At 38.9% G+C, this 144,179-nt stretch overlaps 1 protein-coding gene across 8 annotated transcripts; it reads right to left on the bottom strand.

Annotated features, from left to right (window-relative positions):
* Positions 1-12,140: 12,140 nt before the first annotated feature.
* TMEM161B (transmembrane protein 161B) lies at positions 12,141-64,351 on the bottom strand. 8 transcript variants are annotated; one of them, XR_008428440.1, is made up of 16 exons: positions 63,398-64,351; positions 55,707-55,810; positions 51,175-51,255; positions 46,713-46,810; positions 44,880-45,036; positions 39,600-39,751; positions 39,026-39,086; positions 37,185-37,325; positions 34,002-34,115; positions 32,731-32,905; positions 30,556-30,652; positions 29,018-29,323; positions 17,525-17,664; positions 16,020-16,235; positions 14,362-14,453; positions 12,141-12,504 (listed from the first exon to the last, which is right to left on the bottom strand). XR_008428440.1 is itself a non-coding variant. In XM_053931323.1 (13 exons), exons 1-12 carry the CDS (start codon positions 63,398-63,400, stop codon positions 29,046-29,048), a joined length of 1,461 nt encoding a protein of 486 aa, XP_053787298.1. In that variant the 5' UTR covers positions 63,401-64,351; the 3' UTR covers positions 26,104-27,964; positions 29,018-29,045. The 8 variants fall into 8 exon arrangements, 6 of the variants coding, with proteins under 6 accessions (XP_053787298.1, XP_053787297.1, XP_053787299.1 ...); XR_008428439.1 differs by lacking the exon at positions 12,141-12,504 and adding an exon at positions 13,144-13,836; XM_053931323.1 differs by lacking the exons at positions 12,141-12,504; positions 14,362-14,453; positions 16,020-16,235; positions 17,525-17,664 and adding an exon at positions 26,104-27,964.
* Between the last annotated feature and the right edge of the window lie 79,828 nt (positions 64,352-144,179).

Genomic DNA, 144,179 nt, shown 5'->3' on the forward strand with positions numbered 1-144,179 from the left:
GAATTTGGTAACACACATTAGAACCCCGATCTAAACCCAAAGTTCAGGATGCAACACCAAACAAACGGCAAAAAGAAAAAGACAAACCTAAAAAATTCCATCCCCTCTCCCCAAACCCAACAAAAGGGAAAGGAACTGAATCACCCCAAACCGGGCCAAGAGGCACTTCCAAGAAAAAGTCCAAGAAGTGGGTGTTTGCTTTATTCAGCACGCCAGGTGTGCGGGGGATATCTCCTCTTAACATGAGCACATCCAGGCACACAGCAAATTACAATATATGGCGACATTTCATGTATATTCATTGTTTTCCTTCGAAAAGGTGTGGTTATCCAAACTATTTCTTAGTACTCTTTACTATTATTAGCATACGCAAAGGGTAGGCATAATGCACCCCGCTGGTCACACTGAGGAAGGCTCTGCATCTTCCTCAGTGGCCTCCTGAAGGCTGAAAGTCTTCCTTGCCGTGCACTTTTTCCCCCTTTCTCCTCTACGCATGCGCAGTCTCGTTAGCTGTTTCAGCAATTTCCTCACTGGTTTTAGCAAACTCTGTCCTTAATTTTTGCAAGTTTTGTTCCCTATTTCTTGCCAAGTTTCATCCTCTGTCTCTAGTTTGTGGTTAATATTTGCTAGCTCCTATATTAGTTACAGTGTGTCATATTCTTGCCCAAGTATGCCTAGGCACAATGCTTTTAATCCTTTCAGAACAAAGAAAAACAGCAAACAAATAAACAGCAGCAGAAAAAAAACTAAAAAGAAAATAAAGTAATAAAAAAAGCAACTACTGAAGAAAAGCAGGAGGCAAGAGGGAGGAGGGTGTAGGAGTAAGTATGCTGTGAGGTTACTGTCTCCTTTTGCTATGACCTCCCAGAAGTTCAGGAACATCCTTTCTTGCCAGGATGGGTTGAGTCAGAAAATCCATGTTGGTATCAACCTGATAGAGAAATCACTGAAACGCTATTATTATTTGGTTTAAAGCAGATGCTTTCATTCCTTTCCTCCTTCAGTTCACTTAAAGCTGAAGGAGCTGTAGACTAAAATTTTTTTAAGAGGGGCATCATATTAATGGTTGTAAATATCAAGTCAGCAGTTTGTACCCCACCCAACATGGAGTTGGGTGTACTGCATGCATTGCGCATCCATACTATATGTTTGTATCCATACTCATGTTTGTGCTACTGATTTTTCTTTTTTTCTGTTTAGAAATCCAGGATGGTTTATAGATTGCAATTTTCAGTGTTTGCATTATTATTGTTAAAAGAGAACATGCTACACAATGGATGCCTTGTAAAAATGACACTTCAATGAGAAAAATTGTGACATAAACCCCTGCATTTTTCTCCCATGACTGTGATTAAATTCAGTATGAAATATAGATGTAAATGAGATTTTGCATTTTTCTCCTTTCTTTTCTTCTGTTTTCCCCTTAAATGATTATGTTATAAATGAATCCATCAGTTTAACAATTAAAGGAATTTATTAAAACAAATCAAAGTAAAATTGGAAAAGCCACAAGCAAATCAGCACCAAGCCAGGCGATCAGTGCTGGGTGAACTGGGTCTCGACTATGCAGCTCCGTACCCCTGGCAGTTCACCACGTACTGATTTCACAGGGTCTTTTTTATACTATTTCCAGACTTAGCGGGATTCTAGGGGGTCTTCCTATTTCCCTTTTCACATATTAATGCATGTTCTTTTCTTGTGGTGCTTCTAAACAGAGGTTTTCCTGGAATACTCTGATTGCTGAAATTCTGTTAGACTGTAATCCCCTCAAATATCTTGTTCTGGCGATGAATATTCATCTTATTGTTCAATGTATATTTTCTAGACAGAATAATCCTTCAGAATAACCCTCTTTTGAGACAGAAATTAATCCTGTGTATATTGCACTTTCCCACCACTTGGTTCCATTTAAAAGGATACTGTATTTTTTAGTCCTGAGCACAAATTTATTCTAAATCATATATTACAAACACATAAACTATCCTGTTCCTTTCTTTCCAAAGTCCACTTAAATTATGGCAGACTAATATAATTAAATCATAATTGTTACATATATTTTCAATTTGCTTTCACTTTATAGCTAATTACAACATTTTGGAACTGACAGCTCCAAAGCACTTTAACAAAGGTGCCAGGAAGGTGCTTAAATATTTTAAATGCAGAATAAACACATTTTAAAAAATATATATTGTGTTAGGATAATAAATATTTTTCCCTGTATGTTTAGATTAATAACAGAAGTATAGATATTTTTAATCAATCTCCTAATAATAAATAGCACAGACTATATGATTCCAAAAGGAATTGCAAAAATTCGAAGTATTTTAGAAACATCACCAACTTTATAGTGATTTAGTCAAAAGTTAACAACCACTTTTTCAGAAAACCATCACTATGGCTACTGATTAAATTAATAAGGGAAGAGTGGATGTGCACTTTTTTTTCCTTTTTTTTTTTTGCTAGCAAGAGATGCATTTGCAAAATGACACAGATGTCTGGCTTATTATAACCCAGGTCACTCAGTTTTATGAAAGTTTAAATTGTTAATTAAAACCACCCTGAATCGAAATCAATACATTTCTCTGCAGGGATTTTTCATCTGTTGCTTTAGTCTTGTGCTTCAATCAGTGAGAGCACCTGGGGCTTTCCAAACAGCACTTTTCTGCTGTGTTTGTCAAGACAGATAAAATGAGCTTGCCTGGGAAAAACCCTAGGCTTTTTGCAGGTATGGCAACTCCTTTACCCAGAGAGGAGAGAGGTCATGGAGAGCTGCCTGGAAGAGCACCAAACATTCTGTGAAGTAAAAGGAGGGAGCTGTGCTGGCATCTCTGGGCCATAGGAGACTTTTTGTTTTGGTAAAGATGCAGCTTGGAGAAGTTCATGGGAAAGGTCTGTCATGTTTGAATCACTTGCTCCTGGCAATGGCTTGAAAGTATTCTGCTAGGGGATACATGGCCGCCAGAGCTGAGTGCATTAATACTTTTCATTATTTTGCAATTTTTTCTAAAGAATGAAGGCTTCATTTTATCAATTAAGCAATCAAAGGCTGCATGAGATATGTTCCTTGTGGGTGTCAGCAGACTGTGCAACTGCTAGAAATTTTGCTTCATTCAGCCAGAGCAACAGTTTTACCAAGTGTTTAAAAAAAAAAAAAAAAAAAAGGTTAATTGCAGCCTGGTTTTGTTAAAATGAGCAGTAGTTTATGTTAGCTGTTGCAACCATAATCCTTTGAGGTCTGAGAGGAAAAGTTTGCAGTTGTAGGTCTTTCCCATCCCCAGAAGAAAAAAAATCACAAATAAAGCCAGACAAAGTTTTAAGATGTCTTTAGTTCTAAACAAATTACACATATTCATACAAAATAATGTATTCCCAACAATTTAATTGTAATTAAAAGACCCAAGAATACTAACACAAAGAAGAATTCCTTCCTCAGCTGTATTCTGAAATTCTGTTGTGGATCAGTAGGATCCAGTTTAACACAAAACTGCATGGGCAGCAAGGATTGACATCACACAGATGAAACACCAAAATGATTACTGAAACTCCTATAGCAATTTTGTATGATTTCAGGTAAACTTTCCTGCAAGAGTAGTTTCATTCAACCCATGACCTGCCTTTTACTTTAGCCAGAGGAGCCTGGGGAACCACAGTTGCACTATGCCCTTTGTAGCCTCTGGGAGGGGGTGGTGACAGGGAAGTGGTGACAAAAAGCTTTATAAAAATATTGAAGAGCAGTTTCTTTTTATCTTTTCCTTTTTCTTTTCAAAGAAGCTGCTTTGTGCTACTTATAAATTATCTAAAACTGGAAAATTTAACTGTAGAAATCTTTCTAAGTTTCAAAATTTTCTGTGAGGTGATGGTCTAGAGAGGCTGCTGTAGATGCTCCCTCCCTGTACTCTTCTTCTAGCCATAGAAAAAATTCACATCCATCATCTCTGGGAAACAAAAATATGTTTGGGTCTGTGTCCCAAAATGAGTAAAACTTGGCAGGGTGTGGTTTGAGCAGCTTTGCCACAGAGCTGTGCACACAAGTCCTATCTTCTCACGACAATTCTCACGCTTTCCTTCTGATATTATTCCGTAGGAAGGAATGTGAACCAGTCACCTCCCTGCCACAGGAACTGTTTTGGGTTTGTAGGGCAAGATTTTTGTATAGCAAAATGAATGTAGAATGTCAGAAAGGAGAGAAAAAAGACCAGGTTAATTAAATACAGTCAAATGCCACACAGGCTTCATTGCTTTGCTGAAAAAAACGCCCTGCTAAAAAAAGCAAAGCACCAGTAAAATTCCACCATTTTACTAGGTAAGCAGTTCTCTGTTTTTCTAGACTTGTTTATATAAAAGTGACAAAAGCTATTATTTCATTGATGATCTAGATGCTAGAGCATGTTGGGTTCTTGGCAGCATGTGCTGGTGGAGTGACAGCTACCCCTGAAGGGCCAGCACCAGGCAGCATGTTGTGTTAAAGTACAAGTCCTCCGGGCTTCACCCGGGTGCCCAGCCTGTCCGGGGGAAAACCCTCAGAGGACTGGTCCGCGGGGAGGATGTGGCGGGACCCGGATAGCTCCACCGTAAGGACGAGAGGGCTCCGAAGTGGCTTTATTCCTAGAGGCTTTATTTCAGGAGCATCTCAGGAACAGGAGGGAAAAACGGGGGGCACGAACTCTCCAGAAGGGAGCCAGCTCCGGAAGCCCCGAGGAAAGGCGGGGCTGGGTATTAAGGGCAAAGGAATAGGAGTGGTTAGGGTACAGAACAGCCAACGGGCAACGGGTAAAGGGGGAGACAGAGTGGGGTGACATACAGAGAACTAATCAGGGTACAGAGGAGGAGTGGTATTCTAACAGGAGCCAATGGGGGTAACAGAATAACTGAACTTTCTGGAACTGGGGAGTATGCTAAACATTGATGGACAGCTCTTCTGGGGTGGAGAGCAGCAGCTGATTTCTAAACTGTTGCTGCCTCCCAAGGGAGAGCAGGAACCCCTCCCACAGCATGTCATCACCCTGCACAGGCTGGAGGTGGAGTGTAAGGGCAGGAGACCCCTGAACAAATCACTCAGGGCTCACCCTGCAGTCCAGCTTCACTGGTCACCCACTCACCCCCTTCAGCAAGCAATGCACAAGCATCATACTGATGCCTTCTGAAGGCTGACCTAGAACAGAGACTAGACGGAGTCAAAGAATAAAGTAGGTATTTATAAGAAGACCTCAATGGATACACCTTGGGCAGTAGCAAAGCCCAGACAAGGCTACACCCAAGATGAACCCAAAATGGTCCCAAAATGGACAACTGGTCACGGGGTCCCAAATTTTTATAAGTTCTGGTCCATTAGCATATTGGAGTTAATTGTCCAGTTACAGCCTTAGATTATGAAATCCCATCCTTCTTGTTTTTCTCTCTTCAGTCCACATTGTTTATGCTCTTGGGCCTGAAATTTGTATTGGTTGTCCTTTGTCCCCAGTTAGAGAAGTAATTGTTTTGTCTAGCTACTCTGTGAAGAGAGCTTTCTATCCCCTAATACGAAGCTCAGAACTACACACTAAAGCAGCACAGAATATGAAAAATATGAAAGCTAAAACCTGAGGCATCATTTCTCCCCTTTAGAGAGTTGGCAAGCCTTTACCTTGTTGAGTCTCTGTTCTAAATATTTACTTATAATAGATGTTTAATAACAGATAAGTAACTAACAATAGTAAACAACTATCAATATAAACATCTAATAATAAACATCTAGCAACACATAAATATCTAATATTAAATAAACATCTAATACTGGATAAATATCTAATGACAGTAAATATCTAACAGTAAATGTCTAATAATAGATAAATATCTAATAATATTATTAATAAACAATAGTAAACAGTAATAAACATCTAATAACAGTAATCCCTTGCACAGTCAGGTATCATGCAAAGAATAATTATTATTGTGGACAGTTCTTTCGGCACAGAAGAGGAATCACTTAAAACAGGTCTTCATCTTTCTTAGTCTCTGCTTTTACTGTTGTTTCAGGAGCAGAATCTTTCTTAACTCTGGAGTAGTGGATCCAGGGTCCCTTGCCAGCAACTTTGACTGGGGTGATGGTGCCAGCAGGACTTGGAATGGTCCTCTCCTCTTGGCTTGTAGAGGATCACTGTCCCACCACTTAGCATAGACCCAGTCTCCAGGTTGGAAGGGATGTGCAGGACTGTCTAGTCCAATGGGTCTGGATAGCACAATGTATTTCTGGAGCTTCTGCAAAGAGGAACCTAAAGCCATTAGATATTTCTACAAATCGAGTTTCCCCTTCATGTGAATTTCAGCTGGAATATGTGGAATCTGCTATGGCCTGCCACAGAGCATTTCATAGCGACTGATGTTATCCCTTCACCTTAATTTTATGTGGATTCTTAGTAAGTTATAGGCAAGGCCTGAAACCATGTCATGGATGTTTCCTGAAAAATTTTGCTAATTTTTGTTTCAAGAGTCCCATTCATACTTTATCACTCAAGACTCCAAAGTCTTTTACTTTGGAGTGATTACTTCTGGAGTAATTGCTGACACCTCACCTCCACTCCTGATTTTGTCACTGGGATTGAAGTGTTTCATACTGGAAGCTTGTGGGAACCTTTGTAGCAAGTTCACTTAGTTCTAGTGGGCTTCTTACTTTCCACACATGAGCTGCTGTTATTTATTATCATCATCATCAACAACAGCAACAATGTAAAACAAGTCTTTGTGTTTTGCAAATCCATACCTTCCTGAAGAGCCAACATGTTTTTTCCTTCTCTTGCGTTTTCTCCTTCTCTTAAATGGGATTAAAAAGAAACATTGTAGGATTGTCTTGTTAAAATATTGAGTGTTTATCCTATCTTTTTCCCAAGAGGCTGTTTTTACATATGCAGAACCATTTATTACAGGTGAACTGTCAGCTGGCAAATGCAGAAAAAATTCCCAGAAAAGATACAGGACTGACAATGAAGAGCATTGAAATCCTTTATCCACAGACCAGAGATGATGACTGCTCTCAGCTACTTCTGCATGCCACAGAACCCTCAGCCCCTTGGTAGTCCCATGTGATGTGCCACATGAACATGACACAGACTAAAAAAAATTAGAACCAAAGCCATATATTAGCAATGTCAAATGTTCAAGTCAGCTAAGTAACATCACAACCTGTTGCTGGGATTAGCCCTGCAGCCAGCAACAAAGTACACCTACAGCCACAGGAAACTGAAGGCTCAAATCATCTTCTTCTTTTTTAAAATCTTTTTTTCTTATTATTTTTATTTAGCTCACATTTTGCAGAACACACTTAGAGTGTATAAGAAATTGTTTATTTTGTAAACCTATAAATCTACAAAGTACTGAAATGGTGCATTTCTAAATTAAAAAAAAATCTTTTTGCTTTGATAAATCAGTCTTTAAAATTATTTGGTTAAGGAGCTGATTAAAGGTACAGAAGTATAAGGCTCTTAGTAATTGGACTCTCTCAACTTTGATCAGTCAGATACAAAAGCATTTTCACTTTAATAATGATGCTTACTTAATTATGCTTAATTAAATATATTTCAAGCATACTTAATTATTTTTAATACAAAGAGTGAGTAATTCTGTTCCCTTTGTCAATGTATATATTTAAGTCACTTGCAGAGAAGCAAGGAGATGTTGCCATTGCATTTTCCAGTCAGTTCCAAGAGAAACTGACAGCACAAATGGATTGCCTTCACCTTTTGGTATATATTTACTTCTGTAGCCAAAGGCTCTTACTTTTCTCAGAATGTGAACTTGTTGAATGTGGACTATTTGGTAGTATAAAGCATATACAGTGCAATGGCTAAAAAGGATCCCAGCCACTTTAACTAAGTTAAAATTTGAGTCTGACCACTGGTATTTTTGGTTCCTTCTTGGGGTCACAAAGAAATAATTAAAAATAAAACAAAAATTCAGAGTCAGCCAATTATTTTACTTTTCAGTGATAAATCCTCTCTTTTGGACTACTGAGGTTGGCCATGTAGATATACTTTCTCACCAGAGGTCTATCAGTATATTCACACATCATTGAAAATTAAAATATGTGAAAAATTATTTGAAAACCATTAAAAATTATTTTTTGTCTTTGAAAGTTTTGCTGTGAGAAAGTTTCTCGTTCTTACACTTCTGAGATCTTTGTCCTGAAAAGATGGTCATCTATGCTTAGAGTGATTTAGAAAGGGCTTTTTTTGAGCTGTAAATTTCAAAGCAATGCGCAAGAAGCTGGCTATTAATATAAATGCAATGTCATGTTCTAGGTTCAGCACAAAGTTTATAGAACAGTTTTGTTAGCATTCTTACATAACAACTTCATTCTTTGCTGTGAGTGGTGAGGAACTGGCACAGTGCCAGAGAAGCTGTGGGTGCCCCAGCCCTTAAAGTCCACGCCTAGGTTGGATGGAGCTTGGAGCAACCTGGTCCAGTGGAAGGTGTTCTTGCCCCTGTCATGGGTGTGGAATGAGATGAGCTTTAAGGTCCTTTCCAAACCAAATCATTCTACTATAGCAACAAAGCCCCACTTCTCACCCGATTTCCATCTTCCTGTACTTATTTTTGTCATTCTTCGTTAACAAAACAGCTTAGAGGACCCAGGCAAAGCAGCCAAGACAGGCTTAAGCTGCAAAGAGAACTTAAAGGGAAGATGAAGACATGTCTGCTACAGCCCTATCCCAGCTGTGCACTCTGAATCTCTCAAAACTAGATGAAGGGAGTTAAATTATCTCAGAAGATGATGGGCTTGCCCCTCATGCAGGGAGACATACACATCCTCTGAGCATTACCACCATGATGTTCATAAGCACTGATGAATAGCTCAGTGGGAGCATGAACCATCTATCAATCAAATCCTGCAGCTGAGCCACAGCTCAGCAGCTTTCAGAAGGGATTTTTTTTCTGGGAAGCAAAGTCTGGAAACAAACTACAGATATATGAGATGGCAGCAGTTCTCTGCAATCCAGGGGAAAGAGATGGGTGGTAGATGGGAAGAGAGAGCACTACATCAAGAGCTAATCTTTCTGGTTTTCTTTGTTATATACACAATCCTACACATACATACATAGGAAGGGATCAGTGTTCAAAAGAAGGTGTAATTAAGATATAATAACGTGCAGAGGAGTGACCTGCTGTACTGCCTAAAGATGCTAGCAATAGTAGCAAAGGAAGGAAAGTAGCAAAGGTTTGGGGGAAACATTCCTGGAACAGGCAGAGGTACCCTGAATGGCAATGATGCTGCTGAATTCTCAGAAAGGAGGGTATGATGAAAACTTAAAGCTATGAAAGGGTGAGGAATACCCCTGGTGATGTGGAGTGACCTGTCACCCTAAAGAGGACAAACAGTAGAAAATAATTTTGACAGAAGAGAGAAAAAGTGATGGAAGAAGGCCCCTTGAGGTCAAAAGAAGGCCCCTTGAGGTTGAAAGAAGGCCCCTTGAGACTGTAATTTGTACAACCTTTGAAATCATGTTGTTGGAAGCTCCAAAGTGGCCCTAAAGAAGATTAATTACTCTGATTTGTTGGAATAAGCTCTAAGAGAGAACCTGGTACAGCCGAAACAGGATTTTGCAATTAATGTATCTGCCCACCATCCTCAACAGAGAGCATGAGGGAAAAAAAAACCTGCAGCATGTCTCCTATTGTTGCACTTTCTTTGCCACTAATTCCAGTACAGACTTTTTTTGTTGCCCTTGATGCCTTATCACATGAATTCTCACCTGTTCTGACATCACTTTTTCCTTGTCTTACCAGGATTTGCAATCATGTTACACCATGTTGTGCTTCCATGGTGGGAATTCAAATTTCCAGTGCTATGGGGACAGCCAGGGCACGGAATAGGCATGTGTTGACTGAATGGTGGGTAAACTTCGCACACCACAGTAAAGGACAATGAGCCTTTATTGCTTTCCAACTGTCAAATCACTCAACGCTTCACTTACAAGTCTGAGAGCACTTAGAGTGGGGCTCTTAGCAAGCCTTCCTCACCACCTAGCTGCAACACTTCAAACCTCTTGGAATTTGCAACTTCACTACTAGAATTTCTTAAATTTTATGTGTATGTGTGTGTGTGTGTGTGTGTGTGTGTAAGACTCTGTGTAATTGTGTTTGACTTACTGCCACTTTTCTCTTTAACACTCCTCTTAGTCCTAAAATGTCATATGTATCCATGGCAACAACTAAAAGCCAGTCTGCCAGACCTTACCAACAGTATTTCAAAATGATAACTATACAGGGTATGGCATATCTGTGTTAATTCACAAATGCGTCCTTAATATAAATGCTCTAAATAGGGAAGTTTAAAGATGCATTATTATGGATAGACCTGAGTGAATACTAATACAAATTTTATGTGAATACTATTGATACTTACTTTTCTTTTTCCCTTGTGTGAAAGTTCCCATCAACTTTGAAGGAAACCAAGTGCTGTCACTTGCCTCCAGGCAACCAACCCTTGAGAAAACAAACACACATCTCCAAACAGGCAAACATTAGGTTAGGGAGGTAGGACCAGATAACCCTGCCAGTGGTCCCTTGCAACCTTACTGTGGTTCTGTTTATGATCTAGGATATGCAGTCATTCAGAATACAAAACACAATTTGAAGCACAGCTGAGAAGATGTTGGATTTCAGAAGTTAAAAGCAACACATGAAAAAAAAGACACGGATCATTCCAAATGTATAATGCTGAAAAAATAATCAAGTTTTTGCAACAAACTTCGTGTAAATTTGTTAGGAAATCTTACTTTATTCTGTGTAATACTGACTAGAAAATGCACATTGATAGGATTTTGTGAATGTTAGTTATTTCAAGGCAGAACCTCTATATTGTAAATCCACAGCTTTGAGCCATTCCTGCCTGACTAGGATGGACAACTGAAACTGCTGAGCAAATCAAACTATTTCTCATATCGCCTTTCAAAATGAGATGAAAAAATTGAGGAAAAGTCCTGATTTACATTCAAAATATCCAAACCACACCATCGCATACTGAGACAGTTTCTCTACAATTCCTAAGAGGAAACTCTGAATAGGAAAATAATTTCATGTCCTGGATAGTTAGTAAGAAAGCGACAACTTCGGGTTTTTGTGTTTGGGTTGTTTTTGGTTTTTTTTTAACTAGAAAGTAATTTTTTTAAAACTCATTTTTGCAAACTGTTTAGTTGTCAGATATGTGAGGGTAAAATATACCCTCTTTTTCCACAGCAAGGGGGTGATGCCCCTTTCACATGAATATTGTCACCACCATGATTGGGGTACGGTGGTAGCGCTGCACTGATCCCCCTCCCTTTTGCCTGGCCTGGCTGAGACTATGGGATGCTGCTGCTCACTGGAAATATTTATATAAACTGAGGGAGACTTATAACAATAGCACCAACATGCAGATGGGGGAAAAAGAAAAAATTACAAGACCATTTATAAGATGTTCATACAACCTTGCTAAGAGCCCTACAAAACTCATTACAACACTGCTGGAGTCACTAACAAACTGAAGCACTTTACAAAACCTGTAGCTCCTTAATAATTCTGAATTGCTCTGTACCACTTGTGCTCCAAACACTCATACTCCATAAAATCTCTTTCAACCATTGCAGATTTATGGAAGGAATATTGTCAAAATTATGGTAATTCAACTCTTTCAATTGCAAGTGTGAAATGAAATGATTTGGTATTTTTCTCTTGTAAATTTTGCTATTCACCAAGTCAAAAAGTGGATTATAGGATGCAAGAAAAAAGAAAAATAATTACTTTTCTAGATTAAAAAAAGATCAGTTATCCTACGCAACATTGTTTAAGCTATCATGAATTCTTTTTCTTCAGTTAATATCCACTTCATGAACAAAAAAACCTCAAAACATGAAGGGTTGGACAATCTTCAGAGATTTTCCTTTAGTATTGAAAGCGTTTTATGGTCAGGAGATGTACACTTGTAGCACGTTGTGCTGGGAACTGAAAATATATTAGAAAATATGTTAAGCTTACCACTTTTCTTCTATTACACCACACAGCAGAGAGCAGCACTGAATTGTCTAGATCAGACATTCTTAACTAGGTAGTTGTCCGAATAAGGGTTATCTCAGTTTAGCTACTAAAACAAAAGAATATTGGTGTATGGGAGGAAAAATTTCATAATAACTCAAAAGGACAGGAAAATTTATTCAACTTCAATTAAGAAATCAATTACAAAAACATCCAAAACTCTAATAAAAATCAAAATAATTAGAAAATATGGGTTTCACCACAGTTATTAATTTAATTCAAAAATATGTTAGTTCCTTGAAGAGCGTGGTCCTTTGGATTTTGATTTTAAGAAAACACCACTTCCTCTAATGCTGCTCACTGATGAAGTATAAACTTATCATGCCAAGAAAACACATTTCTGTTCACACTGTTGTTCCAAAAGTCCTCCTGTCTCTGCCCCAAGAAGAGGCCTGAAGAGATGTCTGCTGAAGCCGATTACCATGCAGCAGCACAGTCTGGTATATGAGCAATCCCATGCTTAAAACATGCAAAAAAACCAGAGAAAGTTGCAAGGGAGAAAAATGAATGCATTGACAGAACTGGATGCAAAAAACTTCTTTCTTTTTTCTTGTTTCCAACCCTATTCCCTGCCGCCCTCCCCTTTTTTTTAATCTTTCTTCCCTCCCCTCCCACCAACTTAATAAATCACAAAATCTAGGTCAGCACAAATTAACAAGGTGACCCAGCTGCAAACTAAATGGGTAAAACAGCAACAAGTGAGGTAGCTGTTAGCTGTGAAGGGCATATGCACCAGAGTTCAAATTCCTAGGGAACAGGTTCATGCAGCTCTAACCAATTTTTAAATGTGCTTACTCTTGGTTTTTACAAGGGAGTTTAAAACCACATATTTAACAATAATTTCTGGAATATATTTTGAATCAAACAACATAATAAACCAGTCACTAAACTGCAAAAAACTTCAAATTAAGTTTCTTGTCTTTTTGAAATTAATCAAAAACCATCCCTTTTGATTCAGCAGAGACTAAGAGAGCATCTGTCTTGGTTTGAAAGACAGGTGTCAGCTAAGGAAGGCAGGAGCCTCCCTTGGAATGGAAAATGTAAACCCCTTCCCTCTGAATTACTTAATTTTGAGATTAAGGGGCTCTCAAGCAAAGACATGGTAAAAGGAGTAACAGTTATTTACTAGTATGTAAAACAAGGCAAAAAAACAACAACAATGGCAGTGACAAAAACCAGAACCAGAAACCCAGTAACAGCCTTCTTGGCCACAGGCACTTTCCCCTTTGTTGTAGTTATGATCACAGCCAGCAGGAATGAGCACAACTCCCGGGGTGATGGACGAGATTTATGAGAAGCTCCACAGCTATAGCTGGAACCGCGGGGCGTCTCAGCAGGCAAGGGGTGCGGGGCTACAGGGCAGCAAAGCTCTGAGCAGTGGCAAAGAAGTGGCGGGGGCGGAGCAGCAAGCAGGGCAGGGAAAAGCGGGCTCAGGATCCCGGGCATCCCAGCAGACGATGAAAAGTCCCTTTTTTAGTGAGACAGATGTTCATAAGGTCCCAGTTCACTGGCTGCTCTCACGAGCAGAAGTTCTCCCCAGTACAGGGCTGGGTTCAAGCGGCAACGAATTCTCTCCCACAGGTAGCAGCTCCGACCCTCCTCCTCCTCTTCCTCCTCCTCCTTCTCCTCCTCCAAGATACACAGAGAGAGAGAGAGAGAGAGAGCACGAGAGAGTGTGTAAGCTAGCCCTACACTGGAAACCTCAGGTAAAGAGCGAGTAGCCAGCTTCTGAGTAGTACAACTTCTTTTGTATCTATTAGTATCCAGTCGTTAATGTCTCCCAGCGACGACCTGTATGGCAGAAAATTCCTTAAGAGGAAAAATCCAAAAGGAGAATTCCTAAAACCCCAACATCTGTGCCCAGATTCCCTTAAAAACTTTCCACACATGTAGTCTGTAAAACATGTATATTTATCACTGAAACACAAGTAAAAAAAAACAAAAACAAAAAAAAAAAAACAAAAACAAAAACAAAAACAAAAAAACAAAAAACCAAAAAACAACAACAACAACAACAACAAAATAAAACCAGCAAAAAAAAAAAACCCAAACAAAAAAAAAAAAAAAAAAAAAAAAACAAAAACCAAAAAAACACTGCTATCAAAATATGACAATTCTCTTAAAGAGTAAGAAAAAGCATGGGATAAAGGAAGACCAGAACAGGAATCTTGCAGAAGGTTGCATACAAAAAGAAAATGCTAGCAAAAGTAAACTACATGACATTCCTCAAGAGTACAAAACCAGTTCTGTGAAAAGGAACCACATATGCTACATGAAACAACTAAAGTAACTCTCATGTAGTGATGGATCTCATACCCATCTTTGTCCAGAGCATTGAAGGGGAACCTGGTGCCTCCTAGATTGCTCCTCATCCTTGGGGCAATATCCAGCCCTCATGTAAAGGGTGACTGTTCATGGGGGAAAACAAAGGAGAATTCAATTGTGATTTGCAATAGGCTAAACACTATTACATCTAAATCCAGTATCAATGTGCTTCTACTTAACCAACAGAAGACCAGTTGGACACATGCCCAAGTAGAAATGTCTTAGCAAAACAAGACCAGGGCAACCACAAACATTTAAGAACTCACTCTGAGGTGGAAAGGCTTGAACACTTCACCCTGCAAAACTCTCTCTCCATGTTTCTAACCATGAAATGGTTTAACATTTACCCAAACCAAATAAACTAATTAGTCTTGTTCCTCACATGGTGGGCACCAGTTTTTCAGGATACAGGAAGATGTGGTCAACTGATGAGGTGATTAAAAGAAGGTTTATTGCAAAATCAGTCTCATGGAAGAGTGAGACTGTAAGGTTGTTACATCCAAAACCATTGCATCAGAAGCTGTTTTAATTCTAGCTACAATGTCATTTGTAAATTTGTTATCCAATCAGCTACTTCCACAAAACTCGCTAGCATCTTCATAAATCAATTGCTAATTGCTACATTTTACACAATTTGCTGCAATGCATATTTTTCTATCCTATCATGTAACTCTACCGAAACTTATTGCTGTACTTCTACTTTTTACGAACTCTATAACAAGTTCTATTGTTAGACTTGAAAGCTATTATTTTGCTTAACAAATTTATTTGCTTACATGAGGTATATTTCTACTTGCTTAAAACATTTCTGCTTAAACTACAAATCTTTATTCTTATTTTGTGCTTGTTTCACTATTCTATTTTAAAGCTTCAAGCCTTCTCCAGGGTCCTAGGTCATACACTGTATCCAGCTCTATCTCTGTGCTTGTATGTTTGAGGCCTTGGGAGGTCTCCGTGCTTGCATTTCCCACACATTGCTAGTTCAGATTCATTGCAATATTGCTTGTTCAGGAAACTCAGTGTAAAAACCTTTTAATTGAGAGACCTGCTAGGAAGTATATTAAAGTGATCTCATGATTTTAAAATTTCTGAAAAGAAAGGTCATTTGCATAGTGATCATTTCACATGCAAGACCAGTGGCTTTTTTCAGCATTCAGATTCCACCTCTTCCTTCCCACCTTACATTTAATTTTTACATCCAGTAGCAGACAGGTTAAAGAGACACAACAACCACGAAATATAGTCAAGTAACTTTAAAACACATTTTAAAAGCTAATTTTATTTTTTAAGTCTACGAGGCACTTCTATGTTGTCATTTTCTCAGATATAAGATATATATCGTACACTATATATATATATCTATATCTATAATTATACATACATATACATGTATATATAAATACAATATATATAGATATATATTGTACATTGTCATTTTCTCAGATGTGTATATATGTCTCCCAATAAAGACTTTGCCAAAAATAAACCCTTTACTCTTCTATGTAGTTGAATCAAAAGGTACAGAAGATAGAAGGAAAAACAGAATTGTAGAGACTGAATGCAAATTGAGGAAATACATTTTATTCAAGCAGCATATCCTGCCCACTTCAAAACTTATTCTTCAGTATTTCAGGTTGATGTTTACATACCTAATTTATTTGTTAAAAAGCAGAAATACTACTAAATCCATTTGAGCAAAGAAACCAACTTTCAGGGTACTTCTTCTGTCATGCTGAAGAGCTGCTCTATTTAGCATAGCTCAGCATTGCAGGCATCAGCAGCTGACCTCTGGTCACATTTATCTCTATCTAATGTGCATCACAGATACTGCCTTCTTGGCAAATGCTGCCTTCCTTGGTACAGCTCTGCAATGGAGAGAAAACACCTTCAAGCTTTTTGTGTTGATTAGCAAGTTAAGAGAACACAGACTGAAAGCACTGTGTTAATCAAAATCTGGAAAAATAATGGTAAAGCATGACTGAAAGTAACTATTAATTTTGCAACAAAAATCCTTTTTCTGTGAGTTTAGAATAATTGTGTTTTGTATACATGCAATCATCAAGAACTTACAGAGCTGCCAGAGATCAGAGGTTTTTACAAAAGGCAGCAAGCCTGGACTTAATACAGTTTCCCAAAATGGTAAATTCATGCTGTGGGGTGACTTAGGTATGTTTTAAATCTTCCAACAGCTCTTTCTCTAAAATGTCTAAGAAAAGTGACTTTTCTACTCAGAGTGAAGAGAGGTGATAAATAACAGTGGATACAAGAAGTAGTAACATGGAAGGAAAAAAATCAGTGCAAGAAGAAAGCTGCATTTCTTTCATAACCAAAATCAAAACAAAAGCAGACAAACAGCATACAATTAAGAGGAAGCATAAAAAGAATCTACCACATGAAGACAGGGAAAAAGCCAAGAAAGCTGAGAATATCTAAGGGACAACAGAAATAAGAAGGAAAATTTATAGCTGTCATTTAAATGGAAATAAAACAAATAAGCTGTTGTGATGCCAGGATGATTTTTTGCCTTTGCTTTTATATACCTTTTATATAACTTTCATGAATCCTCAGTATTCTTATATGTATACTTGTAATTCCTGAAGTCTGATAATAGCATAGTCCTAGTATTTTGTTATGCCAGGAGAACATTCTAAAGGCCTTATAGAAGGAAGCCAAAAAACCCTACACTAGCTTGAGAAACTGAGGCCCCTCTAGAACATATCCTGTAAACTAGACATTTGGCCCATCCAGGAGGGTATTCCTCAAATAGGGGAGTATCATGCCATTCATCCAGGCCTTCCATTGGGGTAGCTTTGTTAGATATGCTAATTTGTAAGGTCTATAAATTGTACATGTGGTCTATCATGTATGTGCTTTGCAGCACATCCCACCTTGGTCAAATGGTGCACTATAAAGATCATTATTAAAACCCCTTATTCCTTAACCATGTCTGGCTTTCAATTTTTCAGACCAGGAAGAGGCATTAGCTGGAATACTCGTGTTTGATTTTCAAAATGGCAGGCTAGCATATAGCAAAAAAGACTATGGAATATTAAGACAAATTAAATGTATAGACATAATCAGGAATGCTTGAGGAAAGTCACTGGGTACCATGGAGTTGGTGGTTGTATCTCAAAAGACATATATGTAAACTTACATATAATGCATGTGTGCACGCACTTCTGCGATGGCAACACATTTCAGTGTTTTCCGTAAGATCTTGAGGACCAGACTAGATGACCCTTAAAGGCCCATTTTGCTCAAACTATTCTATGACTGTAAGATCCTAGTATGTTTCTGTAGAAAACAACAAGAAGTTAAAATTAGTTTGAGGTAACTTTGATGTATTGGAGAAATGGTCTAAAATTAGTATTTCTTTAAAAAGCAACACAACAAAGTGCTAAGTACTACATTTAATAAAAATGAAAACACATACATACAAAAAAAGGGGAAACAATTGTTTTGCAAACAGTACAGCCTAAAAGGAGCTGAGAATTATCAAATATCCAGGTAAGAATCAAAGCTGTAAAGTTGTTGCAAAACAAGTAAAGTTAATTGTGAATTGCGTTAATGAGGCTGCCTAATTAGCAATTGAGAGGTTATTATCTTGGGGGTAGCATAAGGGGTGGCATGAAAAGACCATGAACACAGTACTATTTTGTAGTATACACAGGGTAAGTAATAGTTTTGTGAATCTGTAATTATAGATTAATGTAGAAGCATTTGTGCCGGATGGACCCTTTGTGGGAGAGGATGACAAAGGTACGGGATGCAAAGACAAATGGTAAGCATGTGCCTGGGCTGCCTGGCCCACTATGTCTGTGGGGGGACACACCTGGCACCTTTGGAGGTTGCTCCACTGAAAACACTACTCCTCAGCTAAAAACTGTGCCCAATGGAGTTGAATTCAGCAGCATTTAGAAAATGAATTTTCATAGAAAGTTTGCCTTTTAAGATATCATGGTCTTTACACAGCAAAACTTTTGTATTACCTTACTTTAAATTTATTTTCAAATTTATATTACCTTTTTACTAGATGCCAGAAAAATTTTAAGATATTTTACCACTAAAACTTTTTGAAAGCATTAAAAGCAATGCAGTATAAAAAAACAATGACGCATAGTCTGTTAAAGAAATTAGATTTGTGCCTTTAGTGTGGCAAACCAGCCACAGTTCTGCCAATCCAAAAGTTCCAAAATTCCAATCCTAAGAATAGAAATTGATTAAATAGTGTTTTATTTGTTGGTCCCTGGTGCCCTAGTTTTCCCAGGTTTTCACATGAAAATTAATACATACCACCCCATCCTGCAGTTTTACAGCATTAGTCCTACTTGTTCTGCAGTACACAATATCATCTCCAGCTTGCCCCTTGTGTTTTTTAGTAACACTCATTCCTCATATGGAGGATGATCTCTAGCAGTATGCATTGAAATGACAGATAACCACATCATATTTTCCTGTGGAAAACAATTCCCTGTCCAGAATAACTGTTTTCATTTTGTAAATTGCAGCCCAAATTCCTTGATATATAATTCAGCTGATAACCCTCCCCATGTCCCTTTTCCCAGTTCTGTGAACTCATGCTGTCTGTGAAATGGCAGCAACAGCTTAACCCCACTCCATGAAAAAAGAGGAAATGGCAATCCAGAAAAGATACAGATGTTAGGGCTGAAGATTTTTGTATTTCACTCTTCTTGTCAGGCCGATACCAAGATTTCACTCAAAGAAAAAAACAGATTATATGACCAAATCTTGACGGTTTGTCCTATGCACAATATAACCCAAATGAATGCGAAGCAAATGGGCATAGCTGATGCTTGAAGACCAACCTAACTCCAACTAAGAGCCTGGATTCTTTTAGTTTGTGACAATGCACAAATTCTACACAGTGTATTTCTATATAGCTATAGAAATGACGACTTTGGGAAATCATGCAAATTTTATACTTGTTGAAAAGCTGCTTTAAAATCTGACAGTTGAGAGGAATGTGAGAGGTTGGTTATCCAGAACCACTGAAAGTAGCTTGTAAAGCTCATAATTCAGAGGGAAAAAAATCCTTATTTTCCTGTCTGCTTTAAAGAGAGACATATCATGCTCCCATTTCATGAACTGAAAAGCTGATTTTCTCTCAGACTCATCAGACTGCACCCCCTGGAAAGCAAAACTCTAATCTCAACTCCAGAAATAAGTACTAAAAAAACCACTTTCTTTTAATACGGATTTAGATGGAACACGAATATTCCTCTAAGAGAGGGATTTTCTGGTGCATTTCATGGTCCACCAGGTAATAGCCTATTAAGGATGCAAGCAAGAATAATTGTGTTGCATATTCTTTGAAAATTTGTCATAAAATCCAAATCAAACCAGCAACATCTTCAACATTTTCTCAGCCCTACCTAGACCAGACAGCACAGGACAAGATGCTTATCCTTTTGTCTGGAGGATACTTCCAGGCTTTCCTCTCCCACTGCATATGCTCAGCTAAAGTAAACATATCAAAAAATTGAGTACGCCCTGTGGAACTGCACTGAATCATTTATGTTTGCACATGACAGTAGAGGTCAGCTGAAGACCTTTTAAGTCCTTTGAGTTACACAGTGTGGACCTGGTGGATTTGAAAGCAAAATTTCATGTGATCCTTGAAATCCAAGGCTTGCTTTCATTCCAGAAGCATACTGCCAAGGCTTTCACTGTTATATTTTGGGCTAAACCATTCTACTGCAAAGTCCAAGGGACTGTGGATTCTAAAGGCAGCCTGAAGCTTCAGGCTGGATGGAGAAAGCAGAAGGCTAAGATGCCTTCTGAGACATAAGCAGATCTCCCACTACAGTTCTGTTCTTTCCTCTTAACTATCACTTTAAACCTAACCATTGTTACACTTTCAGGAAGGGGTTCCACAGCTCAAATGCCGTGTAGACTTTCAAATCTCCATCCCAAATGTCAACAATGGCTCTTCTCAGCACCATATCACGCTTTGCTTCTGCAACACAACTGATGTGTATTGCTGAAGGGGTCTTTGGTAGCATTTTGGGTTTAGGCTAAAGAAGGATGTTTTCTCAAGGATTTTTTTTTTTTTTTTTTTTACAGCTATGGAACTATTTGAGCAATTCTGGCATCATTCACCTGCATCTGCTGTACACATGGAAAGAAAATGCATGCATAACCAAATCTGATACTCCAAAAATCAAAGTCAAGATGGTTAAAAGATGTTAAGTGTACTCTTTCTTAGTGCTGCTAAGATGAAACAAATAGGAGAGACCATGTAATGCTTTTAAATACGTTTCTTTTTATAAGAAGCAAACACAACCCCTTTCTAAAGTGATTTTCTACTAGGAAGGGCGACAGTCAAGAAGGGCGACAAATCCTTTGAGTGTAAAACCCAGAATTTCCTTCACTTACCACGGTGTACAACCAATCTTTCTCTAGAAATGGTTCAAAACTTTAAATAGTGAAATACGCAAAAATGAAAACACTCAGATGAAATCTCAAATGGTTGTGATTAAACTGCTGTTCACATGAATAAGACACTACCTGCATTTAGACTCAACAAGTATTTATTCTGCTGCACCCAAATGAAGGGAATAAATTGCCTACTCTATTATTTCTAAAAGAAGTAAACAATTTAAGACTAGTAGAAAAATTGATAAGAAGCCTGGTTATTACATGCTCTTTGGAGATTTTGCGAGCTGATAAAGAGTAGTATATATCACAAAAAGTAGGAAAAAAAGCACACTGGTAGACAATAAACATTTATTGATCTTTGGTTTTAGAAATTGACTTATTTTGGATATGGGAAATACTATATAAAATAATGGAAGGTTTTTTTAGTTCTTTACAGTGTACAAGTGCAAGGCATGCAGAGTACATGTACGGATGCTAAAATACTATAGGAACATTACTGCAGTAGACATTTTATGTCCAACATGGGTTAACGCTTTACAAAGGCAAGCAAGTTGATGGAGCCACTTGATAAACAGCAGATATCACAGTTTCTCTTAGATTTGCTGTGGTATTACCATGAGCAACTAATAGACATAAATTTGATTTCAATAATGTGTGCATTATAAAAGTGGAGTTAGACTGTAATTTCAACAAAATTAATAGGGAATAAGAAAGTATAACCTTGGTTCAGTTTTGTAAAATTTACTGTTAAAGAAATTTAGGCATTTAAATGACAAACAAATTCTTATTATTTTCACATTAATATAAAATGAGCAAGGCAAAACTAGCTTCTTAAATGCTCAATGGTAAAAAATGCAATGTAACTCCTTACAAATAGTGTAAGGAAATATTTAGCAAGCTTACTGTACCAGGTTTTCCCAAAGAGTGTACCATATACAGTACGGATTCCTATAGCCACTTTTTAGAGCTAAATGCTCAACATGCTGTGACAAGCCTTCCTCAGAAGAAGGCTTCCTTTGGTAGATTTGAATCAGCAACACCATCTCAACTTACAAGCACTTCACATGCAGAATGTATAATTAACTCAGGAGCACGGGCCTGTTGTTTCCTCACTTTTTAACCTCCTTGCTGAACCAGTCAGGTTCAACCTTCAGCTCCTGCATTCCTGAAGGTGGACAAGTAATTTTAAAGTAAGAGTAGTTTCACTATTGAATATTCTAACAGAATTCTACAAAATTCGACAAGGTGTAACTTTTGGAAGCTTGGTGTCTTGTCAGCGGTATCACGATTGGTAGTCTTTGTGCTCCAAATCCATAAGGATTCAGTGACCTTCAGTGTTGTCTTTCTGAGCCCAAGCAGAACTACTTACCTGGCTGAAATCACCCATGTGCCTGGGGTATAATTAACACTCAGGTGTCGCTACAAAACTTTGTGAGTCAAACCATTCCAAATCTTGTAAACACCTGCCCTCGGTCATAAAGAAAGCAGTGCAGAGGTGGCAGGTAGCAGGTGGCAGAGGGAGGGGTGTTAATTTAAATTAATGGTGTTCAATTATCAGTCAGATATGGACAAAATAGTTAGATTACCATTTAAGTAAGAGGAATGGAAAAGATTTCTTCAAAATCTTATTCGTTTCCAATATGTAATAGCACAAAACCACACATGGACATTACATAAGCCAAAAACTATATGAAAAAAATAATTTCATAGCAAACCTTATTTTAAGGGCTACCAGAATCACCCACGATTAGGCACTTTACAGAATATTTGAAAGAATATTACTGGAGGTTGTCTATTAGCTGTAGTAGTTGTACCCAAGTATTATCCACACCACTAAAAAAAACCCAAAACAACCAAAAAAACACCCTGAAGTGAGCTTTTTCAACCTGTGTTGTGCTCTTCTGATCATCACAGATCCTGATGAACATTTAAAAGCATAGGAGCCAATTTGTTTTTAAACAGCAGGTAATGCAACATGAGATCCATATAATACAAACAGCACTTGACACCATCCTCACTGTGAAGCATGACAGTCTTAGTACTTGCAAAGCTGTAACTATAAAAATCATATTTTAACAGTATTGTAGCAGTAAGAGGAAGCTAAAATTTACATATATAACACGAGTCTTTTCCATTTGGCAAATTCTGAAATGAAGGGAGGGGAACCTTTATGTCTTAGGTCTTTATTCTAGAGTAGAAAGTATTATGCGCTTTTCACTTAAAGACAAAAATAAAAAAGACTATTAACTGAAGAACAACACTGAATTTGTGTGTTCCCAGCAACAATGAGACAAGTAGAAGATTTAAAGTAAAATATTTACAACTTGGAAGATATTCCCCATGTAATTTGTAACATGTCTACCTTATGAGAAATTTTAGGCTGAAATTATTTAATAGCATCTTTGCATTAATATTTGCTCACATAAATGGGAAGACCGAAACATTAGACAGCTTTCTGTAACTTCTATTACAGAATTTTTTTCCACATATATTACTCCTAGAAAACCTTACATACTGTTAAGAATGGAGCAAAGGAATGACCAAAGATAGGAAAAATAAAAACTGTTGGCACATCATGACATGGGTATGAACTGCAGTTATGAAATACAAGTTTTGGTGCCTTTTTCTTCATCCTGTTTTTATGAAAAATACTGTGAATATGTATTCTGGAAGCTTAGAACACATATGGGAGGCAGAGTTACTATGAACAGAGGAAGAGAGAATAAGTCTGACTTTAAGCACAGGAATTTTAAGCCAGGTTTTAAAAAATATATTGCAGCACAATAAAAGAATAACGACTTACTGCTAAGGAGTTTGTAAAAAGCTATTCAAAGCTCTTTTGAGATGTGTATTTTATAGATAGCAGAGTCATATGGATAGTATGTTGTTGAGAAAAAATGCTGCAAGTACAAATTTTAAGGGCTCTTGACTGATGTGTAATTAAATGGAAAAAATGTGGTATTTACAGGTGGATTTTGGACTTTGCTATAAAACTGCATACCTGTTAATACTTCAGCCTAAACATCAAGCTTAAAAAAAAAAAAGTGTAGAAGTTTTTGATTTCTAGTTGCAGGCACTGATATTAATTTAAAAAAAAATGAAAATATGATCCATAGTATTAGGATTAAAAATAATTTCCATTAAAAACATCACTGAAATCAAAAGCATAAAAATACATATACACTGGCATGCAAAACAACATCCAGTGCAACACTACCCTCCTGGCAGCCCACAGTGAGAGACTGGAAAAAGTTAAGTGCAGCATATACAGATGTCAGTAAAAGCAGCCTGGTAATGACATGTTGGCTCAATGATCTCACCTAGAGGAGGAAGACCTTTCAGTCTAGTACTCAGGAGTGCAAATGAGACATGCCATCTACTTCACTGTGTGCTGCTGCACAGGTCACAAAGCATGGCAAGCCTTCCTAAAGAAGGAGCTGCCAAAAATCACTCTGAAGCACAGACAGACCAATCTGCATCAGCCTGCTTAGTGAGATCAGACATCTGGCTTCTAAGCATCTGTTGCCTAGATGCTCTTTAGAGCGAGGTCAAAATATTGCTCTTTATTTACCATTTGGGATTTAGGCTGCAGATGCTAAAAATAACAGTCTTACTCATAATTCACATTTAATATTTGATTTAAGATACAAGTAACCTGCTGTTGCCTTCCTCCCTTAAGATTTTCCTCAGGCGTAATGGATTTCTCCAAAGAACACAGTTTTCTTTGGCCTTATTCTTGTTCAATGCCTCCAATTTTTCTGGGCACCCAATTCTTAAATTTTAAATAAAAGTATCTAGGAACTTTATAGTGACAAAATTAACTGTGGGGTTAAGTCTGGGTGTAGAGGGGCTGTGTTGAACAAATTAATGTGAAAAATGTGTAATGAGAAAAATCATGAAGCATAGTATTTAAAAACTGATCAAAATTATCTTTGTGAAAAGCACAGCTATTTGGGAATAAAGAGACATAAGGCCTTTTACCATGGAGAACCTTCCAACAGCTTTAAGATCAGATGTGTTCAGTTTTTTATTTGAGATATCCAAAATGCCTATTATCACTTAGGTGTAGTTACTCTAATGAAGTCCAGCACTGAAATGTTCCTTGGAAGTTAGCTGAAATTTCTGTACTTGCTAACCACTATATAGGGTGAGGTTATGCTGCCTAAATGTTGTGTTGATGTCTTGGTAGCATTTTTGTTCTTAAGACAAATTTGACTTTACAGTCCAGGGAAGAACATATCTCTGTTTAAACACCTTGCAGTACTTGTGATCCAAATGTGGAGAAGAACAACTGTAACAGAAATTAATTTTCTGTAAGTATCTTCTGTACAAGGATGTTCTCTTGCACAGAAGATACCTACAGAAAATTAATCTGTGGATCCTTTATGCAAGCGAATTCTGGAAGAGGGAAAGACTGCGCAGCTAACAAAACCTCAAAGCCTGGCATAACCTATAGCTTGAGAAGAAATTATAAGAGGACAAGTGCAGCCTGAGAATGTCACCTCCAAAATGTAAGAATAGGTTTTCTATAATCTCTTCTCCTGATCTTAATCAACTTCTCTTAGCTCAGAAGTAGCCCAAGTGTTATGTTTGGACCTCCCTGAACTTGCTGGAAGACTTGAATTTTTCGCAGTCTTAACCCTTTGAAGGGACCCACATAATAAAAGTGCAGAGTTTGAACAAATGTTAACAAGTTTGCTCTTGTTTCAGATGGAATTTTAAGTTATTTGAACTATTTAAAGGAACTAATCCTTCAAAAAATAGATAAATTTAAACTAAACAGAAGTCAAAATACAATCTTGAACTAATTTAGCCTACTTGGTTCTGAGAAGGGAACACAGGGACAGCGCTATAAATCGGCAATGGAAGTCACATCAGTAAGAGAGGAAGGGAGATCTGAATTTAAGAAGAAACAGAAATGTTTCTTTGCCAAAGGAACATTTCCTTCTAAAATCTCTCAGAAACTAAGGGAGATCTCACTCTGGCCTCCCAGTACTTAAAGGGGGTTTATAAAAAAGAGGGAGAATGACTTTTTGCAGAAGCAGGGAGTGATAGGACAGGGGGGAACACTTCCAAACTAGAAGAGGAGAGATTTAGATTAGGTGTTGGATGAAGACTCTTGCCTGTGAAGGTGGTGAGGCACAAGTTAAGGTTATCCAGAGAAGCTGTGGCTGCCCATCTCTGGAGATGTTCAAGGTCATGTTTGATGGGGCTTGGAGCAACTTGGTCTGGTGAAAAGTGGTCCATTCCAGATCCATTCCAGCCCAAATCATTCTACAATTTTTTTATTAAGCAATGGGCAAAAAGCAAGAAAAAATGTTTATGAAACCTGAGTAATATCTACCAACCTTTCAGTCATATTTTATTGCTTTTCCATTTCTGCAAGATGCTTTCCCCCCATTGCCAGGTGCTGATAAAGGTCTCCATGAAACAAACAAAAAAACCATTTGCCAGCTGCTGTTTCAAAGGAACTTACTACAGAAGTGAGCAGATATTCCTTTGAACTTACACAATACATATTGAAGTTAGGACTATCAGGGTTGCTACTTTATTTTAAAAGCACATTTTGATTGTATCACGTACTTGTCAGAAGCACTGCTCCACAACCTTAGCAATACAGTCCCTCTGGTTTCACTGTCACCACATGTTTCAAAGGCTTTTATTACCATATTTTAGTTTTTCATAAGCCTTCTGGACTCATGTCAGGATTAAATGGATCCAAAGAAAGACCATCTCCCATTCACTGCTGACCAGAAGGTCAACCATTCAATTCTGCAGAACAATGGTCTGTAGAACAATAGAATAGCACAGTGGCTACAAGCACTGATCTTCATGTTTGTAATACCAGGTGCCTATTTTTCACTGTGATCTGTGTGATGTCTGAATAGTAAGTCAGCATGAGCTCTTAGCAAAAGCTTTGTGAAGTTCAGCTACATGATCCTTATTACTTTTGCTGAATGCATTATTATATAACTACAGTACACTTTTGCTTATAAGCTTTCAGACTCACTATATCAGCAAAAACTGTTGCTTAACATTATTTTGAAGTATTCTCAAGTATCCAAAATTTACTCCTTCAGATTTCAACAACAGGTTACATCTCCTATATAGTGAGCTTCATCAGAATCAAACTGTTCTGCATAGTTTAATTTTTCTGAACACAAGATTGGCATTGAACACCTAACTCTAACCTAAAAGCTGGCCTTAGTAATTCTATTAGTAAAGACGTATCTTGTAGTAATGACATATCTTGAACTAATATGAAAGTGGGTCCAGTATTGTTGGACCTGTCATATTTTGTCCATTATTCATCTGAAAGATACTTCCTAGGTATGCTTGAAATTTCAAACTATGAGGTCAAATATTATTCTTTAGGCCAATTCGCAGTTAAGCCTTTGTCCCTATTAGTTACAAAAAGGTGGTGTGAAAACAACAAAGCTTGCAAACTGAAATACTGCAATGAAACCAGTAGCATCATGCAAGGTGTGCTCAGACATCCCAAACACATGCAGTAGGTACTAGGCTGGTGTACACAAATCTTTCTCCAATAAATGCAACTTAATAAACAAATAAATAACTTAAAAGGCTTTCAACACAGCAAGATAGTTTATCACCAGCTTAAAATCTTGATTTTCTGAATTAATTGAGTTTGTTCTCCCATATGATAGGTTTGCTACATATTAAAAATTTAGTTAAGCTTTTCCATTTATAAATGCTTATCATATGCCAAAGCTGTACACAAATTCAAGAGAAAAAGAACAGTAACATAAAAAGAGCTAGTATTAGCTAAAAAACCCACTGACCTTTGTGAAGTATAATATTAACTGTTTAAAAAAGCTACTGCATATAAATCCCCATTCCCGTTTTGCAAATACACAAAACATCTGAAAAACTGTAAATAATTTTATGACTGGAATCTATCCAGTTAAGCAAAAACTGTAAAGTTAATACTTTGCTCTTTTTCTTATAACACAGCTGTTTTATTATACAGAAAATCTATTTCTGAAGCCAAGATATATTAATTACCATTATATGGCCAAGTTAGCACAAATTAAAGTGGCAAAAGACGATGATTTGACAGAGCAGAAATTTTAAGATTAACAGTATAAGTAAATATTTTCTTCCAAGACAGTGTAAGTTCTTTAGTATAGCTAAGTACCTCTAAAGAGGCACAAAAACCAAACAGCCCTTTCAACTGAACCAAAAAAAAAAAAAAAAGGAAAAAAAAGAAAGAAAGAAAAAAAAAGAAAAATTTAAAAGTTTAATTTCAAAAGGGAATCTTGAAATTACTAGATACACATACACCCCTCTCCCACAGAACTGTAAGATACATTCAGGAATTTAAAATAAAGATTCCATACTTCATACCTTCATATATATTATATATTTGATATATAATATATATGTACATTACACATATACATACACTATCAGTCAGCAGGATTAAACTGTTTTGTTTTGAAATCTTTGATTGGTGCCACTAATTATTTTCTATTCTTTTGTAAATTCAATGGAATTTATCTACTACCTCAAAAGAAGAAATTTAAAAGATCCAGACACAATGTGTGGATCAATACTAGCACCAATACAGATGGCCATTACTTCAAAATGACTGCAGGGACTGAAATAATATATTTGTTATAACTCTCTTCTTACTGCACAAGCACTCCTGCAAAATATGTAGGCAGCAATACCTGTCAGGTACATACATCTACTGTTAATTTATATTTTATACAACTTTCCTTACTGTAATATACAGTATCTCTTTTGTCCTGTTGGATTTTTTGATTTTCCAAGGAGAAAAGTGATCCATAGCTATCCAACAGAATTTTTTTTTAATCCCCTCTCTCTCCCCTTTCACTTGTATGGCTCAGTTTCAAGACTTAATTGATAGGCAGCCACCATCACTATGTCCAGTACTTTTTGAATGCAGTTCAGTCAGTGACTGTTGAAGCTTAAAAAACAAATTTTTGAGTTTGGCTTGTTGTTTATGGAAACGAAGATACTCAGAGGTCACATCTTTTCAGCATGCTTACCACCATCTACAACACAATAATGTCAGTCAGTCCCAGGACTACAACTGAATTAGTTACCTACCACTTGGGTAACAAAAATAACAAACCCAGTTGCAATTTTAAACATTTTAAGATTATTCACCCTGAGAACACCAAGGAAGTGTTTAAAAATAATTGTGATATGTTTTCTCTTCACATATATAGTTTTGTTTTCTCTTCATCTAGACTCTGACCTCACACTTGTTCTGTCACTTGACTTGTTCATGCCACAGTCAGGTACTGGTGATAGAAGAGCCCAAAAAGGCTTGTAGAAAAAAGGCAAGCAGCAATCCACCAAGTGAGGAAAGACAGGAGTCCCCGGAACAGGAGAGGAGTAAAAATATTCTTTAGGCTTCCCAGAGCCATTGTTATTTGTACTACAGTTACTTTCATCTTTCCATCAGCAGGTGGAGACTCAGAATAAACAGAATTGGGAAGCAGACTGTTTTCTACTGGAGTGTCAGAATTCAATCCTGGGTAGATGCCCCAAGAATAATTACCTGTTAAAAATAAACAAGCAACAGATTTTTGTAGAATTAAATTTAAGTTCTGTTAATTCAATCACTCTACAGTCTTTGATATATTTTTAATACACACACACAAAATGTTACATTTTTATAACTTAGTAAATACAAACTATACTCATCTGCATGACTTCCTGGTCATACCAGTAAGCTACTGGGGTAGGATTCATCTTGTATTTTGACATCCCAGCATCTGCATGTGATATAGCTGCCTTGAGACCTCTGTTATGTCCTGGGTATGATTCATCTTACCAGACAGAGATGTCTATTCCAAGGCAGGATAAATCACAACCTACTAAAGCCTATCTCTATCTATTGCCTTTTTGCAAAGAGAATGACACAACTGCATGGCAGGCTATGAAACACTTGTCTCACAAGAAAGAAAGGAAAGAAAGGAACGAAAGAAGGAACGAAAGAAGGAACGAAAGAAGGAACGAAAGAAGGAACGAAAGAAGGAACGAAAGAAGGAACGAAAGAAGGAACGAAAGAAGGAACGAAAGAAGGAACGAAAGAAGGAACGAAAGAAGGAACGAAAGAAGGAACGAAAGAAGGAACGAAAGAAGGAACGAAAGAAGGAACGAAAGAAGGAACGAAAGAAGGAACGAAAGAAGGAACGAAAGAAGGAACGAAAGAAGGAAAGAAAGAAGGAAAGAAATAAAAGAAAGGAAAGAAAGAAGGAACGAAAGAAGGAACGAAAGAAGGAAAGAAATAAAAGAAAGGAAAGAAAGAAGGAAAGAAATAAAAGAAAGGAAAGAAAGAAACCCCAAACCAGAGCTACTTCAGATCTCCCAGTAACTGTATGAACCCCCTATCTCACAATTTCCATTCTAAAAGCCTACTAATGATAAAAAAGCTGAAAAAATTCATTTATGAGAGGTGCATGAAGTTAAATCAATCATACTTTATACAGTTCACTTTTAAAATATTTCTAAAAAGAGAAATATTTCAACAGAAGTAAATAGTTTAATTGGTTGCATTACACAATTTCTCAGAAATAAGTAAAACAAATCAGCATGTAATTGGAAGATATCAAAAGCAGCAAGAGAAATAACTACTTAAAAGCCACATATGAATGTTTTAAAGTACAGGAAACTACAAAGTGTTTTTGTATTGTAAGTACCCATGAATTCTAATTCTCTTTAGAGAGGTTAAAATAAAAAAGCCCTATGTAGAACAGAATAAACTACTGTTGATTTAATTTTGCCTACCTAGTGTTTTCAAGAGCAGAGTTGTGTGAAGAAGCATTACCAATGGTGCAACATACTGCAGTGCAATTACACAGAGATAATAGAATACCCGAGCCACCTAGAAAAGTAAAAGAGTGTAAGTTCATGATTCCTGGTTGATCAAAGCAGACCCTTATGAATATGTCTAGAAGAAACAATTTATTTTAAAACCCCAGTACTTATGCATTAGAGCTGTTTTAAGAATCTTCTAGTAACTCTTGGCATGTGACATATTGTCCTCAAAAGACCTAATGAAGAAATTCCCATCATGAATTCTAGTTTCAGGACATTTACAAATCTGTGAGGAAGGGCTGAAAGAAAATAATTAAAATCATCAATTCTGTTAAAAAAAAAAACAAACCAATTTTCCTTCTGCAAACTGTATGCCATCATTCAATTACTCCTACTTTAATACACCAGAAACAAAAATAAATGTATATGTTTAATTTTTCAAGTTCACAGTCATTTACAAACTAAATCCTATTTCAAAAATGAAGTAGTAGTTACAGTCCAAAGCCTCATAAAAAGTAAATGAAAAATTGGTTAATATTGCCCTTTTTCAAAAGTGAGATATTTTTAAGATTTCCAACTGGAAAACATCTGTATTTTAAAAACAATGATAAGCTGAGTTTTCATTAGATCAATAATAGCATTTAAATGGTCTTTATTTCAGTCAGACACTATGGTTCTTCGAAGTCCATTTAGATATATCCCCTGCTCTCTCATAGGTTCCATTTTTCTCAAGATTGTAACATTACATATTTTTATAAGCTATTGACCTAAAAGATTAAACCAAATAAAGATGGAAAAAAGTGAAAAAATCAATAGCAAGCAAAAATAAAACTACCCGGGTTTTATAAAAGAACAGAATTCAGGTTGACAAAAATGATGAAGGTAGACATGACACTTTTTGGAATCCCTCTCAAGCCTCAAAAGGCTTCTTAATGAGCACGCATCAAAAAATTAACATGAGAAAGAAAAGTAGTAAGACACTGACAGAAAAAAAAGCATGAGACAAAAAAATTGTCAAAAAATTGATGGAATATGACAAAAATAACAAATTAAAAAAGAATGAGCAATGTAGAATGACAGACAGGAAAGAATTCACTGGCAGAAGTTCCTAAAAATGGTAAAGCAGATATGATTAGTAAAACAAGACAAGACCTATATAGCGACTATGACCTTCTCAAAGAGAATATATGAAGATACTGGAGAAATGGATATAAGAAATGCCACATGGAAAAGACATTAGTGTTTTACAGATAGGAATAAAATTCCCAGTATTAAAATTGCACATTTACAGCTGGCACAGTTGTGAACTGGCACAGTACCATCCTAACCAGCTGCTACTACATGTATTTCCTAATTTATTTTCTGGAGCAAATTCCTAGCCACTTTGTTTGTAAATAAGTACTGCACACTTCTCTTATGACCTTCAGACACTTAGTGTAACTACACATAGTAATGACAATCCTAGAAGAGGAGTCTTTGTCTTATGGCATGCTTCAAATATTCTTCCTGCAACAGACCCTAATTCAGCAGGATCATTAGACAGCACTATCATAAAACACTAGAAATTTAAGTTTATTTTGCAGACAACACACAACAGCCATTCTACCTCATCCAACAGCCATTCTACCTCAACAATTTGTTCAAGGTATGCTTTACCACTTTTCTTTAAAAAAACGAATCCTCAGAAATTTCACCTTGTCCACAATATGACAGGCAATTTTTTAACTAGGCTGGTGCACTTCTAAGTGGTCTGACAGAATTAAACATCTGTCATTTTATTCCAAAATGTCATAAATTTTCCCTCAATTTAAAAATCATAGTTGGTAACAGTATATTACCCTTCTATCAAAATTCAGTATTTTCTTTCCCATGTTGTAGTTACAGATCAGAACTCATTGGAAGGTATCTTTTATAACAACTTCCAAATAACCAAGGACAAACTATCTGCATAACACAGATGATACATCTCTCCATATTTTAGCTTGCAGAATTTCTCTGTAATGATGCTATTTTTATAGGAAATATAGTCTAGAAAGCTTCATTCAGATTTGAGCTCTGCTGCCACAGGAGACAACAAATTGGAAAAAAAATAATTTGCACAGTCAAAATACTACAAATATATAATCTCAGTGCCACCACACTTACCATTTTCTGTAAATCAACCATACTTATTCTACCAGCTTCCTTTTTCATCTGATCCACACTTTTCTGGGCTAAATTCAGATAGGCCTGTAAATGATGACGCATCATAGCCAATCGTAAAACACACAACAGGATTATAATCCACAATCTGACGGTATCAAATGTATCTTCTGACATTCTGCAGATAATAAAAAAATGGGTAATGCTGTTTTCCAAAGACCATTTACTGCCACAATTATTTGTTTGTATCGTCTGTAAAGTAATCTTTGAGGCAAATTGTCAAAAGCAGTTAACACACAAACTACAGTTATGAAGTTCACATGCAAGTAGTATTTGCTTTTGCCTTTTATTTCTCTTTCCTACTACTTCTCAGTAGCCCTACAGCATAGATCCAAATTAGTATTCATTTGTCCATAAACAAGAGCAGTTCTTAAATGCCTAAATTCTGAGGAATGAAGGCAGGACACTGAAAACCAAGGTCGCTCAGATAATTACAGGTTTTCAGACACACGGGACTAGATAGTAAATAGTACTAGATTGTAAATGGGTACTTCAGTTGCCTGAAATACCCAGTAATAGCTCAGTCCTCATTTTAAGATGAACTGAGGAACAGAAGATATACAAAATATATATATCTGTTGTGTTTTATCTAATAGCTCAATGGTTACAGGATCACTTTAGAAGCTTATCTCACCTCTAAAAAACAAGAAATGTATTAGCCCATCATATCTGTTTGAAGTCTATTTTGAATTAGCAAGACTAATTGTGACAATGACAATCAACTATACTTACACATTATTTCAGATACCACTCTTCCTGAAAACTCTTTCCCTTTTTATATTTTAAATGTTTTACCTATCAATTCAATACCACTTAATCAGTATGTAAGTATTAAGACAAACCTCCTAGGTTGGTTCTCATGCCAACATATCTTGACTGTTTTCACTGAAACCATTTCTCTCCTACACCAATATGCAAGACACAAGGTTCCAGCAGGTAGTGAGGTGGTATTCCACCCCCACAAAAAACAATGCATTACTGCCATGGAGATGTCAAGAGACAGCAGATTTTTGGGAACCACCACCTTAACACTCAATATTCTGCAACTCATTCTTTTGAAATAACAGAAGCTCCTTATAATTCAGCTGCACCTTCCACAATACCACTGACAGCAGATGCTATTAAAGTCTTTCATGTTTCTTCAACTTTCAAAGAGCTCTAAGACAATGTTTTGTTCTCAATACTCCAGAAAGAACTTTTAAAGGAAATCTTACAAAGGAATGCTCTCTTTGCCCAAAGGTGGGCTCATAATGTAGTCCTTAGTGATTGGTTTTACCCAGAGTAGAACCATAAATAAAGGTGCCAAGAAGTTTATATGTAGCAATGTTCTGAAAAAAGAAAAAAACAGGGAACTTAGTAAACAAAAGCAATGACTACAGTGTTGAAAGTATATACAGATTCAAAAGGAGAAATATTAATTTAAAATAGTTGGGAGAAAGATAAATAAGAAAATTACTTCCCTATTTTATAGGTATGGCTTACATTTCAACAAAACAGTAACATTATATATTGTGAAATCACACTGGATTTTGGCTTTAAAAAGAACAGGAAGAACAGAGGTCAGATTACACAGTTTAATGAAGCATTTTATTTAGAAACCCTGATTAAATTAAACTTGGTACTTCTATTAAATTAAAGATACTAAGACTAAAAAAAATACTGCATGAAACTGCACAACAAAAATAAAAGTAGTACTCTTTAGTAATCTTTGAGTTCAAACCAGCAGAATTTAAAAAGGGGATATAGTTTTTGGAGTTCTCCCTGAAATTAATATCCTTCTTTATTTCTAGACTTCTAAATTTTCTTCTCTATTTCTAAACCCATTTTCCCAATAATTTTTCATTACTAAAATGAAGTGAGAACAGTTGAAGGGATTGGGTTGTTTCGTTAGCGCAGTATTTCTTCACTAATAGAATCAGATTTGTCTACACCTTCACTACAGTGCTTTTACACTATAGAAAAAATGATGTAATCAAGAATTGTTCTAAAGGTACACGAGACATTCTTGATTGCAAATTGTCAAGCTTCCTAAAACCACTAAAATGTTTGCACATTACAGAAGCTGTCATCATACACAAATTTAAATCTTTGGTTTCAGATGAAGAAATAAGCCCTGCTAGCTATTAAGTGGTGCTAGGGAATGCACCAGCACTGAGGATCAGTCCAAAGCACTTAATTAGACTGTGAAAGCCTTTTACCTGAGCTTCTGCTTGTTTAGGAGATCCTACTGAGTTAATGGACTGGAGTGATGGACTGGAATGTGCCAAAGGGTGGTGGGAATCTCTTTTTTTTTGTAGGGTTTTTTTTTTTGCTTGTTTGTTTGTTTTGTTTTGGTTTTTTATGGAACAGGCAGGAAGGCCAAAATACTCTTGATGCGGGCTCTGGCAAAGGAGGAAATGTGTATGAAAATTGTACAACTTTGCTAAGAAACCTCCAAATATATGCAGGGAAGGATAATACTGCCAAAGAAAAAAAATCAAACCATTTCTCAAAACCGAAAGGGCCACCACTAGGTGATTTTTATTGTTTACCCAAAAACAATTAACTTACTCCCTACACTCATAAAAGAATCTCACTAATCACTTTGAGCATATTAGTGAAGTGGTACTTGATCATTAATCTTTAAGTTGTGGGGCTTTTTTTTTGTCAGCGTTCCCTGCAAGTTAAGTGTTCCATTCCATTAAGGAATAGATTTTGTGTTGGGCTTTTTTGGGTTGTTTAGTTTTGGTTCTTTTGTTGGGTTTTAAGGGAGATTTGTGCCTTTTTTGGGCAGCTTAAGGGATGTGGGGGCTTTTGGTTTGATTATGGTTTTTTCTTTGGTTTTTTATTTTGTTTAGTTGGTGGGCTTTTTCTTTGTAGTTGTTTTGGGTGGGGTTTTTTGAGTATGTATTTGACTGCAGAGATAGACATTGTTTTAGCACCCAACTTTCTATCAGTGACAAGTCATCCTCATTTACAATCTGCCCTTTAGTCACTGTCAAACAAGTGTAGTCAATAACATTGGCAAAAATGCATCAGCAAGGACAAGTTATGTTCTTCAGGTTTCTTAGAACCTATCACTTGACAAATATTCTTTATAATGGCTTTACCTAATTATATAGATACCGTATCAAGTCTTAATCCATTTAATGCAAATTTCACATTGTTCCAGTTGAATAGTCAAAGTATTGGTAGACTTTCAAAAATAACGTGGTGGTGTTGAACAAAGTTATCTTCAACAACCAGTTCCAATATTGTCTAAAGAAGCTAGAGAAGTTTTAATTTTCACAACCACACTTCAGTGGATATTAACTGCCCTTTACATCTTGATTAATGGATTTTTGTTTCAAAGAGTTTATATTTCTCCCTAGGATGTCATGTCCATTGATCAAGGAAGATGCTGGAATACTTACAGAAAAGACACAAAGAATTTTAAAATATTGAGAGCCATAGCAATTAAGAACTAAGTAGTTTATCTGTCTGGAAAGAATAGATTAGGAAGTGATTCAGTCACAGTCTACACACAGACTTCTGTAACAGCAGATAAAACTCCAGTTTTAAAAATCCAGTAGCTGGCTGCTACATAGACAACTACACTGAGTGCAAGTGTACTTGCTTATAAATTTACCAAGACTGACAGACTCACTTTAAGCAGATTAATTTTTAAGCTGAGCATTCCTGAAGGGAAAGAAAAAAAATGCAGTTTGAACAAAAGTTATTTTCCTACTGGAAAACATAGTGTTTCTCTTGGGAAATTTACCAGACTGAGTACCTACACTGCCCTATGCTGCAGAATCTTTCATTATCATGTATTAAACATCAACAGTAAAGATCTCTGAAAGCCACTTGGAGTTTCACCCTCTCAACCAGAGAATGCTCAAGAGAAATAGTTAAAATTGGACAGAACATTTTACTACCAAATGGAAGGATGGCTGAAAATTAAAATATTCCTTTAAATTGGTATTAACATATGACCCTAATTAAATATTTTGGGTCATTTTTGAATTTTATCCTATGCTAAATTTATTAAAGGAATAATGCCCAGCTGTATGTGCAGGTACAAAAAAAAAAGTCTGTGGTCATATTTGTACTTCCTCAAGATTATCTTAACTTCTGTAAAGACATGACGGGGGAAAGAAAGCTGGACACAGAGACATTCATGGTGGAGCTCTTGCAGGAGGAAAGGAAAGCTCCTTTAATTGGGACTCTTATTTACAAGGCAAAGAGTGTAACAGACTGGCAGAGCACAGGTTGAGCAGAAAGTGGCAGGGGGCAAATCTGCTCAAGATATGAAAAGCAGGCAGCAACAGAAGTCTTAAGTCACTACCTTCCTGTTCAAATAGTTTGCTTAGTTTATTCTTAGACATAAAAGATTTAAGACTGAGTAGCATACAGCTATTTGCATATATTTGTCTTACTGTGTTATTTTTTCTGTTGCTAAATTCAGAGCATCCAGATGCATTTGAGCCAGTCGCAAGCCAGGGAATGTCAAAAAAGCACCAATAAGTGAACACAGAACAGCCAGGAACAATTTGAAGGTTAGTTTAGACACAGGACCCCTAAAAGAAAAGAAAGGAAATAAGCATTTTCTTGGGGAGTAAGTTGGGGGAGCAGGGAGTATCAGAGAATACTTTCAACCCAACAGTATCTAACATTTAATAAAAGAAGCCAACAGTATTCTATAGGCTTCCTCCAAAATACTAACATTATTAAAAACCAAACAGAAATTAAAAATTTAAAAAATACTTTCAAAACCAAACCAAGTCCTCTATTTATTTCATAGAAAAACAGAAAACCTGATTTACTGACTGTGAGATGTTAATTTGTTAGTAGAGAAGAAAAAAAAAAGAATAATTTTATATTGTAATTAGCAACAAATTACATAACAGGAAACAGAAATAGCTAAAATAGAATGAATTTAAAGATTGTGTTTTTAAGAGGAACAGATGTCTCATAAGTTTAACTGCTCAAAGACAAAATGGATACTTTATTCTACCATTATCCATTAAAAATCTCTTATCAAACTGTTATTACTGCAGTTTTTCAAAGACTTATCTGAAATGTACATCTGGTCATTAACACGTCTCTTCCAAGTGATTAATATTGTACTTAAGAAAAGCTATGGGAAAAGTATCCACAAATCACAGAATTAATTACATAATTAACAAATGAAGGTTTACACTAAGAAAAAAAGAGAACAAAACAAAACCTTCTAACAAACAACAAAAATATCACGGTTTACAGTGAAATGTAACTAACAGATCAAAGCGGAATAAATCAAATCTAGTGATTCAAATGAGTTTCAGATTCTTTCTTAATCTATGTCACCTAAACTATCAAGAGACACTAACTGCTGCTAAAAAAGGCAAAGCACTACAATAGTTTATAACTAAATGAACACTTAACATGAAAATGAATACAGAAGGTAGTGACTTTGCAATAGCTTAGAAAAGCAGATTAAAGAAAGGCTAAGAAACACATGGGATTCAGTTAACGGTTTCCCATGAGTTTATTCATAAATTACAATAATCTAGTTTGAGGAAACTTCTCTTCCTCAAAAATAAAGATATGCCATGACTTCTGCATGATAATTGAGACGTATCAAGCAAGAAATTCAATGTTGTGCTTAATGGTCCCTTAAATTTGTTGTGATTGAATGGTCCCTTAATTTTAGCACGCATGTATAAGGAATCCATTTCGCAATATACAAAGGCTGCCCATGACAGTGTTTGTGTATTTATGTAACATCACAAGCTATGGCATGCTCCTTCAACAGTCTATATGAGGCTTGGATGTCCTGTAGCAAGCAGATATTTTTGCATGATAGTAACGCAGCTACAACCTGAAAACAGGACTGACCAATACAATTTATTCCTAATGCAAAATTTAACACAAACTCCATCTTGTAGCTTTTGCACACTCATCCTTTTGCATGCCACAGGAATGAAAAAAAAATACTTCTCTATTTAAACAATCCTTGCTAAAGGGAAATACTGTGAAAAAAGTGTTTACAGTTTTGAACTATATTTTTTGAACTACAATCAAAATGTCAGAAATTATCTCCATATTAAAATGAAAACTTTAATGAAACTTCAGTTGCTTGTGGGTACTTTCAGATTTTTTCATTAAACTCTTTAAACTGCTGTAGGGATTATAACCATGTACAAAAGCAAAACATGCAAGACAAAGGCTTGCTAAGAAAATCCAAATGGTTCATAAATTCACATATAAACAGACAAGTGTATTTGCAGAAACTTACTGGGATTCCAAACCTTGTTTTTCAAGAAACTGCATAGCACTTTCTGAGAAATTCGAGAATCCTGCAGGGACACATATTTATTTTATTACAGTACAAATGATGAATTCCTTTTGTGAAATAAAATGCTGGGTAACAAGTAATCTTTTAAACAATTTTTCATATGTCTAGCAGAGCTCTTTCATGTGGTAATTAGTTGGCCACAATACAGTAAAACTTGATTAACAACATCTGTAATATTTGGACACTTTGGGAAGCTGAAAAAAGATAACTTTTTAAATTCTTTTCCAGTAAGGGAGCTACACTTTACTATGTAAGTCAAAAAGGGCTAAATCTGTAACTGGAAGGCAAATACAATTAACAAAACAAACAAGGTAGGCAAAAATTAGACTATTTAAGAGAACAGCAGGAAAATGTACAGGATATTATTCAAAATCTTCATTCCAAAGCAATTTTTCTTAGAAGGATATAACTTACACCATTCATTTTAACACAGATTTTCTCAAAAACTCTGGAAATAATTTTTTCAGATCATGCAATCACTACAGCTGTTTCAAACACTAAAGAAAGGAGTTACCTGATTCCAATCCAAACTCTAGATAGTTTTCTGTCACAATGAGAATTGCCATTGCTTTCACAAAGAAGAAAAATCCAAAGGTGACACAGACTGATCTTTCACCTCCATCCTCAACTTTGAAATAGTGGGTAGTCAATGAAAACAGTACTTTACTATGTAATAAAAAAGTCAAGGAAAATTAAGTTTGCAAAATAACTAGAACTAAAAATTATAATCTTGTATTTTGGTCATCTACAGGGTTGTTCTATAATGTGCATTTATTTCTTTTGAAGGTAGTATGTGTTCAGCCGATTTCAGGTTAAATTACAGAACACATTAAAGCATAATAATCACATAATGCATAGCCAGGAATACTCTGGAGTAGAGTTTTGATCTAGGCTTACTTATAGTAAGAAAGAAGACACATGAAAAGATTAACATGTATTTCTCTCCTTTCAGATAGAATAATTTTGTTTGGAAAATACTTTTAAGATCAAGTCCAACCATCAACCTAACACCAACAAGTTCACCACTAAACCATTTCCTCAAGCACTTCAACTATGCAGACATTTGAGACCTTTAGCTCAAAGAGCATTAAGACAACAGCACACTGAGTTGTATCTAGGAAAGAAAAATCTATCCCATGTTCACCTTGGAAAAACAAAGTCAGTCTTAAAACCCCTCTATGATCTCATATGATATATCAAATCCTTTTATCTAGCTCCACTGCCACAAAGAGAAACATTTAAGACATCACCTGCTCTGTTATCAGGGTGTTTGAAAAATATTTATTTAAAGTTTTCTTTTTTTTACACATTTCTAAATCAGTTCTAAAGTGTAACAGATTAGGGTAAACTTTTCATTATACACAGTCAACAACTCTTATTACTATGAACTGCAGCTCATTATAATTTAAATGGTAGGCAATATCCAGTCGAGATTTAAATGAAGTATTTGGAGATAACTCCAGGCATTACCTGATTTGAAAAAAAATACAGACAAAAAGGAAAAAAATATTTAAGTGTAATCTGTACCACTTTTTTCTTCCACTATGCAATAATGCAGTTGTATTTGCCTATTTCTAGTACTGAAAGAATTTCAATATGCAGAGTACATGAAAACATTTTTGGAGGTACCTATTCAGTAAAACATTTGAACATTCATTAATCTCTCAAGAAATTATGATTATGCTTCCACAGGCAGCACACATTTAACATACACACTGATGAATTTCATGTATATGTAGAGATTCTAATATGCACAATGTGGTCTAAGGACAGCATCTAGTAATTCTAATCTCATATAGTAATCATCTTCAGACCCCTCTATACTTTACAGAAAGAAATGATACATCAAAAGGAAGACTTAACTCACCCCAAGAAGTACATAATAGATCATACAGACTGTGTTCCAGACTTTGTTTCTCTAATAACACATGCTTAAGCCAAGGCTCCTTTTACAGCTAGGGACATTAATCACAAATTAAAAACATCCTCAAGTTATACAAAGGACTTAATAAGTTTGTGATCAACAAACCTAATATAATCTATCATCAGATTTATGACCCCCTAGATACTTCAAGCCTTCAAGTATGGATTGTGCCTGAAGGATTTTAAAAATTCAAGGAGGAAAAAGAAAGCACACGAACAACACATTACAATTATAGTGCAGATTCAGAACTCAATAAATAGATCCATGATTATGCAAACTACACATGACCAAAACCCTCTGATAGCTAAATAATTACCACTGCTTCTATTTTTGGGTTGGAGAAGATTGGAGCATTATGGCTTGCTTCATCACTTCCTTCCATTGCAAGACCTAATATTCAGGATCTACTGAAATAATAATTTGGGAGTATTTAGTGCTAAGTTAATAGAATGACTGCACCTTTTTCGCCTTTCATTCAGTTTTTTTTTGGCCACAAGAAGCATTATAGAATTGTATACTTTCCATACTGTATATAGTTGCAGACATTGTAGAATTTATGGTATACCCTTTCACAAAAACAGTTATGTTTTTTAAACTGTTGTGATTATGGAATTCTTGAATTTTATAGTTCATATGTTGAAGTGAAAAAGATCCCTCTTCTGTTCCTACTAAAACACATGAAAACTGTGAATTCACAGAAGCAGAGACCATTCTGAGTTGGACGGGACCCATAGGATCATACAAATCCTGGGGCTGCACAGCACCATCCCCAAGAATCACGCCATGTGCCTTACACCACTGTCCAAATGCTTCTTGAACTCTGTCAGGCTTGGTGCTGTAAGCACTCCCCTAGGGAGCCTGTTACAGTGACCAACCACCCTCCATGTGAAAACTTTTTTCCTAATATTCAATCTAAGCCTCCCCTGTCTTAACTTCAGGCCATTTATTCGAGTCCTGTCACTGGGCACCACAGAGAAGAGATCAGTGTCTGCCCCTCCTCTTCCCTCATAAGGAAGCTGTAGACTGCAATGAATCTCCTCCAAGCTGAACAGGCCAAGTGACCTCAGCCACTCCTCATACAGCTTCCCCTCCTTCATCATCCTCGTGGCTTATTGAGACACTCTCTAATAGCTGAATGTCTTAGTGCAGGACAATACCCTTCCTTGCCTGGCTGGCCATGCTGGGCCAGTTTGCCCTCCTGGCTGCCAGGGCACTGCAGACTCATACTCAACTTTCTGTCAACCAGCAGCACCAGGTCCTTTTCCATGGCACTACTTCCTAGACTCCTGTTCCCTGGTCTGCCCATACAACCAGGGTTGCCCCATCCCAGGTGCAGAATCCAGCACTTTCCCTCGTTGAACTTAGAATAGTTGGTGATTGCCCGTATCTCTTTGGGTTTGAATTTGTCAAGGTTGCTCTGCAGGGCCATCCTGCCTTCAAGGGAGTCAACAGCTCCTCCAGTTTTCATTATCTGCAAACTTGCTTTGTATCCTTAGTACAACTTTTCACCTCTCAACACACTGGCATGAAACAGAAGGAACACTTGTCAACAAAACACAAAATTGCTCTATATTTGACATATCATGTTGACTGCTTTCCATCAAAAATATGTAGGCAACCAAATTTTTCTGGATCTTCCATTATCATGGAATCATTTCTGGTCTTGACATTATTGAGTAAGTGAGTAGTTGAGTAAGTTTTAAGTATTCTCTGCATCACAAAAGCCTGATGTCACAACACAGGAATGAACCTCTTTTGAAACCTCATCTAAGAAGGTTCCAGTGACCATAGGAATTGTTACCAATACCCTCTGTATTGTACCTCCTTCACCTAAAAAGCTGTAATGTCTTGAATAAGTTATGTTATCATATTTATGGAAATGTTAAGGCTAATATAAGGTTTAGACTGTGCTTCCTGGTACTGCATCCTTCTACATTGCTACTAACTCCTCATACAGGTATTAAGCACAGACTAACAGCTAATTGCACATTCACACTACTGAAACAAAAATCTTACACTGACAGGCAACTTAAATATTTTTGAATATTTGGTCATCTGAATTGATGACCAAATGAAAGCAGTGATAGAACAGGGTACAAAACCATGGTAAGAAAGTGTTACTGCAGTAGATTTTCCTACAATATATAATTCACAGCTCTGTTTCACCTAGAATTGCAATTACTATCGTGTTGTTTAAATTGACTATTACTGAGATATGAGAGATGAAGCACATTGTAACCAATAAATCTAAGAGTACATTGTGGCTTTTGTATAAGAAGATTTTTTTCCATTATTTCTATTAAATTCCCCCTCATCCTTAAAAACATTGTGAAATATGTCAGCTTCTGATTTTTCAAACAGTAGCCACCTCTTTCTCCTTCCTTCTGCAAAGACTAAACTAAAATTCCCAACGTCACACCAAAAAAATAAAACTAAGGATGTGCAGTAACAATTATGTATTAACTATACTATATCTTTAATACAATTAAAAGGTGGCCAAGAGCCAGACACTGATTTTCTTCTCACAGTAGACTAGAAAAACTACCTTTTGGACCATGGATCTGTTCACTGACATGTCTAAGGGGAAATACCTGATCTGGAAGCATGCTACTGACATTGTTTTTTCCAACTGTGAGTTGACTTTCCTCGTCTAACAAGTTTTTATACATTACAAGGAAAAAGTTCTTGAGAAATTCTATGATTTATGCTTCAGTCTACTTCGAAAAGCACTCCTGTCCATACTATAAAGGCAGCACACATTTTGATAACTGTGTGGAGGACAAGGACAGGCAAGCATGAAGCATAGTCAGAACTCTTAGCCAAATGTAACCAAACATTAGCGTTCGAGGTTTTACGTAACACCACCAGCTACTGCTGATATTATAAACCAGCTGAACAAACCACAACACATTAAGAATCTCTAAAGCTAGCATTTATATAGAGGAAACAATTTTGAATATTCAAGAGTAACTTAGCACTTTATCTCTTCTCAGCTGCTGAAGGAGCAGAGGAGATGTAGCAATTCACTTTCCAGTTCACCTATCTATAATCTGCTCTCTTAAAAGCCCTTATTCCATTCCACTGCTTTATCTCCAATTATATCTTTAAACTGCAACTTTCCTCCCTAAAGTGTGTGTCTGGATTCGTATGTGGTTAATTACCATGCAAGCAACTATGTCTGATACTGCTTTCTCCAGTAAAAAAAAAAAAATTAAAATTAACTGCTTCTCCATAACAAAACAAAAATTTTATGGTTTGATAATACCTGTTTCCTAAATACTCCACTTCTGTTTCCCTCAGTTTCAGAGATGAGTTTAACTTTTCACAGAGCTCAGTTCCTGTAACTGTCTACATACTTGATTTTCTGTAAGAATACCTTGAATGTATTTTAAAATTATGAATTCACTCATGTATTTTTGCAATAAACTAGTATACACATCACTGTGCTATTCTGATCAGAAAGCATCAGATTAAACATATTGGAAAAAAAAAGCACACTACATTTCCAAACTTCTTCAAAAGCTGTACTTTTTGTACATGTAACTATTTCTGATTCCCAAACTGAGCAAAATCAAGTTAGTTTAGAACCACTACATACTACAGATGAGCACATACTATATTTGCATACACATATTTTTCTCCTAAATGGTCTGGTATTATTATTAGGAAGCTAATGATACCAGCATTTGCAAAGAGCGTGTACAGCATATCCATTATTCAACAATGACATTAGTTTACAGGATCCTTTTTCCAAATGCCAAATATTTTTGTATCCCACCTATCAGTGGCATGAAGATTTGTATGAATTGCAGAATGGTGTAAACTATTTGGAATAGGTAGAGGGGGATTCAACAAACCAGAAAAGGATACACTGCAAAAGCCAAGACAAGCAGACACCACACTATGCTGATATTCATTTCTTGTGAGGGCTTCATAATGCTGTAATAGGCTTCTGTCACCACATACACAACTGTAGCTGCAACAGTGAAATCCACCAACCACTGATATTCCGGAAAGTAATGCAATGCTGAAAAATATAAGTTTGTGAATGTTAGAGGCATGTTTTAAGGCAGTTGCTGATGTACATAGAATGAAGCAGCAAGTAAAAGAGGTTTTCAGTTGCGTATTAAGTGTATTAAAGTGAAATTTAGGTAGACCAAGATCAACCAAGTGAAATGAAACAATGAAAAAAGTTACTCAACAATGTGAACCTCATTCTTTACTTATGTTATCCAATACTTAACTACTCAAATTTATAAGGCTATGAGGTTTTACTATTTTATCACCTCAGCTTTTATACATTAACATCCTAAATCCAAAAAGCATACTTAATTTTGATTTCACAACACAGAGAGTGAACAGTTTTCCAGTTGAGTCTGGCTGCAATTCCAGGTAAGAGGGCTTGTTTTGACCCTTTGTTAAAGATTGAGATCTCACTGGCTATCATTTGTTATATTAAAAATAAACAGTTCTTTTTATTTTACAAACCCCACCATCTAAGATACTGATGGTTTGCTCATTGAGATTTTGTTAATACATCCTATAAAGCAATAATCGTTGTGTAAACTTCACTGTAAAAATTCCAGGGAGCATACTGTGTTGCATACAGGCTGGATGTTATGGCGAGAGTTCCCACAGGTGATGGAAACTGCAAAGAACCATTTGTAAGAACATAAATTGTCTCCTTCAAACACCTTCCCTACATGTACACAATCTGAAAGCAAGAAAACATTACTGAACTTAATTGACTTGAGTACAGCTACCTGTTGGCAAAGATATGAAATTGGGCAAACTTAAGTACTTCCAAGTCCTACACTTATTTTGAAATAACAATCTGGTTAGATTTACAAACAAATTGTATATATTACTTTTCAAACACAGTCAAACCCTATCCTGTATCATTCAGGTTGATAATTACATGACATAATTTCAGGCTAATTGAAACTTGTAACTGCTTTGTTTATTTACTTCAAAAACTTCATTTCAGTTACACAAATGCCATTGCCTACAATTTAGGCTGAGAAGTCTCCTGCATAAGAATATACATCCCTTCTTTCTATATGCATCCATAGTACACATAAATATAGAAATGTAGGTAGAAAGAAAATATGTATCACGTACATACTCATATATGACCTTTCTGTAACAGAATGACTGATTATGATTTAATAATAAAAAATTACCATCTAAAAAATAATAGTACCTTCCAAAACACTTAATGCTGCATATTTCTGTACTGTCACTTGCCATTTTTAAGCATTTTACCTGAATGCTTGAGATGTATGGCTGAAAGGGCTTAGGCTCCAATGCTACAGCACATACACTATTTTAGATGAGTAGAAAGTATGACTTGACATCTGCCAATTGTTATTTTCTTGTACAAAGCTAAAAAACTCTATTTTGAATAGACAATTATGTATTTCTTTCAATGCTGTCTCATATTGCTATGGACACCTGATACAATAGTTGTGCTTTATGCTGGATTTCATCTACTCATCCTTTTCCACAACACTGCTATTAAATGTCACTTAGAACATGAAAAGAGACTTAGCCCTACTACCTGCTTTCTCATTTATGACCAGTTTTGCTTCTATTAATTCATTGTCTACAAAAAAGATATTTCAGCATTAATTACAAATAAACACTCAATAGAAAGAATCAGGATATATTGGAAATAATGTATTATTGTTTGCATATTCTTACCAATAGTGTCTCTTTCTGTTACAGATTTTGTTTCCAAATGAAGATCAATATCTTTTGGAATGGTTAAGGGTTTGTTTTCAATATGACCATTATATTTTCTGTAAAATAAATAAAGAAATAGATAGTACAAGCATGGGTATGACAAAATAATTTTTTTCAATGCAGAATGACATTTCAAATTTTAGAAAAATGCAGATTTCTTTTTTCCAAATAGAAATATTTTTATATTTCTAACTAAAAGTAGTACTTAAAGTTCAAATCTTTGAAAACAACCTGGTATGTCAATGGATCCCAGCTATAACTTGACAAACTCTGACATACTGCTGTAGTATGGATTTAAATGGCTTCCAGATGCTTCAATCTGAGCACATATTGGGTCAAGATCCAGGGGACAGTATTTATTTCAGCCCACTGATTTTTTCTATTCAGAGCTACAGGGTGTTCCCAAGGTCAAACAAGCAGGTATATCACATGAGCTAAACTAACCTAGATCCTTGAATGGTCCAACCTACTAGCCATCAAATGAAGGCAATTTAAGGTATCTTTCTAATCTAAAAAGATGTGTATCTAGAACAAAAGGTGCTTTTCATCTGGAGCTCTCGAACTATACCAATATCACGATTTTCACTTCCCTGAAATTAAGTCACACTAAAAGACTTCAAATTTAAAAACCCATCAGACTCTTAAAAGAACATGAACAAAGTTAAAGAATTTGATCTGGTAGACCAGCATTAGTAACTAATGTAAAACTTCCTTCTCACACTATTAAAAAAAAATCATTAAAGGAGATCAGAAGATGTTTTGTTAGATTAAAAAAAAATCATACCTAAAACTTAAAACCTCTAAAAGGCTAGAAGAAAACAATAAACAGCCACATTTTAGAATACCACCTCTGAAATTAGAAAAGGAGAGGTAGATTTTCCATAGGAAAACAAAATATTGCGATATAAGCATTAAAATGAAATCAAATCAATCATGAACTTAGTTTTCAGGAATGCTTTCATCTTAGCTCATATGTGAGAGGAAAATACAAGCAGAAAACATTAGTAACAATTCTCAGGTTATATTAATGCTTAGTATAACCAGAAGCACAAGAATTTTAATGGACAAACTATAGGAAGGAATCTAAAGCACTACTCAAAAAATTCAGTTGTGCGAATCTACACAAGAAGTCCCAAACACTGCCCAAGGACTAGACTACCTGCAAGCTCCTGTGTACCTCCATGCCTGCAGCTGTACTCCTGATTATTTTCCTACTGCCTATATCCAGGAGTACTACCATCTTGAGTGAGATGAGCATTTTTACCACTGAAGCCATTTCAGATCAAGAGAACTTGGTGCTCTTACACTTTAATTATCCCAGGGCCCCACAATCCAAGAGGCACAGACAGAACATACGCAGGACCATTGAATGCTGTAGTTCAAAGTAATTCACAGTATCTATGGATCTTTTCATTAGCCTAACAATTTCATATAATACAAACTATTCAGAAGCAGGAAACCTGACTAATATTGCTGTGCTCCTAAAGTCTACAGTATAATACACTGAAGAGTAACATGCACTGAATAAAATTAACTAAAATTTCACACTACAGCTGTTTTTAAGGCTAATTTTCAAGCAAGCTCCTTGTATCTCCTTTAATCATTTCTCTTTAAATTAGTTCAGGCTGAGAGTGTATTTAAGGAGCAAGTATTACACTCTGCAAGACTATGGTCTTGACAAAGCAGATTCTTTATCTTGCAAAGTATTCTTTATCATGGGGAGTATCAAACAGATACATCCTTATTTCTCCCACACTATCTGTTTCACATCTCCTTGTTGCGATGACTTGGAAGATGTACTTTCCGTTTTGTGCAACCTAAATCAGTAAATCCAAACCAACTCAACAGGAAAATTCCCACTTAACTATGTGTAATGAACAAGAGTCACTTCTTTCAAGGACACAGAGGCACATTCATTCATTAAAAATTAATTTATTATTCATTCAGCTGTTAAACAAGCAAAGCAAACATAATTTAAGCCTCCACATTACTGCTTTAGTTTCTTTGAAGTTTTATATTCCCTTTTGGTTAACATTCACCCTGGTACAACCACTACTACTACTATTGCAAAGGACTGGCAAGGCTGAGTAAAGGCAGTAAGAGCAAAGGCACAATTATTATGTGGCAGTGCAATTGTTTTTCAGTTTAAGTCTCAGTTTAAGTTTCAGTTTTTCAGTTTAAGACTCCTACTGGTGGACTTAAACTTACAATTACATAATTGAAGTTATTTCACATATGAATAATTATCACTGGTTACATGGATAATTATAAATTATGCTCTTATTCACTATTATTCATTATTTTGCCTCATTTTTGTCACAGAAAACTGTTAAGATAAAAAGAGATTCTTAATTTTAAGGAATGTTGCAAAAAAAAATTACTACTTTACAAGGAACAACTTAACCCAGAAAATGAGTGAATGATGCTGCATCCAGTTGGCAGCTGGTCACTAATAGTGTTCCACAAGGCTCAGTACTGGGCCCCATCCTGTTCAAGATCTTTATAGATCATCTGGACAGGGGGATGGAGGGCACCCTCAGTAAATTTCCAAACACTAAGTTGGATGGGAATGTTGATCTCCTGAAGGGCAGGAAGGCTCTGGGGAGGGACCTGAATAGGTTGGATCGATGGACTGACACCAATGGCATGAGGTTCAACAAGTCGAAGTGCTGGGTCCTACACTTGAGTCACAACAACCCCATGCCATGCTACAGGATGGGGCAGAGTCATTGAGAACTGCCCAGCGGAAAAAGATCTAGGGCTACTGGTTAACAGTGACTGAACATAAACCAGCACAGCCCTAGAGGGTCAAGAAGACATCCTGGCTTGCGTCAGACATAATGTGGGCAGCAGGACCAGGGCAGCGACTGTATTCTGTAGTCAGCATTGCTGAGGTCACACCTAGAATCCTGTTTTCAGTTTTGGGCCCTTCACAACCAGAAAGACATTGAGATGCTAGAGCAAGTCCATGGCCATGGAACTAGGGAAGGGTCTGGAGTACAAGTTAGATGAGGAGAAGCTGAAGGAGCTGGGGGCACTCAGCCTGGAGAAAAGGAGGCTCACAGGGAACGTTCTTGTTCTCTACAACTGCCTGAGGGAAGGTGATAGCTGAGTGGGGGACGGGCTCTTCTCAAGGTTAACTACTAACAGAGTAAGAGGACCAAGCTTCAAGCTGTGCCAGGGGAGGTTCAGGATGGAACTCATGAGGAATTTTATCATGGAATTGGAATGGGCTGCCCTTCTTGGGCAGTATGTGGTGGAGTCATCATCCCTGGAGGTTTTCAAGAAATGACTGGATGTGGCCCTTAGGGCCACAATTGACATGTGATCAAAGGTTGATGTCAGAGGTCTTTTCTAACCTAAATGAGGCAAATATGATTGCTAACCATGCCACTTAAGAGCTAAGAAACAGGAAGAAAAATTAAATTACAATTAAGAGATTATATGAGCAGTGCAGAAATTTATTCACATCTTAAGATTTATAAGAGAGTTCATACTCGAATAAAAGAAACAGAACTAGAAAAAACCTCCTGTGCTGCCAAAAAGAAAACCAGAGTGAGTTGTTTGGTTCTAAACAAAGCCAATTTAGACATATTTCATCAACATGGCCAGCTCTACCACCTCAAGATGTCCCAGTTCTTGATGCAGCTGTACTTCTGGTATGGCTGTTTAGAACTTCATGTCTGAATACCAGAAATCTATTTCCAGCTTAAGCTGATAGACAGCTATTCCATGCCCTCAGTTGTCTTTTGATAGATTCAGCAAGCTTAGCTCTTTTAGCCCCCTTGAGTAAGACAGATTTTGTTTCCTGGATGATCCTAGAAGCTCTCTTCACCTGTTCACATACAAAATTAATTCTTCTTGAACAGAAGCGATCAGAACTGTACACAGTAATCCAGAGAAAGTTCTACGTTGGTGTTTTGTTCAAGACAATTAATATTTCCCTCTCTCTTCACAAGAAACATTTCATATAATACATCCTAGGAGCCCATTTACCTTTTTTGCAGCTGTGTTAAGAACAGTGGCTTATCGTAATCCTATGTTGAACTAATATACTCAAATCTTTCTCCTCTCACTTCAAGATGAAAAGCTACAATCCTAAGATTTGTTTCCACAGTTTTTATCTAAATGCATACATTCACTAAAAAAACTTGTCATCAAATTAGCATTTCACAGACCGTTTTGTGGACAGAAATGAACCAGTTCTGCACAATTTGGGAATGTCCAGCTCTGTTAAACTGAAAAAACATGTTTTGATAAAGAACGGTGACAACTAATGCAAGCAGGGCAGTCATTTGCAACTAGCAGTTTTTAACTCATGCTAAGACAAAAGTAAGGCTGGCAAAGTTATTAGATGAACCATATCATACTGAAAAAAACCCAAAAGGTGGGGGAAGACAAGCTTAAAACAAGTATTTACCTATCTTTTTTACTTTTCCCTCTTTGCTTCCCTGCAAGAATCCGCAGTTCTTCTTCAGTGGGATGTTGATACCACCGCAAGCTAAAGATAAGTAAAACAAGTAAAACAATACCATTATTAGCAATTTAGAGCATGGCTTTCAAAAAAACTGTATCACAACACAATATTTCTATACTTACTAAGACACGTGTCATTTATCACTCCTAAGCAAGACACCTTTGTGTGCCAGTAATGGCACACAAAAAACCTGCCTGAACTGAACAACAGCTAGAGTTCGGTTCTCTAGAGCAAATGAGGCATTTATACATAATTTAAAAGCTTTGCCACTTTGTCATTCACATGAAAACCCTTCAGGTCTCTAAACACCAACTTTTAAAGATATCATCAAATACAGCAAACACAGTCATATAAGGTGCAAAAGTTCACTAGAATAATTATACCACTACAATTACTCATTAGAACCATATTCTAAACAACTTAATAAAGTATATTATATCCCTGCCAAACCCAGTAGTTTTCCAGAATCTGAAATATCTATTATCTAACAATCATTACCAATGTTTTCTCTTAAACAGAGGAAATCATAACATCGACATTCCTTTCCTTAAACACCTTCTCAATGATATCTTCAACTTCTACTAGAAAAAGTGCTATTAAAAAAATCACTAACTTACACATAGTTGACCTGTAAGTCTTTCCACTTTCACAGATCAATGCAGCATTCATTGCTCATTCATTTAAAAGGCAAGAAATGGCATGGAAATTTTGAAGAGGACAAACAGAGATGGTTAAGTGTCTCAGATGGTATATTTTACCTAAATTTCTAAGTATGGCAAAAACCTTAGTAGCTGAAACAAGCCTTTTCCACATTCAACACAGGAAGGTTACTGTCCAAATACAGGAAGTCACTATGATCTCCACATGTCACTATGATCTCTACTCTGAAATGCTGCGGGGTAAAGGAGACCAAGTATTAACATGGACAGACTTGAGAAATATGTGTGGAAGTAGTAAGCCACTAATTGTCACCCATGGTGACACAGGTCAATACATGATAAAGGAATCCACAACTACCACCACACATAAAGAAAACTTCACCAAGTAGGACCATTCACATCCATGTTGGTGAATTAGAGATGATGTCAGATCCAATTTCAAAAAGTTAGCAAAGGCAAATTTGGAAGGCATCAAAACTCAAACAGTCTCAAACCATTTAATAATACTTGATTCCCAGCTTTGTTTTAGAAAGGCTTCCTTCATCTTGGGAACTCTTCAAGAGAAAAGAATGCTAGAATCAGCCAACAGTACATCAAACTATTGCAACTGCAAATTTCCATTGAAGGAATTCACTGCCAGTTCCAAAACTGAAAACGGCAAATATTACAAATTTGGAATGAACACAGTTTTGGATGGGGAAAAAAGGAACTGAATTTTGTATAAGTAATAGTGAAAGTTATTGCATTAATTTATTTTTATTATGTGTAGTACAGTTGAGGAATCTGTGATTTGCAAACTTTGCAGCGAAAGAGATTTTAAGACTGAGACACAAATAAACCAGAGAAACAAGAAGTTCTTTTAATCCAAGAAGTTAAACTTCTCTGGAGATGTTAACTTCTATCCTTCACATGACCCAAAGCAACTGTGAAAAATCACAGATATATTCTCCTGTTTTGTCATTTACCACATCACCCTTATCTGCACTTGGATGCTAATGATGAAAGCCACCTATGAGGTAAAGAAATTTTTCAAAATGTTTCCTGCACAGACAGAGAAATGGTACCTAATGCAGCAGAACAGACAAAATTCTTGTTCTGTGTAGCATGCCAACACAAATCAAGCCACAAATTATACCACAATTTGCTCCTAATTATACTACAAAACAACAATGCAAGTGATATCTAATTATAACTAATAATATAAAGAGTTTCGTTATTTTTCAGTTGATAAACCCTACATACCTTGCATTTAAAATCTCAAAACCAAAAGACTTGAACAAACATTTTCACAAAGATAATAAAAAGTAGTATATATCTGTTTTAGCTTACATAAGCTTAAAACTGAAATCCCAGAACTGATTACCTTGTGCTTTGACATATCCAAATCAGTCTGAATAGCAACAGACACACAGATATGCCCTAGTTAATTTGAATAAAGATCATTAACGAATCTACAACAAAACGTCCATTTTCTCCTGGATCCTGACATGGCCTGAAAACATAGTAGCTGAAATAGCTGAGTGACTTAAAAGCAATGTTTTGGTAGAGAATATTTTATTAGTTAAAAATGATGCAAGGCCTATGCAGATATTTAGGCTGCCAAATATTTCAATAAAGCTATTTAGTTGTATTCAAGCTCTGAAAATAGCACTGATTGAAAAAGTTTGTATTTCTTAACAAATTTGTGCAAGTTGCTTTTCAAGAGTCAATGATAGCTATTTATTCCATTAACAAGTAACTACCTGAAGTCTGCCTGTCCTAACAATTCTTTTAGATTTTGAGAAGTCTTTGTTTCCTTTTAACGGGCTTGCCATAAACACAAACAACCATCTTTAAACAAACTAGTCACTTAATGTTTCTGTCTTGTCTGATAACATGTTTATCCTCCCTCCCATTCAGCAAGGAATATCTACAGACATTTCAGATCCATCTTGCCTGCCAATCCTTTGGAAGCAGGATATTCAAACAAAGTCACTTAAAAACCACTGTTGGATACCAAAGACTAGTTGACGTTTACTAACAAATGTAAGACGGAGAAGGTGGTAATTTTTCCTTAGACAGCTGGACTGCTTTAGGAGTGTGCCTGTACCTGCACATTTACGTGTATAAAACCCTCTACCACCACCCACACAGGTCTGTCAAATATCGCTGGCAAAAAGACACCACTATGGAGAAACAGGTTAAAGATAAAAGATAGTTTATCACATTAACTAAGAAAATAACTGCTTTTCTTTCTGCCATTAAAATTCAGATTCTTGTTGCAGTGAATCTTCTGACTTATTTTTATTTCTAGAACACAGGATTATTCCTAACTATTTATACAATTACTGTATTCAGGGAATTATTTAGAGTGCCTGAAATGACAATGCACTAAAATAGCGACCAGATAAATAAAAGAAAATTGAAAAGCAGTAATAGGCTACTAACATGGAAGGCAATAATAAAATTCAAGTGCTGAAATCCTGCTTGAAGCATTTATCAATCTGCAGATGCACAAAGATAAATGGAGAAATGGATTTGAAAAATATTTGAATAGCAAACTTCTCCCTATCACTGGCACATGGCATGCCTTAAAACAAGGATACAGTGAGTGAAAACTTCGCAAGAATGAGGAACATGGGCATTATAGTGACAAATTATTTTGAAAAAGCAATTAGATCTTTAAATTTTCAAATAAAAGTTTACATCAATCTTAGACATAAAAGGTACAATATGCAATTTGGATAATTGCAGATAAAATAGACTCTCATAGTGACACATCTTAAAAATAAATGGTAGGCAGTTTCATATTCATTAGTGTCATGTTCTTTTTAGAGCACAAGAAAGGTGATCAACACTCTGCCAATATGGTTAACAGTCAAACTTCACACAACAATTAAGAGGATGATTCCTGTTTGTGCTGTCCACCTGACAATTACTGTTTTCTATTATATCTAACATGCACCTAAACAACATTTACAGTCACTTTTCATTAGCAACTTGATGGGTGATGAAATCTGGAATACTAAAAAGGAACAAGTTGATAATTATGAGAAGCAGAGGAAAAAGTCAATGCAAAGACTTGTTAATACTCCTATGGAATACACTATTATTCAACGATAGCCCTTCAGAAAGCAGGCAGTAAGGATTTGATATTCTCAAAATTTTAACAATTACAAAAGACAGCACACTACCTGCTAATCATACAAAGTGGTCTTCTTACCAAATGAAAAAACACAGTATCTGTGATTTCTTTTAATATTTAACATACTGATTTATATTCAAAACAGCTGCTGTTTTTCATTGTTATTATGGATACAGCCACACAGGGAATGCTCCCCTTGCAACTCATTATGTCTGTTTGATCTGTTGTTACAAGGAAGTAGCGTACTGAAATTTATACTAATCCTGTCATTTGACATATTAAAAAGGAATATAATTTTGAATAAATACCTAAGCACTCTTCATATGCAAGGCTAATCAGGAGGTAGGTTATCAACAACACAGAGACAACACAGAGGAAAAGAAAATCCTTTTATTCTTGAGTGTATTGTATTCAATTCAGGTTTTTAGTATTAAAAGATGCACCTTGTACCTTAAATGTAAGAGCTGAACAACAATTAACTTTATGACTGATACAATTAATAGCAACAAACATGTATGCTCTTTTGCAGCAACACTGTCATTTTGCCTTGAGCCCACAAATCAAGTGTAACAATGCTATGGTAATAAATTTAATAAAAGTCAATTACTTAAAAAATCTCTACACAAAATCAGTATGTTTTACTGTTACTACTCTGATGCATAATTGCATTACCATATTCACACTTATCTTACCTGCCACTACAGAGAAGCCAACGAGCAAGAGAATAGTGAGGTATGATCTTCTGTATGACACTAGCCATTACCATGGTAACCACCAACTGTACACCTATCACACCCTGTAGAGAAGTAAGTTAATAACAAGTCAGTATGTGTTTTAGAAAAGTGGTGAAGTATCTTTAAAAAAAAAATTTAGTAACAGTCTGCATAACAGGCATGATACACTGGGGAGGAATGGGGGGAGTGAGGAGGCAGAATATTGACGCACTTAAAACCGAATTCTCTAGAACTTGCTACAATCACTTAAGAACTTCATCAGAGGGAAAAGGCATTCCCAGGTCACCAACGCTAATCTCCCTGAAGAGGTAGAACATCCTCCCCCTCATAATGCTGGCTTCATTATATATGTACAGATATTTCCTCTTTGTTTACCTGCATGTGTGGGTTTCTATCTTCTCTGATTAGTCATTTTCAAGGACTCCTCTTCCCCATCATCATCATCCTTACTTTAGCAGCTCAGTGCACCACCTTTTCCTCTTGATTTGAGGGTCATCACCTCTTTCCTCTCTAAGTCCTAGTCTAAACACCAGTTTGGCCAGATTACTGGCAAAGATGCTCTTGTCCCACTTGGTCGGGTGGATACTGCTCCGTCTTAGCAGTCCTTGCACCTCAAGAGAGAGTCCCATGGTCACATAAGCCTAATCCCTGCTATCGATACCTGCTATGCAATGAGCTGGTAACCTACAACTCTACATCAACCTTCTCCCTCCCTACAAGCAGTATAATCTTTCATCCTAAATAATGCACTAAGAAAAGTGCATGCATTCTTTTCTTCCTTCAGTGCTTTCTCCTTCAGTAAAACACAAATTGTGCAGATACTGCTTTTATTAAAAAACATAGGCAGATGAAATGCTTTTGGATATACATCATTATCCGTAATTCAACATGATTGAGGGAGACAGAGACAGCACAAATTATCATTTAAGTATTTATAAACACTTTCAATATGTTATCATATGTCTCATAAAAAAGTGCCATGTATCAATAAAAGGAGGTGCTACTTTTTTATACTGTGAAGTAACACCTTTGGAGGGTGTCAGATACCATCAAGTTTCTTTGGTGCTCTAGAGTCTCTTCACCTTCTGCCTCCTTGGAATTTCTACTGCTTCTACACTTTGGTGCCATCAACTCCTTGAGGTACCTCAAAAAGTAAAACCTCACTTTTGTTTATGTTCTATATCACTGATATCAGGCTTGTGCATAGTTCTGCACATACATTACTCAAACCAGCTCCCACCAGCTCCCTAGCTAAGGGAAGTGCAGTCTTAATGAAAAAGTGTTACCAGCTGCATGCATAATATATATGCTATACTTACATTACTAATTTGCTAAGGAAGTATATATTCTTTGGGTACCATTCTTTGGGTACCATTTAAAATAAACCATTTAAAAATCAAATGCTTCTTCTGACCATCTCACACTAAGCCCTATAACCACTTCCACCCAATATAAGAGTGAAATCACTGTCCCTTCATCTAGCCTCTCTACTAAGCCATTACTCTCAGAATTCACTCTCTCAGGGTGAACTTAATTAATACTTCTCTAGAGTAACGTATTTATTAGAAGCACAGCCTAACCAGATGCCATATGTCTCTTCATTTACTCCTATAGAGCTTCCTATCTGTAAGTGAAAGAAATTGCCTTAACTCAAGGCAAGAGAAGGGAAGAAGATGCAAATCGAGGCAGTTATTTTTATATAGGGCAGCAGGTCTACTAGCTGAGTTAAAATACTCACAATTCAAGAGACTACTTAAAAGTTTACCAACATAAACTAATTTCCTTACTCAAAGAAAGGCTGCACATTGGAACAGAACCCATTAGGAACAATTTCTCTTAGCCACTGAATGTCTTTCTGCACCCTATATACCCCTTTCTAGCATAAGTTTATAGTGCTCATTCCCATAAAGTTACTGATGTATTTGATAAAAACAGAAATACCTACAAACCTTTCAGTGTACAAATAAAAATAAGCAAGTTTTAAGCCCTTAAAAAAAAAAAAAAAAAAAAAAAAAAACCAAAAAAAAAAACCAAAAAAACAAAACAACCAAATCTAAAACCCCAATGATATCTCTAAACTTAATTTTGATTTGGTGGAGGAAATATCCTAATAACCTTCTGGTATTTTTCTACACTTTAAGCAATTTAAAATGTATATACATCTATATGTACACATACATGCCATATGTGGGCATTTTTCTCAATTCCTGAAGGTTAGTAATCAATCACAAGCAATATACTAACAGAGAAAAGCTGTCACAAGAAATTTTTTAAAAATCCACTGCATTAATCTTCCTGCAATCTACCAAGAACACTAGTCACAGGAACACGTTAGATGATACAGTGAGTTAAAATAACATGCTATGCGCACAGCAAGACTTTTTGCCAACTCTACCTTTTTGCCTGGATGTGTTTACACTCTACTTGTAGATTTACTAACACACTCCAGAAAATCTACAACACCCCAAACCACCCCATATTACAACACTAGAACACATTTTCCCTCCATCCCCAAATACAGGGTTCAATTCAGGCTCTGTCTAGATCCAGTCTTCCCCACACTTCTGAATCTTCACTTTACACTAGTATCAGTTTAAATTCAAAACAACTCATCTCAGAAACATAAATGAAGACTGGGTGCTGGTTTCTACCAATATCTTACATCCTCTACTTGCATACTCTGAATTAGAGAACACAGGAGTCAGATCTTAGTCAGAAATCTACAACTTTAAAAATCTAGAGTATGAGAAATAGAATGATATGTGTTTGAGGAAGAAGATGTTCAATGGCAAAGCTGACACCACAGGGGGTTTTGAGGACCTCTGGTAAACAAACTCGGGAACCCACCACCTGATCTTTGTTGAAGTAATGAGCACACAATCAGTGATTGCATTGACTCAAAACTAAGAGAAGCACTACTCAGTGTTAAGAGATGAGGAAATGCTGCACAGATTAAATAAAGCATCTGCAGTTAGAGAATAGTTTGTGGAATTGAAACCATTTCATAACGTTTTCAACACTGATTCCACATACATCCATGTCCCTATCATGCTTCAGGCTTTGCAGCTTGAAACTTGAAACCAAGTTCAAGACACAAGAGAGAGGTCTGTATTCTGCTGATCAAAGACATTTCTGTCAATCTCTCTAATACTGAGAAGCATGGGGACTAAAGTAGACTATGTAAATCAGTTTTTCTGCAAAACACAGGCTGGCAAGCAACCTCCTGCTCAAAAACAAGACTGAAATGGTACAGCCATGCAGCAACAACACAGTCTAATAAACTGCAGTGCGGCTGTGTTTCTGCCACAGAGGAAGATCTTTGATGAGAGATGTCTTAGACGTCTTGAGAACTGTGTTCACTTCCTGATCCTCCAGCAACCATGGCATTCCTACCTTTACTTGAATAACTGAACATACTTTACATAAAAGTTTTAAATAAAACATAACAAGAACACAATAAGTGGTCCACAAGAATACTTTCAGCAGTTACACTAAAGTGAAGATTGAGAGATTTCTTAAAATTGGTAGGAAAGAAATGGCAGGCCAAAAATGCATAAGTGTAAGGTTGAACAAAGTATAACCTGGACTTTGGTTTTCACAGTCTTTTATAGTACATACCTGGAGACAGAGTTGCTGATTAGTAGAAGGACAAAATCTAAGAATAAGCAATTAAGATAAAGTTACAATACTTTTATCTACACAGTAAATGTACTTATAAAACACCAATGGCTATCTCACAGTAACAAAAAAAAAACCAACAAATTTTTAAAAGTACTTCTACCTAAAGAACATTTTTCTTTTCATCATAAAATAATTTATAGAACATGAAGTACAAAGATAGACAAGGCTGATTATGTTATGCAAAGACACCACTCCAGTCTCCTTATTTTGACCTTGCCCAAGGTTATTCCTCCTTACCTGTAGTAAAAGGGCACGGGTTTCCATCTTTTCTTCCCTTTACCACCTATCTACCTATTACAAATAATTCAAATACCCAGCTTTACACAGGACTCTGAAACTACTTGTTCTCATATAGTAACCATCTCCCCCATTACAAGACGAGGGCCTTGAGCTGAAGCCAACTGCTATATGCACCAGGTCAGGGATACAGCTGCATGACTGAAAAACAGCTGGTAGAATCCCATTCACAACTGCACCTTCAGAAATTTAATGCCCACTGCTTACTTTCTGAAGTGGCAAGCCTTGTAAAAACAAGATTTTAACACTACTGTACTTGAGTATTCTACAGATGTTAATACAGGGCATAACAATATCTTTCAATGGTAGCACACAAACACACTAACATGGCTGATGATTTTTCAAGTAAGAAACTGAAAAGGTATTGGAACAGTAGTGGCCACCAATATTTGTAAGAGAATATAACAAATACTCGTATCTCCCGCAATTTTAAAAGTGAAATGGTATTTGTGAAGTCTGGAAGATAAATCCACTTTGAAATATCATTTGATAGCTGACATGTTATTGCTTTTGCTGTAAATGGGACTTTTCCCCATATAAATTTTTCTTCATATGCAAATTTTTCTCCTTATGTTTATGTCCATGCTAAAGCTCCAGCTCCCAAAAGCAAAATAGTGTTCTCCTGAAACATAAATGCAATTCAAAATTGTTTCCTAAACAAAAGAAAATATTATATAGGACAGCCAAAGAAAAGTGAGCTTGCTGTGCAACATCTTAAAGTGAATGCTTCCTGTGAAAATGATTACTTTCACAGAATACTTATAGTCATTATGATAATCAGCAATCTGAGGCAGTTCAAATCCTATGGTTTGTAGAAATCAGACATTCATACAGCTAATTTTGGAAAAGAAATCTATGCCAAGAGAACTCTTTAAAAAAAATCAGATTTTCACTTTTGTTCTAGTCTCATGACCAAGGCTTCCCTGAATTAGAATTTTCATGCACCTACCATTGTTTACAAAAGAAGATGCTTAAAGTGGCATGAAGAATATACAAGGTGTTAAATAATATCACCTAACTGCTCACCCTCACAGAGTCTTTCGCACCCAAAAGTCACTTCTCTCTTGACCAGCGTCTTTCCGCAGAGTCAAAGAAGAGCCATAAACTGCTGCATGGACAGACTCAGATGTGCATGACTCCCTTTGAAACAAGGTGATTTGTTTGAAACCAAACAGCTTTAGCCAGTGAATAGCATTTTATCTGACAGTCCTGCTTCATTTACCACTGAGGCTCTCTAAGTACAAAGATTACAGAACTAATGGTCATTAGGCAAATCACATTATTGCTACAGAAATCTCATGGATGGAACAAGGGCATTTATAAAAATGCAAATTTATCATTATTACTGAAGAGGCAATACAGAATACCTGTTGCAGTGAACACCAATATATATGGAATATATTATATTTAATATATTATTTAATATATTATTAAATTATAAGTAAAACTAGTTCAGAGAAATTATGTACTACACAGGGAAAAGAAGGTTATACTCCATTATTACTTTTCCAAGATTTTCAAAATTTAGTTTGCTCAGTATTTCCACAAATAAGACAAGTAGGAACTACAGAAGTTCCCACTCTCTAGAAGATTTGCTTTTTAAAGAACAGGCTCTGCCATTACAGGTATCATTCCAAGTATAAAAAGTAAGAAGACTTTAAAGCCTCTGCTGAACAGTCTAAAACACCATGGTCTTACAAAGTTTTAAGACACTTGTGCAGAGCTTAAAGTCATGGCCTAACTAGCACTGCAACAGCACAGAGGAATCCTGACAGTCCCAGCCTGGCAGGTGTTGATGTTTATAGCCTGATTCCTAAGCCGCTTGGTACAAAAGAAACTGATCAATATTTCATTCTCCTGTTGCTTTGGAACTGGAAAATACAGCTTCCAGACAGCACAGAAGTAGACTACCATCTTTTGCCTTTGCTAATGTCACGGAATCACAGACTGCCAGCACCCAGTAAAGGAAACTGGACCTGATCTTTCAACCCCATTAGGCAACACAAGCAAGCACTCAATTAATTTAAATAAGAACCTACACTGAAAGGAAAAACTTATTTGTTTGCAATTTTCCAAATGTGGTTTCCCATACTAGACCACAGCACTCACGGACTCCTACAAATGAGAGGAGCATCTCAAGGCCTTTTGAATAAATATTCTAACCCCTGTGGAAAAGAAAAAAAGAAAAAGAAAAAAGAAAAAGGCTTAATGAGAAAAAAATATAATTCCTTTCATAAGCAAGAATTTACACTATAAAAACTACTTTAGTGGAACAACATGATTAAACTCCTAAGTAGGGGAACAGTTAAAAGGCAGATTTTATCAAAGATATACTTGTAAAGTGCATTTCTTAACACTTAGATCAATGAACAAACATTGGTGCCATAGCTAAAATGACATATTGACACTTACATTCATATAGTCACATGAAAGTGGAATATATTAATGGCACATACAAAATACGTTTTTATACCTGTAGACCCTGTTCCTTGTATCTATAAGTACATTCAAGGCTAAGCCAATCAATTCCTGTGCTTTAAATGCTAAGATCTAAATACAAAATTCAGCATATCTCTGTAGAGATATATATCTTCATAAATTTAATATTTATTAAATACTTAGCCTGCTCTATTGAAGCAACATATATCCAACAAGGTTACATTGTTAGTAGGAATTACACCAAACTTTGTTCCACCGTGTTACAAAGTCACTAACTGTACACTACATTTAGCCCAATAAATTGTAGCTGTGCTCAAATACTTGCTGTGAAAAGCAATTTGAGGTGGGACTTTTTTTCATTATATCCTCTCCCGTCCCAGCTGCTCTGCGATTCTACAACACTCACGTGCTGCCACAGCACACACAGCAGCTGTGACATGACCGAGAGCACCAACAGCAAACTTGTGGCAATGAACAACAAAGCATTTGGCAAAGGTTTCTGAATATATCCAAGATCACATACACGCTCCGTTTACAGAGGATTTAAGGTGACCCGACAAGGCAGTTATACTCATAGAATCAATGCTGGAAAAGCACTTAGGATCATCAAAACCAAATGTCAACCCGGCACTGCCACTGTAATCCCTGAACCTCTAAAACACATCACCAGGTCCAAACGTTTCTAAAACACTTACAGGGATTGTGACTCCACCATCTCGCTGGGCAACTTATTCTAATGCCTGACCACCCAAACAGTAGATTTTCTTTTTCCTAGTATCTAATTTGTATTTCCAATGTCTTAGCTTGAGGCCGTTTCCCTAAATCTCACTGCAGGCACGGTAGAAGAGACCAGCCCCCACCCCACTACGATCTCCTGTCATGTAGTTATAGAGAGAGAGAAGAATCTTGTGCATTTATAAAGAGACATCCTAACCCAGTTACAGAGTACTAAGTCCAGTGGCTCATTCTACTTCCCAGCGGAAAAGCAGCAGAGAGGGAAACAACCACTGGGCAGTGGAACCGTGTAAGATCGGTGCAAGATCGCGGAAGGCAGCAGACGCCGCAATGTTCCATTCACGAGCGCCAATTATAGAGCTCGTTGGTGTCACTCCGCTGCCTCCTTGGCCCCGACGCGTCCAAACCCCCCAGCTGTCCCCACAGCCAGGGACCGGAGCCTGCAACAGCTCAGCCCCGAGCCAAGGGAGGCGAGAGGACCCGGCCGCCCCGCTCACCATGGTGCCCGCGTCGGCCCCGCCAACCGCCGCTGCCGTCCAGCTCGGCCCCACTCCCGGCACATAAATCCGCCCGCTCGCCGCTCCCGACCAGCGCACCCCGAGGTCACGTCGGGATCCCGCCGCGAACAAGGCCCGCCAGAGCTGTCCGACCAGCCGCCTGAGCGGGCGGGGCCTCGGAGCGCTGAGATGGCACCGCGACGGACAGCCCCGGCCTTACCGCTCTACCCTCGCCGGCTAGTGACAAGAGAAGAAGGTAGAAGCGCCTGCCGCGGCGCACGGCCCGCGGGCCCCCTGGAGACAGCCCTGTCAGGCGTCGCGCGGCCAGCCTGTCCCGGGCAGGGCGCCGCCACGACCCCAACCACGTGACGTGAGAGGTCGCCCCGACCGCGGAGTTTCCCCAACTCCCGATCCCCTCGTGAGGCACGGCACCGCCGGAGCACCGGGAGAGGAGCAGGGGGAGCGCGGAAGGACCCGACCCGGCGGCAGCGCGAACGCAGCCCCGCGGACGAGCGGGGAGAAGCGGGGAGAAGCGGGAGACGCGCATGCGCCGAGGTCACATCGCGCTCCCCCGTGCAGGCGCTGCGCATGCCCAGCTGTGCGGACTGAGGGCGGAAGGGTGGCTGGTCTTGTTCCCGGTCATGGCCGCTGTCAGCGGTACCCAGGAGCGGCTCTCGGAGGAACGCGGTGGAGTCGCTTGGCCCGAGGGAAATAGGTGTCCTCCTTGCAGAATACACAGTACTGCGCACCACCTGGATCTGTCCGAAAGGGATACACCTGGATAGTCCGTCTCAAATGAGCACTGGGAAATAGTCGCGTTGCGCAACAGTTTTGTCGTAAATCGTGCGGTTTTAAATGCGTCGCTGTGGTCCCTTATATGTGAGCTGGAAACAAATAGGAGCATTCTGCTTGAATAGATAAATAATATTTCTGTAGAAAATACTTAGCGTCTGCTTGTATTTTGTAATGCTTTATCTGCCTCCTGAGAAAACCAGGAGGGCAATCACAGGATTGAGTTGGAAGGAACTGTATGGATAATATTTCAAGCCCGTACCATGTCAGCGACACCTTTCGTCAGAGCAGATTGCTTAGTGCCCTGGCCAGCCTGGCCTTCCAGGGATGGAGCGTCCATCCAGTTTCCCTAGGCAACCTGTGTCACTGCCTCACTACCCTCACAGTAAGGAACTTCTCCCTAACATCTAATCTAAATCTCTCCACTTTTAGTTTAAAACTGCTTGTCCTGCTCCAGTCACTATCTCCCTGTGTAAAAATTCATTCTTGCTCTTGTAAGTCCATCTTTAGGTAAAGGGGCTCTGAGGTCTCCCAGGAGCTTTCTCTTCTCTAGACTGATGATTGCCAACTGTCTCCTTTGCACAGGTGCTCCAGTCCTGTGATCACCTTTGCAGACTTCATCTAGACTCACTCCAGGAGGTCCGTGCCTTTCTTGTGCTGAGGACCCCAGAGCTGAAAACAAAACTCCAGGTGAAGGTCTCAAGAGGTCAGAACAGACCTCCTTGATCCTTCAATCCTCCTCCTCCTTTGATCTGCTGATCAGGCTGGTTAGGATGCAGCTTGGGACACAGTTGTCTTTCTGTGTTCCACACGTACCTGGTAGGCTCACATCCAGCTTTTCATCCACCAGAACCTTGAAATCCTTCTCTGCAGGGCTGTTCACAGCGAATCTGAATCTTGTTCCACACACAAATCCCTAGGAAAAGCTAATTTAGTGAACTCTCAACAGAAAGAGTTATAAACTCTGTCATTCTGACATTTTTAATTGTTCATTTGAAATGTGTCTCAGCTAAAAAAAAAATGAACAAAACCCACTCAAAATTACATTTCTAAAAATGTAGAAGTAGAAGAAATAGATTTCAAAGGAAATCCTCTCAGATACCAGAGATTATAGTACCAAAGACAAGATTATTCTGACATATTCAAACCATTTAATTTTAGTCAACAAGTAGGTCTTTGGCCTCCCAATTTATTAATGCTAATTCGGTCACATTTATGGCAAATGTTGCACGTCCAGAAAATAACAAATTCTAAAGGCATTTGTTCTACTCCATGTGTTTCTTGCAGACAGAATACTAAAGAAAATTAATAAGCCCTTTAAAAGGCAAAGTTACAACAAAAAGGTATCAATCTTATTGCAGAGATGCTAAGAGATGAGATGCATTTGGAGACCAATTGATTTGAGGCATGTTTACTTGTGGAGGTAAGAGTCTCAAAAGTGTTTTAAACAAATTACTTACTTGTGGAACTCTTTGGCATAAGATTTCATCACTGATACAAGTTGGTGGCATTTTATGAAATATATTCAAAATTGGAAGTGAGCTGGACTGTTTAATTAACTGAAACAAGAATTGGTCAGCTTGAACTCTAGCAATCATAATTTCAGAGCTCTAGTATTTTAATTCTAGTGTTGTTTAAATTTGTATTTCTCACAAAGACAAGACCAAAATTGTTCTAATCACTGTGGGAAAATGGATTTTTGAATGGATTTATATGGGCTGAGTGGAGCCTTTGCAGCAGCAAGGTAAAGAAAACTGCCCCATGCATTACTGCCAAACACCACTACTGGTACAAACACCACCTAACCTGTGAAGTTGCTCTCTTGAGCCCTCTTGTCTCAAACAGTGGGTAAGTTTTAAGAAATGCATTAGAGCAGACATATTTTTACTGCCTGTTCCAGCTGAATACAAAGCAGTCTTAAGTTGGATGTATATGCCTCATTATTCAGAATGTATGAAGGTACATATTTTTAATACATTGGTTCACACAGCTAAGCCATGCACACAATATTCATGTATGCATATACCTCTATATGCATAGAAAACTTATGCTGTCTAAATGTGCTGTTTAAAATGGAACACAACATAAAACAGACAAATCAAATATATCACTGCTAAAACTAGGCACTTCTCATTTTATCTACTGTGTGACATTTCTGAAGTCATTACTGTTCTTTTCAGTTAACTTGAAATATGCTTTCTGATAGCACTCTTTTCCCCCCTAAAAAATCAAGCTACTGATCAAGTGCCTTCTGGCTGAGCAGTTCAGAAGTGCTAAAAAGGCCAGTGGTGTCTTGTGATTAGATTTAACCACTATGTGTTAAAAGAATTTAAAAATACATGTCTCTCACAGTAGTTTTTCCTTTTAAAAAGCACAGAGTGGTTTTGACGCTTTTTTTTCTGTACTGTATCTTGACACTTCATGTACATTGTTGTAATATACAGTAAAGCATCTGAAAAACAAAGTCATAACAGCATCATCAGAACATAACTATATCAGCAATGGGCTAGTACATGCTGCAGTGTCCCAGAGTGGCATTTGTGTATAAAAATCTTGTCCTGAGTCAATGGGCTACAAATTGGCAAAGCGTTCCAGATATGTAATGCAAAAAAAAGGGCAAGTTCTTTGGTATGTTGCTATTAGAGCCAGTAGTAGATGATGATCATTGGACTGGAATCTGCAGTGCAGTTGAGGAAAAAATCTTGTGCTTGTGTGCAGGAGCTGGACCAATGAAGGTCTTGTAGGTCAGAACCAGAATTTTAAAATGAATCTTCTGCTTCTTAGAGAAGCAGTGTAATGGGCAGAGTAACTCTGGTGTGTTTGGAGGCTTGGAATGTCAGGAACATTCTTTAAATACTTGGGTATGGTGACACAAGCTGTTACTCAGTGTCTCAGTTCCTTGGGCATTAGGAAGTATATCCTAAGTACTTGTAAGTATTAAAAACATCTGTTAAAAAAACCAACCAAACAAACAAAACACTGACAAGAAAAATATTCTCCTTCTACACATCAGAATATAACAGCAGCATTTGTAAGTCTCAGGACTAGGAATTCTCCAGCTCCTCTTGATGCTCTGATCACATGCCTCTCCATTCCTCAAAAGAATGATGATTTGTAGAGCTCTAAACCATAGCAGGGGCCCCAAATAGACTGACCATGAGTGAGTGGTGATCAGGTTATTAATTATTCTAGTCCCATGCTGTCAAAGGGGAGATGAGGGTCAGGATGCAAGTTCTCAAGTTCTGTGCCTCCCCCCACCCCCAGTCCCTCTGCTATTCATCAAGGTCAGTGATGAATGTTTTACTTTCCTATGTTTTCAGGGAAGAGAACAGGTCAGACTTAGTCAGCTTTGTATAGAGGGCTGTATGCACAGAAAACCAAGCAGCCTCTCGTTTTTATCCGTTGTCTCTGTCTACCTTTCAACACATAAACAAATCATATGTGCAGTCCTTTTTTCAGAAAACCCCCAAAAGACTAGCATTGGGAAATCTATCACATAGTGAGCCCTGAAGAAGTTAGCTGTTGTTGTAGTGCAAAGCGCTACTGCTCTCTAATAATTGAGAGTTAATAAAATGAAATGGTAAACCAACATGTGAGTTATGAAGATCTTCCTTCACTAATGGGTGTTACCTAGTATCCCATAGATGCTTATTTTGTGTTGTTTCTATCCAATAATGAAGTATTGTGTTGCTTCAGTAGTATTAACTGGAAGTGGTGCTCTGTGATCATAGAATAAAAGCTATCAAGGAGTTTTGTTGCCTGTACTTACTTCTCTCTCCTTTTTTTTCTTGCTTTTCTCTGTGCTTCCTATCAGAATGGTATTTATAGGAGTGTCCTAGATTGACTCCCAAATTTACCTTGAACCAGGACAAAAAGCAATTCTTCAATTAGTTTAAAAAAAAAGCTTAAAAACATCATGATACAGGCTTAGTATGAAAACATAGGGATGATAGTGTAACAGGCCAAATTAATCCTCAATGTAAATCCATTTTTTTTAAAACACGATAAATCCAGGTCAAAAATGCCCAAAATAAATTTTGTCAAGATGTAAGGCTCAGATTTAAAAGTGCAACAGAATAATGCATCTGTTGAGTGTTTTACAAGTGTGTCTTTGTGTGTCTTATTGTGATTCCAGCATCGCCCTGTGGTAATAATGTCAAGAACTCTTCCATTCTTCTGTAATGTGAAGGCAGAGTTAGCATTAGTCCTCTGGTATGCAAAAGAGAGATCAATTAATTTTATAAACTGGCTTTGGATAAATGATCCTGAAACAATCAGTGTTTTGGTGTTAACAGGGGTTACACAGTTTTGAATGCCAGAATCCTTAAATTTTGGGTCATATTGAAAAAAACTGAATGTTTTCAATTCCCTTCCTTTCCCAGAACTTCCCTTCCCAGAACTTCCCTTCCCGGAACTTCCCTTCCCAGAACTTCCCTTCCTAGAACTTCCTTTCCCTTCACGGAACTTCCCTTCAGAGAATTTCTCTTCCCTTTCCCTTTGCCTTTCTCTTTCCTTTTCCCTTGTTTTTGCCCATGCCTTTTCCCTGTTTCTCTGTCTCTCTGTCTTTCTTTTTGCCTCTTTTACTATCAAATTATTTATATCATCTTTTTTGGCACCAGCATCTAATCTCATTTGGTTTTAATCAGATTTTGGAGTGTATTTTGAACATTCCTGGGTTCAATCAGTTTTATTCACAGAGACGTAGTTTTCCATGCTCTTCTGTGTTTAAACCAGTTTGTAACATCTAGACAAAACTTATCACTAACTGCATGTACTAAGCATTCAGTCTCCTCATGTCCTTCCTACCAGCAGCTGCTGTGGCCCAAAACAACTTTTCCTCCATGAGCCCTTTATCATGTTGGTCCTGGCTCTGCACTTTGTGTGTACAGTGTAGAGAATACATAATATATTGTTAAGGAAGTTGATATAAAGTGTCAATGTTAATGGCTTGTTAGATACTCTATCATTATGTGAAGTTCCAATGTCAGTTACAAAGTATTTGTTCAATAATTCTATTGTTAATTAAATCCCCTTACCATTGGGTATTACCCCCGCTGCTCCTACTAAGATGTCGGACTATACAAGAAGAAGATTACATCACCTAATAAGCAAATATGAAACTCCAATAAGACCTGTTAACAAGGATTACCTACAAAGAACCCTTAAGACAACTAGCCACCCTACAAATAAAGAAATAAACAAACACCTCTGACCGGAGAGGGCATGGGACAACATCGGGACCCTGGTCAGAATTTTTCACCCTCATCACCCTAACCAGAGTGGGCCAAGAGGAGTATAAAGACTATAAAACTTGAACTGACAGACATCTTCCTAGGCACGCCCATGAAGATGGAAGCCCCAGCTCTGCTATACAGCAAAGCTGACATCCTCCTCCTCCACATCGCTGAAGGGAGCAGAGGCAGTGCGCACAACCCCTCAGGCCCCCACCCATAGCTGATTTTATAATAAAGGCATTAAAAAGGAGCAGGTCTCCTGGCCCATTCATTTCATACAGCAGTACAGCAGTGCTCATTCTGGTATCTGCTGTGATGGTTACCCTGAACTGGCACATTTTTCTTTCCAGCCATCAAGCTCTGTAATTGCAGTCATAATTCCTGAACAATTTAACTTGCCTCATATGCCAAGAATAAATAGTAAGTAATTTTGCAGGTTTGTGTAACTTTCATTGTTCCCCAAAACCTAGAATAAAACCCCTATTTTTGAACTTTTTTTGAGATCATAATCTTATTTGCCCACTGCAGGAGACATTATGATAAATCACGAGGGAGCAAGGGAGAGTTGGGGTATCAGAACTTGGAAAACCAGAGATTATGTTTATCCACAGGCCAAGAACTGTGCACAGAGCTTAGAGATAGGCGCTTTCTTAAATTTTTCAACTTCAGAGGCATCATCTTTACAGCCAGGTGGGAGAAGTGGAAAGAAAAGAAGGAGGCAATAAGAGGAAGCAGCAGAGAGATGGATTTGTGTGCTTTACAGGAACAGTACAAATACTTTCAGGGTTACAGTGATGGTAAGAGGAAAGATTACAGGATGGTGGTTATTAGGTTTTACTCAAAGCCTCACAGGTTAATTTCAAATAATAGGATTATTTTAATCCAGTGGCATTCCATTGCAAGTCAAAGCTTTATTTTTCAATCAGAATTTATCAGACCTCTGCTTCCCTTCACAGCTATTTATTTCGTGAGAAGCCTCACCCATTCTATATACCTGTTTATGTGCCATCCAATGCAGCTCCTGAATCCTGCAAGGCCCTTGTCAAAACTGTTTTATGGGTACCTGCAGGCACACTATGTAAGAAATGGTGCATTGTAAACAACTACACTCCAGGGACAAAAGATGCTGCTGTGAAGTTTCTGCCCCTTCCCTCCACTTCATGCCAGGTCAAGAAACAACAAAGTGATTCCACATTTGGTTGTGTGTGCAGCACTGATGATTACCAGGCTTTCCACACTGCACACAATGCTCCACAGAGAAGCACAGAATTCCTGATTGTAAACCAATCACTCATGACTTCCCATAATATTTTAGAAGTAGAAATAATAAATTAAAATAGCACGTTTTCAATCAGAAGTCTGCAAGTGATTAATTGAATCTAAAGGAGATCTAAGTCAGTACAGAAGGACCGCAGCAAAACTATCCCTGGCAGGAAGAGAGTGAAGTTTGCAATTAACATGTTACCAAGAAATCCATTATTATCAATACCTTTATATTGAAGGTATTTTTAACTTCCAGTTAGAAGTAAAAAAATATCAAGAATAGTCCAAATATTTTTCCAATGTGTTTCAAATTAAAACAAAAGCAATTAAAAAAAGGGCACAGATGGATAAGATCAGTGAAAAAATGAGCCATTATTGTTCAGCCTGGCAGGCAGCAGGCATCTTGCCAAGGCAAAACAAAATAATCTCAGAGAGTAACTACCCACAGAGTGCCATTTTCAGATAATAAAGGTGCAGGCATAGGATGTCCATATTTTCCCCAGACTTTGTGTTGTTTCTAAAATTTGTTCAGCACAGTATCTTGATATAGCTGGGGGTTCCTTCCCTCCTTCCCTCCTTCCTTCCCTCCTTCCTTCCCTCCCTCCCTCCCTCCCTTCCTTCCTTCCTTCCTTCCTTCCTGCCTGCCTGCCTGCCTGCCTGCCATCCAGCAGTCCATGGCTCTTTCTGGCTAAAATGGCATTCAGTACTAATGGCAAAAAAAAAATTCCCTTGTGGCACAGTAACAAGATGCATATTAATTTATAAAAATGAGTTCTGCAGCAATTTCTTTCTCAAAGGTTTCTGATGTTTCCTCCTTAAAAAAGCCCAAAATGGTACTACACATCTTTAGTAAAGGCCTAATACCAGCTCCAGTATGAGCTTCAGCAAGTGAAAATGTGAGTCTGCACTACTAATTACAGTGTAAACATTTAAAAAATATTCTTTCCTTTTATCCTTTGCCCTTTTCAAAAATGAAAGGCTGTAATTTACATATATGGTGGCTCCTAATTGCCTCTTCACAATACCTGCTTGTTTTATTTATTTTTTATCTTATTTTGGGAATAGATGGAGCACATTAAAACACTGATCTACATGTCTACAGTGCTCCCCCAAAAACATCCTCAGCTTCCTCCCCACAGAAAGCAGAGTCACAGCCAGGATTTTCTATGCATGCACATGTGGTCTCAAGTGATAATTCTACTGATTTGCATTTTAATTATATAATATTTATGTGCAAGCATATCTGTGCCTATGTAGGCACACAGCTACATCTTTGTTATAAAAAGCAAAGTTTGTTTGCTTTTGTGTTCTGTAACTATTCCTACCAGGACATGGTTGCTGGATGCATCCAGTTTTGGGAATTTTGTTCATTTTTTACAGCAAAATATGAATGCAAGAATGGTTACATTTGGGCTCCATATGCAGGGTCCATCTATATATTCAAGCTGGACAATAAAGTAGGGAAAAAACAGCTGATACACAAAGGGACCGTCTAGACAGTATCCCATCAGTCTGGCTAAATTTGGTGCTAGTGCTCCCAATGGGATTGTAATGTAATTGTTCTGGTGTCTGCATTAATTTCCCATGTCAAACATAATCCCAAATATATATATTTTTTCCAATACAATAGTCCTATAGGCCCAAACTGTATTATTAAATGGAAGCAGTTCAGAAATAAGCACCTAAGTAAATATCTCCTAATATGCAGAAAACCAGTTATTTATTTGCTAGAAGGAAAAAACCAAATCAAAACCAAAAAGCCACAACCAAACAAAAAAAATCCTACACAATTTTAAATCAGAATTGAATTAACTTGACTTTCAGTCAAAATAAAATTATTTTAATTAAGAATCTAAAACTTTTTTTTGAAAAATACAAAAATATATTTCTGTATCGGGACAAAGCAAAGGCATCTTCTCCTGCACAATTATTAATATTATCAAAGAAAATTAAACAGAAATTTAGATATTTAAACGTGAAATGGTAGGTATGAATCATAGGTTGTAACAAAGTTAAAATCTTATTTTTAAAAACCCTAATGAACAAGAAGTAATAAAAAAAAAGCTGTAATTTTATCTTCTTAAAGGAAACTGATGGCTATTTCTTTCATTTCTGTGAAGTGAGTATCTTATTTATTTGGATTTTTTTGATTGTTCAAAAGACATTTGACAAGTATTAGAACCATAAATTTATCTTGATTAAGACTTGTTCTACATATTTCAGAAAATGCTGTAAAAATTCTGAAGTCTATGAAAAATTTATCAGGGAAATCAAGCATAAATATGGAGCTTCAAAAAGGGAAAAAAATTGGATTAAGAACTATGTGACTTATGTCCACAAACACAATAGTTAAAGTCAAACAAACAAATAAAATGCAAATTCCTCTGCTTCAGGAAAATAAAATACAGAAAATGTGTTTCTGATTTGTCTGTCTACACAAGTACATGTTGTTCTCAATTCAGTTTTGTTCTTTTGTTTCAAGACCAAATTATTCTAAGATCTTTGCATATAACACAACTCAGGTGTGATTTTAGACATTTTAAAGAAACATCCCCCTGATTAGTTTTATTTTAGAAAGTGTTCCTCTCCATGCTCTTCAGTAGTTATTTACATGACATATAGAGAATCCACTCACACAATTCAGGCAGAGACCATGGAAAAATGATACTGCCCCACACCATGCAGTGGACTGTATTCTTGACCATGCACCTCACATTGCAAACAGCACAGATTTCTTCCCCATCATTTACCAATTCTGGCAAATTGTAGCCAGAAGTTTTAAGCATGCCAAGAACTCAAATACCAGGCTATGCTGCAAACAAAAGACCCACTCCTTCCCCCAAAACATAGGTGTGTCTCACTTGCTAAATTTCCTCTATAGAAATTTTGGTCCCAGAAACTTTTTGCAGGATAAGTGAGAGAAAGAAGAGGAAACACCAAGTAACAGGACGGGAAATAAATCCCCTTATCTCTGCCCAGAAGTGCCCTGAAGGAGCTGGCTGAGCTGCAGCTCATACCCAGATTACTGCCCACTGATGAAAAGGAGGGATGGGAGGAAAAATATAAAAAGGAAAACAAATACATTAAATAATTTAAATCTAGATTTAATATTGAAGTCATCAGACCTGCTGAAGGAGGAATTGCAAGGGCATGAGACTATCTGGTTTGGGGATTCTGGGGAGTAAAGGAGGGATAAGTGTGCGCTTCCTGGTTTGCCTCACTCCCTTCATCCTCTGTGCTGGAGGATGAGAAGGTTGAGGGGGCTCAGGGGCTCTGCAGCTGCCCCTCTCACACTTGAATAAAGAGGAACTTTTCTTTCTGGAGGGGGAAAGATCCGTGAATACCATACTCAATAAGAGATGGGGCATATTGAAAACTATATTAAATTACCCTGATTAACAATTTAGCCACGAACAGGGGAGCTTTGGGAGCTCTCTATAGTAAGAGCTGGGGGCTATTCATGCCAGCAGCTAAGAGGTCGAAAGGTTTCTGAAGTTCACAGGCTCAGAGCTTTTGTTATGCTAACAGACATGCTCAAATCAGCTGCCTACTGGAGTGTGAAATATAAGTGATTCCTTGTGAACTTCCAACAAGTTGTCACTCTTGTTCTCCAAATACCAGGACAGGCTATTAATTTATAGTAGAGTCCTTTTCTCTCAGCATCATGAGCCCTAAATGCATGCCTTTGTACTTAAAATAATCTTTCCAATGAAGTTGCCCTGCTATAATAGCCCAAATACATCTTGTTTTTTCACTACAAAAGAAAATATCATTATTTCTCCAAATTTGTCTTTCCCTGTGCAGAGGTGTTAGGGGTGGGTGGGAGAGATGTTCCCAAATACAGCAAGCTGGGACCCAAGATGGGTGGGGTGTATTAACAAGTGGTGATAAACTGGGAGCTGTGAGAGCCAAAACTTCATCCCCCACTTCATTATGAAAAAAAACCCCAGAACAAGATTTACTGTTCCAAAGCTACCTGTCCCCTGCATTAGGTGTGATTTAGGTCATCACGGAAGGTGAGGAGGTGGCTGCACCCAAACAGTAGGTGAGGTCTGGGAAGGATCTAAGATTTGTGTACAAAGAGAAACACACCATGCTGTAGGACATCAGTGCTAATGCCATGAAAAGGAGAGCAATCAGTTAATTATCTTTATACATGAGGAAATCAATCTATTAGAGGATGTGATCTGCTTGTATCCAAGGAGGACAGGGAAGCCTCCTCTGTGAGAGCACCAGTGGGGGTCTGGCAGGTGCACAAAATGTAGTGGAGGCTTCAAGATGAGGGGAGACCCCCTCCTCATCACAGCAATAGTGATAATAGTTATAATAAAAAATGGCATAGGTTTAGTTTGCTTACACTTGAAATAAGAATGCTTGAGTCCCATCCCCACTCCTGTATCAGGGAAAGCAAGGAGGGGTCTGCATCCCCCAGCCAGCAAACATCCACAGACAAGGAAAACGTGGGAATATGGAGGTTTTTGGGGCTTAAGGTCAGCTGAAGGGGGAGTTGCAGGTGCTACTGGCAGGTTTGAGCCCCTCTGATCCACACACCCTGCAATGAGGAGACCTTTTGATGTCTCCTTGTACTGATACCAATTGGACAGTGCCTTTTTCTGTGGGTTATGGGGGAAAGATGTGATAATTTTTTTCCTCCTAATCAACAATTTTTTTCCCTATTAAAAATCGATCTCGCCATTTATTCTCAATTTATTCTCAAGATTTTCTAAACATTCTCCAAAAATAGGAGAAACAAATCTTGGATTTGTGCTGTTTGCAAGAAGATAAAAATGAGTCCCTTCCCTTCCCCCTTCTTCTTCCCCTTCCCCCTTCCACTTCCACTTCCACTTCCACTTCCACTTCCACTTCCACTTCCACTTCCCTGAACTTTCCTTTCCTTTCCTCTTTGATGAAACGAAACCCTAAGACTAATTAGTGTTTTGGTTTTATTTTACATTTCAGGCCTTTTCCTTTTTTTTTCCTCCTTTTCCTTTTGGAAGGGACAAGTTTTCTATTTTTCAACAGGTTTTCAAAATAATTAAAACTGACTACATTCACACTACTACTAAAAGTTGGCTAATAAATTTCCAATACTAGCTTAATCAATTACATCTGGAGCTGCTAATGCTGAACTGAACAGTATGCATGTTAATGACAGTGTTGTTGATGGCATTTATTTCATTGACAAATTGCTTTACACCCTTATTTTCAGGTTTCTGATGGCCAAGTTGTGAATATTCAAATTTTAGCTTTCCTTTAAAAAAGTTCTAACCAGGTAGGAACATCATAATACTCATTTATGAAATTACTAAATTACAATAAGCAGATTTTTTGGGGGGTGTGACATTTTATTTTTGAGCCTACATCTTTAAACTACACAAACTACACAATATTTTAAGTACAAAGATAAAAATTGTATTAAATATTTATTTTGTTGAAATATAAGCAACATTAACAAGGATCAAATCCCTTACACTTTCCACAGTGACAGTGTGAACATTTAAAACAGTAATCAGTTTTTTTCAATAAATATTAGCCAGAACAAAGTTAATTTAGGGAAGGGTCCATCCAGGAGATTTCCTGTTTTAGCATTCCTGAATGGCATACCTGCACATTGATTTGCAGGCAAATTGATCTTGGTCACAATAATAATATTTTGCTTACATATTTGCTTTGTGCGAATACATTTCCACAAAGGGCCACAGAATGCAAGAATTATTAGATGTCATTTCTTTGTGACCACTAGACAGTAATTTTTTTTTTTTTTTTTTTTTTTTTTTTTTTAATATCAAGTACTAGCTTCATGGTCAAACAAGGTAAAAGCAAATAAAACAGCAAAAGTCTCCTTGAGAAACTCTGCAGGTTACACAGCTCCTAAGTGGCAGTTTAGACTCCATCCACAGACCTGATTAAAGACCAAAGTCAATGGCAGCATTTTTACAAATTAAGATTTTGCCCTCTCATGCAATCATCAGTTATGACACATTTGGGTTTGTCACTCTAAATAACGTGGGCACGCCTTAGACAAAACATGCAGAGGAGGAGTGCTGTGATTTAAAACAAGTTTGTTCCTTTTAATCTAAAAAGAAAAAGCAAAAAATGTTTGCAGCAATACATCAAGCTTCTGCAGTTGCTAATATTTTCCATTTCACAATGCCTTTTCATTTTTTGTCTATGATTATAGACCAATTTCTATAAGAAACTTAATGGAAAATGTCCATTAACAAATCTCCTAGAGGAACTACAATTGCATTCTCCTAACACTCTTTCAAAGAGTAACAAAACATTCTAAACATATTCAAGCTTATATGCACACAGCAGAACATCATATAGGTTTGTCTGGAGGAACATCTGCACATGAGTCATCACACTGACATCGACAAGTTTGGATGCACGAGAAGGATATAAAGACATGAATATGAATAACATAAAAGAAATCCCTTCAGAGATGAATAATATAAAATAAATCCCTTCAATATGATAGGCAAAATTAACACATATTTATCCAACAATGACATTATATATATATATATATATATATATATATATATATATATATATATATGATTCATATATATAATGTGTTAAAAAGATCTTTAGGGAGGCTTCCCAAATTCGTGTAGAAAATATAACTTTGTATGAGTGATTATGTCCTCTGCTCTTGGTCAAATCTACTATTATTAAAAGTTATGGAAACAATATAAAGGTAACATTCAACACTGGATCAGAAACTTGCTAAAAAAAGACCAAACAATCTTACAAAATCTTAGATCAAGTCCGGCAACAATTTTGTGGACAAAATTAAGGCTTCTTATAAACGAAATAGTTTGGATTTTAGTCTATTCAGCAAAAATCAGTAGGTTACAAGGTTACTCAGTGGGCTGAGACTACAATGAAGAACAAAGCAAATGTTTCAGCTTCAATAGGAAATATAATAAAACCCCCTTTATCTAAAAGCCATCAAGGACAAGCACTCAATACAATTTAACAAGCAGGAACTGATAAGATAACATTTATGTGAGGTCAGAAGTCAAACGCCAGTCAAAAGCTTTTAACCTCTTGGGTCATAAACAGGAATAGATGAAACACATAGATACTTATTTATTGGATTTTAAAGGAATCTGATCATCATGAGTGAATAATCTGATGATTTATGTAATTGGGATTTACAGAATAGGAACTTCATTAATATAAAATGTAAAGCTTCTGGTCTGTAATTCTCCCAGGTTTTTTGTTTTTTTTTTTTTTCTTTCTTTTAGTTCACTTTTCTGTCTCTTGTTAATCTATACAATCCAAAGCAGACAGACAATCAAAACAATAATAATTGTCTTAAAACAGGTGCATATTGTATCAATAAGAGAATTGATCTGTGCAATCCAAGGTTTGTCTGAGCATTCAATAGGCTAAATATTTACAGTCAGCGTACATAAAAGAACAATAGTCACCCTCCCCATTGTGTTGTTAATACCAAAGGAGTTCTGTTTTGTTGCTTTTATTTGAGCCCACTAAAGTAAAAAGCAATCTCATTTCACAGTAAAGGGATGTCCCTTTAAAGAAATTACATTAGGAAAAAGATCAAACAGCATCTGATATTTAAAAAAATCTAATTTTACATCCATACATATTTCATGTGGATTTACAAAAACTCTAATTACACTTCTAATATATCCAGGGAATAATAACTTCTCCTCTACGTAATTTTTATTTCTTCTTCTGGTTTAAATCTTCAAATTCTGTTTATTGTCATTATTTTTGTCCAAAAGTAATTTTGAAGGTAATACTAAAAAAATTACCAAATAAAATGTAATATCCACCATCCAAGAAAGAAACAAGGATTGACAGAAGGCCTTTGTAGGCCTACTGTTTCTTAAAACAGAGTTCACAATATACTAGGCAAACATTGTGGATTTAAAACACTTTAAAATATTTATCAGGAGAATTTTATCACCAGATTTAAATGATACCTGGAGCGCACTCACTGTTATTGACAATCTCTGTTCTGAATGTCCATTTGTTCCACAAGATACTCAAAAGCAGAACAAGGACTAACTGTTTTGATTCAGTCAATGTTTAGTAAAAAACCAAGCAACCCTAATCAGCATGCTGATTGCATTGTCAATTAACAAATAATTTACTACTGAGCATTGTATTCCATTACGAACCTCATTAAATTTTCTGTTCTCCAATGGGAGCTTTAGCTTTTGAACTGCATGCTTTTTGCTACAAATTATTGCCGAATCCATACTTTTTCCACTTCCTGTCTGTCCCCTCTCCCTGCATCATAGGCAGAAATTTCAATACCTAGATACATGAATGCAAGGTAAATAGAACTCAGATTTTTATTTCTTTTCTGAATTCAAGCTCTTTGGGTGTCAGGAGTGATCAGGAGTGAAACTACTTTGCTAGATTCTCGCTCGAGCAGTTTAACTTCAGTTAAAGGTCCCAAGGACAGGAATGGTAGGTGATTTAGGTATGGGAATGCTTTGAACAATTTGGTGAGTGGGGAGAGAGATACATAAGGCAGCAACATTTTGTCCTTTAAATTGGAAGTGATTGCTTAAAGAGAGAGAAAAGCAAAAAATTATCAACAAACCCCAAACCCTTTCTATTGTATTTATGTAAACACTGAACAAAATAAAGAAACACACCCTTTAGGTTACAGAAAACAAAATTTCTTCTCTGTCCTAAATATCAAGGATTGCAGTTAGGACACTTTGGTAGGGCTCTCAGGGGACTAAAAAGCTCGTCTTCCTCAGCCTTTCATACCAAGGAGCACATAATCATTATGGAAATGCAAGCAAATGTCAGCCATTAAATTAAAATGCATCTTTGGATTGCTAATTGTGCTTATTGCAAATTTGGGTCATTTTGCATGAATGACTCTAATGTAGGGCTGAGATTGCCACGTAGCACAGTGAATTCCTGATTCCCTATGCTAATCCTGAACTTGGTGATTGTGTCAGGTGCAGCTCTGTGTGCTCCATCAGCTGGTTCATATGCACCAATAGAAATAAAGCAACTCCTACAATCACAGCCTCATAAGTCTAAAGCCTGATTGCTGAGGGCAGGGTTAAGTGCTACACAGGCTCACTTTCAAATCATGCTAACTGGCAAACAACTGTAATGTTCCCCCAGTTTCAAAGCCAGCCTTTTGCCAAAAAAGACCAAACAAACTGAGAAGTATCCCCAGCCAGTGATTACTGGGGAAATTTAAAAACATTCATGTGTCAGTATAGACTTTTTCAGGTGCAATTTTTAACTCCTTACACACAGGAGAAACTACCAATCATGCTTGTCAACATTTTTTGCAAGCATTTACTTTCTTAGGTGTACCTCAAGAAACAAAACCAAACAATGGTCATATACAGCTCAAAAATTCCTCACAGTTTTAATGGAATGGGGTGTTTGCCACACTTTTGGTATTCCTTACTCTCCCATGAGTCAAGCTATTATTGAAAGAATACATCAAAGTTTGAAACGTATTTTAGATAAACAGAAAGGCAGAGTAACACAGGCAGCACCCTAGACATAATTGAATAAAGCTTTATATGTTTTTGATTTTTTAAACAGCTTTTTTGCAGAACCAGACCACAAATTTTTTGGCTTTTTTATAATAGCACACAGGCAAAGTTGAAAGAAAATCTTTTAGTTTTAATTAGAAACCCAGAAACAAGACAAATTGAGGCTCTATTTCCTTTAATAAACTGGGGCAGAGGGTATGCTTGTGTTTCAAAAGGTACAGGACCTAAGTGGATTCCAGTAAAGAATGTAAAGCCATATCATGTGCAAAAACACGCCAACACCCCATAAGCAGAGAAATAAGCACGCAGATATGAGCAGAACAGGGACCCCATCTAACAATAGAGAGTGTATACATAAGCAACAAAAAGCCAGGGAATCTCACTTTATCTACACTGACTGAAGGCAGGAAGAAAAAGAGGGGGAGAAAAAAGAATCAGCCACAGGAGGATAGTGGGAACATAGTTGATGTCCCACAGGATGATGTAAAAACACAGCCAGTAAAAAAAACCACAAGGAAGGCTAAAAGCAAGCAAAATAGTAACTGTTTTAACTGGGGCAACAGCAGAACTTTCTGCTGGGAAAAGGCCAAGGGGGAGGCCTTACAAGCGGCCTCGAGTAGTAGTCCAAGAAGGAGAGCCTCAAGGAAGGAATACTCTAGAAAGCAGTGGCTCCCTGCCACTAAATGATTAAGGATAAGCATGGAGCTAAATCGATGTTATGCTTGTCTTTTTGTTTTGTTTGCTTTTAGTAGCGCAACTTTTACTGTTAATCAACCCAAAATGAATGTTTGGGTGACTTTAGCTAATGCATTAGGCTTAGACAACATATGCTTAGCCCCTACAACCCCAGAAAATTCATTTTCCACTTGCTTAGTAGGGCTGCCTGGGGACACATGGACAATAAAGGAGAAAACTATTTGTGTTTTAAGAGGTAAAAGCGCTGGCAGTGTGTGCAATTGGGATTGCAACCCTGTAGACGCTTGGAATTATTGGACAGAAGAACTTCCTCAAACATCCTAAGAGCCTCAGGAGATACATCTCAGCTTAGTAAAAAATGGATTTTTGTATTAAGCTCAGGGAAAGAGTCATTGTTGATTAAAAAGTTTCTCCCTGTCACCAAGTGTTTAAGAACCAAACTTCTTGGTGTAATTACACTTCCCCAGTACTTGCATGGTCTATTGACACACCTTTACAGCTGCCACATGGGATGTTTTCTTCCTGTGGAGATAGAGCCTGGCCTGCCATTCCATCACACATCATAGGTGGCGCATGTAGCTTAGGGAGGCTTATTTGTGCCTTATTTCAGCCCAACCGGTCAATTTTAAATTGTTTTTTAGAAAATACTTTGATTTGGAAAGGACTCTCTAAGGTCCTTTGGGGGATCTGGGGGCTCTCTAGGGTCAGGAGGGAAAAGGTCATATCTTACATGTGGGTCTATGGGACCAGAGTCTAGAAGATCAATTTTTTCTTCAGAAGCATAATAATTTTCTGACTCTTGCACCCCCATAGTGGGTTTAAAAGTTCCAAGCTCCTTCTCATCTTTCCCTTCCTTTGTGATACTAGAAGCAACTAAAGGAGGCACAACTGGAACAGGCACAGCCACAGCCGCTGCCTGGGCAGCAGAAGCAGCAGCAGGAGGAGGGCCCACCCGAGGCAGGGGCAGTGGCCAAGCAGGCACAGATGCAGCACAGCGGCAGTGAGAGGCTGCGGACTCTGTGAAGCTGAGGGAGTTACCAAAGGTGCAGCTGGACTAGACTGCTTGCTAAATATCTCAATAAGAACATGACATGCTGCAAGCAACTTAGCAGCCGTAAAATCTCAATGAGAAATCATGTTATAAAGTTTAACTCCAACAGCATCCCAAAGAGATATAGTAAAAACAGACTCAGGATCTGCATCTACAAAACTTTTCTCTACCCAGTTTAAAAGGTCTTTAAGTTCTTGCTTAGGTACAGCACAAGAATTACATCTTATCAGGGTTTTTAAATGGGTATAAACATCTCTCTTTTCTTTGGCCATCTCTTGTCCTTTTCCCCAAAGCTCACCTGACATCTCTTCACAGGTGATCCAAGTCAGGCACAGGCCGGGTTTGATCCAGCAAGCATGGTTATTCTGCTTCCTCTCACCAGCAAATTAGAGCTTGAATCACTCTCATCTCAGGTGTACATATTTTGCAAAATCTGCTTCCTTTCAGCAGTCTTTTAATCGTCCTCTGGGGCGTTCCCAAACTGGGACAAAAAGTCTTCTTCCTCACACAGTGGGCACCAATTGTTCAGGCCACAGAGTAGATGGGGTTGACTGATGAGGCAATTAAAAGATGGTTTATTGTAAAATCAGTCTCATGGAAAGGTGAGACGTCAAGGTTGTTACATCCATTCATACCATCACATCAGAAGCCATTCTAATTCTAGTTACAACGTCTTTTATAAATCTCTCATCCAATCAGCTACTTCCACAAAGCTCGCTAGCATCTTTATTAACCAATCATTAATTGCTATGTATTATATGATTTTGCCACAATGCATCTATTTTTATCCAATATAATTCTACAGAAACTTGTTGCTGGATCTTCTTTTTACTAACTCTATAACAAGTTCTACGGCTAGACTTTAAAATTTTCTACTCTCTTGTTAACATATTTATTCGCTTACATGAGGCATATTTCTATTTGCTTAAAACATATTTCTGCTTAAACTACTATCTTTATTCTTACTTCATGTCTGTTTAACTCTTCTATTCTAAAGCTTCAAGCCTTCTCCAAGGTCCTAGGTCAAACACTGTATCCATCTCTTTCTTTGTATGTTTGAAGCCTTGGGAGGTCTCTGTGCTTTATTTCCCACATAAACTCTATAAGATGAATGCAAAATAGTAATAAAAGTTCAACAGAGTTGAAACTGGTTTAAGGTTCTTTTCACTGAATTTTACTTTTTCTTTTATATGCTGCTGAGCACATGGAACAGTGAGAAAGCAAAAAATTTTGAAAAAGCAGAAGTTTAATTGGGAATATGAGGCTAGATCTCTCTCTAAGAAACCTTGAAAGAATGAAATACACATAACCACATTTCATAGAAACAACCTGTTTTTTAAGGTATTATTTTAAAACATTACAAAATAGACAAAATCATACCCTAGGTCCTACTCATAGTTTTTCCCTGTTGATTTCCATTGGAAAAATTTGACAGACTGTAAACAGCCTATTTCTGAACTATATGTGTTTAAATAAAAAAAAGTTAACTTATTTGTCTGTTAGATTCCATGGTACTGAAAACAAGCAAGAAATCTAGAGAAGAAATCTAATAGAAGAACTGCATTTCCAGAATATGTTGCAATAGGTAAATAATAAAAAAGACCAAGTAAAAGACATCCAGACTCAGACTTTAATATTCTGGTGGTACCTTCTCTCAAGGATTTTTGATATGCTACTTGCTGTCCAAAAGCAGAATTGCCTCATCCCAAAAACAGTACAAACTGCACATTTCACTATAGAGTTTTCCCACAATTATTGTCTTCAGAATATTCCACAATGCCACTAAAGACCTAGTTTTCTTTTTGTTGCTAGCATATGTTGTTTCCAAGGTATCCAGAACTACAGATTAATTTCTTCGTAATTAGTAATCCATCTTAAATTCTTTTATGGAACACAGTTAAATATATCATCTGCAAAATAAAATAAAACAAACAAAACCCCACCCAAGTTGGCATTAACTCTTTATTTCAAGATAAATAACATAAACTACTTCTCCTCAGACAAGTGAAACAAAATAGTGCATGACTATAGTGTTACCATTCTCCGTTCACTTTTGCACTTCAGATATTGAGAGAAGCAAAGGAAGAAGAATTGGGTTTAAGATGTGTAAAATGTTATCTAATGATTGTGGTAATCACATTTTTTAATACACAGTCACCTACAGATACTTTTAAAAGGTGCACAAATGAGGGTGGAACTATGTATTTTTGTTTGGGTTTTTTGTTTTTTTTTTTTTTTTTTTCTTTTTTTTTTTTTTTTTTTTTAAGCAAAAAGAGGGGAATTCAGAATGCAAAACTCTGACCCTAGTGCCATCCGTTCAATGCTGCAGTTAATTTTTTATTCAGAAATGAATTTAATTCAAATATATTTCAGAATGGGAAGTGTCTATATGAAATTATACAGTAATAATAATTACGCAGAATGAATACCCTCTTTCACTGTGATTGTAGAATATTATGCAACTTTCAGCACAGAACTACATCGATTTGGATACTTAGCATCTCTGTAGCAGGAGGTAACCAGTGCTCAGTTCTGCAGGCAGCACACCTCATAGCCCTAGGGGGCTATTTCTTTCTGAGAATGCTCCATGCAGCAGGGATACCTCATTAGTAGTGGAATCTTCTTAATGATGTATCTGTTAGAGCCTGCTGAAAGTTTAGAGGGATAATTGCAGTTATCTGCATGTCCAGTTAAAACAGAATTCTTCTTGGAATTGCTTTGAGAATATTCTGGCTTCCTAAGACAGGAGCAGTCCTTCCTGACTGCCCAACATTATACATATACCCATCAATCCAGCAGGAAAAAGAGGCAAGGAGATCATTCCTCTAATCCAGAGAGTGAAAGAGAAATCAGAACCTATTATGTCTTGATCTTCCGTTATTTCACACCATGCTGATAATCCTGTGATTTACTTTTATAACTTTTCATGAACATCTAACAGGATTTTAATGGAAAATATTGTCTCTGCCTACCTCACATAGATGTGATGCAGGTTTATAGCACCTTTAGCATCTTGTGCTTTTTTGCTTTAGGCGGGAAAGAAAATAAAATGCATGGCCTCAAACAGGATGGCTTTCTGAGTAGCTTTACACACCTTCAGTGAAGAACAGGGAACAGGTAGACAGCATGGGATTTGTCTTAGAATTGTCTAGCTGGTCTCGCTTAGCAGAATGTATTTCTTCTTTATAGTTTGTCCCACTGCAATTTAGCAAAAAAACCTTGAAAACAGAATTGAGGCAATTTTTTAAAGTTTATCTTCATGCCAGGAGCCCCATGCTGTGTGTGATTTTTATCTGAAGTGAAAAATCAACAAAATTGGGTTTGTGAAAATGTCAGTGAGCCCAGCCTAGCCTCCTCTCTCATTGCAAAACAGAACTGGATAAGACCCGATTGGTTTTAAATTTAATTCTATGGCAAATTGACAACAGTTTTGACTTTCTAATACTCTAAAATAGTAGTTCCCATTCTTACACAGACTTACTCCTATACATACTTACAATGTAAAGTATCATTTTTATCTGACTATGGAAAGTAAGCATTTACTTCCCAGCAATTATTAGCAATTACAGGTTGTACCTAAATTCATACATTACATAAAGAGTAATTATGTTCAAGTAAAGTAATGATGATGATGATGATGACGAAGATGATGGTGATAAGATAAAAGAGCAGATGTGTGAAAATAAATGCCTGCTTCTTTAATTTATGTATCAGATGAGCTAAATTGAAGCTCTATTGTCTTAGGGGATAATTTTGTTAACTCAATATACCTAATTCTTTACAGTTTATTCTATGTTTGAAGATAAAGTATATCAGTCAAATGTTCTTCACAATATTGATACTATAGAAGTATTGATGTCATCACTTTGTAGGTAACCAATTAAGAACACATTAGGTAAAGATGTCTTTTAAAATGACAAAACACGGGAATATAAAATTTGGTGGGTCTCATCAAGCCTTGTAAGTACTTACCTTGTCTGTTCTCAACAGTCTGCTCTGTTGCAGCACAGTAGATTTTAATATTTTAATAAGGAGAGCTTTAAAGAAATGTGTGCACAGACTTTTTAGTGGGGCCCGTAGTGATAGGATGGGGAAATGATTTTAAGCTATAAAAATATTAGTTTTGGACTGGACATAATGAAGACTTTTTGTATGAAGTGGGTGGTGAAGCCCTGGCACAGATTGCCCAGAGAGCTGCTAGGTGCCCCATCCCTGAAAATGTTCAAGGTAAATTTGGGTAGAGTTTTGAGCTACCTGATCAACTTGAAGATGTCCCTGCTCATTTCAGAGGAGTTGTACTAGATGATATTTAAAGTTTTGTTCCAAAATATTCTATGGTCTGCAGCCCCTGGGGCTTTCTCAGCTTTGCCTATCTCATGAAATCTTTAAGAAAGCAATAGTCTGGACAGGACAGGGTGTAGACATGACACAAAAAACAGTTTAGTCAGAGGTATCTCCCACCTGTTCTTTGGCAATTCAATGGGAGCATAGGAAACACAGCTGTATGTCACACCTTTACCTCTCTGAGCTTTATTTATTTCTTCCTGTAGCCATTCAAGACATGGCTTAACCCCCTGATGCCCCAGGGTAGGAGACCCCTTCAGCCCACAGCATCCGTGTAAAGTATTTCAGATTTGCACGGCTGGGAAGGGAGTGGCTGCAGGTTGGACAACAGATGAAGAAGAAGGAAGAGACAGTGAAGTGAGATTAAACCTCAGTTGCTGTGACACCTTCATATGAAACACCTAAAATGTGTGAGAGTAGGGAAGAGGTGAAGTACCACCAGTTCTTCTCCATACAATGTATAGGAAGACAATTCACATTGTTTGGCACCAGCTCTGCAAGGCATAGCTAAAGGTCAAGGTTTGCCTGCTGAGACCCAAAACCACTTTGGAGATGTGGACTGATAGGATTGCTGCATCCTAGTGTATATCAGAGCAAGAAGTGGTACCTGTTGTTTCAGTAAAGACACAAAAGAATTTGTAGACAACGGCAGGAACAGGCTCTTGAATGGGGTCTGTAGGTTTTTATTATCCTCTGTCCTCTGTCACAAGCCTTCCTCACATTATGGCTCTATAATATGCAGGAAGAGCAGTTTCTCCATCCAGGCTGTGATGGATAGACCTAGTTCAAAGGAGCTACAAGAGTTATAATATATTATAAATTAATATTAAATTTCTAAGAAGAAATTATCAAGTATTTTTTTCCACTGCTCTTAACTAATTTCTTGATACTAAATCATATTACGTCACAGTTATTTTCTTGTTTTTGGCATTTTTTCTAGATGTTGATGCTGATCTGTTTTGGCATCCTAAAAAATGCACATTGTTAGTTCTAAACTCCATCTCCCCTCTAAAAAAATGAAGTTAAATAATTATATTTAAAAGCATTGTATAGAAAAGACGTAGTTGTATCTTCCTCCTATGTTCAGGTATAGAGCAAAACCACAGCTTTAAATAGACATATCATGTGAGGTGTTTGACCAGAACATGTATAAATAATATGTTCATACATGCTTCACACATATGGGACAGTACAAGGAATACAGGGATCTCAGCAACCTTCAAGTTGTGACCCTGAGTGACAAATTTGTATGCATTTCATGTATTATTAAATATTTATTTTCAGACTAATGCAAATAACATCTTCATGTCATGTAACTATGAAGCCTTATGTCAGAGGGAAGTAAATCAAGGAAAACTCCACTGAACTTAGGTCAAATCATAGCTGTAAGAATAGAAGTGTGCTTGCATGTTTATATATACCAATATCATTAATTACTACACTGAGTTTATTCCAGGGGCAATGTTGTGTCTCACAGTCCCCAGGTAATGTATTGACTCTTTAGAAGTTATCAACAATTTGGATGTATTCTGCAAGATTTATAATTCACTGTACTTTGGACTTACTACTGAAAAATAATGTCACTTGGACTAGTATTCATAATACATTTAGAAAACGTGTAAATAAACTAATTAGAGTTTTAAAGTGGGCCTGTTGGTGAAAGTATACATATTAATTAAGCTGATTAAGAACATGGGGAGTATCGTAAGAGGGCCAGGTCAACTTTATTTTTCTCATGAGAGTATAGTAAATAAGTCACGCAGTTAGACAATATCGATACTAATTGATTAATATGTTCTGCAATTGCACTGGAAATGTCAGGAATCTGCTCCCTTTTAAACTAGATTGCTTTGAAAAATGATCTAACAGAGTTTAAGCTGCCTATTTTTAGAAAATTAAATTCAAATACTTTGTCCCATCACTTTCAAGCAGCACAATTAATATGTTCAAATTAATTAAAATTTATCCTATATCCTAATTGTCTTAGTCACATAATTATCTGTTTGCACCAGATGGTTCTGTAAAACCATCAGACCAATTAAAAATGTAAAAAAGACCTTAAAATTTTTCTTGTATCTGTCCCTGCAAAATGTAATCTAACAAAAAAAAAAAATTACTTATGAATTTTAAAATTGCTTTTCTTGAAATTCTATGTATTACATGATTAAAACAAGATTGTGAACAGAAATTTTAGAAAAAACTGTATGAAAATGTGTAAACTAAAATTGCACATATTTTACATTTAAGGGTTTGAAAAAAGAAAAATACCATTCTGAACTTAAATAAAGGTCCTTTTAGTCTTTATGAAACTTCTTGAAAGACTGAAACCTAGTTTTTTTTGTTGTTTTTTGCTTTGCTTAGGTTTGAGTTTTTAATGTGAAACATACATGCATAGCTTGCATCTTTTCAAATGGATCACTAACTCTAACAGATTCAGTTCACTTCACAAAAAGGTATAAGCTGAAAAATCACCAGTTTACATTTTTCCTTGTTAATATGAAATCATATAGTTGTTCCAGATCTTCAACTGCATAATTTGAAGTATTAAGCCAAGTTAAAAAATTCTTTATTTTCTTGACATGTAAATGTAACAGATATGCATACAACAACAAGCTAAATTAACTTCTAGACACTGGTAAAAAAAAATTGTTTTCTTCCCTTGCCTTTTGAATACATAACATCAGCTGAGGTGTTTGTCTAATGGGATGTTATCAAACAAAATCTTATGCACCATTTAGTACATTTTGTTTATTAACTATATTTTTCAGAGAGTAACAAATGCTCACACTGAACCTTGTCATTAGGATGGGTCTAAAAAAAACTTTCTTAAATTGCCCTAACATAGTTTATAGGAGTGAGAAATTCCTGTATTTACTGTTTCCATGCTTTGTTATTGCTCAAATCACTATCAGGAACACAAGTACTGACTTCCTCGATCCTTCTAGTAAAAAGGAACAATATTGATAGGAATTGGCAGATACATGAAGTCAATGTGTGGCTCAGAGGTGGGTATAACTGGAAAAATTTGAGGTTTTTTACCACAAGAGGATCTACTCAACACCTGGTCTACTGACATGTCACAGGATGTCTCAGAGGGGAAAAAGATCTCTAGCACAGGAGGTAGGGAGGCTCATTGACAGTGCTTTTAAGAGGCTTGGTAGGAAGAAAAACCACACTCACCAGTGAAGAGCAATGGGTTGCTGTGTCAAAACTTGAGGAAATGGGCACTAATGGGACCCCTCAATCTGCTCTAGGAGATGTTGGTTACAATGTACCACCTGAAATGTTTCTGCAATAATGCACAGACCATGAGGAACACACAAGAGGAGCTCAAGGCCTTTGCTGTGTCCCAGAGATTTGACATCACTGGCATAAGCGAAACGTGTTGGAATGAGTCCTGTGACTGGAGTGCCCTGTTCGATGGTTCCAGGCTCTGCAGGAGGGATAGGCAGGGCAGAAGAGGCTGGGGGGTGGCACTGTATGTAATAGGAGGGTTAGAATGTATGGAGCTCACAGCTGGCAGCACAGTTGAGATCCTCTGGGTTAAAACCAAGGCGCAAACAAATATGTCCCTGTGAGAGTCTACTGTAGATATCCTGGCCAGGACAATGACACCAAGGAATTATTATTTGAGGCAGTAATGGACAGTTCCAAGTCAACTGCCCTTGTCCTTATGGAGAACTTCAACTTGACAGAAATTAACTGAGAGCATTACACAAGTGGTACAAACCAGGACAGAAGATTCCTAACACACCTGGATGACAACTTTATGGAACAGATCCTAAGGGAGACAATTTGGAAAGATCCCCTCCTTGATCTGCTTCCTGTCAAAGGATCTTGTGAGCAAAGCGGAGATTGGCTACAGCACCCATGAAGTGATCAAGTTTAAAATCTCTTGACAGGAAGAAAAGTGCCAGCAAAACTTTAACCCTGGACATAAGGGAAGCAGACTTGAGGCTGCTCAGGAAACTAGTGAGTAAAGTACCCTGGGAAAATGTTTTTGCAGTGCTGCCCACTTTTTAAACATTGCCTCTTAAGGGTAGAGCAGCAGGGAATTCCAAAATATCAGACATCAAGCAGATGAAGCAGAAGACTGATTTGGCTGAACAGGAATCTTCTTTTGCATATTGCAGGCAAAACCAGAATGTCTATATCCAGTGGAAGCGAGGTCAGGATGTCACTGAAAACCGCACAATAAACTCTCCAATTTGTTAGGTTAGAAAGTTGACACTTCTTTATTAGCAGTGCTAGAGGCATGCAGAATTCTCCTGACAGCATGGGTGGCCAGTAACCTAAAAGACCAGGCTGAATTCCTGAAACTAATACACATTCACCAAATTTCCAGAATACATATATATATGTTAATTTTTTCTATGGACTTGTTTGGGTATGGTTCCAGATATTATGATTAATCTTTTCTCCTTGAAAATATCTCAAATATGTTGTCAAGTCATAATGTACTTCCCTTACCATTCTTTACTGTGACACACAATCCTTGTTCTCAAAATTAAGATGCCAGCTAGTATATATGAAACACTGATAGAATTACACGAAGAATTAGCTACAAGAAGACTTAATAGTCACAGATGTAGGGAGTTAACACAAAACCACATTAATCTCTGGCATTTTTACTAAGTACTGTATGGTACAGAACTAAGAATTAACCATTAATATAGGGATCATACACTATTGTTATAGGGATCATACACTATTGTGCTAAAGTTTAAAGGATTTTCCAACATCTTCCCTCACTCCTGTATAGACTTCTTACAGAAATATAAGCTGTCAGCAACAAGGCAACATGAGAAGAATACAGAAATGCTGCTGCCACTGTACAGAGAAAATTCATATGGCCAATGCCAAATTGCAGTTCAACTTAGCCAGTACTGTGGGGGACAATAAATAGAGTTTTTCTTTCAAATAGGTCAATTAGAGAAGGCAGTGCAAAAATAATACTGGTCCACTGCAGGATGAGGATGGTCACCTCACAAATACAGACAAGGCAGAGGTGTTTAATTCATTCTTTGTCTTCAACACAGTTGATGAACCAATGGGGTCTCAGTGCCCTGAGCTGAAGTACCATGAATATTAACAAGGGAAAGTGCTGAATTCTGCACCTGGGATGGGGTAACTCTGGTTGTGTGTATAATCTAGGGAATGAGAGGCTGGAAAACAGCATTGCAGGAAGGGATCTGGGGGGCCTGATGGCAAGTTGAATATGAGTCAGCAGTGCCCTGGCAGCCAGGAGGGTCAACCGTGTGCTGGGGTGCATCAGGCCCAGCACCATCAGCAAGGCAAGGGAGGGCATTGTCCTGGTCTGCTCTGCACCGGGTGGCCTACAGTGCTGGGGACAGTTTTGGACACTGCAGTATAAGATATCAAGCTATTAGAGAGTATCCAAAGGTGGGCCATAAGGATGATGAAGGGTCTGGAGGGGAAGCCAAATGAGGAGCTTGTCAGACTGAAGTGAGACCTCTTTGGGATCTTCAACATCCTCATGAGAGGAAACGGAGGGGCAGGTACTGATCTCTGCAATCTCTTGACCAGTGACAGGACCCAACAAAATGCCATGAAGCTGAGTCAGGAAGGTTTCAATTGGACATTATGAAAAGGTTTTTCATCCAGGGGGTGGTTCGGCACTGGAAGAGGATCCTCGGGAAAGTGGTCACATCTCGAAGTCTAAGAGATTCAAGTGTTTTGACAATGTTCTCAGGCCCATGGTGTGATTCTTTGGGTGTCCTGCGCAGGCCTACAAATTAAACTTGATCCTGAAGGGTTTCTTCAAATTCAGCCTATTCTATGATTCTATCATTTTTATTTATGAAACACCCTGGCACTTGGCATCCTGTGAGGAAACAAGCAGTTAAAAATATTTTGATGAGAACTGTAGGCCATGCCTACATGTTTTCCACAATTATTATTTTCTGAACTAATCAAAACACATCACAATATCTCACTAATCAAAAAGGAACGTTTATTACCTTTTGGGTTTTATTGGTCGCTCACACTACCCTTCCTCACTTTTAGACAATAAGAAGAAAATTTACAGTATTTTATGTAACTTTTCCCTATTCCTATATTTATATAGTAATTCCTAAAAGTGATATATCTTTATGTGTCTTTATGAGTGGAAATGAGTTGAAAATAAGGATTTCATCTTAATTTATTCTTAAAATACATTTCATTTTCAAAAATTGTTTTTGAAGCATCACTTTTAAATTTTAGTTTAAAAGTGGAGACTTTTTCACTCTCTCCTAATTTACTGCCTGCTTTCTGATGGGTTTCCTGCCTGCATTTCAATCTATTATTGAAAAGAAATACTTACAAACTATCATTTACTATCATTGTGGAAGCACGCTAGAGATATCTGATTTCAGGATGCATAAATATAGCTGAAAGAATCACCAAATCTTGCAGAAGTTGCTAAACACTTAAGTATTTTTTAGAAAAAACATCAGTAGCATGCACAAAGGAATTCTGGGCAATTTATTAATGACATAACAGATCTTCAAACATCCCACCTCAGCTGTAGGAAAGAAACAATTCTCCAAAATACTAATAATGGAGTCGCAAAATAGTTTGTGTTGAAACAATCCCGAAAGATTACGTAGTTCCACCCCCGTTGCCATGGGCAGGGATACCATCCCCAGGACCATGTTGCTCAAAGCACCCTCAAACCTGCCCTTAAACATTTCCTGATGTTCCATGCATTAGAACTGCACAATATGCCAAAAACCAGAAAGATAACCATGTCTATTAAAATGAAAAAAAAAAAACAAAAAAAAACCAGGAAAGTAGATAGAGGCCAACATAGCCATTTCTTGGAAACCTGCTGCTTCTTTAGTTAACAAATTCTCTCTGGTCCAGATGTCTTATCCACAACTTGAAAAGTAACCCTACAATCTTTATTACCTAGAATATCAAACCCACTGCACCCAAAACACACATTTTCTCAGATTAGATGAAAAAATATCTGGAAGCTAACTCTCCAAGGGCTGATGATTCCCATGGCCAAACTATTTCTGGCCATTCCTGAATGTTTTAAATCATCTCTGCATGCAGAGCCAGGAAATCCAAAACTATATATGTGCTCAGAGGATTAATCTGTGTTTTACATAGTCTGAACAAATTCCAGTAGGGGATCTTACTAAAGTGTCAAGTGAGACAAATTGTTATTGTCTCCATCTACATCCCTCACAGTCTGTAATACTCTTAACCTGTCTTTAAATAGCAATAGGTAAAGTGTTCTTCCCTCTAAAAGGCAAACTTCTCTCTAAAACTGTAAAAAATTGCAAAAATCTTTGAGTCTTTTCCACCTGGCTAAATTCTGGTCAAACAGCATAAAGGAGGGAAAAATCCTGACAGGATTGTAAGATTGCCCTTAGACCAAGTCAGGTTGCATCATCAGCAATGAACAGTCAGTGAAATTACTTGTGTGCGAAATTTGTGCTGTTGTATAAATACATGCTAATACCAGAATGACTGATGCTGTCCAAAGGCAATTAATCCCATTGCTCACTCTTTGTGTCATGGGAACAAAAGAGCTCTCTGCTTTCACCAGATCTTAATTTATACATTTTTAAGAAGTTTTCTCTGACAATTCTGTATGATAGCATCTCAGAATTATTTGAAGGTGGCAGAAAAATAATGGTTTGCAAAGTCTAGGCTGAAAAAAGAGAAGATATTGCAAAGAAGAATCTGTACATTAGATGGATGGAAATTTGGCACCAATATCAAAGATAGAATCCTGAAAAATATTAGCTTCCTAACACCAAAGATGTCACATTAAGTTAGCCTGAAAATAGAAGTTGTTCACTCTTCCACTTCTTTTTGAGCTAAAAATGCAAAGTATTGTCATTCTAGATGGGTGCCATTATCATAAGGCTTTTTTTGACCTCACAAACTGAGTAAATGCAAACCCGGACAGCAACAAGCCCCTGACCAAATTCACAGCTTCATTTGTATAGGCGTGGTGGCTAACAGCTGGCCTGAAAGCCTCACAGTTATAAATAATCCTGATTTTATAACTGAAATATAACTAACTGTATAACTAATTATATAACTACCTTAATTATATAACTCGACCAGTCTGGACCACTGGGGAGCAGGTCAAGGCCACTGATTTGCTAATTTTTTCCCAAATTAGAGCTGAAATCATTACTTTGTTTTTTAAAGGGAAAGAAAAGAAGAAAAAAGGTCACTGCCACTATGCCTTCTAAGACAGAACAAAGTATAAAGATACACCTCCGAAATCAACCTTTTTTAGGTAATAGATTACTACTTTTCAGGTCTAAACACAGGTATGATTTCCATCCTTTACAAAATAACACTACAGTTGGTGAGCAGGCACTACTCCTTTTCCCTCAGACACCATGCATGGTTGGCAAAGCCATGCTTTAAACTATGTACCCTGTACTGAGAGAGTTAATTTAAATTTCATAAAAAATAGCTCTACTTTTGGAATGAATGTAGCCTGGCAATTTCAACTGAGAACCATTTACAGGGCCTCAATTTTGTATGCAATCTCTTTGAGAAATAGTTTCACATATCTGACCCAAGGCCTGCAAACCTGTTGCCATGAAATAAAACTGTACATAGGCAACGGTTTATTTCTGCACAACCTTCTTTTTTCTCTACTCCCCCACCCCAGGTATACATATAAAAAGATCACACAAAATTGCTTATTCTGGACTGGTATTTTGCATTTCTTTAATAATGTCATCCACTACCATTTGAATACAAATTTAACACATCTTATTGTTGTATCAACATTTAACCTGCATGTTCAGGTTTTTGGTTTTTTTAGGAATTCCAGCCAATCTGCCTGACTGCCCTGATCAAAACTGCCATGTGAAACTAGAGAGGCAAACAATGGCTTAACCAGCCACACCATTTAATTTTATTTTTTTCATCTCTTTCCAAAAATGACTGCTTTGTCTGCACATGTTTCTTTGCACATTTTTTGCACCAATAGCAAATGTCCCTCTATTATTGTATGACCAATTTGATGTGTCAAGTATTCATATGCTAATGGGGATACAGTTTCTCACTTTTTCACAGATAAATTGCAAGGATTGCTACAGACAGTGAAACACAAGAATAAACAGCTTTTATTTCAGATGTGATAAATTACTTTCCATTCAAATAACATGCAACACATGCTACTGATCATTATTGTTTCTATTAATTGCAAGTTAGCCTTCTGTTTTTCTGTCAGAATTGTTAGAAAACATTTAGCAGATATAGCCAGAGTTTATGAAAATAATTTAATTTCCTTATTTTTCTTTGAACCTTCATGATGCAAAAATAATTTTTCTTCAGTGTTCACCAGTAATGAAAGTTTTGTAATGGGCATAATCATTGTTCCCTATGAGGTATATATAATTTTTAAAGGGTAATAGATGAGGTTTGGAAACTTGGCTATTTCCCTTTATGTGTTAAAAAAATGTGTTATAGTATGCATGCCCAGAATCTGCTACTTAGAAATAATCCTGACAAAGGATTCCCTACACATAGCACAACGCATGAAGAAAGAAAATAATACCCAACATCTTTTTATTCTGTTGAAAGATCAGTATCTATTCAGAACCCCAAAAAATTAGGACCTAAATTATAATTTATATTTTATACCTGGAGAGAAACAGGACTGTTTCTAGAGACTGTATTTTATAAATATGGAAAAAGTATTTGGCATGGCAAAAAAAAAAAAAAAAAAAAAAAAAAAAAAAAAAAAAGTTTGTTAAGCAAAGACTATTATTTAAAAGCATAAAAATTGGTTTGCTTTTTTACTGATTAAATATATGTGGGTTTATGTAACACAGTGAAGGATTACATCTGTGTCCTTGATTTGGATATGAAAACACATTTATATAATTATGTTGTTCCACAGTCAATCCATAAATGTAAGGAAATTCTGAGTTAAACCCATGAGTCTAGATGAACATCCTTAATTTAACTGGCCACTGTCAGACACCTGTGCCACCCCACTGAAGTCCAAAGTCAGTGCACCCTGTCCCAGCCCAGGGACAAGAGTAAAGTCAGCTGCAAATAAATTACATGCCTAGGAGCTGTTTATGTTGGGACTTTACCTTGCCTAGAAGCTTTGTATGTTGGGAGGTAGAAGGTAAAATATCAATTCCAGCTAAATGTTCACAACATTAGGTCACTGAAGACATAGAATAAGAAATTAGGCAATGCGGAAAATAAGATCCTCTAATCCTCTTATGTGCCATCAGATAATTTGTAACACGGTACCCTGTGTGTTTATGGAATAATTTTAACCAAAGACTAACTCTACATTGTGAAATCCTACCAATACATAACAAGCAACTGTTTACTGGGAGTTTGTGCAGTAAAACTTGATTTAAAAAATACATGAACTTTCTTATTTTAAATATACCTTATTAAGATTGCACTAATCTTGGAGATCAGGTACTTCATAAGGGAAGTTATGGACAGGAGGTAGTCAATGTGGTAAATGAAGAAGGATATTTCATGTCATACTTCAGGCAAAAGCATTAAACTGACAATCACGAAAACTGCAAAATTAAAGTGAGGATGAGGGATGAAAGCCTTTGCTGATCAGTTGACATGTGAGCCACTCCTCTTCTGCTTCATAGCAAAGCAGGCATCATCCTCACAAAAGATCACTGCCCAGCCAGAACCCGCAAAATTAAATGTGTATTTGTGGAGAGATGAGCCCATTACCTTTAGCCCTCCAGAAGTACAGACTCTCAGAATAAGCTCTCCTGTTCTGCATGCCCACAACTGGACTTTTTAGAAATACTTTGGTGTTGCTGATGTCCTCCAGGTGTTATCCAAAAAGAGTAATTTTTCTGCAACTTCCCTTTACAGAGCAATTGCACTGATGTACCACGATGTCAGACTAAAAAACTAATTAACTAGACCACCCCTAATTTCCTCTGAGAAATTTTACAGGTGTCTGAAACCACAAGGGTTTGAGCACAAAGAAATATCATAATGCCACAGAGCTGCTACACTACCCTCAGAGGGCTGATGACTCATTTTTTCTTCCCATGTTCTTGCAGCTGAGCGTATAGCTGCTTATTAAAGGGCCTGGTTCTGTGGGACAGCTGCTGGGACAGCGCAGAACCCCGCGGAACACCGCTTCAGCATTGCCTTCAGCACCGCGGAGTGGCCGTGCCGGGCCGCAGCCGTGGCCCCATGCGGCCCCGTCACCACCGCGCAGATGCCCCGCGATCCCAACACCACCAGCTGGCACGGCCCCGGCCCAGCGCGAGCCCGGGCCGCGGCGTGGCCCCGGTGGGCCCCGGCACGGCGCGACCCCAGTGCGGCGCGGCCACGGCGCGGGCCCGGGCCGCCAAGACCCCGCCGCTGCGCGCGCGCGCCCCGGCACCCAGAGAAGCCGCGCGGAGCGCACCCAGCCCCTGCCCGGCGGCAGCGGGGGAGACCCTGCAGAGTGGGCAGGCCGTGCGGAGCGCCGAACCCAAGCAGCCGATGCCCTGGACCACAGCAGCGGCGAAAGCCCACCAGTTTCCACGAGCCCACCAGATGACCCGAGCACCGCACCCCCTAAAACTGCTTTCTTCAGTTCTGTGACCTCCTTCCTCAGTCTTACTCTCTCCCTCCCTCGCTGCCCCTTCTCCCTAACTTCATCCCTAACCCGCCTTCCCCTAAACAAAACCCCAGGATTATCCAACATAGCCACGACCACGTGTCAGCCAAGATGACTCCAGCCGCACAGCACCATCTTGTACTTCTCCTTCCCTAAACCCCCTTCTTCCCGCTTTTTCTCCCCCGTGCTCCGCCCCTTCCCCGTGTCTCATGAACCAGCCCCGCCCTTCAGCTCCTAGTTCCCACCTTCCGCCTTCCAAATCCCACAGGGTGGGAGCTGGAACTGGGGAAGGAGCTAAGAAACCAAAACCCAAAGCTAAAATAATTTTGTAATACCAGTTTTAACAGCCTTGTATATTTAGTTGAATTGTAAATTGAACTTCATTATGTTCTTTCCCTGTTATTCCAAGAGCAGGATGATATCCTTCTCTGCAATCCATACCGCTTTTTTCCTTATTTTGGATAGTTCACCAGGAGCAAACCACTCGAAGACACAGGGTACCTCGAAAAGATTTTCTTCCGCAGAGTCCCTGGCTCCCCGTAACCTCCCCAGTTCCCAATCCCTATCCACTTGTTCTAGCGGAAAAGAGCTCATCAGCTAGAACTTTTATCCTAAAACTCTCTAACCTTTTTATCATTTTTATCCCATACCTGTCTTCTCTCCATTTCCCTCCCATCCCCATGAAGTAGTTTTTACAATTATGCTTTTCTAGTTTAAGTGTGTGTTCATGTTGCAGATTGTCCTATTTTCAGTTTTAGAAAGGAGGGGCCTGTCAGGTCACAAGGGTAGATCCAACAAGGAGCAGTTTTTAATTGTTTCTTGAATAGCGAGTGTTCAGATAATATTAGACTGCTGGATCAGAATTGCTTTTGGGTTTATGCTGTCCTCAGTAGGTTCTGAGGGTGACTGATAACATAAAATGGTGTCTGGGAAAGTATTTTGTGGTTTTTTTGTGGTGAATGCTCCCTGAGTGTAGGCAGTAGCTGAAGCCAAATTTCTTTTTTTCTTTTCCTTCTTCTTTTAACGACCTAAAGCCGGGGGTCTTCTGGGTTAAACTGGTTGGAAGGTGAAAGCAGTGGTAAAGCTCATATCCAAGGGTGAGAATCTGAGGCCACAAACATGCCTGGAGTCCAGGGGGCTCCAGGTGATTCCCTGTCCCTGAGAGGGGGAGCAGAAGTCGGCACCATATCCTAAAACTGGGGGCTATGGTGGCCCGAAAAGCCAGTTGGAAAAGGTAAAGACACCATTGGGCCAGTCATGCTGAAAAGGCCAATCCCAAAACTCTCATATGAGCTTAGTGCCAAAGACTGAAGCCCTTTAAGCACTCGCCCATGCTTTAAATTAATTTAAAAATCTGCAATATGGACCCACATAAGCCGTTTATTACAATTAAATACTCATTTTATCTTTGTACTGTGTTAACTGTACAATTTCAGAACTGAACAATACCTACCACCAAAGGCAAACAGCAAGTCAAATGGACTATTTATAGTGTATTCAATTTATCCTCACTGCAGTTGTACTTATTTTATGCTGTCAAACATTGTAATTACTGCTTCATTTTTAAATTGTTAGTGGTCATAATTCTCTTCATCTTTTTTCTAACAAAAAAGGGTGAATTGTGGTGTTACATTTTAGTTAAATGGTATGCTCTGTCTCAAGCCTTGAAAATGTACAGTTTATTCCAAGCCTGTGATCCTCCCCTGAAGTATCACGTGTCTGTAATCCCATTGGCCCAATCTTATTCCGCACCCACTTTGAATCTCCCTGTTAAGTGTGCCGGGGGGATGGGGCTCACTCTTTTAGCTGGCTCTCGTAGCCGATGCTCTCTTGGCCCCTCTCTCCCCCTCCTCTTTCCCCCCTCACTCCCCCTTCCCCCCCCCCCACCAAAACCATGCTGCCTCCCAGGGGTAGGACCCCCAATAAACGTTCATCTAATTGGCACTCTCAGAAGCTGTGTGGAGTCTCCTTGCCTGCCTGTTGCTACCAGAGAATTCACATCTTAGGGGGACCCCCAGGGATACCCTGGAGAGACCCCCAAACATGCCACAACACCAGAGAAAATGCCATAGTCAATTAAGTTATTGACTAAGGACAGGAAGTGATGGACTCATATCTGCTCACCTGGAGGATGCACAAAGGCCCCACCTGCAAGTGCAGATGCAGGTGCTGACATTCCATGGAAATGGCATATTTGAGAGAAGAGAAACAAAGGGGCCTCAAGTGCTGGTGAGGTCCTCTTCTAGGTTTACAGGAGTAGCACCTCACCATAAGATGTCAGGGAATCATATGTGACAAAAATACTTCAGATCAACTGCCTCCTAAACTTACTCCAGTCCTGAAGCAGAAGCCATGGACGACCTTGGAAGAATATACAGATAATTTTTGTGGCCCAACATTTTGTATTTCTTCCCCACAGGATAACCTGTTTTCCTAGGCTATGTCTCTCCCTCAAATTTCAAATATAACATGAAATTCAAAAAGTATGTTACTACCTCATTTGCAACTGCAACTGAGATGTCAAGTATATTTACCTTTATTGACTCATAAATTCACAAAGCTTAAGTCTGGGACCACCGTGACCTTCCAACTATCACAGGCCACTACATTTCATCTGTTGTCTCCTGTGCTGAGCTCAAGGGCCCTGCTCTTTGTTGTGTTTAGCTGAAATACATCTTCCAAAGTCTTGGTCTTCATCTCAGAGATGGAGATCTGTGAGTTTGTGGGCCCTAAGTTGGGGGTTCCCCCGGTAGGGGGAAACCCTCTTGAAGCAGTTCTTTGTTAGGAAAAGTAGATGCCCAGGACTTTTTCGGTCTTTAGGTTTTTGTTTTATTGTTATCTTATCAAGACTTGAGCACACCGTCTGGACCCAGACCTTGCACGCATGAAACCAGCACAAAAATGGCTAACAACTTCATATTGCAAGGCCTTTTAAGTCTAATCAAAAACTAAACTATGTGGGAGGAGCCCCTGAACTGCCGTGGGAGGCTATACAAGGATAAGGAGACTTGTTCATCAATGTTGTACCCTCCCTTGTTCATGTCAGTCAGCAACTGTTCATTCCCCTGTTCTAGAAAGTCCTTTGTTCTCGTTGCCCCTGTTGGCTCTCTCTGTAAGACCACTCCTTCCCTCTTTCCTCGTTGGTTCAGTTCATGTCACCCCATCCTTGGTCCTTCCCTTAGCCCTTCCTCTACTGGTTCATCATCTGGTTTATCACAACTCTTTGCTAATAGAATTCCAGTTTTTGTAGGGTATGTTTCATTCCCAGTGTACTTGTAACAAAAATTATCAATCTAAGTCAGTCTTTTAAAAATCCTTTTATCTATTTATTTCTGTCAAGAAATCATAAATTTCTTTCTCATATCTTAAACTTTTCAGTAACCTAAACAAAAATTCTCTTTCATATTTATTGCAGTTAATTTTATTTATTAACCTACTTTAACATACCTTTAATATTTTTTCATATGACGTAAGCACTTCTCTGCTTATCGTCCAAAAAAGTGCTGCATGTTCTTCTTGTGTAATCAGATTTTTTTGCTGTCTTCTAGATTCTGTGTAAATATAAACCACTTAACTTTCATTCACACCTTTAATCCTAAACATTTCTCTCCAACATATCCTTAGATTTTTGTCTACCTATCAGACTTTCAATTTGAAAACATTGATAGAAATGGGCCAGGAGACCAGCTCCTTTTTAAAGGCCTTTATTGAGTGATCAGCTCTGGGTGGGGGCCCGAGGGGTCGCGCATATCGCCGCTGCTCCCTTCGGTGACGCAGAGGAGGAGGTAATCAGTTTTGCATTGCAGCAGAACTGGGACTCCCGTCCTTGCGGGCATGCCTAGGAAGATGTCTCCTGGCTCGTCAACTAGGGTCCTCATTTCAGTCTGATTACCTTGCGGTGGTGGTGATTTCCAAAACCTGGTTGATAGTATAGGGGGACTCTTCCCCAACAAGTCTAGCCACTTGATTTTCCAAATTTCCAGGTTGGCTCGTTGTTTCCAGGGCCTTTTGTTGGATTTCCTTCTGCCTTGCTTAATTTGCATATTACCGGAGCTGTTTCTGGCCGCCATTTTGGGAGCAGTGGAGGCAACACCCGAGGGACTCAATTAGGGTACAAGTAAAAGGATTTAACAGTGGGGAAAAGTAACGGTGGGGGTAATACAACAAGAGTACAACCGGGGTGGATGTGGGGTGTTAACACAAGGGGGAGGGGGTACAACGAGGGTGTCTAATAGCAATTATCAGCTTATTACAATTGTAAAGTATTTCAACAACTTTAACTCTACTGAACTTGTTCATAACAACATGATGTGTGTGTTGTATTTATACTTGAACTTTTCCTCCTTTTATTTACACTGAATGCAATCAAGTTAAAATCAGAGATTCTTTGGCAGTAATCAATTTTTAATGATGATACCTTTCTTCTGTCCCTAACACTGAGATCTGAAGTAGGGCTATTTTATTATTGGATGCTTAACCTTTGGAGACAGGCAATGATTATTTTCATTTTTTAGCAAAACTGTTGGTATGCTGCTGAGGCATTTACTTTGTGGCCCATGGCAAGTTGTAAAGATGCTACATATTTTTCACAGTCAGGTTACAAAGGAAAGGAGCAGAGTTTAGCACCCTGGTGTGGGTGTGACCAGGTTTTTTATTCTGGGCACCACTGGGCAAACGGTTTCAGCAGGAAAAGCTGGTGTGTTGGAACCTCAAAGCCACTATCTTGCCTGTGGAGGGACTGTCACCTCTTTGGCAGGTTTGCCACCTGCCAAACTAGTCCCTGTGCCACCCACTGGAAAGGCTGCACCATCCCTATCTGGACAGTTCCCCTCCCGTATGGAGCACGTGGTGCTGGAGGGGGTTTTCCTTCCTGTCCGCTGGGAGCTGCGGCAACCACAAAGCGCGCAGTCTCACCGGCAGTGCCTGACAGTCCAGAGACTTCACTGCACAGAGACATCCAGACATTCTGGAGACAGTCCTTTCCATGGGGGCTTGCCTCACGGAGCCCCACATTGGGAGCAAGCTGACACCGCGCCCCAGTCGCAGGAGAAGGGAGTGGTGCTGGTGTATATGTCCCTTATTTCCAGACCCTTCCCTATCTTTTAAATCCTGCTCCTGCAGCTTGTCTGTCATTATTTGCTACACCTGTTTATCTGGAAGCTTCCCTGTCAGTTATGATATTTTCCTTCACTCATTGGCACTTTAAGTATGCACTCTCCCCTTCCCTATTGGTTTTATGTTTACACATATCCAACATATCCACCCCATACTCCTCCTATGTAGCCCTTGATTTTTTGTTAAGCAGCCCCCCCTTAAAAGCTGCTGTTTTTCCCTACTTCGCACCCTTTTGCCTTGCCTTTACTTCAAGTTGTTACACTGAATCACCTGTGCCGCTGCCCCCACGCAGGGAAGAATAAAGATTGCTCAGAGACGCAAGCAAATGGTCCTTCCTTCTTCCTTCGCCTCAGTCCCTCGACGTGGGTCCACTATTATTGGCCGCTTCTGTCGGTAAGGGACCACAGCCGATGGCCGAACCGCCTCCCTCTGCTGGCCCACTCCAGAGGCAGGGGGGCAGCCGCTCGTGACACGCGCTTCAGGGAAAGCAGAGTCGGGGTTCGTTAACAGCCAGTGCCACTCCCTTCTCTTGCAACCGGGGTGCAGCGTCACTTGTTCATGGGTGGCAATGGAAGATCAAAAGGTGGATATTTTGAAATACTCATTTGTCTCATTGCTGACAAGTGGAGTCTTTAGCAGACTGCAGTATGATGTAAATTTCACGAGCCAAACTGTCCCATCAGTGTGGTTTGAATCTAGCCTAATCTAAGCTAAAGCATCCCACATAGCTTTATTTGTTCTCTACTGGCAGAAAGCCTTAATGCTTACAAGGAACAATCAATGTACTATAAGCTGCAAAAAACCCATGGTTAGTATAATGGTTGATATAATGCTTAGTATAGTGTAATCTCTGAGCACAACACCGTAACTAAGGATATTAAAACATTTATGAAGTGGAGGTAGTTGTTCATCTATCTATAATTTTCTGACCCAAATTACTCCCAGTCACTTGAGTGCTGTAGAGGGAGGGGAAGGAAAGAAAAAAGGAAAATAGTGTAATTTTGTTCTATTTATCTTGATCTGCCCTTATTTTTCTTATATATACAGAGTGTATATTTTCCTAGCTATAAAATATCAACTCTTCAAATTCTGGATGGAAAAATACTTTCCCATTTTTATTTAGTTCCCATGCAATGGCATTCAGTGTATAAGGTCTGGAGCTGTGACATGGGTGGCCACTTGGGGATGACCATGGCTAGTCCTACCTCGTGTCCCATGAGAGGCCACCCCCTATCCACCCCTTGGGCCAGTCTGGGTGGTGGTCTAAGCAGGGCTGCTTGGCTCCCAGAAGCAGCAGGCTGCTCTGTGGGTCTACTGGTGTTATCCTGAGTCAAGGAATCCAGAACAAAGGAAAGGGAGGGATCAATTGTGTGGATTCCCAAGAGATTTTAATCTCCAAGACAATCCAGGAACAAATGACAGCTCAAACAGGACTACAACAGCTTAAGTACAGGGGTGGGTACAAGGGGAGGATACAATTCTTAACCAATAGTAGGACAACAGGGGAGGAGTACGAAGTGGAGATTTCATTAAACAACCAATGAGGGATAACATGGGAGGACGAAATACACCAACGGGTTTTCGGGGGAAGTAAGATGGACATGGAAGTTTCTGGACGAAAAGGTGGGGTTACCTTGATAAACAAGGGAGGAGGGCAGTGCCTTTGGGATTGGCAGGGAAGGATCTGGAATAAAGGGGAGGATCTGGTCTTCTGGGGAGACTGACAGGGAGATGGGAAGCTACAACTCAGGAGGAACCAAGCATACAGAGGGGATAAAATGGAACAAACCTTTTTTAACTTACAACAAGAAACACGTTAAGCTTACAACAGAAAAACACACTACCACAGAGCTGAGATGCGGTGTGGGTTTTTCCTCTCCCTGGCTGCACGCAGCTCTTGGGAGCCCGGCTGTGGTGTAGCTTCCACGTGCTGCCGGGGTTTGCTGCCGCGGGTTCCCGGACACGGCTCCGTGTCTCGGGCGCGTGGGCTGGCCAGCCTCTGTTGCCGTGCGCTAGGGATCCAGTAAAGAGGAATTTGTCCATTTACTCCGTGCTTGGCAGGAACGGTTTATTGGTCACACATGGCGCGGTTCTTTGGAAAGACGCGACCGCTCCCGGCACTTGCATGGGAGAAAATGGCGTCTGACTGCCGGCGGGATAGGGCTTTATGGAGGGGCGGGGCGAGAGGATCCACAGCCTGCCGACCAATAGGGGCGGCTGCCGTGGCGGTGACGCCAGCAACCGCGACCAACCAGAGAACCCCGCAGGGGCGGGCACTGAGCCGCGGGCTGAGCGGATCGTGTGGCCAGCACGGGGTTTCCCGGGGCCGGATGGCAGGGTGGTTACAGGTGCGGCAGAGGAGTAAGAGCCGGCAGCAGGCAACATGGGGGCAGAAACCGCGGAGGGGGGAACAACGTGGGGGAAACACGGGATTACAGCACTTGACTTATTTTAACATAAATTAAAAACCCTAATCTAAACCCAAACTCCGGGATGCAACATCTCCCCGCTTAATAAAATATAAAAAGAAAGCAGTAGTGTTGATGCAGTCTCTCAAGCGGTGGTCTCTTCTCCCAGCTTCTTCTGCTGCTGCAGCTGTGGTGACTGACTGCACAGGTGGAGAGGGCCTGAAGATGGTGCTGGGGCTGGTTCTTCTCAGGGTGTTTAGGGATAGGGAAACTGGGACAACTTTATTACAAACATGGGGATTTGGGACACACACAGACTGGGGCTTTGGGGAAAAACATTTTTTTAAGGAGATTGTAGGGTCCTTTTTCTTTTGCGTCGCCTGCGGTTTGATGCAACCCCCCGATTGGTGGGGTCATCTGCCACGCTCAAAGGCACCCTGATGTTCTGAACTACCACCTGCACAGTTACTTGATAACTCACAGCTCCCCTTAAGATGCTGTGGCCTGCCTTACTTCTATCTTCACGTGAGGCAGGGGCGCGTTGTTTCTTCAGTTTTTTGGGGGACTGGGATCTCCCTCCCCCCCCTCTCCCCCCTCCCACTTTCCCTGGGGGTGCCCTGCCCAGAAATGGACATTGAACCACAAAATGTCCTCTCTGATTGCAGTGGAAGCACTGGCGTCTTGCTGGAGGCTGCTTCGGACCAGCGTTCTTTGGAGGCACGGCATCCAAGGCAGCAGTGTTCATGGATGCCGCTTCCAGGACAAACTTGTCTTGAACCTCCGATCCCTCTACCTGCCTCTCATCTGTCGGCTCGACCCGTTCCACGGAATCTGGAAAATGCTCAGAGACCCACATCCCCCTGCTTCCCTCCCTCCCAGGTCTCCGGGATCCATGGGAATGTGAAGGCAGGGTCTCCGATTCCCCCCCCTCTCCTTTTCCCTCCCGCCCAGATGTCTGGGGCCCATGGGAACTTGGAGGTAGGGGTTCCCGTCCCCCCGCCTCTCCTCTTCCCTCCCACCCGGCTCTCCGGGGCCCATGGGAAGATGGGGATAGGGGTTCCCGCTCCTCCCTCCCCCCTCTTCCCTCCCGCCCGGATCTCCGGGACCCATTGGAAGATGGGGACAGGGTGAGGGCAACAGGACGGGGGCTGCCTCCCTCAGGCAGCGGGGTGGAGATGGCAGAGCTCTCCCTGGTGGAGGAGGGCGGAGTCGATGACTCAGCAGGGACGACATGCAAAGGACTGGAGGGAACACCCACACGAGGGGGAACAATGGGTGAGGGAGTAACCTGAACTCCCGAGGGGGCAGCGCCCACGCCCACAGGGAGGCAGGTGGGGGTTGGGTCAAAGGCGGGGACACCAGGAACAAAGAACGGAAAGGGGTTGTGGGAAGAAGAGACCCTGCCATGTGGCTGCCCTCCATCTTGGGAAGACAAAGGGATCAACCACGTGGCCTCAGCCTCCTCAGAGGAACAAAGAAAGGGGTTTAAAGAAACAGAACTGCGCGGGGTAGCGCCGAAACTGGGATTTTCAACTGGGAAAAAGGGATTGGAAAAGGGGTTTAGGGTCGTGGCCTCAGCGAATCAACCGATCTCGCTAAGGCGGGGATGCTGGGGTGGCCTGGGGGAGCCAGGCGCACGGTCCACATTTGTGGAGCTGCCCTGCGTCTCAGATCGACGGGGTGCCCCCCCTCACCCACCTGGGTTAGGGGAAGAAGGGGTAGGAGAAGGGGATGGGGAAACAGATTCAGAGGGAGTAACAGATTTTCTGGATGGTTCTTTCCCTTCCCCAACCGAGTTTCGCGCAGGGTCTGATTTTACTACATCTGTGATCAACAAATGGAATTTAGGGAAGCAGTCATCTATAGAGGGATCCCTACCCATCCCCTCTGCTAGCCTTTTTCCCACTTGCTCCCAAAATTCTGTTTTGTGCGCGTCCTCGGTAGACAGACGGGGGAAAGCAAAGAACAACCACCGGACAAATTTCTTAACTAAATTTTTTGGGTATCGGCCCTTCACCAAAAGGATTTCTTTAACTTGGGAATAAAATTCCTTTTGTTGGGCAGATAGCACGGTCCCCATGCTTCTTCCACCCAAACCACCTCACCCCTGGGGCAGTAAAAAGGAGAAAAAAAAGCAAAAAAAACGCAGGCGACTCCAGCGGCTGCCGTTCGTGCTGCGCGCCGCACGTCCCAACCTCGGGAACATGGCCAGCCCTCCCCGTATTAGCTGGACACGTTTCCACGACTAATACTTACCAGACTGAAGTCTCTGCAAAGCAAAGCTGCCACCAGGGTCCGGGAGTCCCGGGAAGTGTTCTTTCTTCTGCCCTCCTGGCTGTGAAAGTTTGCACTTCCTGTCCCACGCAGGACACACTGTCTGGTCCCTCGTGGGCGACGGAGACTTCACTGACGTACTTTGGAGAGGCCCTGCTCTCGGTTTCCGTCCGGCACGTAGCTGTGATCCGGCGCGGACCGCTGCCCGCTCTGGCTTGGCGGCGGCGCTCCCCCCTTGGCGGCGGCGTGGCCCCTGGCCGTCGGCGGCGGCTCCCGGCGCTGTTCCTGAAGCTCTGCAGTGAACCTCCGTCCACGCGATCAGCTCAGCGCTGGCCTCGGCCCCACGTTCGGGCGCCAATTGCGGCGTGGGTTTTTCCTCTCCCCGGCTGCACGCGGCTCTTGGGAGCCCGGCTGTGGCGTAGCTTCCACGTGCTACCGGGGTTTGCTGCCGCGGGTTCCCGGACACGGCTCCGTGTCTCGGGCGCGTGGGCTGGCCAGCCTCTGTTGCCGTGCGCTAGGGATCCAGTAAAGAGGAAAGGAATTTGTCCATTTACTCCGTGCTTGGCAGGAACGGTTTATTGGTCACGTGGCGCGGTTCGATGGAAAGACACGACCGCTCCCGGCACTTGCATGGGAGAAAATGGCATCTGACTGCCGGCGGGATAGGGCTTTATGGAGGGGCGGGGCGAGAGGATCCACAGCCTGCCGACCAATAGGGGCGGCTGCCGTGGCGGTGACGCCAGCAACCGCGACCAACCAGAGAACCCCGCAGGGGCGGGCACTGAGCCGCAGGCTGAGTGGATCGTGTGGCCAGCACGGGGTTTCCCGGGGCCGGATGGCAGGGTGGTTACAGGTGCGGCAGAGGAGTAAGAGCCGGCAGCAGGCAACATGGGGGCAGAAACCGCGGAGGGGGGAACAACGTGGGGGAAACACGGGATTACAGCACTTGACTTATTTTAACATAAATTAAAAACCCTAATCTAAACCCAAACTCCGGGATGCAACACTGAGACCAAAACATTCAGGAACTGTGGAGGGACCAGAAAGGTAGATGGAGAAAATTCTTTCTAGCAACACCTCCATGACATGTTTTGCTGCCACTACGTAGAATGTTCAGCCTCTGAGAACAGAGAATAGTACGTACAGTCCAATAATATCACACTGGGTACTTGCAGAAGAAAAAAAACCAGGAGACTTTCAGCACTGTCATCCTTGTGATGACCCACTTCCATGAAAAAGGAATCAGGATAAACCAGCAGAAAAGGGAATTAGTAAGTTTCACAGGTGTTCTGGTTTGAAAGCAAAACCAGTGAGAGTCTCCAAGTCAGAAATACAATTTATTAGGAAAAGAGAAAACAAACAAAATACATGCATACAAAATACGAAAGAAAAACCACTGACAAGAGTCAGAATACAACCTGACACCCTTTTGGTCAGGGTGTTGGTAGCAGTCCAAATTGGAATGGCTGCAGTCCTCCTGGAGTGGCAGGTGTGGTTCTGTCAGAGCAGTTATCCTGTAGAAGGGTGTAGTCTTCCTCTGAAGATCCAGTGGAAAACTCAGCTGTTCCTCTGGGAATCCAGTGAAAAGGCTAAGTCTGGTGTCCCAAAACCTCGGATTATATCCAGTGGGGAACGCTTGGCTCCTCCCTCTGGGCAGAGCATCTCATAATGGGATGCTGTAACTCTTATCAGTCATGCAGTAACATTCAATAGACATAAACAGCAGATGTCTCCCCAGAGGAAGGATTGGTTGTGGAGGAGATAAAGAAAATGCCCAATTAACAGAAGATAACTGCCACGCCTCCCACAGATGGCAAACAGAATACATCTTGCCTTGCAATCTAGGACAACAGGAAGTGTGTGTATGTTTTAAATCTTATTTCTTCAGCTTCAGAAAACCACATAATTGTAGTTCTTCGTGTGTCTATAAAACTGCATGGTTGTCTTTAAAAAAATACTTTTGAAACTGAATCTTCCTTTTCATTGGAAATCTCAATTCTGCTGCTCACTATGCAATTGTCATGGTTAAGAGACAAAAGCAATTATCTAGTAAAATTGAGTGATTCTTTGCTTCTGCTGCCAGTGCACTTTTGCTATAGAAAATTTAGATTTTGTCTTTCTGGAAAAATCACATTTTTCTACCACAGGTGTCATGGTTTGACACTGGCGCAATGCCAGCGCCCCCATGAAAATACACCTTCCCAAATAAATGCTGTGAGATGTTATCAGGAACAGAGCAGAGCAGGCCCAAGCTTAATAACAAAGGAAAAAAAAACTTTATTAAACTACTACTTCAAAAGACACACACACTAAATCCAGGATGAAGACCCTCTAAAACACCCCTCCTCCTCCCAATTTCCAAAACACCCACCATGAAACATCACCCGGGATTCCTGATCAAATTACCACCCTTCAGATAATCAATACTCAATCTATCAAGGGAGAGAGAAGTCTCTCTTGCACCACAGACCCCCCCAGGAAACACAGTTGCCAGCTCCTGTGTTTCCCTGTCACACATGGCAACCGCCCGGAAAAAATCTGCCGGTGTGACACTCTCCTTTCCATGTCACAGTGCTCTCACCACCGTGCATGGACAGTCTGCTCATAGGGTTCCTTTAAGGATGCTTTGCCACGGTCCCAAAGATACAACAGTTCAGCTTCTCATCCTGGGACTACAGTCCCCCCCATTTTCCCCTGGGGCCAACGGTCCAAGAACAGAGATCATCTTCTTCCTGAAGACAGAGGGCATCACCATTCCCTCCTCAGCTTTCCTCTGTTCTTGCCATTCCTGTGCTGGTGGTTGCTGAAGCAGGTCTCCTTAGGTCACCACTGCATCCCCCTAAAATGCAGTCTCTATTGCAGGAGAATTTGGTTCAGTCTATGGCTAACAAGAAAAGTCCAGCCAAAAGCTACTTCATCATCTCCTCCCATCTAAATATTTCTTCTTTTAACATTTCAGGTCCCAGACTGTCTCTCTTCCACTACAAATCGAGGAGGAGTAATATTTTACAAACCCCTCATTTCCCGGAAAGGGTTAAAAGTTCAGATTCCCTGGACGGCTGAAATCTCTGCCCAGCATTCCCGACTCCCATGCTGGGCATCATCCCCCGCTTTCTCCTTCTCCTCCTCTGGCAAATCTCCAGGTGCCATCAGGCTCTCTGTCACTTTCCCTCTTGGGGGGGGGGGGGGAACAAAGGCATCTCCGCTTCTTTCCACCCTTCCATCCACAGGAGCTGGCTCGGTTCCAGACCTTCAGCCCCCTCGGCCTACCTGGACCAGGCCGCATGGCTTCCCCTCCCCCACCCAGCCCGTGGCTGGGCAGGGGAGAGTCTCACTGCACTCGCTGAAGACTGGAACCAAAGAGAGAGTTCTCCTGGGAGTTCTTGATTTTAACCCCCTGTGTTCTCAGAGGCATGTCCATACTTTCAGTGGTCACTCCAGGTGCCAATATCCAAACCTGACCACTGATTGGTTTGACCCAACTTCCTGAAAAAAAATTCACCTCAGGCAATCTAGAAATTGAGCTCCTGAGTCTACCCTGGCTGAACATTTCCATTATATAGTCAACGGCTTAGATTTGATTTGCTAAGCTTCTCTGAAGTTAAAATTTATTTGCCTTTAAATATTTTCATTATCGAGCTGGTGTACATATGATATTAAATTAATATAGAAAATTATGTTGCTATCTCTGCTATTTTGTATATCTATGTCCAAAGAAAAGTAATGCATCACAACTCTAACAAAAGACCTGTCCCTGAAAAAACTGTGTTTCTCCAGAAAAGTTCCCCTGGTCCCTGGCATTTTGTGGGGATGCACTAGTCCTTTTAGGTGGTATTGGAAAAAAGGAACTAAAAATATATGTTATACATTTGTGAGGAAAAAAGACAACACTTTCCTTCCAAGAAAATTCAATATTATTCCAGATTTTGTGTTTCATGCTTCACTTTATTCTCTGGTCAAAATACCCCACATCTTGCTGGATTTGATTTCAGAGATGTGTTTACTTACCTGTTTGGTGATATCACTTTCCTCCATGAGCTCCATAGGAATGGAAACACTGATTCCTGAAGTGAGAGGAGAGATGTAGATGTGCTGGGGATGGGGACAACGTGCATTCCCCAGACTTTTGGACTGCATCTGGAGCTAAATGGTCCTTATTGTTTTCTTCAACATGGCCAACTGATGTTAACTGTTTCCAGTAACCTGACACTACTGTAAGTGCAATTATCCGATGGCAGTAGGATTTATCCTCTAGTCTGTACATGGCTAGGGAATGCAAGGTGATCTCTGAGCAGCACTTGATCTATGATTTAGCTGAAGATTATAATGTGTAATCTATCCATATTGATTATAGTCATATAGATTTTAACTAAGAGCCTGGTTTGTGATGTGTCTGGCTCCCATGATTTGGCTGGTTTGGACAATATTTCCAGTGCTATAGAAAGAAGTGCAATTCTGTAAACCATTTGATTGTACAAAAATAAAAACTTTGGAAAATCCCAGAAAAGACAACCCTTTTTTAATCTAAAAAAAAATTTGGTTTCTAGTCTTTATGGCTGCAAGGAAGAGCTGGATAATGTGACCCAGGTACAGTCTAGTAACTTGAACTCTAGATATAAAATAAATTTAATTACATTTTTAATTCTAAATTAATCTTTAAAATAAGATCAGATAACAAGGAATTAAGAGGGAACAGATTCCTGAATTTCCAAGTATCCACTAGCATCATTGGCATGTTTTCTCTACTCCACAATTTCCCAGAGACTACAAGATGATTTGAAGAATCTGCTGCACAGTTTCAATAAAAACTTCTCCACTCAGTGGCAAAAGATGACCCAGTTTAAGTGTGTCCATGTTTTGAAGCACCTCCTACATCCAGGGCACAGCCAAAACCAAGAAAGGCCACATAACAAAAAAACAAACTCTAAATAAACAAACCCCCCTAAAGTTACAGTTCTGAAAGGAGTGGGAAAACCCAATATTTCAAAATGGGTTTACGTGTTTTAAAGCACTTTTACACACATATTGTCATGGATGAACCAGCAGAAGACAGAGATATCTTTATAACCTCCGGAGAGAAGATGGTATTGACTCTTAAGAATTAAGTGTGAAGTACGGGACCTTCTTTGCCTTGATTGCCTGGGCCTGACCCACAAAGTTTCAGGAGGCTTGCCAAGGCTGTGCTGTAGGTGAAGAGAACTAGCCAGAACTAGCTGAGTTCCACAAATCATAAGCAGTCACCATGACAGAAAATTACATCTAGATTTCTTGATCACTGGGGAAAAACAACTTCATCTCACCTTGTGTCAGCACCAGATCAAATAAGAGCATGTGGCCATGCTAGCCATGTAGGTCTCATTAGAGAGCTCAAATTGCTCTACAGAAAAGGTAAGAAGGACTGTGATTTTTGTCTCCTCAGTATCACTACTGATGATCCTCAAGGACTAGACCCTTCATCAGAGAAGCAGTGGACATCCTGGCTTTTCAGGACATGGGGACCAGCAAAGCAAGCAGAGGGGGCTGCCATTTGCTCCTCCAGCATCCTCCTACCCATTTCTCCTGTAAGTTAGTGTGGGCTGATCACATCCATGCTGTTCTCAGAGAGCTTCAGGAGATTTTCAGAAACTTCACAGATACAGACAATTTTGGGTAGGCAACCAGAAACGTCTCAGACTTTCATGTCCAGAAGCAACTCGACCTTCTAGGAAATTACTAACTCCTGCCCTCAGACAGCATTCTGCCTGGGTATTGCGTAAGGATAAATCCTTTTATAAATGCTATTCTCTGCTGATGGTAGATTTGAACTGAAGGTTGAGATTGACTGTGTAGGTCAAAAGAGTCCATTCATTCTGCTGCACTGGTGTACAACCTGTGGAGCTCATGCAAACAGAACAGCAAAGACCTAAAGTTGATAAGAAGGGAAAATAAAAAGAAAAAAAAAAAACCCTAAATGTATTTGCTGTGAAAGAAAACATGGTGTTTATGATGCCCTAGACAGGTTTGCTAGAGATCAGATTGGAAACTTGATGAAATCAAATGAAAATATTTTTGTTGGTTCTAGTGGGACTGGCATCATTACCAAACAGTTTAAGGCAGCTTGAAGAGGAGATGGATTAATACATATATATTTTACATACTTAACAAATACAACTGACTAACATGGTCAAAGCATTTAAAATCCATATAGCATGCATATTTGGAATGAAGTGACCATATTTTGCTTGGAAAAATATTGAAGAAAAACACCTTATTTGAACAATGTTTATGACACTCTCTAATGGAAAGGAATAAAAGCAAAAACACCAACAAAACAACCATTGCACCCTGTGAACACAAGTGCTGCTAAAGCATTAGTATTATTTACCTTCAGATTTTATCCTATAATACAACAAATAACAACTACTCTAACTTCATCTTGACTAATCTAATCAGACCTAGTGCCATAAAGGCAATTTGTATACTCACAAGCCTATGTAAACAATGTTTAAGTCTTCATGAAATTCTGCTTGTTGACTACAGCAATACTGTACAAATTAATGGAGGGTAATGGGATACATGAGTGCTTAGGACTGAATTGACCAGTTGTACTGGGTGTGCATGGCCAGGTTTTGGTAGCAGAGAAGGCTACAGGGGTAGTTTCTCCGAGTTGTTGGAAGCTTCCCATGTCTAATGGAACTGATGCCAGACAGCTCTAGGATAGACCCACTGCTGGCCAAGGACAAGCCAATCAGAAATGGTAGTAATGCCTCTGTGATAAGATATTTTAAGAAGAGAAAAAAATTATTGTGCAGTTACAAATACGCTCAGATAAGAGCAGAGTGAGAATGTATGAGAGGAAAAACTCTAGAGACACCAAGGTCGGTGAAGAAGGAGGGGGAGGAGGAGCTCCAAGCACTGGAGCTAGGATTCCTCTGCAGCCCATTGTGCAGTTGTCATGATCTGCTGGTACAAGCGGGTGTCATGATGGTTTGTTTTACTGATCTCAGATGGCAAAAACAGCACAGAAAGGGGATTTTCAATATCAGTCAAAACAAATGCACCTTTTATTGAGTGCCCACAGCAAATGTGATAGAAGGATTAGAAAGGAGATAAAGGACAGAAAGAGAGAGAAAAAGGAGGAAATAGCTACCAACAGAGAGATGAAATCCTCGTGGTCCTGCCAATAGACCCATCTTGTCACATCAGGGAGAATCTCAAAGTCTTTGGTTAACTCAGGGATCTTTTATAGTATGTCAAGGGAGCAGGTACAGGACAATGGAGAATAAGTCTGTTGAGAACAAGTACAGACAGTCCAGTTCCGAACAGGACAAACCAGTCCCCGCAGTGAACAGGACCCATCGTTTCGGGACTGGTTACCATAGGAAACCAGTCTTGGTCTAGTAAACATATCTGCAGGTAACACTTGGCTGACATCCCACTTCAGTCAGGCCAGTGCCCCTGTGTTAGAATTTTAAGGGTCTCAGTTTCAGTCCTTGAGGTGGGGTTTCAATCTCTGTTCTTGATGGCAGTTGTGAGGCAAATGAGGGATCTTCCTTGGGGAATCACCAAGTTATCTAAAGTGAGGAGTATCTGGCCAAGAGGTGGGGAAATTCATGGGCTATTGTGATCAGTGGGGATTGTGAAGCAGGTGTAAGCATACAGAACAAGCTGCTAATTGCCAGTCCCTGCTCGAAGCAGTTTACCATGGTGGCACAGCAAGCACACCTGCGAACAATCACTTGGCAAGCATCCACCTCAACCAGGCCAGAACTACAGTCAGTGTCTTAAGGGTCTTAGCCTCTGTCCTTGGGATGATCATGAGGCAGATGAGGGAAACTTCACACCGTCTCTTACAGCAGTCCATGGTGAAGCAGCTGTGCCCCTGCAGCCCATGGAGATCCACCTGTAGCCTGTGGAGGAGCCCCACATTGGAGCAGATGGGTACCTGAGAGGAGGTTGTGAGTATCTGGGAGGCCTGTGCCGGAGCAGATTCCTGGCAGGGACCTGCAGACCCGTGGAGAGAGGATCCCACACTGGTAGGTTTCCTCGTAGGACTTGTGATCACACAGGGAACACAAGCTGGGACAGGCTGTGCCAGCAAGACTGCACACTGTGGAAAGGGACCCACACTGGAGCAGTTCATGAAGAACTATAGTCCATGGGAACTGGAGAAGATCCTGAAGACCTCCTGTAGAAAGGAACCCATGTTGGTGCAGGGAAATGACTCGTCTCCCTGACCGATGGCAAGAACAACCTATGATGAGCTGAACATAACCCCCATTCCCATCTCCCTGTGCCACTGATGGGGTGGAAGTGAGCCTAGGAAGGATGAAAGGATTGGAGGAAAGGTAGTCTTAAGATTTGCTTTACTTCTCATTTCCTGTTCTGATTTTGATTGGTAGTAAATTCAGTTAAAATCCCCAAGTCAAGTCCGTGACAATAATCTGTATGTGAATCTCTCCCTGTCCTTAGCTCAAGTCAAAAACACATTATTATATTTCCTCTCTTGTGTCCACTTGCAGAGGGGAGCATAGAGTGGCTTTGGTGGGTATCTGGCATCCAGCCACATACCAATACAACTACACCCTCACAAGCAAAAAAAGAAAATCCCCATTTGAGAGTTCTACTGTTGCTCTGTTCTTTTGAGAGTTTTAAAGCTCTTCTAAAAGTTTGCATGCCTTCTGATGTTTACATATTTCTACTGCAGTTCTCACACACTGTTCATATAAACAATGATTGTTTTCCATTCTTCTTTGTGAGTGGATAACAAAGTTATCCTCCTGAAAGGTTTTTAACTAGCTAAAGAGGAATCTTTCCTCTGAAATACCACTTTTATTTTTGACAGAATAGTAATTATTTTCCAGTAAAACAGAAAATTGTACTCAATCTCAATAATCTGAAAAGGTTTTCTGACCAAAATGTTATGAAAATAAGTTGCTTTTTCATGTGCATGATGGTTCATAATACCTCTAAAATAAGTTCATAGGAACTATGACAAGAAAAAGAAAATATAAGCAATTTGTAAGATTATAAAAATAGCAAAGATTAGCCCATTCAGACAAATTTAAATTAAAATCTGTTTGAATAGAAAGGGAAATTGTGGTTTCTGTATATTTTGCATAATACAGAAATGTTATTATATCAAGAAAAAACTTGCAGTTCATGTGGAATACACAATTTATTTTAAGAAGTCTAATAATTCAGCAAAAAGTATGCAAAACTTTAAATTTTGCAACTAAAAATTTCACCCAGAAGCAATTGTGTTAAAAGAGGTACAGAGACCTCACTCTGTATGTATACAGAGACACCCTGGTATGTATAGATTACCTTGCAACAAATTGAGTTGTCTACTATATAGGTAATAACTCAATTGCTTTCTTTTTGTTTTAACAGCTACTTGGAGGATGGTGAAAGAAAGGTTAAAAAATACCCTGTTCTAAACAGCTCAAAGAGTTATTGCAAATTAGACATTATTTAAAGAAATTATCAAAAGCATGAAAAAGATTTCAAGAATTTTTTGGTTTTGACTTTGCTATATTTTCATGGGGAGATACGAACTCATAGAGGAAATACCAAAATATAGGCAATTTTATGAGATTTAAGAGTAGCATCTGTTACAATTGTAATGTGCTCACTAGTTGTTGGGGGGTTGGTTTCTTTCTTTTTTTACTTATAGATTTTTTTTCCTGTAAGTTGCTGGGAAACTAACTACTGGGTACTTATGGGTACTGAAGAAAAAAAGAAGTGGCCAAGGTTGGGAGAGGAGTGTAGCATCTGGCTACACTTCCTATTTGTCTGGAAGCTTCTCTCCAAGAAGAGAGATACTGTGAGGTTTGGGGCAGATAAAGTATGAGGCTGGAGTCTCACTCTGGGCTTCAGAGGAGGACGATCGGACTTGCGGCTTGGGGAAAGGAATTCGCTGCCACCACCACAACCCAGCTGGGAGCTGCCTTTCTTCTGCTGCTGGGCTCCACATCCCCTGCCCTGCCAGGACGTCCCACAGTTTTAACTACTGCCACAGAGCTTCTGATACATCTTGTCCACCAGCCAGGGATTTCTGCTCATTCCTGCCGGCCCAGCTTGCTGCTTCAGAGAGTTCTGCTGGGGCACCGGGATCAACTGCCCTGGGGGTTTGGGAAGGAAAGCCTCTCTTCCATCCATTTCTTCTCTAGGACAAAGCAGCCATTATCACGTGCTCCCTGCCTGTGCAGAGTGCTCCCTGCAGCCACGTGGGGCTCACCACACCTGCCCTGCCCACCGGGACCCACCAGTGCCCTTGCTGGCTGTGACACGACTGCACCAAAGGGGAAAGTGCCCGTGGCCAAGAAGGCTGTTACTGGGTTTCTGGTTCTGGTTGTTGTTAATGCCATAGTCATTGTTTTGTTTGCTTTGTTATGCATACTAGTAAAGAATTGTTATTCCTATCCTCGTATCTTTGCCTGAGAGCCCCTTAATTCAAAATTAGAATAATTCAGAGGGAGGGGGTTTACATTTTCCATTCCAAGGGAGGCTCATGCCTTCCCTAGCAGACACCTATCTTTCAAACCAAGACAAATTTTGGCACCTAATGTGCGGCCCAAGGACATCAAGAGAAAAAGGGTGACAAAGGAGTACCAATTCTTGAGTAACCTAATTTTTTGTGTGCTGGATATAGAAACCTTGTTAGGTGGAACCATATGGTGTAGCTTACCCTGGTTTGGGTGGCACCTGGTCAAGGCTATATGTCTCCCTTTTGCAGCCCCTTGTCTAAATATGGGTCCTATAACTAAGGCTACTGTGGCTGTTACCAGTTTTGTTTTATGGCTTGATAAGGTGAGGAATTTGTGGATTTTTAATTTCCTCTGGAAAGTGGGCACATGGCTATTACAGAATAAGTGTATGTTTTTGGAATTAATTTAAGAATGATACCTACTGTGAGGAAATGACAGCGGGGGAATTTTTCTCCCAACCTTTCAACCAGTTCTTTGTGCCTACCCCACCAGCTTTTGAAGGGTTTGATTTTCCTCTAGATAATAACCAAGTGTTGCTGATAGGCCTAGTCTATTTAGCATTCAGAGATAAGGTGAGGTCCACTTGGATAACTACACAGACACGCTTTGACTATTTAGAATTCAAAGAAGAAAAATTATAGAATATAGGAGACAACTGTAAATTAGGTAAAGGATGTAAAAACATATAAAGCATATTACGCATATAAACAGCTTTATCTAATCTCACTTAAGGTGACTCCCTATACATTCTCCCTTTTTATTTTTAAACCTGATGCTTCAAAACACCATGAGCATGTTCAAAAAATTGCTTGGCCTATTGAAACATAGAGAATGATCAACACCCCAGGCACAGAAAAACATCTGCTGTTTTTGTGAAACATATGACGAGCCATTATCCATCTTTACTTGTGATGAAACACCTGTAATAGAAAAGGCATGGCAGAATGACGAATAATGTCAAGCTGCCCAAGCTGCTTTACCTGCCAATGCCAATGCAACCCATGGCATGAACAAAGATATCAATTTTAGCATAAACAGACTTTAAATGGCCAAACTCATGCATTTTTGTGATATCTGTTTGCCCTTCTTACAAAGGGAGTAGGTCTCTAGGATTGGTACCCTAATATTATGAAATATGAGTCATATGCCAATGAGGACAAGAAGAAATAATTGATTTTTCTTCACTTTGTGACAACTTAAATTATTGCCACAATGCCTAAGTGAAAAAAATTTACCTTGGTGAAAAAATTGATGAAATAACACATTAGGTACCATTTTTACTGCCAAAGCAGCCACAAGAGAATACACATTGACCAATTAAGGAGACTCTTGTTGAATCACAAATTCATATTCCCAACAATTATCCTTATCCCAAGGTACAGCAGCTTTTCCAGTTTTTCCCCAGTCCGTCTGTAAAAACTGTTGTACCTTCCACTGGAACAGGAGAACAAATTTGTTTCCCTTAAAAAGGAATGTCCCTAGTCAAAGTCAAAATAGGATGAGAAGGTAAATGATACATTATTTAACCCATAAAATAAGATAAAGCAGATTGCAATTTATGATTATTTTGAAAATCCTATTTAAAATACTATTATTATACATATATCACAATAGTTACAGGCTCATGGCCTAAGATTTTATGACAACATCTGCAACCCTTGATAATGATATTATATATATATATGTAGTAGAGCTGCACAGCCCCATGATTTCAAATCCTGCTTGAGTGAGAGGCCATGATTGAGGCCAAAAAAGTAGTGAAGTTATAGTTAATTCTGCTCCCATGTTAATCAAACCTGTTATTATTGTGGTCTCTGGATGATGTCCCTTGGCTGTTATAATGCATTCCTGTTCTAGGTGTTGATCTGCCATTTTTTGAGTACTAAATACTTGAGGTGGCCCTGTAGATCCAAGACCTCCTGTACCATGACTCTGATTCACTGCAATTGGAACATAACTCACAAAAAGAACAAGTTGAGCAATACAGATTCCTTTTTGAACAGCAACAGAGGGTTCACTAACAGATACCATAGCATGAATTTGTCCCACATAATCAGAATCAATAATGCCTAAATATACATTAATATCTTAAATAATATACAAATATTAAATACATCACTCACACTGATGATATAGGTTTTTAAACTAAGCATTTCATTGTTACAATATTCAGAAATGTTCCCTTTAGATTTTTTCCCACTGTTTGTTATCAGACTCTAGAATCTAAAGATTGTTTCTTATTAAATTTCTAAACTTTTCAAGGGTGAGAGAGGGGTCCAGGTTTGTCTAGGTGGAGGCAGAGAACATTAAGCAGTTGAACACTTTGCCTGGACTATCAGAAAACCTATCTGCAGTAGGACTCCTGAAGGTGGAAGAGCAACCAGCACCAATCGCCACCTTGACAGTGCACCACTGTCTCGATCGGATGAATCGGATTGGATGAATCGAGATGCCGTGATCCCCATCCACAAAATGATCCATGAGCTGGAGAGCCAAGGGATGGTCAGCAAAACTCATTCACCCTTCAACAGTCCCATCTGGCCTGTGTGCAAGTCTGATAGAGAATGGAGATTGACTGTGGACTATCATGCCTTGAATGAAGTGACTCCACCACTGAGTGCTGCTGTGCCGGACATGCTGGAACTCCAGTACGAGCTGGAGTCCAAGGCAGCAAAGTGGTACGCCACTATTGACATTGCTAATGTGTTTTTCTCCATTCCTCTGGCCGCAGAATGCAGGCCTCAGTTTGCTTTCACCAGGAGGGGTGTGCAATGCACCTGGAACCGACTGCCCCAGGGGTGGAAACACAGCCCCACCATCTGCCATGGACTGATCCAGGCTGTACTGGAAAAGGGTGAAGCTCCAGAATATCTGCAGTACATCATTGTGTGGGGGAATGCCATATTTGTTGTTTTTTTGCCTTGTTATACATACTATAACTGTTATTCCTATCCTTATATCTTTGCCTGAGAGCCCCTTAATTTCAAAATGATAATAATTCAGAGGGAGGGGTTTTACATTCTCCATCATAAGGGAGACTCCTGCCTTCCTTAGCAGACACCTGTCTTTCAAACCAAGACACTGGTGTAAGTTTACCAGGATTTCTGATGAAAGGTTGTCTTTTCAAAGATTCTTTGTTCAGAAATAATACTGGGTTTGTAGTGTGTCTTGAACATGATATATTATAGCACTTTTGTAGACTGCAGTGTTATTAGCTATATATTGAAAGTTTGATTTCTTTTTGATAGTTTGACAGTGATACTGTCAAACAGTGATACATTTTTGCATTATTCCCGGTATTTCACAGATTTTTTTTTTCCTGGAGCAACTCAAATCACTGCATCAGAGCAAAATTTTTCACACTAAAAAGCTAAGACGCTCAGGCATGAATTCAAGATATTTTTTTTGGTTTCAATTACAAAGCAGAAAATGCACACAAAATGAGCACAGAAACTGCAGGAAATGTTTCACTTTCATAACCCTTTGTCAAATCCCATCACAATTTAGACATGCTGCATGTCTTGCATCCATGAACCAGCACTTAACAAATTCAAGCAAGTTTTGCTCTTGATTCTTAAAAGCTTTCTATGGTGTTTTCTACAGGTTTTTTTTGATCTCCCTATCATGCCTTTCTGCATATTTCAGGTTCAGACCTGGTTCACTGGGGCAAATCAAAGAGGTCAGTCACATGGAAGTTGCACAGTAGTTCCCTTATTTCCCTCACTGTTTGAGCTATACTAGCTTAAAAAGGAGCACACCTTAGCTTTTCAGAAAAAGAGAATTTGAAGTTCACCTGTTTTTTTTTTTTTTAATATAACTGGACCCACCCCAACTTTTCATTTTAGACCATCTTAAAAAGGTACTTACCATCTTAAAAAGGTAATTACACTGATGTGTAATTTCCACATCAGAAGACGGAAATAGTAATTTTCTCTCATGTTACATTTATTCCTATTTTTGTACTGTTTTCCAGGAGAGTATGCTGTAATTTTATTATTAGTGGTACCAGTTAATAGAAAGGATTCCTTTTCATGTATTGTAGGTCAATTAGCATGCTGTCAGTTCTAACTAAGCAAACAAAAAGTTACATAATAGTGAGAAAATAGGTTTTTATGTATCTCCAGTCCCTAATTAAATTCCTCCTTGAGGCAAAGCTATCCTCATCCATGTGACTGATGGATTTCTTGTTGCATGGAGAGCCTGTACAATGTCCTGAGCACTTACATACTCCTTATTTTCCTTAGTAATATGTTTATTTATATTTTGTATTTGACATGACCTCAGTTCCTTTAATCATTTTTCCAGGTGAGATTCCTTGTGATGTTTCATGGCCAGATCACTGAAGCCTTGTGAGTCAAGGACTCCTCCAACTTTGAAGAAATACTGTCATCCTCAGCAGGCTGGATAAATACAACCATTTCTTTCACCTACTTTTTACTTTGGGTTTCACAATTTCTTTTTCCCTTCTCAAAGAGAAAATGCCCAACCGCCCATCACCTTCTGTTCTTTCTCCTCTTCTTTGTGTGAAGAGGCCTTAATTCCCAGTCCATTCCTGAACTGGATCTATGAATTTTAACAGAGGTGCTTTCTCTCCTCAGCACCTGCCAGAGTAGACTGATGCAAGAAAGCTGAGATTCATATAGAAAACCTGAAGTACATGTGCATCTGAAGTACATGCTGAAAGTAGGAGGTCATATTCTTATTAATTGCATTTATGGTAGTAAGATCATAACAGAACATAATTATTACTCAAAGAGTCATGTTCCACAAGTCTGTCTGCAGTGGTTTTGTGTGTGTCAGGGTTTGACACTGGCTAGAAGCCAGACACCCATGAAAAACCATTCACACATTCTCCTCTGCTATAGTTGAGCAGAGGAGGGGGAAAGAAAAACCAAAAGGCTTATAGTGTGAGATAAGGATTAGGAGAAAACACTCAATAGGCAAAAATAGGCTCAAAACTTAAAAGGCATGAAGAAAAATTTATTAAAGAATTAAAAGAAGAAAATGAGAACTAAAATAAACCTTTAGAACAACTCCTCCTCCTCCCCCCCAGCCCTTCTTTCCTTCCCACTGACAGTGCAGGGAGACAAAACATGGGGTTTTTACTCAGTTTGTCACTTCTAAAACTCTTCAGTTCACTTAGGGAGAGGACTATCTTCTGTTATATTGTGGGGTCATTCCCATGGGAGACAGTTCTTTGTGAACTTCTCCAATGTGGTTCTAATTTTCAGGAGTAGCAGTCCTGCCCAACCTGCTGTAATGTGTGTCACTCCCACGGGCAAAACAGTCTTCTTGAACTACATGGCATGGGTCATTTTAGTTCATGGGGTGTAGTTTTTTAAGGATGATTTGTTCTGGTTTGGAAGAAAGGGTTCTCCTTCTCTATATTCTCTCTCTCTCTCTTCGAGTTTCCCACTAGAGTACAGCTTTTCAGCATCCACATGCTCCAGCATGAACACATTTTCTCACGGGCTGCGAGTGGACCTCTGCATCCCTTCATGCACTTAATGAGTTACAAGAAAACAGTTTGTTGTATTATAGTTCTCACCATGGCTTGTAGAAGAATCTCAGTTCTGAAGCCTGGAACACCTCCTGCTCCTCCCTCCTTTCACTGACCTTGGTGTCCCCATGTTGTTCTCATGTGTCTTCCCCTTTTCTTTTTCTCAGACTTAGGAGAGAATTGGTGTCTGTAGATTTGGTTGTTATCAAGTTCTATAAACTGAAAGGTTCTTATAGGGTTGATCCCATCCAGGATCTGCACTGGGGAATTGCTTGTCATGTCCCTCGCTGTTGGCCACGTGGTCCCCACCGGCACAGCGCAAGTGGCGCCAGCTGCCACAGTGCCAGCTCCATTCAGTGCCTCTCTTCATGTGGGGCGCTGAAAGGAGAAGCTGCTGCTGCCGCCTCTGCCCTTCTGCCCTCAGCATGGCTACTTAAAAGCAGCCAAGCAAGCACAGTTTGCTGTGGACCGTGCTGAGATAGCCCTGGCTGCATGGTCCCAGCCACACTGGGAAGGGCCCCAGTGGCCGCCTTGCCACCCCTGCAAGAAGAAAAAAAACAAAATGCATGTGGTTTTTTTCCTTCTTAAATATGTCATCATAGAGGCATTACCAAATAATTTAATTGTCTTAGCAGCATGTTTATTTTCAGAGCCAGCCCACGATTGACTTTGCCAGGCATGGAGGAAGCTTCTAGCAGCTTCCCACAGAAAAAATTACTTCCATGGTTGGTTTCTTCCCTCCTCACCAAAAGATCAAGCTATGCAAAACCAACACAGTGTGCTACACCACCATTTGCCATTTCTTATTGTAGGAGTGCTTGGTTAGGGAGAAATCATGACCAGACAGGTAAGGCAAGGTAAAATATTTAAGTATTTCCTTGATCTTTACCCAATGCAGGGGTTCCCATTGGACAGATAGGGGTCATTGAGATTATCTTCAGGCTGATCTAAGTCATGCCAAGACTATTACAGTCCCAGACAGCTTGTAGCTGAGGCTGTGCCAAGCTGCCTTATATTTTATTCTAAATTTGCAATTGGTGCAGTTGTGGAGATCACACCCAATTGTTTTGTTTGAAAAAAAGCTGAAATAGGAAGTGCCATTTAAAAGTGTGGCTTTGAAAGAATCACTGTGCAGGTAGTAAAACAGCATTACTCAATGAATTAGGAAAAAAGACTGGAGACCTAAAGTCTACTCTGGGACGGGGAGGGACAGACCATTAGCATTTGGATGTTTTCCTCTTCAATTTTTCTTGGGTAAACAGAGTAGTTAATCCCAGAGACAGTTGAAGTGATTAGATGTTGAAGTGCACTGTACCACAGTAAGAGTACTGGCCTGGAGAGCAGAGGAAGAGGATGTTATGAACAGCTGAGACAGTCCTCCAGAAGCTTCATTTATCTTGTCCAATGACTGCTGCCCAGCCTCTTCTCCACTGAGAGCATATCATGGGACTGAAAATGGCAACAGAATCAGAGCAAAGGTTTTAGTAGAGCAAAGATTTTAGAAAACAATATGAGAGCATAGCAACAGGGAAGAACATGACTGGGCATGATGGAAAAGGAGAGGAGAACCCCCAGTGGCAGGAGAGTTGGAACTAGATGCTCTTTAAGGTCCCTTCAAATTCAAATTATTTAGATTTCATGACTCTAAGAACTTGATGAATCCTTATGTAGAGTCAACAACAGAAAGACATGAAGCTGCAGAAAAGGCAGAATAAAAATCAGGCAGAGTAAAAATCAGCACTTGAACAGGGAACAGAAGCATAGTTATTCTACAGATGTACAAAAAAATATTTGAAAAGATACACAGAAGAGAGAAATCACTTGGCCTTCTTAATTCCATGGAAAAAAGAATATGAGACTTCAGAGACAGAAAGATAGTGTTTCTGATCTCAGAAGGCAAAAACTAATGATGAAATGATCAAGAGTTTACAGTATAAAAGACCCTATAAGTGTAGACAATAATCCAAATAAATGTTACACTGTCAGAAGTACACAGCAGATGCACTGCAAAATTGAGAGATACTGTCGAATTGCAAGTCCTGGCGGGGGGACAGTTAAGGGGTGGAGATCAACAGAGAAAAGAGATTTGGTGTGGAAGATCACAGAGAATTATAAGTACCAAGCAGAGGTGAGTTTGAGAGCACATCACTGGAGTAAGACGTGAGAACCAATGAACTATTTTAGGACAAATGGTAATATAAGGAGTAGGAAATAAGAGGCAGCAAAATGGAAGTGCTAGCTGACTTGATGATTATGAAACTAACAAAGGAGATTGGAGGACTCAAAGGGCATGTGAGCAGTTAGAATCAAAGGGAAGGCACAATAAAATATGTTCAGTGACACCAGCCACAGTGGAATACAATCAAAACAATTAAAATTCAGTTTTCACAAAATTGTATTTTCTGATTGCTTCTGCAAAAAACATTTTAATCCAAGTCACTCTTTTATGTTAACTGAAGATCACAGCACCTTATTCTTGATTGACAGATAGACATCTGAGATAGACAGGTTGTCGGAGCTACTTAGAAGGCAGAGAGGTTTGATGTGAAAGTGGAGAATGGCTGGCTGAAGAACTGAGCACATTGGTCTTGAACTCTCATTTTTTTTAAAAACTGCCGAACAGTTTACCCTTGTTAAAAAGAAATAATTTTAAAATATATGTTTTGTTTTGAAATGCTAAATGTATGCTAATTTTTAACATAGCCTTTAAAATTAGCCTTATTCTAGGATTTTTACCTGATGCTAAACTCAGATCTAGTATGAGATGCAGAATAATAGAGAAGTCTAGGTTGGAAGAGACCTTTCGAAATCATCTGATCCAACTTCTTAGTCTTTAGATTAGGTTATCCAGGGCCTTGTTAAACTAAGACATGAATATTTTCAACAAGGTAGACTTTACCACTTCCCTGAGCAAACCATTCCAATATTTTAGAGTGCTCTTTGTATGTTTTTCTTCTATCCAAGCAGCAGTTTGTACCCTTTGCCTCTTGTCCCGTCACCATGCATCACTGTGAAGCAAGAACAGCTTTTACTGTATAAATACAGTATCTTGTATCTTTCAGATACAAGATTCTTTGATCCTCTTAACTTCATCATCCCCTGGCAGAGCAAACACAATTCCTTCAACCTTTCACTATATGCCAAGTTCCCCAGCACTATGATAATCTTGTTCCCCCCCAAACTGGATCCGCTACAATTTTCCAGTGCCTCTCAAAACTTATAAAACTCCTTTTGAATGTGAAAATGTGAACAGATTGTCTTCTGTGAATTGATGAAGAAAGGATGCCTTTGTATCCTAATCCTAGTAATTCTTTTTGATATCTCCAGTAGCCATCTGCTTTGTCTTCATTTTTACCGTTAGCTGTAAAACTCCATAGCTTCTCCATGTCCTTTTCTCCTCTGATAGCACAATACATCGAAGTTTCCTGGCACTGAGGTCCCCTCAGTGTTTACTCACATCATTCTTTACTCAGCTTTGTTTTGCATGTTCAGCTAAGATGCAGCATGTGCTGAGTCTAATGAACAGCTTTCTTATTTCCTAAGGGGTACAAAGTGCTTATTTTCTTTGCAGAGAACTATTTGTTTTAAGAGTTTGGAGAAATAAGTTCTATTATGCTTGGGAGAAAAATTTCTTTCTCAGAAGGTTCTTTATTAGATAAACATAAAAATGTTGGCGGTTCATGAGAGTTAGTAAAAGGTTAAAGGTGAAAGTAAGAGAAAACAGGAATGGTGGAATTCTAGCAGAAAGCACCATCTGCTTTCATTGCAACTAGGAGAAATTGTCAGCAAAGATCCAAAAATATAGCTCAAGAAATACGGTATCATGGGACAGTTGTGTCCATTATAATAATCATGATCTATTGCTCTCACTGATGACCTAAAGAAAATACAGAAACCAGGGCAAAAAAAATATAATAGAAAAAATGGAAGATGGGGGCGTATTCTAGGTAAACCTTCAGCAAGACTTTGTTTTTCTTTCATTATTTTCAGAGCTGGGATTTAGAAGGAAAAAGCTGTGCACTGGGTACTTGAGTGGACTTTGAATGGAAGTAGGTTTTCTTTACAGCTTTTGGGCATCTTTGTTTAAGAGAGGCTGTTGCAGCTGTGATTAAGCACAAAATGTAATGCCAGTGTATTCACAGGTCTGTTTCACAAGACAATTATATGCATTTGTTCCCCATATTTGGCAAAATTTTAATACAGGTAGGAAATCTAGGTTCAATCAACACAAGTTTGTCAGCCTACAGAGGAAACAAGAAGTGATCTGGAGCTGGATAATAAAACAGACTAACTTGGAAATGTAGAACTGTGTATACCTGGAAATTTAAAATAAGAAGAACTGAACAATACAGAGTTTCTTCTTCCTGAAAAATGTGTGGTCTTATAGGGAGAGATAGACCACTTTAGTCGGCATACCAGGTCAGAGATCTTCAAAGCACAGAGTGACACTCTGTTATGGTCACAGCCAGCAGGGGCGCTGGTGGCTCCCGGTAGGCAGGGCAAGCGCAATTGTCAAAAATAGGTTAGGAACTGCTGTAAAATAGTTGATAATTGTTAAGCATGTACTGTTAATTTGATTATTATATTGTAAAAAGGGTTAAAAGGGTAGTTGTAAGAAATACAATACTCAACGTCCCATATTACACCTAAGAAAACTGCATCACTCCTCCCCCTCCCCCCAAAGCAAAACAAGCCAGCCTGGACAGAACTATAATGGGTCAATCAAGTGCCTTAAACCTTCATACAAATGAAGGATCCAAACAGAAAACAATCCAAAGGAACAAAAAACAGGATAAAAAGGGGGCATCTGACCCAGTGAATCTGTGCCGCTCCCCTGGAACACTGGGGACATCGCTGCTCAAGAAAGAAAGAAGACCCAGTGCCAGTGCTGCAGCATCCTCAACAGGAATGCTCCTGCTCGAACCATGGGCCACCATGCTTTAGGCCTTTCTTTTTTTTTTTTTTTTTTATTATTTTTATATTAAATGCTGAAATAACTTTTAGTTCTGGGAGTGTGGTCCTGTTTTTAACAGCTGGGGACTCGTCTGGGATACGACCTCACCCAACTGAGACTGGAGGACAGGACAGCCACCTCTCCTCCATGGAGGGACCTTGTGTCGGTATCTGGGAAAAAGGCCTGAGGCACACGTGAGGCACAGCATAGTGGGACACTAGCTGGTAAGCATCACCTATCCGCTGGCAGGGGGAGGGTCCAAGGGGGCAGTGGCGGGGCAAGTGTGTGTGTGTGTGTGTGTGTGTGTGTGTGTATGTGGAGAGCGCATTTGAGATGGGGCCAGCAGCTCAAGCAGCTTGGAGCCCCAAAGTAAGTAAAGACCTCCTAGTACCATGGTTCCGGCTTTCTGCAAGGAGACCGGCTGGGAACGGAGGGAAGCAAAAGAGGGAAGACCGAATGAGGCACCCCCTCCAGACCTCCTTTTTCCAGCACCTGGGCAGGTCCCATTAAAGCCTGACAAGCCATTGTTCCCCAGGTGTGTGGGGACTGTGGGGAGAGAGTGAGTCACACATAAACAACCTCACAAGTGAACTGACACCAGAGGCAACCAGATTCAGGGCCCTTCGCAGAGACCCAGCAGTACTGAAGCCCAGAGAGGCCGACCCCAGGGCGAGGGAGGCTACAGTGTCGTAGGACTTCTTAGCACCGTGGCTGCATGGCCCATTCCTCAGGGTATGGGCTGTAAGAAGTTCAGCTTGGGCAAGGTGCAGAGGTCCGAACCCCTGACTCTGAGGCTGTCTCTAGGGAAGAGGGATAGTCAAACCACGGGGGAGGTGGAAGGGGTCAGGGTGGGGGACTACACAGACCAGTGAGTCTCTGGCAACAGGGGTCTGCTTCGTGTAAGTCTAAGAGGTTTGCTAACATTTCCTTCCTCTGTTCAATAAAATAAAGGGGAAATTTACGGGGTGCTGAACCTAGGTCAGTGGAGAAACTTAGGGGTATCAGTACAAGGTTCTGGGGTGTTGAAGAAAGTTACCTTACATAGTGTGAGTGGGTGAGGCACCAAGAACCAAAAACTTGGCTAAGCAGAAGTCGAGAAGTATGAATGAACAGGCCTGAGGGTATGAATGAATGTGTGTGTGTGAGTGACAAAGAGTAAGTCCTCCTTAGATAAGAACGCTAGAGAAGAGTGTCCAGGGGCACCAAAGTCCATTGTTGCAAGGGGACCTTTCTGCATAAACAAAAAGAGATCTTCTTTCTCTTAAGTTAAAAAAAAAAAAAAAAAAAGGAGTGAACCAGAACTTTTAAAAGGGCCGGTAACACTAAGCAGTTTTATTTACCAGCCCAAAAGCTTATAATAACTAAAAGTCACTCTGGGTCAGACCCACATTAGACGAGGAAGGAAAAAGAGTAAGAATATTCCTCTTGGGAGCCCCCTTGGTGATATTCTGGATGACTGGACTAAGCGGGAAAAAACTAAAAAATTAGATCAAGTAAGGATGGTTTATTATTGTGTGGAACATTGGCCAAAGAGGAAATTACAACAGAAGTCCTTAAAGTGGCCCTGGTATGAAAGTGGTTATGATAAGCGTTTATGTAATTTATTATATCAGCAAGTGTGTAAACAAGAAAACCCTAATTCAGAACAAGTAGAGTATGTTACTTGCTGGGTCAAATTCTTAGAAGGAGATTCTAAGGTATACAAAGTAAAAAAGGATAAAGACCAGAAATCAGAGGAAAAGGATAAAGAAATTGAGGGTGTTATTCAAAGGAAGTGGGATCCCCTCGATTATGTAGCCCCACCAACTCTTCCTCCAAACTATTAAGCCACATCCCCACTTAACACCGAGCCTCCTGCTTCTCAAAACCTACCTTTATCCCCTCCAATGTTCCCTGCCTCTCCTCTATCTCCTCAGGGAATCTCCATGTCATTTTTACCCCCTCCAACAACCCCACTCCCTCATATATATCCACTCCTTGATGCTTTTTCCTCACTGCCTCCTACCCCCACTAACTTGCAGCATACTCAACCTGTAAGTAAGAATACAACACCTTTCCCTGAGAAAAAAACCTATGGATACATCTTCCAACCTAAAAACTGAACCCTCCCAAAATGATAACAAAGAATTACTAAGGCAGTCATACCACCCTTTGGATGCTGGCCCTTGCTGTAATACCAGATCAAAAAGCGGTGTAAGGCCAGAGGTAAACCCTGACAGGCTGTTTCCCCTGAGGGAAGTTCTACTAGGTGGGGGGTGGAAGGAATAGGTTTTATAAATGCACCCCTGACAGCTTCTGAAGTAAGAATATTTAAAAAGGAGTTGATTAGTTTAATAGAAGACCCAGTTGGCACAGCACAGCAAATAGATCAGTTTCTGGGTCCCAATATATATACCTGGGGGGAGCTACATTCTATTGTGAATATCCTCTTCTCCTCAGAGGAGATACAGGTCATAAGGTCAGCAGGGATAAAATTGTACAGGACCCCCGGGTGAGCAAAAACTTCCTGTTGTGGACCCAAATTGGAATCCCAACGAGGAAGAGGGCCAGAGAAATATGCAAGACTACAGGACCCTAATTATAAGAGGCATAGAAGAATCTGTACCCAAAAGCAGCAATACCAAATTGGCATTTGATGGGAGTCAGGAAAAGGATGAGTCCTCAGGGGCATGGCTAAATCAATTAAAATGAAATTTTCAGTTACATTCCAACATTGATCCTGATGGACCAGAGGACCAAGTATTATTAAAAGTACAGTTTGTTACCACAGCTTGGTCTGACATTAGATGGAAATGAGAAAAATTGGAAGACTGGCAAGAGAAGGGAATTAACTATCTGTTAAGGGAAGCTCTGAAAATTCATTTAAGGAGAGATGAGGATAAGAACAAAACAAAAGCAAAAATTATGGTGACAGTAGCAAGAGAAAGTGTAGAAATGGGAAGAGGGGAGGCAAGAAGGGGAGCAGAAAATAAAGGGAAGCTGGGTAAATGGAAAAAAACACCATTAGACGATGTGTATTGCTATTATTGTGGCAGAAAAGGGCATGTTAGGTGGTTCTGTAAAAAATTACAAATGGATGAAGCAATTGAGAAAGAATAGGACACTCTGGAAGAGATTCTGAGAGGAAATTATAATTAGGGGTGTCAGGGGCTCTACCCTCTGGGGGATGAGATTGGACACCAGATAGAGCCCCTGCTAAACTTAGAAACTGGCCTCCAGAGCGAAGAATATGAGTTTTTAGTGGACACAGGTGCTGGTCGATCCTGTGTGATGAAGCTCCCCAGAGGGGCTCAGCTAAGCAAAAAGATCTGCCAAGTGCAGGGAGTGAAAGGAGAACCATTCAGAGCCCAGGTTCTAGAGAGCATAATTACAAAAGGCAACTCAAAGGAATGCAGGGCTGATTTCCTTTATATCCCGAAATTAGGTTGTAACTTATGGGGGCAGGACCTGCAAGTAAAGATGGGAATTGGAGTAGTGCCAAAGGAGGGGAGGATGGTACCCTAAATAATGTTATTAACTGAATGGGATATAGGAGAAATTAACCCAATAGTCTGGGCAGAAGGAAGAGGGCGAGGGTTGTTAAATATCCCACCAATTAAAAAATGCAGTCAGGAATTCCCCCTGTTTGGATAAAACCATATCCCATCTCCCCTAAAGGCCAGAGAGGACTAACACCTGTGATACAGAGACTTGTGGAAGAAGGCATACTAGAACCATGAATGTCACCACATAATAGACCAATTCTAGCTGTCAAAAAGGCTGATAGAACCTATTGATTGGTGCAGAATTTGAGGGAAATCAACAAATGAATTATTTCCAGATATTCAATAGTATCAAATCCATATACTCTTCTCAATCAAATTCCATGAGAACATGCATAGTTCTCAGTAATAGATTTGAAAGATGCTTTCTGGGCCCGTCCGTTAGAAGTAGGGAGCAGGAATTGTTTTGCCTTCGAATGGGAAGACCCAGACTGCAAATCAAAACAATAACTAAGGCGGACCTGCCTCCCACGGGGATTCACAGGGTCCCCTAACCTATTTGGATAAGCCTTAGAGGATCTTTTGAAGTCCTTTGTACCTGGGGAAGAAATACAAATTCTACAATATGTGGATGAGCTACTAATATCTGGCAAAGACCAAAAACAAGTCCAACAGGCCAGTAGAAGCTTACTAAATTTCCTGGTGTGAGAGACGGTCTGAAGTTTCCTGCATTTGCCTCACAACCGTCACAAGGACCCTGACGACCCCTGACAGGAGTTCTGGCCTGGCTGAGGTGGATGCAGATGATTGCCAACTGACTGTTAGCAGGTGTGCTCACTGTGCTCCTACGGAACGTTGTGTTTGAACAGGTTGTGACAAGCGGTGGCTTGTACCTGCATGCCTGCACCTGCTTCACAGGCCAATGGGCTCTACACAATGGCCCATCAATCTTGCCCACCTTCTGGCCAGATGCCACTCACTTCAGATAAAGACTATATAAACTGTAACCTTTTGGGAAGACTTTGGTGCAGCCCCACAGATGATGGCAAATCCATGTGGCTGGACCATTGAGGATCTCGTCTCGGATGGTGGTAGCTATATTCCCTTTCCCCTCTTTTCTCTCTATTCTTTATTTCCCTTTTCTGTCCCATTTATCACATTTGCTGTTGGTAAAGGTGCATTTGTTGTGATTAAACTGATGGTCCCCTGCTGTTTGCATTTTTGCACTTTTGGGATCAGTTAACGAACCATCACAACACCCCGCATGAGCAGATCGTGACATCTGGGAGAAAAAGGATTAAAAGTACTGGAGAAAAAGTATTAAAAATATCAAAGAAAAAACTCCAATTTGTAGAAGAAGAGGTAAAATACGTGGGGCATCTAATTGGAAAAGGGTACAAAAAGCTCAGTCCTGAAAGAGCTATGGGGATCCTGTCAATTCCACCACCCAAGACTAAAAGAGATGTAAGAAAGCTATTAGGTCTCATGGGCTATTGTAAATTATGGATTGATCAGTATACTCAAACTGTAACATTTTTGTATGCAAACTTAATAAGCACAGAACCTGTAGCCTGGACTCTGGAAGATACCGAATGGTTCCAAGACTTAAAGGCTCGATTGATGAAAGCCCCAGTTTTGAGTCTGCCTAATTTAAGAAAATCACTTGATCTGTTTGTTGATGTTAATGAAGGGACAGCATATTGGGTAATAACCCAAGACTGGGGGGGAAGCAGGAAGCTGGTGGCTTATCTGCTTCCGGTTAAAAAATTATTGGATCCGGTTCCAAGAGAGTGGCCTGCCTGTATTCAAGCTGTGGCAGCCACAGCTACCTTATTAGAAGACATTCTAAAGCTTACATTCAATGGGTGTATTGAAGTACACACACCCCACAACTTGAGGACAGTGTTAAACCAAAAACCTCCTCAGTTTCTAACAGACAGCCAAATCCTGAGGTATGAAAAAACCTTGATGAATATCGAGAACCTATAGACTGTCACCTCAAAATGTTTACATCCTGCTCAATTCCTAGCTGGGGAACCAATGGAACATTTAGAACATAAATTGTATAGAGCTAACTGAGATACAAACAAAAGTAAGAGAGGACCTAGAAGAAGAGCCCTTACCATATAGAAGGGTCCTGTATGGATGGATCCTCTCAAATTGTAATGGGAAATGCCATTACAACAAGGATATGCCATTTTTGAAGCAGGGGAAATCAAAGCAAAAGGGAAATTACCCTCTAATTGGTCTACACAAAGTTGCAAGATATATGCCCTAAAGAGAGGTTTAGATTTATTAGTAGACGATACAGGGACAATCTAGACGGATTCTCAATACGCCTTTAGGATAGCTCACAACTTTGGAAAAATCTGGCAAGAAAGGAGATACCTTAACTCAAAAGGGAAAAATCTGGCACATGAAAGTCTGACCAGGGAAGTACAAAAAGAAATTGCCATAGTCCATATTAACAGCCAGCAAGAAGGGGATACCCCTGAAATTCAAGGAAACAAATTAGCAGACCTGGTGGCCAAAGAAGCAGCCTTAGGAATGGGGGACCCATTCATAGTCCTAAAGGTAAAAGAAGACCAGGGAAAAATAAGAGAAGAGGGGGTACCAATTTTCAACGACAAAGAGCTAAAAGAAATAGAGAAAATGGGAGGGGTAAAAACAGGATGGAAAGTGGTGGACCCCAGATGGGTGACAAATATTCAAACGAATAATAACCAGGAAAGTGACGGAAGAGATACACCAATTAACTCACTGGGGAACACAAGGAATATGTGATCATTTCCTGAAATATTACTTGGGAATGGGAAATAGCCAGATCCATCACAGGAGAGTGTTTAACCTATCAAAAAGTCAACAAAAAGGTGATGTGAAAAACTGCTCTGGGAGGGAGGAAATTAGCCATAAGACCTTTCCAGAGTATTCAGATTGATTTCACTGAATTAACTCCAGCCCAAGGGTGTAAACACCTATTGGTCATAGTTGGCCATCTAACCCACTGGGTTGAAGCATTCCCCACGAGACAGGAGACAGCCTGAACTGTGACAAAAGTTCTCGTGGAAGAAATTATTCGGAGACACAGGCTAGTAAATATTATTGATTTGGATCATGGCCCCCACTTTACATACAGTGTTCTGCAACAAGTCATCAGGGCCCTGGGAATAAAGTGGGAGTTACACACCCCTTGACACCCTCAGAGTTCTGGGAGGGTCAAGAGGGTGAATCAAACCTTAAATAATATCTTAACAAAACTGGTCTTATAAACCCAATGGAACTGGGTCAAATGTTTACCACTAGACCTATTACAAGTAAGAACAAGACCCAGAACAAATCCAGGGGTCTCTCTTTAGGCTGCCTTTCTTGCTTACCTCTTAAGAGTATTGGAGAACATCTAGAAGGGAGGATGACAATACAAAAATATATAGAAACAGTAACAACAACCCTAGAAGAACTAAGGAAAAAGGGCTACCTTTCCCAAACTTCCCCACTGAACGGTAAAATACATGGTATTAACCTGGGAGACTGGGTATTGTGTAAATCATGGAAAAACCTTCCACTAACGGCTCGCTTTGAAGACCCCTTCCAGACGCTGCTTACAACAAACACTGCAGTAAGAACAAAAGAGCAGGGCTGGAGTCATGCAAGTCAAGTGAAGGGTCCAGTACAACCCCCAGCTGAGGACCATAGCCAGTAGAGACGATAAAGATTTGAAGCTGGTCCTGAAGAAAGCACCAAAAAAAGCACAACCCTGAACACAACCCCCCACGGGAAGCATCTACATTGTTATCCTTATATCCTTAAAGTTTGCTAATATTTGTTATAGTATAAGTTTAAGTTTTGTTTAGCTAAGAATCAACAATCAGAATAACATCTCAGTTTCTAGTACTGTTCCATAGAGCACTCTCCTTGCAACCCTAATTGGGGCCAAATTGAGGGAATGGAGTCAGTATGATAAGGATCATGGCAGAATGTCTCCAGAAGGGAAAACCAGAGGTGGGAAGCAAGACTGGACTGGGTACTACCTCCTGGAAAAACTCCCTGGACCCCGAGAAAATCCCTGTGGATCGAGAGGTGAGGAGGCCAGCCCGTATCAGACTCCCACTCATACTACTCATCCACTTTGGAGGAAGTGAAGGAAACACTTGTGAGAAGTGTTACTATCCCTTGTATACAGGAGTTACAGGAAGTATCAGAGTACACATAAACATGAATCACAAATGTATTGATCACTCCCAGTTAACAACCTGTAAAAAGGATAATAAAATATATTGGCTGGCTAAAAATATTGCAAACCCAAGCCAGAGGATGTCAGGAGAGTGTCCTATGAAAGAAAGATGGGTATGCTTTGAACAAGAAAGTGAAACGAACTTAGAGGATACATTCAAAGAGAAAGAAGTGCAATTGAAAAGACAAAGGGATAGAGAGGGATAAATATATGGTAAGAATCCTTTTGTTGATATGGTGCAAAAGATTACAAAAGAATTTAATTTGACTAACTGTTAGGTGTGCGGGAGGACACATTTAAGTGAAATTTGGCCATGGGATGGTATCAGTTTAGATCCCCTAGACATTTTAAAATAGGTTACATCAAGAAAAAGCATGGTAGTACCCAAAAGGAGAGTGGAAGCTAAAATCAACAATAATAGAGGAAGAGTGTTTATCAAGAAAAGAGAAATGTATAATATAGAAGTAGGAGAAACACCATGTAAAAGGTATCTAGCAGCAAATGACACACACACACACACCAGGTGGATCCCAGAAACTCCCCATTCATACTGGTCAATAGAAAAAACTGAAAGTACACATGTATACAGTGAAAAAAATGTTTGAATGCTTAGGAGATTATATGAATTCATTCTGGGCAATAGAAACCTTATCCAAATATTGGAAACATAACAAATCAAGATTCCAGTTTCTGAGAGGCACCTAAAAATTTATTTCGGATCTGTGGCAACATGGCATCTGTGAAGTTACTGGGATGGTGGACCGGGAGTTGCACAATTGAAGCAATAAAACCATCCTATTTCTTACTGCCTAAGGATTCGAAATCAAACTTGGGAGTCCCAGTATATGATGATCTGGCCAGAAAGAAAAGGAGTTTATTTGGTGGAACCCAAAATTGGAACAATGAAATTTAGACCCCAGAAAAGATTATCAATATTAATGGGGCGGCTACCTGGGCCCAAGATGGATCCTGGGGATACAGAACCCCAGTATTTATGCTCAATCGAATCATCCATTTACAAGCAGTACTTGAAATAATGTTAAATCAAACAACTCTGACCATTGATCTCTTAAACCAGTAGCAACAACAAACACGATCAATAGTTTACCAAATTCAATTGGCAGTAGATTGCCTCCTCGCAGAGGAAGGAGGGAGCTGTGGGAAATTTAATACTTCAGAATGCTGGCTAGAGATCGATGACCACAGTCATGTAATTAAAAACATTACTCAAAATATTAGGAAACAAATCTATGTTGGAACGCAAAAATGGACCGCCTTGTTTGGAGAATCTGATTGGTGGGACAACTTGTTCACCTGAAATGGTGAATGGTGGAAGAAATTGGTCTTCTTTGTAGTGTGTGCACTAGTAAGTGTAATATTTCTGCCATGTACAATTCCATGTCTAGTCCGGATAGTAACCAGCATTGTCCAAGGCAGCATCATGCTGTAAGGTAACGTAGAAGGGGAAAATGGCAAAAAAGTAATGCTAATAAAAGAACAGAGTGATTAGAATACCAGAGATATGCTTGAACAGTACAAGAAATTGCAAAAAGTAGAAATTGAACTTTAAAAGGTTGAGGCAGGCTGGAAGCCTGATCAAACAGTTAGAGGGGGGGAGATTGTTAAAAATAGGTTAGAAACTATTGTAGAACACTTGATAGTTGTTAAGCATGTACTGTTAGTTTGGTTATGACAATAGGGGTTTAAAAGGTTAGTTGTCAGAAATACGGTATTCTGCGTACCATAATACACCTAAGTAAAGTGCACCACCCGCCCCAGCAAAACGAGCCAGCCTGGACAGAACTGTAATGGGCCAATCAAGCACCTTAAACCTTCATGCATATGAAGGATCCAAAAAGAAACCAATCCAAATGGACAAAAAACAGGATAAAAAGGGGCATCTGACCCACTAAACTTGTGTCGCTCCACCTGGAATGTTGGGAACATTGCTGCTCAGAAGACCCAGCACCAGTGCCGCAGCATCCTCGATGGGAATGCTCCTGCTCAGCCCGTGGCCCCCCTTGCTTTAGGCCTTTCGTTTTTATTACAATAAATGCTGAAATAACTTTTAGTACTGTGAGTGTAGTCCTGTTTTTAACAACATCTGTGATTTTAACCCTCCATACCAGTTACTTGCATACCATTGTCTGAGGCCATCAGGTGTGTGCATGAATTCTATGTATTTGCCAGAGTATACAGCACACATAAAGCTTCTCAGATGCACAATGTGTAGTTCACCAATTACACAAGATTTTACATTTTTTACACCTATTTTAGAGTTTCAAATAAAAAGCAGTGGATCAAAGAAGACACTGGATCAATTTGTGACTACAACTAAGGAACCTGGGATCCATAAACCAGTGAATGTATCTCCTTTATCCATATGCAGGCTTAGATTTCCAAGTTTCTGGGAATATTTCCAATCAGAATTTTCCTATTTTCCAATTTCCCTCTTAAATAACACCAATGCAAGTATTATTCAATACAGGTCACTATTAGCTACTAGAATTTGCATTATCTTTAACTCTTTCAATTAATTATTGAGTAATTTCAATTAAAAGTCAAAAGTGGAATTGCCAGGAGAAAACAATGCAAGTTTTTCTTTAAAGCAGTATATCTTTCAGTTAAGAGGAAAGAATGTCACACACTGGTAGAGGAGAAGAATCCCAGGTCAGTAATGCAGCCTTTACTTCACTGAGCATTAATAATACTTGACAAAAATCCTGTGAGTCTGATTCAAGTTTTGGGTCATGTGTAGTAAATCTTCTATATATCTGCTAAATTACACCAGGGCTAAAAAAAATATCTCTAAAACACACAGAAGTGGCAAATGTGCTTACAAAGTGCAGAAACACTTTGTAGAAATCCTATCTTGTGAGAGACTTTGATATGCCATGTTATTTCCCAAGTAATTGTAAGAAAATTCTGATGAAAATCTGCTGTGCCATTCACCTCACTATAAAATTTAATCCCTGAAACAAACCAAATAATAATTTTCTGTGAATAACAAACAATTGAAATGGTTCTCAGATATTTTGCATTCTTTCAAAATAATTTCTTGTGAGACGAGTTAAGATTTTAACTTCTTCTGGACAATAAACCCAACAAATAAACAGACAACTTGACCATAGTGTTATTTTTAAATGTGTGTAAAAGAAGATTGGTGACAATTGTATTTACTTCTCCATCTCACATGGTGATGAAATAATTACAGCAAACACTATTTATTCCTAGATATTATATTACTTTCAAAGTCAATTTTCATCTATATTATATCTAATATGCAAAGGACAAGGAACGTTTTCCTGGATTGGACAGATCAAATCATCAGTTCATGAGTGGAACACCAATAATATGCAAAGTCTAACAGTGTATGTGGTACATACATGGAGTTATAGATTTTGTAAGTTCCTCCAGAGCATCAGCAAAACTGACATTCTTCATAGATTTCAGCTTTTTTTTTGCACTGGTGCAAATTTTCCTTTCTCTTTAAAGGTGTTTACCCTAATAAAAACACACAATTGTATCCTGCTGCTCTGCTCTATGCTTATTCTAATGTAAATCAAGTTTTATTCCCTCCAAGTTTAGTTTTACCACTGTAAAAGTGTTGAAAGGAACACTAAAACTTCCCTAAAAATATTTTTTCTCCATCAACGTGGCAAGGACATTTGTGGAGAAATGATAAATTTACATTAGTGAATACAACATTAATATAAAAATAATGTATTTCTAATAAATCTGATAAAATAGATCTATTCAAAGTCTTATCTTTGAAATCATTCTGCAAGGAAAAGTGAATTAATTCCAGTTTCAACTAAAAGTTTCTCATGGGAATGGAAATTGATACAATAAATTGAGGCAGCTTATTGTTGTTGCTCTCCAGTCTTTGACTTACACAACTAGAACTGCTTCTCTCAGCTCATTTCTCAGTGCTTGTGCTTAATAATCTTTCAATGAAGAGAAAGTTAAGGCTTCCTTAACACAGTTTTGTGTTATTTTTAATATGCATTAGATCAACTAACTGAGAAAAGTATCTAAATATATTTTAGATGGACAAACAAAGTAAAATCAGTTATTACTGAAATTATTTCCTGTCTCCACCAAGTAAAAAGCAGAGTCTCAGGCTCAGTGAAAGATGAAAGAAAAATTTACATTAATCAATTATGAAAAAGAGAAAGTTTCTTTGAATGAGGAAAAGCTGATTCGAATTAAGACAGGCTTTGTTCATACCTGCAAGTTACATGAAGAGTACTTTTCAGTGGAACAGAAAAGGGAGATTTGGGAGTGTTTGGTTGCTTAATGCTATAGTGCTTCAGAGCCCATGTGAGAATTTGCTGCTAGCTATTAATCATCATTGTGTCTCTGCAAAGAAGCTGTTACAATGATGGCTATATTTCATTATATTTCCATTCTAAGTAACAAATCAAGAGTGCTGGGAAAGTTGGATAAGAGCGGCTAGCAAATGTTTAAGCTGTGGAATATATTTAAATAAATTTAGCTCACATTTGTTATTTTTGCTGGTATGGAGATCATACTTAAACATGAAACAATATGCTATGTTCATGGGTCCTGGTCTTTTATTTTCTTGTCTCTGAGCCTACTCGCCAGGTCAGCTTTTGGCAGTGCTGACAGCACATTTTTGTCATAGTCTCTCCTCATAGCCTTTGGCTGCTTTCAAGTTCAATTTATCACAATGAAGTTGTTATACATCACAGTTTGGAGAGCAGAATAGGTGGCTGAGCCTGCTGTATTGATGCAAAGTGGGCTTATTCTCTGCAAGCCAGCTCAGTTACTGAAGCCTTACTGGTGGGACACTGCAGTGGGCATCCAGATGATCCCATCCTGATGAAGCTAATTTAAACTGCAAGAAGCCACAGGGTCACTTTGTTTCAGTGAGACTGGACCATTTAATGTGCTTCATTAATATGGACTTCAAATTCATGTTGATTTATCCTGTTGTACTCTTCTTTTATGGTCTTTATTTATAGATGTGCAAAGCAACTGGGAAAGTTTGAGTCTCATACAATTCAAGAGCTGTATTAGAAATCTAAACCATTGTCTTATGTTTATTTTACAAAGTACTAGACTCGAAACATGTCAGGCTTAATTCTGTTAGGCTGAACTGCCTAAAACAGAGCCCTGAAGTTCCTCAAACAGAACCTGAAAGTTTCTCTTCTGCTAACCATCAGCAACAAGCCAACAATAAACAACACCAAAATGTACAAGACGCCAGTACAGATGTTTGTTACAAGAATACTGAAAAGAACTGAAAATCATTTACAAATGGAAAATTATGCAGCCATTAAAAAGAAGTTAATTTTGAGCCTGTATTGAGGTGCTGCAAGTTGCCTGTTCTTGCCAGGCACAGCTCGTTATGTTCATTGCTAAGAACCTTGTAGGCCACTGAATACAATAGTACAACACAGCTGCTACTCCTGCAGGGTAAATATTACTTTATTTTGGTGTTAACTTAGCTATTAACACAATGATAGGCTTCTTATTTTTTCTTATCAGGCTCTCCTAGCACTACTATGACAAAACAAGCCAGCTGCACACTACCTGACTTTATACTGATAAAAAATATTCTGTTGTCTTGATTATATATTTTGGTATTTACTGGATAAGCCCATCAAATAATTCTCATTCTAGATTAAAACTTATAGCAAAGATTATTTAATATGATGCTTCCACCCTCTTTGTCTATTGCCTCCCTTTCCACTCTCCTCTTATTTTCTTGCTTATTTTTCTGTTTTTAATCTGCAGGAAAAAAATATTATCAAAATTCCTCTCTTGTAATCTGCTTGGTGTGGCTTTGTGTTTTTGAAAGGTAAAATTAAATTACACCATCAGGTCTTTTATGTCTTAAAATTATTTCTATTTATCAAAAGACCAGATAATGTATTTAAAGTATCTAGTTTTGAACAACATGGAATGCATTTAATACAGATATAAAAAAATTACAAAATCTGGACTAATTGCAGTTTGAGTTTCAGAAGTCTATTTTTTTCCTACTGTTTATTAACCTTCCTTCAACAATGCATGAGCACAACTTGGTCCAATTAGCAGGCTACAACAAAAATTAAAATAATTAGTACTCCATTTAAGGCCAGATATAGATTTCTTGGTCAAAAAATGACGAGACAGTAAGAATATTTGTCTTCTGGATATAAGTTATTCAAATATGTCAGATTATCAGAGCTATTCGTAACTATTGGATACAGATTTTTCCCCGTCACACATTCATAAAAAGGCCAGACATTATTTTTGCAATATTGCCACAGCTAGACATTTCCCTTATCCATGAGTGATCTCATGCAAAGAAGCAGTGATACATTATGGTTTACTCCTTATTTAAGTAGAGAAGTGTCATAAGTTGTGTAAGTAAGGAAGCAAGTTAATCTGTTGAAAAAAAGGTTGCATGAACCCACTTTTAAAATCACATGAAGCAACATTGCCTGATATATTTTAGCCAAGAAATATGGCTTTGTTGTACTTCTTCAACCACCAGTGACATAGATCTCACTGATTTTATCAGTGGAAGATTTAGGTCTACAAAATGGAAAAAAAGCCACTGAAATAAAAGGTTTCTCAGGACAAAATGGAATACAAAAAGAAAAGAAAATAGAAAGAACCAGAAGAGCAACACAGCCTTGAAGCCAGTTTAGTCTGAATACATGACCACTATAAATCATGAATGCCCTAAGCAAGAATGTACGAGGTTGTGTCAAAAAACAAAGACCCTAATTTTAGGTCTATAGAAATAAAATATTAAAATTCTCTAAGTCAGTTTTATAATGATTTTGTTGTGGTTATCATGGCCTCAGTGCAAGAGATAAAGTTTGCAGGAAAGTTTGTATCTCTTATGAGACTGCCATGTTCACAAATTTGAAAGCTTCCCTTTTCTTTTATCCTCTCAGTTTAGTTAAAAAAAGATTTTACATCTCCCATAAAGCTGTTCAGGGTTTTCGGAAGATGTTTTGCTCCTATTTATCCTGTTAATTATAAAATTGACCCTTGCAAAACCTACTGATGCCAATAGGGATTGCTGGCTTCACAACACATCCAAACCAGACAAAATCAGACCCAGAAGTCTTGAGAGTTTTGGTATTTACTAGCATGGCCTTGCAAATCATCCAGAAATACAGACACTGGTGTTAGAATAATATCCATATTTACTCTACCTAAGTAATGTTACAATGTTGTAGAATATTTGTGTTTGCATGCACACGCATACAAAGTGGTGGAAATTTTTTTGTGAAAAAAAAACTTACTGTACTACACTGTTGCTCTTTGCTGTTGTGCTGTTATTTCACAGTTGTTTAGCATTGCTTTCTCTTTTCTTAATTTTCCAAGAAATATAGCACAAAGAATAGTGAGAGCAGATTTATCTGGGTCCAAGCCCATTGCTGTCCAAGCATTTCTTGGAGTAGAGTCATGAAAAATCTTGTTGCCTAAATCTTCTCCTGCTAGCAAAGCCAGATGCACAACAAGCGTTTCCATCTTCTTGGGACTCAGAGGGGAATTCCCTGTAATGAAATTGGTATTTTAATTTTCTGTTGTATTTTGCAGAGTGAGTTGGGGAGTGATGAAGCATGAAACATCACTTTGGCAATGTATTAGTATCCTCACAAGAATATATTATTTATACCTGAACCTGAGTTGCACTGAAACCCATGAAATTGGAAAGTACCCAGAAAAAACACACCACTGCAATGAATCCCAAATATCCCGTAAGGCTGAGTTGAAGAAGTTGACTAACTCATTCTGGAGTACTGAGAACTCAGTCAATGCCTTAATTCAGATATTAAGTTTATTGCAACCTGCAGGACATCATTGACTTCCTTTATGCACCAAA

Source organism: Vidua chalybeata, chromosome Z (genome assembly GCF_026979565.1).
Source record: "Vidua chalybeata isolate OUT-0048 chromosome Z, bVidCha1 merged haplotype, whole genome shotgun sequence".
NCBI lineage: Eukaryota > Metazoa > Chordata > Aves > Passeriformes > Viduidae > Vidua > Vidua chalybeata.

What these genes read in the sequence shown, in the direction of transcription:
- TMEM161B (XM_053931324.1), bottom strand. Translation starts at nt 63,944, where the DNA reads ATGCGCGTCTCCCGCTTCTCCCCGCTTCTCCCCGCTCGTCCGCGGGGC. An exon ending in AGAGTTTGGATTGGAATCAG is followed by an intron (nt 39,087 to 39,599) that starts GTAACTCCTTTC and finishes GTGTCCCTGCAG; the next exon opens with GATTCTCGAATTTCTCAGAA. An exon ending in TGGTTGATTTACAGAAAATG is followed by an intron (nt 30,653 to 32,730) that starts GTAAGTGTGGTG and finishes TTACTTTTCTAG; the next exon opens with GTGGCTCGGGTATTCTATTA.